General features: G+C 38.0%; 1 protein-coding gene across 1 annotated transcript in view; it reads left to right on the top strand.

Annotated features, from left to right (window-relative positions):
• Nucleotides 1-2551, top strand: part of LOC145072659 (cytochrome P450 93B2-like) — a 2885-nt gene extending 334 nt beyond the window's left edge. The window contains exons 2-3 of the mRNA XM_079019124.1: nucleotides 737-1678; nucleotides 1793-2551. Coding sequence (XP_078875250.1) covers nucleotides 767-1678; nucleotides 1793-2425 — 1545 coding nt within the window. The 5' untranslated portion in view covers nucleotides 737-766 and the 3' untranslated portion in view covers nucleotides 2426-2551. The remainder of the gene's footprint in view (nucleotides 1-736; nucleotides 1679-1792) is intronic.
• The last annotated feature ends 141628 nt before the right edge of the window (nucleotides 2552-144179 follow it).

The following is a 144179-nucleotide window of genomic DNA, read 5'->3' as shown; positions in this document are numbered from 1 at the left end:
TTCTTGCATTTTAGGTCCCAAATATCATATTTTGGAAATGTTCTATGGGTTTATGAGTTCAAAATTCTACCATTTTAACATTTTTGTTCAAAAATAACATCACATGTTTTATTTGTTGTTATATTTTGTTAGGTTTATCTAAAAAAGACAATTTGAAATCATATTTGATAAATTGTATCATTTCGGTTATCCATTTCAAAATGTTATTTGTATTTCAAAAATATTCATCGTAATTCGCAGTTTTGCATGTGAGACTCTATTCTATCTAACTCGGTATTTTTGAATGTATGATTGTTACTCTAATAATTTCAATGTCATTATAGCTAATTTCACTGGCTTTTTTGATAGTTCACCTGTAATAGATATATATATTTTTGTATTTTTGCCTAATAGAAACAATGGTGGCCAATCTTGGAAGGGTTTATGCTGGAGCCATCGAAAGCATTTAAAATATATTTTATAAGAGATTTTATTAAATTGAAACATTAACAACCGGAAGATACACAAAGTTAGTAATAGTAACGTGGTTGGTATGAATTATGAAAAACTAGTAACGTCTTTTTAATGCAGCCGCTGTTTTTATTTTATACAAAAAGTAAACACAATAAAGAGACTTATCAATACGTATACATTAATATTTTATTATATTTCATATTATATGATATAATGTCACTTCTAGCTTATATGACATTTTTTTCTATAAATAGATGACGAATTTTTTATATTTTTTTTATAGATACGATAGGTACTACCCATCCTGTAAACAATGAATATGTTCATATTGATCCAAAGTCTTTCTCCGACGATTATCGCCGCCATAATCTTGCCATTGCTCTTCCTTTATCTACTATCGAAGATAAAACATAACAACCGTCTTCCACCGAGCCCTCCGTCGTTGCCGATCATAGGCCACCTCCACCACCTCGGCCCAATCATCCACCAGTCTTTCCACCAACTCTCCACCCGCTACGGCCCCCTAATTCACCTCCGTCTTGGATCCGTCCCTTGTGTCGTCGCCTCCACACCGGACCTCGCTAGAGACTTTCTCAAAACTAACGAACTCGCCTTTTCTTCACGAAAGCACTCCTTAGCCATCGACCATATTACTTATGGCGTCGCATTCGCTTTCGCACCTTATGGACCTTACTGGAAATTCGTCAAGAAACTGTCAACAGTCGAGCTTTTAGGCAACCAAAACCTCGGTCATTTCCTCCCCATTCGAACCCATGAGATCCACGAGCTTCTTCGAACTTTAATGGAGAAATCGAAACGAAACGAGGTTGTGAATTTGACTGAAGAGTTCTTGAAGCTAACAAACAATGTGATATGCCAAATGATGATGAGCATCCGATGTTCTGGGACGAACGATGAGGCCGATGAAGCCAAGAATCTCGTTCGAGAAGTGACAATGATCTTTGGAGAGTTTAATGTTTCTGATTTCATATGGTTCTGTAAGAACATAGATTTGCAAGGGTTTAAGAAGAGGTATGAAGATACCCATAGAAGGTATGATGCTTTGCTGGAGAAAATCATATGTGAGAGGGAAGAAAAGAGAAGAAGTGAAGGGAAGGGAGAAGATAACAAAGGGAAAGATTTTCTTGATATGTTGCTTGATGTTTTGGAGGATGGAAAAGCAGAAATTAAGATTACAAGAGATCACATCAAAGCTTTGATTTTGGTAAATTTATTTAAATCTTGATTCTTGATTCTTATTCAAAGTGTCAAATAGTATGTATAGTTAAAAAACAAAACATGTTATCAAGTTGTCATTATGGATTTATCTTTTGTGTAGGATTTTTTCACAGCTGCAACAGATACAACTGCAATATCTATAGAATGGACACTAGTGGAACTCATCAACAACCCAAAGGTGCTCGAAAAAGCAAGAAAAGAGATTGATCAAGTCATCGGAAACAAGAGGGTAGTTCAAGAATCGGATGCACCTAACTTACCATACATACAAGCCATCATAAAGGAAACCCTACGACTTCATCCACCAATTCCAATGTTGATTCGTAAGTCGATAAAAGATGTCATTGTCCAAGGATATGAAATCCCATCTGGGACCATGTTATTCGTCAACATCTGGTCAATCGGAAGAAACTCTAAGTATTGGGAAAATCCATTAGATTTCAACCCTCAAAGGTTTTTGGAAGGTGAAACCCTAAAAAGCTCGTTAGATATTAAGGGGCAAAGTTTTCAACTCTTGCCTTTTGGAACGGGGAGAAGAGGGTGTCCGGGCATCAATTTGGCCATGAGAGAACTTCCGGTGGTGGTTGCCGCCCTCATACAATGCTTTGAATGGAATGTTAATGGTGACAAGGAACCATTAAGTACAAATGAACGAGCTGGATTAACTGCCCCAAGGGCAGTGGATTTCATTTGTGTTCCATCATTACGAGAAGACTCACCTCAAATTATTTGATTTTGTAGGTTTTATACATTATTAATGGTAATTAATGTATTATTATATTGTATTGTTCACTATATAATTTGGATGTGTATGACTTATTCCTTTTATCAATGTTTTTGGGACCATGTATGTACCATACTAACGTTTGAGATCAAAGTCTTTAATTGTGACAACGCATAAATTAAGCCTTACTCAATTGATTTCACTATAAGTATATCAACTTATTACTCTATTGAGATGAAGCCAATCAATAGCTAAAGGAAAAGGGGCTGACGTGAGTTATTGCACATTTACCACAATATATATCAAAGAAAACTTAGAATTTCTACATTTTTTCTACGAACCTAGCACTAAACCGGTAGCCACATTGGAATCCGGTGTTGGAACGCATTTTGGAATCAAAAGTACTACCAACATCAAACGGCGGTATGTATATGGAACCATATACTTGCTTGGAGAGTTTTCCATCGGAAACTTCACATATTCGAAAGCCTTGCGATATTTGACCTTGCAATCCGGTTATTGTTATCTATTACATCCATAGTCCTTATACAAAAGGCTTGGTCGCTTTGCATGAGAAACAATAAACTTACCATAATAGTTGTTGAAGCTAATAGACAACATTATATGTCAAATGATGATGAGCATTCAATGTTGTGTGATGAACAACGAGGCAGATGAAGCCAATAATCTCATACAAGAATTCACAACGATCTTCATACAATTTAATGTTTCCAAAGTCATATGGTTCCGCAAGAACATACATTTGCAAGGGACTAAGAAGAGGTAGAAGGATACACAAAGCCTTTCAGTTTAGGATAGGCGATTTAGGTTTACAATAGGTTTAAACTACTAATTTTTTTTTCAAATTTAAACACGACATAAGATAACAAAGATATGAGAGCTAGAAAAACATGTGCGAGTCATTTGCATCTATTTAATATTGTATGGTGTCAACACAACAAATAAAAGATGTAAAAATAATAACTCTTTCTTCTCTATTATTTTGCATTAGAAATGTAGCACAAGATAAACATCATCGATTTGTAGAGACACATGTCTAAGTGTTATGTTCTTTTTTACACGAGACATAAGAATAATACAATAACGTTTGTTTTTATAGAAAAACTATGAAAATAGATAACATGTAAATAAAGTAAAAAAACAAGAGTTAAGAAAGATTGACTCCAAGTTTACTTGTAAGGTTATATTATTAACTTTAATGTGACATTAAACATAATTTTATCTACGTTGGTACCAAGATAATAACACAATCTAGTTTCTTTCATTCACTAAAATGTTTAACCAAAAACAGTTCTTTGGACTAAAACTATTCTAACTAATCTGGCCTAAACAAGCTCTTAGATAATATTGAAATATTGCATTAAGTAGTACACGAATGTTCCCAATAACGATCAATACACCTCATAAGCTCAGAAGCATTAAAGCATGTGAATTTTGGTTTACATTAACAGTGATTCCATTAAAATCAATTTGATGTTTATAACTTAATTTTAATTCATAAAACATTTGAAAATTTTATGAATTTAATAACATGATTGATTAAATGTCAGTTCAACTGGTAACGTGAAAAGTGTCAAGAGTCACAACTTTAATTTAATTGAAACCAAATTTACTAAATAGAAATAGAATTTAACATCAAGTCACATGATTAATAACATAATTCAAAATTAACTTTCAAACATGATATTCAAGAGTTTAGCCACACTTGACTAAATTAGAATCCAAGTCTATATTCAAAGCTAATCACAAATTAAACTTATAAAATGAAATCAAATTGTTTCCATGTGTTACAAATGATCAACAAATCTTCCATAAATTATCTTCTTTTTCTTTATGAACTCTAAATAAAGTTGGTTTTTCCTTTTACAAATTGAGATAAAATTTCTCTAAATAGTTTTTATTTACACATAACCATGTATAATTGTACTATGGTTTAAACAGTCATGTAATCTTCAAAGTAGGTTGTCCATTTCATAAATACCTCCAAAGTACGTTGGCTAAATCAACATTTTTCAGTTACAGGGTCGTGTAACTTAGTAATAATAAAAACACAACCGTGTTTATTGATCCATTCCAACCTCCATCTTCGACATGATCATGTAACATTCATCTGCAAATTTATGCGAAATTGTAATCTTCTATTGTAACACCCCATTTTTACTATAACCGTAGATTATAATTATTATAAAATACAAAATACAAATATATTACTCTTGAGCTAAAATAATCATCATAGACATGTAGGAAACGTAGATACAATTTCCGTAAATACATGGAATGCCTAAATCTGACTTCGTATGAAGAATTTATGCTTCTTTGATGGTTCGCGATTAAACCGCGACAACTCTTTGTATCTTAAAAATTGAATTTTTGGTAAATCACTTTCTAGCCTAAGAGATCCAAACGAAAGTCACAATATTCGTTAAACCAAGAGCGTAAATATAAGGAATGTCTAGATCCGAATTCATGAGAGGATGTTATGATTTTTCGAAGTTTCAGCACAACAGTGTGAGCCCAAGAACCAAAATTCAAATCGGTTGATTGTTTGCCAAAACAATCTAAATGATAATTGAGATCTCGTTAATTGGAACCCAACGATGTGAAGACAATCACGAACAAAATCCATATGAAGAAGTTATGAATTTTACACGACCATTAATAGTGTAATTTTTGTAGACTGTTAAAATTAATATAGTTTGAGAATTTTTCATGCAGTCTAAATGAAAGTTGGAGTACTCGGAAATACCTACGCGTGGATGTAGTGAATATCAAAAATGGAGTTCGTATCGCTGAGATATGATTTTCTTGAATATCTGCACGTACCTACCCATCTAGGCACTAACTGATTGATACGTGTCATGTGCTGAGTGGCACCCTTACCAACCACACTTGGGCGTGGCGTGCATATGTGAATAAATTCCTATAAATATCTTATAAATGTTCATTCTTCCCTCACACCTACAACTAACTCTCCCTCTGATTCTCTATTTTATAATCTCGAAAGTTCTTAGTGTTTTAGGATATTTTGGTTAGTTTTGGGGTCCCTAATTACCCGAAAACTAATAGCAATCAGACCGGAATCCTGCCAGCACAATTTCCTGGTTTTTACTAAAAAAATTCCTTGTAAGTTAAGCTACATTTACTATGTTGGGTTTTGAGCATTCTAACACTCCTAAGTGTACATGCAACCCTAAATACCTTGGATCTATGTTTTCTCTATTATACATGCCAATATGAATTTTCCAAGGTATTCATCTTAACTAGCATAATAACATTGATTCCTATGAATATCTCAAGTTAGAATTACATACCTCTTTGATTTAGAATGTCTTCATGAAGCTTGAGTGCCTAGTGCCCCAAGTGTGACACCTCAAATGGTTCACACAGCACCAAATACACTTGGAATAACTTGAGAGAATATACACACTTGATGAAAATCGGCTCGCCCTTTCACACATCCTCCAGTTCCGATTTTGTCAACAATAAGATGCTTATATAGTTAGTGACAATTAGGGTAAACCCTAATTGTCATGGCTTTCCATTTCCTTGGATCCATGGGTTCAAATATACCACGGAGCATTCATGGAGCATCTTGTAGGTTTTAGCCCAACTTGACAATCCATGGAGCATTAGCCCACTATACAAGTATGGATGATTTACACAATCAACCCATATATTTAATTAGTCTTCTTTTGATCACTTAATTAATCCTATATTAATTCTTGATCAATACTAATTAAATAATATTATTAATATATTAGAACTTATAATATATTAACCAACATTAAGTGTTATTTCTCTCATTTTAGTCTATCCAAATGCATGATGCCATGCAACCTAAATGGACCATGTCGGGTCGGGTCAAGTCTTACAAATTGTAGTTATGGACTTAGACATTAATCCAACAGTCTCCCACTTGGATAAGTCTAAAACTATTATTGCAAGTATGACTTCAAGAACCGACTGGCAATCGTAGCTCTCAAAAGCTTCTGTCGAACTCTGACCTTGCCGATGATCTCTGACCTTTGTCAATGACTTGTCCATTAGATAAGGGATCATATATTCCCACATTCTAGATATCATATGGACTGAGACATGGATTATAATCATTCTCTCTGTCCATTTGTTGTTTTCCGATTTCCGATTTATGACGACTGACTAATTAAACAAATCAAATCAGTCCATGCCCGACCGATCACTTACATTTTTCATCACCAAATCATCGAGGGGCCCACAGATATCTCTTTTATCCCGAAGGTAAAAGGAATGGATAAACTTCGACTCATATGGCGTGTTCTACTACTTGTTGAATCATACACAAAGGCACGTTTTATAACATCGAGTTACCAATGCGTTTTCGTGCAATCAATGTATAACCAACTCATAGTAACAACTCATATCTTTTGAAGAATATAAGATATTATCGTCTCATGATCACTCGTGATAAAATCCATGAACTGATTCAAATATCCGTGGGTTGAATCCAATACTCAAAACTTATGAGCACTCATGAGTGTTGTAACACAACTTTGTCCACCAACTTGGACCTCTACAAGCCAACCCATGACAGTCTTGATTCATATCTACTTCCAACATATGATCGACCATGGATGGTTTGAATAACTTAGTCAGTACACTGATTACTCATTATTCATTGTTTCGGTTTTATCAACTTTCTACTTGAATTAAAAACACTAGTTGTCCCATGCTCCAAGCATGTACACTATGTTTTTTCTAAACACTAGTCATGCCATACACCAAGTATGCATACTAAGTTTGTCTATGATCTTTACTTTGTGAAATGGATCAATTGAACATAATTCCAATGATTCTCTTTTCACACTCCCAATTCCTTACTGCAAATGCAAGAATTCCAAATTCATGGCATTTACTGAAATCTGTTAGATTCTAAACTTATATGCATGGATCCTCTTGTAATGATGATGCACAAAGTCACAAAGACTTGAAAACAAACATTACTGAGCATTCCAAAGGATATCAACTCCTTGGAAACATCCTTCTTGCATTAAGTTTCCTAATCTTACACATATTTATTGAACAACTTCCACCTATGGGATCATTTCCATATTCCCCTTTTGACTATCGCTTCTGAACAAGAGTTGCCTTTTTCCAGAATATGTCAATATGGTCCTTCCAACAATTAACACTATACTTCCAATTGTCCCTGAGCAACCAATATTTTTGTAAACCTTAGATTGTCCTCAACAATTGCCTAATACTTTTAGTCATATCCAATTCTAGACCTTTTCCCTTCTTAATGCCCCAGGCATTTGGAAAATTTAGAAAGGATGAATATTATAGCACATGCAATCGATCCTATATCCGAAGCATATGGGACATGATTCATGATGTCTCACATAAAGACATGATACTAGACCAGTCCTTTTGCTACAATATTTCTATTTGCCAAGTTCTCATAATTTCAGATTATGAAAAGGGATTCTGTAATCATAATCGAATTTTAGAACGCAAATAATAGACTCATATATAGAATTTCCTTATGTTGAGCCATTCCAACATGAAATTAATATATATATATATATATATATATATATATATATATCATTTACTAAATACGATTAAAACCTCAATCTAAGCTTTTAGATTTGAGATGAAGTATAATTTCCTCTCCCTTAATTATAGCAAAACAACTTTTTCCCAATTGAAACCTTTTGTTTTCTATAATTAACATTGCTAACTTGAAACCTTTATCATAATTATCATGCTCCCACTAACATGATGATTATTAGCATAACACTTATGCTCCCACTAGCTTTGACATGTACTCAGAAATCAGCTGAACTTCTAGAAAAACAATACTTTATTGACTTTCTTACCAAAGTTCAGATTTATGATACTAGATTGCTTTTATAAAACTTTATCAATATCATACACCTTATCTTAGATAGCTCACAGGTGTGTCTAAACAATTTTAAGAACTATGAAAAGGGATGCCATAATCATAGTCTCAATTGTTTAGACCTTTGTCATTTCTCACAAGTCCTTGTTAGTGTGCCGTTTAACTACACATGCTCCACTAACAACTTTGAGAATGCAAATATCACAATTTCTATCTTGTTAAAATCTACTTAGTGAAAGTGTTTCCTCACCATCATTTTCATGAATCAGAGATAAACCTTATGACACTTAGATTTTATGGTGTATGTGTTCCTATCCATGTGAATTTGTCAAAACCATAATCACAAGACAAGGTTATTGACAAATCCAAACACTTATGGATTGAACTTGTGCAGTCTTAGCTTCTTGCCACCTAGCAGCTCAAGGGCCTGCCATTGCTTCCATGTTGTTATGCAACCAATTAAGAAATCTAAGGACTCATATGCAAAGCCAACTTTAACTGGAATGGGCACAGAAATAGAAATATGTCGACACAATAGGTTATAAACCTCACGTCGTGTGCTAGTGTTAAACTAAATTTTTTTTATTCTTGATTAGATCTTGAAATTCTTTTCAGGATCTTTAAGACTCCTACTGTCCTCTTGACATATAAGACTATCTTTCCAAATATTCAAGAGATAGTGCAGATTCTTTATCAAGACAAACACTTCGCACACTTGGCCTAAGTTGGTCTTTGTTTAATCCAAAACATCACAACTTACCAATTTCAAATGTACAAGAGTAGAAAACTTGTACTCTTACATTTGATAAGTGTTTTAAACCTTTCTTTATGATATGTCACTCAACTTACAGTCTTGGAGTATGGCTCTAAGACTTGTTTTGGAACGAAGTATGACTCATCTTCTTGATTTGACCACTTCAACAATTCATAGCTCCTCTTCTTAGCTATCAGAATGCACTTAGAGGATGAATTGTGATAAGGTCTCTTAATCATTAAGATGATTATATAACATGATACTAAAGTACTCTCCCATCTTTTCAGATTTGAGAACTTTTATCCTTCTGCCTAATTTGATTCTTCTCATTCGTTCTGCCATACACTAAAATTTTTCCAATTCTTCAGAATTATGCTTAAGCATGTAAGTATAACCATATTTACTAAGCTTTAGTAAATCATGACGAATTATGTTATCGATATTTTGTGGTGGACTTAATCAGTGCACAAGAATGTGTACTCGATCCCTTAGTCATTTACTTGACTCACACATCCATGTGAACAAGTAGTTAGTCTTAATTTTTCCAATGCTTGAAAGTTCTCATCCATCATGCTATACAACTTGCGTGATTCCAAGTCTTGGTCCAATTGAAACCTTGGGTGACGAGAATCTTTCCTTATTTGGTAAATTCAGACATTACAATAAATGAAAGGATCAAATTCACTTTCCAATATTGCTATCAGTGGAATCTTATAAGCAACAATTTTCCACAAACACCATTGTAAGGATACATAAAATAACTAAAATCAAAAGATTTACCTTTTATTTTAAGACATTGCGGAAAAACTTATCCTTACAATCCATATGAAAACTTGTTGTTATCTATTCCTAAGAAATATATATCATAACTCTTAAGTAACAGCCCAAAAATTATGATCACCGAACCATGCGAGTGAAATGCATCTTCGCGATCAGAATCTGCATATACTTCTTTTAAGTTTCTACACTTTTCCTTTGATTCATAACCACCAACATGTGACCCAGTCACATCATGTAATAAGAATCTCAAAGTTGGAACTTAATAGAGTTAGACAATGGACTTTACCTGAAGTAGAGTCAGACTTATTGACTTTAACATCCTTAGGTAAATTTGGCAGCTTCGCAACCAATGCCCCTTCCTTTGGCAATGGACCCTTGATATTGGGACTATCTCAGACTTAGCCTCTCTCTTTACCATTTGGTCAACCGAGTTGACTATGGCCGATCCCAATCCATTGGGAAGAGAGAGCTTTACTAGATATCCAATGTCATCATTGTTAATGTCTATAAAGTTCTAGGAAGTTGCTCTTAGCAAATAGATAAGATCATTAAGGGTATTGTCATAGTCTATTTTATAGGTGTCCCAAAGGAACTCACTATGTGACTTAGAAAGTGATTGATCATCAACTTCCTCTAGAATTTGACACCTAACTCTCCCGGCTTGTCAATATGATGTGATCACACATAGACCTTTGCTTGCCAATAGGGCTTGAGTGACCTTAAATTTTTCAAGAACTTGTGGGTTAGGGAGAATAATTGGAGGAGGTGAAAGAAGTATGATTTCCATGGGACATCATCTTTATTTAGAAAAGCTTGTTTCAAGAGATTTGGGAAGATCATAAATGTCTAAACCAGACATCTTTTGGGAGATATTCAAGATAGTTGATTTAAAGTCCTTAATATAACACCTAATATGAAATATTAAGGCTAGGACCCAACACAATATTTTATAACTTGGAAGAGGGATTTCGTAATCCAAGCTATAGAATATTTGAAGGTAGGTGAATGACGATTCACCAATTTCCACCATGAAAAACGAAATAAATTAATTAGGTTTTACTTGGATTTGAAACTCCTAGATCTTTTGAGATTCGTTGAACAGTTCAATGGCATGTTTCAATCTCGAGTGTGCCCTTCAAGTTTTGTGACTGGGATGTCGAGGATCACAAAACAAGGTGTGAATAACCATGAAAATATACTTGGTATCCTTAATATTTACCCCTTAATCGTTGTGGAGGTTAACCACACACGCTCCACCGATACTATGATAAACATTAAGTCACTACTAGAATATAGGCCTTTAAGGACATGCAAACCATGACACGCAGTGATTTGCGATACGCAAAAGTGTGTTCCCTAAAAATAACGTCATCTCTTCTAGAATTTAAAGGATTTAGGTCGCGCATTTTTGCGTGCCCTGAAAATTAGCATCAGAACAAAAAAATAAAAAACACGGGGGGCACTCAGCATAAAAGGCGTATCGTCTAAGAATGTCGCTTTATAAAATTTTCATCGCGCGTCCATCTTTAATAGCTAAGGGGGGAAATCAAATCCCAAAAAATTAAACCCCCGCCTTGTTCTCATCTCCTACAGGCCGAAAACCCTTCTCCTTTTCAAGACCTAATTAATGAAGCTCTGCAAATTCCATGGCCACTTTGAAATCTATAGTTAAATCGGATCCAACCATAACTTTGCCCAAATTTTTTCAGATATGGTATGTCGCCATATTGTATCTTCATATATGGTCTGTCTTCACATAATCAACAAAGATATTAGGGCTTCGAACCAAACCTCACAAAATTCTTCGGTCAAAAAACCCTTCCCACCGGTAAAAAAACCCTTCCTCTCACTCACAACGTTGGAGATTGAGGGTTTTATGACTTATTAATCACCTCCTTCTCTTCTCTTCGCTCTGTTTGCCACCCTCCCTCGTCGTCTCCTTCCATCTTCATCTTTCTACTTCTCCCCTGTACTTTCTCAAAAGTAACTGTAAAGGTATTTGATTTAGCGTTTTGATTTTGATTCTTCATCAATTGGAGAATTTGTTCCCATCAAGTCTCTAGTGGAAGAAACATTTGAGTTACAGACGAAAACAAACACGAATACATTGACTTCCAGATATCGACTGTGAGCAACTCAATTATTTTGACTTATATTTCTATTTTGCTGTTTATTTTTGGTTATTTACACAACAGTTTGGTTTCGATTTGCAAGAAGTATGGAACCAAATCGTGGAACCAGGAAGATGTACAAGATGATTGAACTCTAATTTGGTTCCACTTCATTAACATCAAGCTTTGATTCTAAAATCAAAGGTGATAGCTTTCTATTTCTCAACAGCCTAGGACATCCACTAACAAGAGAAAAAAAAGATTTTTTCTTTACTTACTTCTTCCTTAGTGATCTAGACTCTGTTATATACTTGTTGGTGGGATATCTATTAGTTTCAAGTTTAATTTAAGTTGAAGTAATGAAGTGCACGTGAGGTGTTCGATGAAATGCTCAAGTGAGACTGGACAATAATTTCTTGCATTTTTGGGTGTGTAAAGATGGAGGTGGTGAGATGGGTAATTATAGAACTAATAATATTTTACATACCTTGAATTTTAGACGTTATTTGGTGAATCATCGTCATATGGTTGCACAAAAGATTCTAATGTGGTAGGGAGATGATTTATGATCCTTTTGTTTACTACATATTAACATTTTTTTTCTAATTATCGTACATTGTTGTTGCAGGTGCTCATGTCAATTGAAGCAAAAGGTTTAAGAAAAGTTCGTATTTTTCCTCTTTTTTTGCTTTTGTTCACAATTAAACATCCTTGTTTAATATTGATACTTTTAGTGATGATACACTATTCAAATTGAGGACGCTTTTGGATGATCATTTGGTGGACAAATAGAAAAACATAGCAAGACCAAATCTGACTACAAATACTCACTTAGTTCCTTGATTTATTAAAGCTCAATTATTTTACTATTTTTCATCTATATAATTTAGTGGTTCCTTGACTCATAGTTAAACAATATTTTTTTTGTGGCTCGGGTATTGATGTCAACGAACATGAATGTTTGTGAACATGATAAATTCTTACCAGTCGTGAGGCGTTACCGGCTTATGAGTAAGGTCTCTCTCTCTCTCTCACACACACACACACTACATGCTCGCTTAGGGTTTTGTGAAAAGAGATGAAAATAGTTGGTCATTATCTGATAAAAAGATTGAATCTTATATTAATAGCAACGTACGGTTCATACTTCCTCTCTTACTACATAATCTTAAAAAAGAAGAAGGGTTTTTTTTGCCGATTTTACGCTCTATCATTTTCGTTTTGAATCTTCAAAATCACAGTCAAATTCAAATGTCAACCAAATCATAAAATTCTATTCAAATCACTACAACTTTATCTATTTGAAATACCAGTCTATATCCCCATTAGAAACAACCAAATCATTTGAAGCTTCATTATTTTTATTCTCAATTAATATGCTTTTGGTAGATGTTTTTTCATCACCGTTTGTTTTTTCTCTATATCACACCTAAAGATCTCAATTTAAGTTTGTTTTCATATGATTGGTTGTTTCTAAATTGTTTCTGATATGGAGTTTTACTGCATAGTATGCGTAGTAGCTGTTTGGTAAAATGCCACAATGAATCCATTTTAGGTTATGACTGATGTTATTTAGTTGTATTAATATAGTTTCTTGAAGAAAGAAGAACATGTTTGTAATTTTGGTTGAAGGGTTCATTAAATGAATGTCAGTTGTCCGTCATATCTACAATACATCCAAACAAATTAGTGCTTCCATTTCTACAGGTTATTACTTTTTATTTTCCCATTTTTTAGTTTATATATAATATAGAGTTCCTAAACATTATTATTTGTTGATATTTCGGATCAAAACAAACAAGCATTTAAATAAGTGGCAATCATTACTCATTAAGCATCCATGTATTGGTAAATAAGCATTTTGTTTCACTACTTCATTTTTCGCTCCGTGGGTTCATAAATTTCCATCCTTTTATATTATTTCTTTATATAATAAGAAAAAAACAAAAATATAACTCAAATTGATCTATTTTCCCATAAATTATTTGTTATTTTTATTTAAGTGATTTGATTTATCCATTTTTAGTAAAAAAACAAAAAAAACGAAAATATAACACAAATCATATTTATAGTGGTGACATCTTTTTGGTCAATTCAAAGGATGTTATCAGGCTCAACTTATCTGTTCATGAAGGGATTGGTAAGTGGTAGCTTTATAAATGTCTAAAACAAGGGTTTTAAGTCTGTGTCGTGTGGTGAGAATTTAAACAATACTTTTTGTGAAAGTTGACTGTGTTGGAGAGAGAGAGAGAGAGAGAGAGAGAGAGAGAGAGAGAATGTATGTGGTAAAAGATACACTTTTGCATTTGACTTCACTTAGTTATGTTTATTTTTTTTTTTACTTTGTTGAAACCTAAAAGATGCACTTTTGATTTGTTTTACTTTGGTCAGATAAGAAGCATTTTTTCTATAAATTTTTGTCAAGAAGAATATTTTTTCTTGATTTTGGTATTCTAGGTAAATATATCGTAGTTTGAGAGATTGGTGTGATGAACGTATCATCATCACATTTCAATAAATTACAAGGTACATTCAATTACTTTTATTTATTAATCTTAAACTTTAAAAACTTTATTTTGATCCTTTTTTTTTGTTAAAAATATGTTTTGATGTTATAAAGTCTCATTGTACGCACATAGGTGTTGGTTTGTTTTTATGTTTCTTATTAAAGCATTGCACTTTGTGAGTACATTGCTAAATGGGGCACTTAAATAAATTATAGTTTTAACCTTTTTAAGGTCTGATGTTTTTTTTAATTTAAGTATATTGCTAAAAGTGGCACTGTTATAGTAACTACAATGCTAAAAGTGGCATAAAAAATTTAAGGTCTGATGTAGTTTATTTGACCTTTAACCTACAAGTGTTAGTTTCATGATATTAGATTGCATTTAAAGAACTTTTTATTAAGTATATTTACTATGTTTTGTAATGGTTAGAGAGGATTTCATGGTATATGTTTGCAATTAAAGAACAAAGTTAAAGGGACTTCTATTTACTTACTTACTATATTTATTGCTTTTGGTCCTTGAGTATAACTGAGTTTTTCACTTTTGCTCCCACTAATATAGTATAGCCATTTTACTTGGAACAAGGACAAAAAGCTTTACAAAAACCTTAAAAAAGGATCAAAAATGCAAAAGAAAACTTTAATTAGCTAATACTCAGGGACCAAAATTTAATTTACTCTATGATTTTTTTTAATTATAATTTTATCTGGATTTTAATGAGTCTTTATTATGTTTAATTTTATTTTTATAAATAAAAAGTTCATTAACAATAACTAAAAAAGTATGGTGTAGAAAATCATATGAAATTTCACTGCATTCCTATAAGCCAACCAAACATAATTATGGAATTTAATTAGCCATTCCATTACATTGTTTTTTTTTCCATTCCATTCAATTTCTTTTTCATTCCATCCAACCAAAAAGTCCACCCCCAAAAAAAGATGAGGTAGAATCAAATAGACGAACTACCAACTTTTCACAATCGGAAGAAATCTTTTTTATTACAAAAAATATATTAGATTCTATAACAAATACACATATTTTCTATGAATTGTTATGACATTTCAAAGTCAAAGTATACCTCTTCTTTGGAGGTTAGTGAGTAAACATGTTCCTCGGCTCTTTTATTGAGACATTTATTTGTGATTTGAGATCTGTCAAATTCAGGTGGTTTGGTGGACTGCAACTTAACACTGGAATCAAGCTCTAATATACAAGTTGAAAATAATGTATCAGAAACTCATAGAGATTCAGTTGACTCAACTAGCAGAAGTCACTCCACATTTGTGCATGAGTTTCCTTCTTCTCAAGGAAAGGTATTGAAATTGCTTGATGAAAGAATTAGGAAAACTCCTGCTTCTCAGGTACACTGTGGTCCCCCTAGCAGTCACATGTGGTATGGGGCTTCAGCATCCATAAGTCAAAGTCAAACATCAAAAAAGAGCTTCCTTCAGGTATGGTATGATTGTAATATTTGAACATTTCCAACTTGATTATTACTCTCACTTTCTCGATAAATGCAACGGTTTTTGAATAGGCACTTTGTTTAGGCCCACCGTTGACACACCAGGAACAAGGGCAGGGGGACAATATAAGTTAAGCAAGGATCATCAGTGGTAAAAAAGAGAATTTCATGCGCTCAAATGATTTTATATGTTTTTATGATTGGGCAGAGTGCAGATTGATTCAAAGGATTGATGTCAATGTCCAGGTAACCAACTTTTACCTCTTTTAATTAGATGTAAACAACATGAACATATAAGTGATATTATAATATTTTTATATATGTTTCCAAAACCTTTACTGGGCAGACAATGGTGATATGTTAGCAATTTCCAGTGATTCATCATTCTATATACTGCAGTACAATGTAAGACTAGCATTCATTACTCATTACCTTACCCTAATACCCTATTTATTCTAAGTACAATTTAAAAAAAAATCATTTTGAGAATTGGTAAATGAATTTTTGTTTGAAGGTTGCCATGACTGGAGATGAGGTAAATGATGCACCTACATTAAAGAAGGCAGATATAGGAATTCCCATGGGCTTAGGCACAACAGTTGCAAAGGTATATTTTCTGACTTTTTGACTAGTCAACTCTTTCTTATGTTGCTTTATGGTTATAATATAACAAATTACTAATCATTATAATTAGAGTGCTTCAAACATGGTTTTAACTGATGACAATTTTACTACAATAGTTGCAGTAATGAGACATTTTAAACGACCATAACATATCATCTTAGTATAGTATATTTATACCTTTTTATGGTTGGGATATTGATTTAATTGGATCAAATATAGTCATAAAAACGTTTTATAGTGCACGAAGTCTTGAAATTGAGCACTTCAGTAATATTGACTCCATTAGACTTTACAACATATCTAGAAATGTATAAATGTTGAAATGGTATTTACTATTTACGCAGAACTCCAACTGAAAACATAAATCTACCTCCAACACTTCTATCAAGATTTGATCTTTTGTGGTTATCCTTGACAAGGTAGATATAGAAAATGATCTTGAAATGGTATTTACTATTTACATTATTACGTCCATTAGAACAGAGAATCTCATGCCCTTGGCTTTTCCTTTGGTAGGTAAGTTTTTCATGTCCTTTAAAAGTATTTAAGGAGGTGCAGGAAGAACATCATACAAGCATTTACAAGGAGTTGTTGTATCTATTCAGACTAGGCTTAGAGCAATGGCTGCAAGAGATGAGTTCAGAAGAAGGAGCAAGCCTGCAACTATAGTTGTGAATTCTAGCAGAAGTAATCGTGTACGTGTTCTTGTGCTAGCTACTATTGTCGATTCGGGAACATCCTTTCTTACTGGTCCAACTGTATGTATCTCATGTGAAGCTTTTGTTAGAACTATTAATCTCAGGGATTTCAAGTTTTTCATATTTCTTGTATGTAATTAGTTTGTAATTTCATCTTATTTGCAGTTAATAGCAATGTACTTCCCCTTCAATTCTAATTTGGTTCACTTATAAATCGCTACTCGGTCCCTGCAGCTGTTGTTCCTGCTCTATTACTTCCTCCTCCAACAACATCCATGGATGAGCATCTTGTTGCAAGGCTTCCTGCTTTAGAGCCTTATGCAAGGCTCTTCCATAGGTACTATGCTATTGCTAGTCCATGTGCTACTCAAAGACTTCTTCTTGGATTATTAAAAGCACCACCTTCGTAGAGATTAGACTTTGACTATCTCCCATTTGAGGGTATATTTTTTTTATATTTCTTGTATCTAATTAGTTTGTAAATTTTTGTTACAACTATTGATTTGTTTTATCTTTCCATGGAACGATTATTTGTATGACATTAAATTTTATACAATGGATTGTATTTTTTGTATATGATATTTTATATTCTATTATGAGACATTAAATACAAAATTTAATTTAAAAATTAGTAAATCTATAAATAATATATTTTTTTAAAATTTAAAATTATGATACGCAAAAATGTGTGTCATCTTCATTTATGACATGGCCTTTCTTGACAGGGGCTTTTTTGATACGCATTGCGTGTCATTAACATGCGTGTCGTAAGGTTACGACACGCAAATGCGTGTCATCTTCCTTTATGACAGGGCCTTCCTTGATACGCAATGCGTGTCATAAACGAGCGTCGTAATTGCGCGTCGTAAACGAGCGTCGTAAATGCGCGTCGTCTATAGACAGCGCACAAAAGCGCGTCGTCTCTCTTTATGACAGGGCCTTCCTTGACGCGCATTTGCGCGTCGTCTGAGCCTTTTACGACGCGCAATGAGCGTCGTAAAAGGCTGTTTTTCTAGTAGTGAGTTACCCTTTGCCTACCTTGTTAAATACAAGTTAGTGTGTCGGTTAACCACACACGCTGCACTAACCGACTTCAACAAAGTGCAAAGTGTAATTTCATGGGTTAGCATCTTATTCAAATTTTCCTAATTAACTAAGATTGGGTATTTATAAAAGGTTTAGTTACTTAGTATTTATCATTAATACTTTTAATGAAGGGAGAATTATAGTCCTTGTCCTACCCGTTCGGCTAACGACCCTCCACCAGTCAAGGAAGCGGTGGGTGAGAGTGGACACCCATTAAGTTGCCATTTTATAGAGAACAACCTTATACCCCCTTATAGACCGGCGTCGTGAATGAGTCCTATTAATGGTAAGACTGACTTGCTCTTATACATACATATATACATATATATATATATATATATATATATATATATATATATATTATTAACTTATAATATTATAAATTATAAGGGTTGAATTTTAACTTTTAAAATTCTAAGGGCTAAACTTGGAATTAAAGTATTCATAAGAGAAAACTTTTCAAATTCCAAAACTTGAGGGCAAGTTTTGAAAATATTCAAAACTAATTAATTCCATAACTTATGTGTTTAAAGTAGTTTTAATTAAAAACTCTTCAAGTTCCATAACTTGAGGACAAGTTATGGAAGACTTTAAACAATTAAAGAATGTAACTCTTATTATTTGTAACTTATGGAACTAATTAAGGTTACACATTTTAATGATTTAATGAAGTGACTTTTGAACCTCCATAACTTGAGGACAAGTTATGGAGTCATAAAACCATTTAACGAGGACAAGACTCTTCATTTTGTAACCATTGCCAACTTTTATGAGTTTTAAGAAACTTTAACGTGACTTTTCATGTAACTTGAGGACAAGTTACACAAACACATTTTAGAATCAATTCTTAGATTAAAATGGATCAAAGACACATAATCAATCAACCTTTTTGATTAATCTAAGCAACTCATATGAACAAGATAATTGGAATCAAACTTTTTCATGTAATTAGCATAACACTTAAACTAATACAAAACATGAATCTATTGACAATTATCTTTGAAATTGGATTAGTATGAACAATAGCACATCAAAAATATGTTTATATGTCCAAAAACAACTTAGGGTAATGTTCCTAGTCCAATTCCAGCGAAAACAGTCGAATATATGTTGTTTAGGGGTCCAAATCGTCAAGTGCATGAACAAACTCGACGAGTTGGATGCTTTTTGCCTTGGACTCGGCGAGTCTACTATGCAGAAAACACCAAAATTCGATTTTTAAGCAGTTTAAGCAAGTATAACAAGAAAACAAGCCTAGGCTCTTTGGGGACTTTCACTCTGATACCACTGTTGGGTTTTGAGCATTCTAACACTCCTAAGGGTACATGCAACTATGAACTTTCCAAGGTATTCATCCTAACTATGTTTTCTCTATGTTTTCTCTATTATACATGAAAATATATGAACTTTCCAAGGTATTCATCCTAACTAGCATAATAACATTGATTCCTATGAATATCTCAAGTTAGAATTACATATCTCTTTGATGTAGAATGTCTTCATGATGCTTGAGTGCCTAGTGCCCCAAGTGTGACACCTCAAATGGTTCACACAACACCAAATATACTTGGAATAACTTGAGAGAATATACAAACTTCATGAAAATCGGTTAGCCTTTCCACACATCCTCTAGTGCCGATTTTGTCAACAATAAGATGCTTATATAGTTAGTGACAATTAGGGTAAACCCTAATTGTCATGGCTTTCCATTTCCTTGGATCCATGGGTTCAAATATACCACGGAGCATCCATGGAGCATCTTGTGGGTTTTAGCCCAACTTGACAATCCATGGAGCATTAACCCACTCTACAAGTATGGATGATTTACACAATCAACCCATATATTTAATAAGTCTTCTTTTGATCACTTAATTAATCCTAGATTAATTCTTGATCAATAATAATTAAATAATCTTATTAATATATTAGAACTTATAATACGTTAACCAACCTTAATTGTTATTTCTCTCATTTTAGTCTATCCAAATGCATGATGCCATGCAACCCAAATGGACCATGCCGGGTCGGGTCAAGTCTTACCAATTATAGTTATGGACTTAGACATTAATCCAACATACCAGGCTTTTAAGTGTAACTTATATTTTATTCATAGTCAGTATTACGAATGTATGAATAAAATTTATTAGTAATTCCAGTCATAATATTGATTGATCTACTTACGGGAGAGGTGTATAGAATAGTCATGTTGGCTTGGTTGTTGGATTCTAGAAAGACTATATGTTGAAATGGTCATGCCTCCCAACTGTCCGGACAGGCTGGTCCTTACTTGATTGAACTCTCAGTATTCATTGAGATTAGTAATAGGTCTATCCTACACTACCATATTCCCATAAGAACTAATAAACTATATTAATATAGGTTAATCATCGTTAGAGTGCTACTGGTCAGCTGAATTGTTCAGTTAACTGTTTATTCCTTGAGAAACTGTCCAGGTGAGTTCATCTCACTATATTGTATACTTTGTTATGTATCAACTGGATGTTAGGATATAGTTGTGTGTAGTACACACTTAGGCAATTAGGCTAGATAGTTTCATGTAATGTTGGAACATTGCTTGTTATATGTGTTAATATATTATATGGGAGTTGAGGGCAAACAAGCTTCATGTTGAAGGCCAGTAGACTCCAGTGGAATAGCTTCATGCTAATGGACAAGGTGCAGACCAATTATATGATGTAGGTAAAATGGGGCGGACCAACTTTATGCTGAAGGCCAACGGGCTGAACAAATATATGTTGAAGGCCATTATGTGTATGCATTGTATATATGTTGTGGTGTGGAATATTTTGAGGGAATTCACTATGCCTCGACTTAAGTTGTTGAATAACTTTTTTAAGTTGTTGAATAACTTTTCTAAGTTCTTGTATAACATTTTCTGCTGAAACACTCTTTTATAATTAATATTGTAATAATTGTAAGGTCTTCTAAGACGTATATTTTAATAAATAAAATGAAAAACTTTGCCTTGAATTTCAGGACATAACAAGTTGGTATCAGAGCCCTGGTTTGAGCAAATTAAATGAACACCCATTTGATCAGACTCAAACTAAGGATATGAATATCTTAAACAAAACTTTATATAAAAGAAATTATATAAAGAGGAAAAGTGACTCCCAAAATAACCATATTGTTATATCAGTTGGTATATGATTTGTTAGAAATGAATGCAAATATGTAGGCTAAGGATCTTTTCAGGAATTATAGATTAGAATTGCCTGATACCTAAGATGCCTTATAGTCTAGGGACTTACCTATTAAATGCTGCTTAGAACCTATGGTAATGCTAAGTATCTATTTGACAAACTATGTTAGGTTGAATACCCTAGAATTTGATAGTTTTTAGACTACCTTATTGGGTGGTATTGCGCAGATCTTGTACGAGTCCCACATTTGTTGTGTCAGACCTTCCAGTCGACTGACGATTTGATCCTGCAACATATTATCGTATTTTGTCCGATAATAGTTAGTATTAATAGAAGTTCTTCCTCGACTGATAGGAGGGGTACTTAAAGAGATACTAGGAGATATATCTAGGAAAAAGAGTACTTAGGCCTTTAAACACTGTGTAACACCCACGAATTCGAGCTAGGAAAATAATTTATTATAAGCCAATGACTTTTTGGTAGACGGTTATTTAGGGTAAATAATCTTAAACAAGTTTTATGATTAAACAACACAACTCTGTGTATCGTAAAAAGTGAAATTTAATAAATTGATTTTTAGCCTAAGAGGTCTAAAAGAAAGTCGTAGCAGCCTCTAGACCGACAACGTGCATATAGGGAACGTCCAAATCAGACTTCGCGAGAGAAAGTTATGATTTTTCAAAGTTTTAGTGCTTCAGTATACGACTTAGAAACCGAAGTAGAGTTCGGTTGATTGTTCGGAAAAACAATCTAAATGAGAGTTGAATATCTCTTCCATATGATTCCAGCGATATAAAGACAGTCAATAATAGATAACGTGTGAGAAGTTATGAATTTTTAAAAAGATTTTAATAGTCTAAACTTGTTTAAATTATTGCTTTAAAAATAAACTTAAAATTAGCCAATCGAGTATAAATTAAAGTTGTAGATCTCGTCGAGTGCTTTCCGGGGATATTAAGAACGCCGAAAATGGAGCTCGTCTGAAGAAGTTATGCCATTTGAAAATTTTGGGAATTTGCGTGTAGGTGGTGGCTGACGTGCACTGATGTCTTAGCAGTGCCAGATAGCGACACGTGGCAAGTCGGCCCTTCCTTTCCTCCAAGAGACGTAATGATGTGGCATGATATGGGTATGACATGTGGTTCCATAGTATCGCGGCACGTGGCATGTTCTAGAAGGCGGCGAGGTGGACAATGGAATTTTAAAACGTGGCAGGGCACTGGAGGAGCTAGCAAGGTCGATCCGTGTGGCGCGCTCTCCTATGTTCTCTATATGTAGATGCTAAAATCATTGATTTTCTCTCACAGTTCTTCCCAAACACTTTCTAGCCTTTTCTTCTTTTCCTAAGTACGATTTTTGTAGTTTCCTAGGGTATTTTAGCAAGGTTTTGAGGAGTCTAGGGGTCTAGCAAATAGAAGGTTTTGGCTTCGGAGTTCCGTCCGCATAGTTTCTAGATTTTCACAAAAATCTCAGTAAGTTAAGCTATACTTTTTCGTTTTCAATGTAACTTATATTTATAGTTATAAGTTGTTATTATGAACCTATAAATAAGATTTATCAGTGATTCCAAGTCATTATACTGATTGACCTACTTACGAGGATGATGTTTAGGTTGGATTTAGTGAGGTGTTTAATGTGGGATTTCCAAACAGTATACTTTTTATACCAAACAGACCCTACATCCGATATGATCCCACCTAGTTGTCTCTTATTAGCTATATATCAGTAGACATTAGGATTATTGAGGAATCTAGACTATTAATAAATCATAAGAGATATTAAACTAAGACTTCGAGATAGTTGAACCTTGGTCATATCAAAAGAAAATCCAAGTTCTGAGGCGAAGCGTTATCCAACTTTCCAGTCATTCACCTAAGTCAAGTGAGTGCATAGTTACTTTCTGCTTACAGATAAATACAGGTATTATAAATGCTTAATTGTTATGTGTGATGTCTTTGTTGTGTTTAATATTGTTGTACAATATGATTTTTCCATATATTTAGTATACTTAATAATATGATTTGGGTAGTGAAGTGATGTGTGAAATAACAAATGAGAGGTTGTGATAGGGCTCTAAAGGATAGTGGTTATGATAGGTTAGTGAAAGTCGTGCAAAATAATATGTCGTGTTTATTGTGCCTACGGCAAATACTTTTGTACTGGTGGGCCTATCCGAAGTACTTTTGTACTACTGTGCCTATCCCAAGTACTTTTGTACAACTATGCCTATCCCAAGTACGTTGATATTATTGTTCCTATCCTAAGTACTATTGTACTATCGTGCCTGTTGTGACTATCCAAAGTACTAATGCACTACTATTTTTCCATGTTTACCCAAAGTATTAGTATATTGTCATGCCTAATTACCTAGGAATTTTAGATGTTTGCTGATAAAGGTCTGTTAGGAAAGATCCCTCGAGATCATCATATTAGGATTGGTGAGTGAAAATAATAGGAGTGGTGTAAATGGGGTTATTTGAATGATAATTAATAATTATAATATTGTGGATTGAAAATCCTATGTACTCACCAGGTTTCCCAACCTGACCACTCAGTTTCTTGTATCACAGGTAACGATATGAAGATACTGATAGATAATATAATTATCCGCAGTGATATTAATGAAGTTCGTAGGCTGATAGAATATTGATGTAAGGCCGTTTATGCTTATGTTTTGTATCAGTTATGGCATCACAAAATATTTATAATCAATGAAAAAAATTTCTTTGAAAATACTTTTACGGGACTAATTTTGCATATATAAACGAACTCTGATTTAAGTAAGCATAATTAAAGAGTTTTAAAAGGGTCGTAAATTTGGGGATGTCATAGTTGGGATCAGAGCATTAGTTTAAGTGAACCATAAATTTAGGTAATTTCTAGACTTAAACGTAGTATTCTGAGCGATGATCGTGAGATGTGTGTCTATTATATTTTAGGTAGTACACCTGAATTGACACAAGAACTAGTTCACTTTAAGATAAGATGTGCTTCTATTTGCTTTATTTTCTATATGGTTAGGAGTATAGCATGCCTTAGGTTTCTTGTTTAAAATGCTATTATCTGATTAGAGATGGAGCATACTTTCATTACCTGTGGTTGCCCAGGAAAGTTGCAAACCACCTACGCAGTGAGACAATTTAATGGTTGAACTGTTTGCTTGTGGGGCACATTGGGAAAGATATTAATCCCAAACGAGCCATTGTTACCGACATGGATAGAATTCCTAGTGTATTTCAAACGAAAGTATTGTTTTACTCAGAACATACTGGAGTTGGAGAACCAATTCCTGAACTAGAAGAAGGGTGTAACATCCCAAGTCAGAATCAAGAGTTCAGGGGGGTAAAGTGTAAGTTTGGAAAAGAGGAACTCGGCGAGTAGGAGCTGCAACTCGCCGAGTCTAAGCGTGTGTCGGGCACATGTTAAGTGACCAGACTTTCCGAGTCGGAGGCTGGACTCGACGAGTCCGTGCTGGAATGAGAAACCCTAATTCCTAGGGTTTTCGCCCTATATAAGGAACCTTAAGCCCCCACCCCAGCCTCTTTAGCATTCCATTTGATGTCCAGAAGCATTCTCCATCAATTTCAAACCCTAATTTTAGAGTGAGAAGGATTTAAGTGTGTTTTGGTGCTTGGAGAAGAAGGATACTTGAAGCAAGAGTTGATGGGATCATAGAGGAGCTAAGTGGATCTGATCTCCTTGCTTGTTGGCATCCGATTGAAGGTAAAAAGTTGTTGCCTTGACATTATTGTGCTTTGATTGCTCATGGATGAAGTTTTAGGGCCAAATTGTCATATATGAGTCTCTTTTCGAGTATTGGGTTCAGATCTGGGGTTGCTACTCCCGATCTAGACTGGTCTTGACTCATGAATCTGGAAAGTGATAGCTTTGCGGCTTGATTGACAGTGTCCTTGCCTTAAACCTTCATTTTAGCTTGATTAGAGCTTGTTGAGCCTTGCATGCACGTAAAGTTGGAAACTTTACGTGTGAATCTGGCCCTAGCAGTCCAGATCTATGTATTGGAAGCAATGGAATGGCCTGTGATCATCTGAATAAAGATGTGACGTGTGGACTCGGCGAGTTGGAAGAACAAATCGGCGAGTCTGTTGAAGATTGCCTTAGACTCGGCGAGTCTGTTCTTGGACTCGGCGAGTCTGGTCGTGGAACCATAACCTTTTCTGGTTAAGCCGTGAATCGGTGAGTCGAGGAACGACTCAGTGAGTTGAGCAGGATGGGAATCAGATATTGTTGAACTCGACGAGTCTTGGGGCGACTCGGCGAGTTGAGTCGTGATATGGGAGTTTTGAGTATGGGAACTCGACGAGTCAACGGGTTGACTCGACGAGTAGGGTCAACCAGGAAGGTTGACTTTGACTGAGGACTTGGACTTTGACCAAGGGTTGACCAGTTGACTTCCAGGGGTATTTTGGTAATTATTGGTATTTATTGGATTTGGTTATTTGGTAATGTTCAGTGGTGGAGTTCGTGTCGGTGGTAGGAGCAGCATGATCTTATTCTTCAGTCGGCAATTGCAGGTGAGTTATCCTCACTATACCGATAGGGTCTACGGCACCAAGGCAGGCTCTCTATCGGACAAAAATCCGGGTATTGTTGTTATGTTATTTCTTTGCTATGTTTGCATCCTGGTAGTTAGGATGGTATACGTTAGGGACCTGGTTAAGGTCGGTATTCTGATAGTTAGGATGGTATATGTGTGACCGGAAGGTCTTATGTGCTATGAAGAGTATGAGATATATGTTGTTAGATGTGATGAGAGCTATATGTGTTATGTTACGATAAGAGCAGTATGTTATGGACCGGAAGGTCATCATGTTATAGAAGGTCTTATGTGCTATGAAGAGTATGAGATATATGTTGTTAGATGTTATGAGAGATGTATGTGTTATGTCATGATATGAGCAGTATGTTATGGACCGGAAGGTCATCATGTTATATGCGGTTATATGATATGTATGTGCTATGTATGTTATGTATGATAAGGACCGGAAGGTTAAGATGATACTTATGTATGTGCTATGTATGCTATGTATGGTAAGGACCGGAAGGTCAAGATGATATGGACCGAAAGGTCAACAAAGTATGGAATGGAAGGTCAATAGAGTTATGGGATGGAAATCCCCTGAGACATATGGATCGGAAGATCCTATGGAGTTATGGCCTGGAAGGGTGTATGTGTTGTTATGGCCTGGAAGGGCGTACGTGCTGTTATGGCCTGGAAGGGCGTATGTGCTGTATGTAGTATTTTGGGGGTAACTCACTAAGCTTTCGGGCTTACAGTTTCAGTGTATTATTTCAGGTACTTCAGGAGATCGCGGCAAGGTGAAGGCGTGATCGTACCGCTCCTCAATTTTATGTTGATGTTTCTGGGATACTCTGATAATAAATGAATTGAAAACCTTTTTGTAATAACTTAATGAATATGGTTGTTTTTGAAATGTTTAAATTGGTTGCAAATTTTTACGGTGTTACAAAGGGGAGTTCGATTGTGGAAGAGTATCCCAATGCCTTCACCGATAAGACGGATTTCGACTTGTGCATTTTCTTGAACGAACTAGTCAAGATTTATAGGTATGCTAAAGGGCTACCATAGGAGTATACTGTTCTAGTTAAGAAGGCACCTACCTTTGAAGCAGTCGTCTGGGAAGAAAAGTTTGTGGAAGATGTGATCAAGTAGCGGACTGGCGACAAGACTGAGGTTGGCAAGGAAAGGAGAGGTGAAGGACGCTCAATGTCCGATAAGGAAAGTAAAATCTCTAGGTTTGAACTTAACGACAAGAAGTATGGCGGTAGTAATGAAGCAAAGTGGTGCAATAAATGCAAGAAGAAGCATGTCGGGCAATACAAAAGGGAAGTGACCTGCTACAGGTGCGGAAGACCTGGCCACTATTTGGATGAGTGTCAGTACGACGGAAGACTGTGTTTTGAATGTAAGAAGGAAGGGCATGTCATGAAGGACTTCCCAAAGTAGAAAGAAGTTGTCAAGCCAAATACTCCACCAAAGCCAAAAGCAATCGCATATTTTATGGGGCTTGATGAGGAAACAAGAGGGCGAGAATTTGAAGCTGCTTGTCTGGAGTACTAGGCTGAAGGAGATAAATGAGTAGTATTAGGGTGTATGGCTTGCTGTAATAGGAATTTAGTTTAAATAAATCTTGTAATCCTTTTCAAGAAGTAATCTAATCTGTAACGCCTATGTTTCTGGGCTTGTCATTAATGTTGATATAATAGTCTAGGTTAACCTTTGTATTCTGTTTTGAAATAATAGAAGTGTATTATTTGACTATTATGTGTTTTGTGCTTAATTGTGTGTTTTAATTTAATTAAGAATGAAAATAAGCGTCAAAATGAAAGATTAGATAAAACCAATATCTATGGATAATGTTGTAGTAGTTGAAACGAGTTTTCTGAATATATAAAGAATGCCGAAATCCGAGTTATAACGAAGAAGTTATGAACAGTCGAAGTTTTGCGACAGAACCGACAACGTTGAGTGACGTAAAAAGTGAAAATTACGTTAGAGTGATATTTAGCCTTAGCGACCTAAAAGAAATTCGTAGACTTCATTAAACCGAGAGCATGCATAAAAAGAATGCCCAAATCTGACTTCGTATGAGGAAGTTATGATTTTTCTAAGTTTCAGCTTAGCAGTATGCAGCCCGAAACTCGAATTCGAGATCGAGTGATTGTTGGTCGAAACAATCTAAACGAGAATCGAAGATCTCGTTGATAGTAGTGCATTAGTGAAAAGATAGACTAAAACGGACATCAAATGAAGAAGTTATGAATTTATAACAGAGTTTTCCTGTCCCGACCTACTAAAAATAAATAGTAAATATAAATTCAAGATTAGCCGACGAAGCCTAAACGAAAGTTGTAGAGCGTAGTCTCACCTACGCGTGGACATAAAGAACGTCGAAAATGGAGTTCGTATGAAGAAGATATGAATTTCCGAAGTTTTTAAATAATTAATATTAATTATTTAATCTTTAATTGGGATGGTTATCCGAAGGAGTCAGCAATCTGATCCGAACTACGCCCAGCGTAGTTGAGTATGCCCAGCGTACCTCGATGCATGCACCGCCTAGCACTCAAGAGCTTCGATGACGTAAGCGATGACGAATCCGGAGTATGCCCCGCGTACTGGAGCATTACGCCCAACGTAATGCGAGGCTTCAGCCTCTATAAAAGGAATGCGAGAGCAGCCGATCCTTTTGCCCAAATTCTCTTCTCTCTCTCTCTCTCTCTCTCTCCCGTTTTGCATCGTTTTGCATGAAACTTGTACCCCGAAGCCCCGATATCATTCCCAAGCCCCGAAGCAAGTCCCGAAGCCCTGAAGATCCCGAGAAGTGCAATTCCCGAGCAGAAGCTCTGCTCGCGAGAAGCCCGGTTTTTGTGAAGATCTTCCAGATCTACCGAAGAATACTACTTCTACAAGCAGTAGTGGTGTCCGATCATCTTCTGAACAAGTGAGTGTGTAGTTACTTTCTTCTAACGCATAATTATGAAGTATTTTATACGAAATATGTGTTATGTGTATATTTTGTTGTTATATGTGTGAATGTATATTCACTTTCTTCTATCTCATAGATATGATTTATTCTCTATGAAATACGTGTTATGTTTATGTGTCTCATTTGTTGTTTGTAATATGTATTAAATGAGAATGCTATACAGGTTTTAAACTAAGCATAAAAATATATATTTTTATCTACTAATATGTTGGGTAGAACATGGGTAGATAGTTGATGTGTGATAAACAGATGGGAGGCCTCGATGTTGTTGGTGTTGATCTAGTCATTCAGCGGAGTATGGATAACGACCACAGACTCTTTCTAGACAGTCCTGTGGGATGCTAGCAGGCTCATAACCTGTAGGTGTTGTGAACGATGTGTTCACCAGTGTACTCTATCCCCATCATGGTTGCCTTTAGGACATCTACTGTTGAGGAAACCCCTTTGCAGTAATGTCCGCCCCGATGAAAATCCAAGATTCGGTCCCTTGAGATAAATGTTGTTTTAGGGACGTAAAGTGAGGATAACGGGAATGGGTAATCGGGTTATTGTTGGTTGGTGAAATTAAATATAATTCTTTATTGTGGTTTGAAAACCCTATATGCTCACCAGGCTCCCAAGCCTGACCCACTCAGTTTTGCTGTATTACAGGTAATGGCGCGAGAGCATAAGTTGGATAACTTATCAAGATCTTTTGATATTAGACCAGTTGTTATATGTAACTGTTGTATGGTCTATCTTTTGTTGTTTATGCTTTTGGTCTGTTTATCAGAACATGAAATCCCGAATATTGTTATATAATGAAAATGCATCTCTTGATGAAATGCTTTGATAAACTTTATTTATCATATTTTGTTTTGGGAACAAATTCCGCAACTCTTTTAATCAAAGGATTACTCTGAAATTGTTTTAAAAGCATAAATTAAACCGGTCTTTTCTGGCCATGATTTTGGGGATGTCACAGTTGGTATCAGAGCATTAGTTTAAGCAAACTAGAAATTTGTAGGATTTCTAAACTCAAACTTAGAATGCTAAGTGGAGATTGTGAGATATGTGTCTATTATATTATAGACACGAGCACTAGTATATTTTAGGAAGCTGCCTAAAATGCTTTTATATGCTAAATGTTATATGTTGCAATATATGATATTATTTGTTCGGATCTATGGTCTGTTGCCGACCAGATTTGGAAACCTTATGTGTGTAGGATTCTAAGCGTATGACGACGGTATTAGAACTAGCATGTAAACGTTTTGGAGTGATAAGGATGATTTAAATATCTATCGTGAATGAGGATCTAATTTCACCTTACTCAGTGTATAGAGCAAAAATGGTGAGAATGAGGAGTGGAGTGGGAAATGCTGATGAAAATAGGAATCAACCACCTGTAATTGAACAAGTAGCTATTGTAGCAGCAACACCAGAACCGATAACAATGGCTGGGGTGTGATCCATTGTTCGGGCTATGTTAGCCGAACAAAGGGAAGAAATGTGATAGATATTGCATGAAAATAGGGACGAACCAATGATACCCATTAAAGAACCCGAGCTGATTCCCGAGCAATTGGAGGAGGGGAACAATAGTCGCGCTGTGAGTCAAGTTGGGACTCAATGAGAATGAAGGAAAGACCCGGAAAGGGGAAACAACAACGATGGGTGAATGTACAAGAATTTCTTGGGCGCCATGCTGCCAAGTCTTTCTGGAAGCCCAAAGCCTGTTGAGATTATGGATTGGATCTCCGAAATGGAGATGGTATTTGAAAGTTGAGACTATAGCAACAAACAGAAGTCTGTCTTTGCAGTTAGACAATTGAAGACCGGAGTCTTGAGTTGGTGGAAGTTGTTGGCAGATACTTTGCCACGAGGAGAAGCCCTGAAAATGTCATGGGAGGAGTTCTTGGAACAACTAAGGGTGCAGTACTGTTCAGAGATAGATCTGATTGATCTGAACAATGAGTTCCAAAACTTGAAGAAGGGGAGAATGAGCGTAGATGACTATGCTACTGCAATTACTGAGAAAATGAAGTTATTTCCGTACCTAGTGCCAACAGAACTCTCCAAGATTGAGAGGTTCGCTAGTGGACTGCCTGCCGACTTTGGCCCGACAGTCAAGATGGCAACCACTCTGAAAATAGCTGTGCGGGCAGCTAAGAATGTGGAGGCCCAGCAGAAGGAAAAGGGTCTGGAAAGGATAGATTTTGGTGAGAAAATGAAGTTCGATGGACCTTCAGGGTCGAACAAGAAAAACAATTTCTCAAAGTCTAGTTCGAGAGGAGGAGGAGGCGAAGCGAAATGGTGCGACAAATGTAAGAAGAAGCATCACGGAAAATGTGACGTAGTAGCCACATGCTTCAAATGTGGAAAGCCAGGGTATTTTTCCAACGAATGCACTCTCACCAAGAAAGTCTTCTATGTTTGTGGTGAGGAGGGACACATGTCTAGGGACTGCCCGAAAAAGGAGGAGGTAGCAAGACCCAACATTCTGCCAATGCCGAAGGCAAGAGCCTTCCAAATGACGCTGGAAGCTGCTAAAGATGAAGCTGATGTCGCTTCAGGTACCTTTCTCGTTAACGAATTTCCTGCCCAAATTTTATTTGATTCTGGAGCCAACTACTCCTTTATTTCGCATGAATTTGGTAGAAAACTAGGTTTGCCTGTCGATAGACTAGATAACGCTTTATTAGTCGAAGTTGCTAGTGGCAAGTTTGAACCTGTTAGCCATCGTATGAAAAACATCTTAATTGACTTGAATGAGAATAAGTTTCACGAGGAATTATTGCCTATTGAACTTAACGATTTCGACATCGTGCTTGGAATGGATTGGCTTAGCGCCAATGACGCCGAGATATTGTGAAAGAAGAAGATAGTCAAAGTAAACCCGCCTAGGAAAGAGTCGTTTATGGTGTATGGAGATAAACGCAGAGTAAATTCTGGAATCATTTCATTGATGAAAGCCAGAAAGTGTTTGACCAAAGGATGTACGTCGTATCTAGGATTCGTGATCGATGCTAAGAAGGAGAAAAAGGAGATGCGAAGCATTCCTGTCGTGTTTGATTATCCGTAAGTATTTCCTGAAGATCTTCCCAGATTACCGCCTGATAGACAAGTGGACTTTAGAATAGACTTGTTACTAGGGACGACGCCAATAGCAAAAGCACCTTACCGATTAGCACCGACGGAGATGGAGCTGATGATGCAACTTCGGGAGTTATTGGAGAAAGTTTTCATAAGACCTAGTTCATCACCCTGGGGAGCTTCGGTGTTATTCGTGAAGAAGGAAGATGGAAGTATGAGAATGTGCATCGATTACAGAGAGCTGAACAAGGCAACAATAAAGAATAGATATCCGTTGCTGAGGATTGATGACCTGTTCGATCAGCTTCAAGGCTCAAGTTATTTTTCAAAGATCGACCTAAGGTCAGGATATCATCAACTGAAAGTAAGAGAGCTGGATATCAAGAAGACTCCATTCAGAACGCGATATGGACATTACGAATTTTTGGTTATGTCGTTCGGACTAACCAATGCTCCAGCAACATTAATGGATTTAATGAATAGGGTTTGTAATCCGTTCCTTGATAAATTTGTGATAGTGTTCATAGATGACATTCTGATTTATTCGAAAAGCCAAGAGGACATTGGCAGATACTTGCGAGAAGTTTTAGAAGTCTCTAAGAAGGAGAAGTTGTATGCTATGTTCTCCAAACGTGATTTTTGGATTCGAGAAGTCCAATTCTTGGGTCACGTGGTCAACCAAGAAGGGATAATGGTTGATCCAGCAAAGATCGAAGTTGTGATGAAGTGGGAACAACCGAAGAGTCCCACGGAGATCTGAAGCTTCTTAGGATTAGCCGGATATTACCGAAGGTTTATCCAAGGTTTTTCTTCGATTTCTAGTCCATTAACGGCTTTGACCCACAAGGGAGCTACATATGCTTGGAGTGATAAGCGTAAAGAAGCATTCGAGAAGCTAAAGAAGAAGCTATGTGAGGCACCTATTTTATCTCTACTCGATGGAGTTGAAGACTTCGCTGTTTATAGCGACACGTCTGGTGTTGGATTGGGTTGTGTTTTGACCCAAAGAGAAAAGGTGATAGCATATGCATCTCGACAATTGAAAGAGCATGAAAAGAACTACCCAACTCATGATTTTGAGTTGGCAGCGGTAGTTTTCGCTCTAAAAATATGGAGGCATTACCTCTATGGCACGAAGTGCAAACTTTTCGCTGATCATAAGACTCTCCAATATCTCTTTAGTCAGAAGGAATTGAATATGAGGCAACGACGCTGGATAGAGTTACTTAAGGACTATGACTGTGAGATACCTTACCACCCCGGTAAAGCAAATATTGTTGATGCTCTCAGTCGGAAAGTCAATCTTGAAAGGAAGAGCCCAAGAGCGCTGAGAATTGAAGTTGTCTCGACAATAGTGGAAAGTATAAGGAAAGCTCAAGAGGAAGCTTCTGAGAAGAATGACCAAAAGTGAGAATGTTTGGGCAAAACGTTGGTGTTCGATATAAACAGACATGAACTGAAGGTGTTCCAAGATCGGAAGGCCATTAAGCTAACGGGAGCGGAGATCGGAAGGATTGGAGAGCGGATACATGTCGATAATCATATGGGTTGCTAACGTGACCATGTTTAGCATTCCATTGTGATACTATTATGTTTTTAGTTTTCGATTTAGGTGTAAAAACCTTTTACTTTGCGTTTATGATTGAATGAAACCTTGATTATTGGACCAATTGCAATATTGAATTGATTGTTTATGTTTAATTTATCTTGCCAAGCTTGTTAAAAGATCCTTACGTGTTAAGATAATTATTTGCTGTTAATTATTAAGTAAATTGATTTGTATGAACATCTGCTTGATTGCTTGTCTCTTATGATTTTGATGACCATCAAGATTATAAGTCTAGGAATAACGAATGTGAAACTAGTATTAATTTGGAAATAAGTAAATTAATGTGTGAGCCTTGTTTGATGACCATCAACAAGAGGTTAATTGAACGACCAATTTGATTAACTATTATTACAAGTCATGCTCGATACGAACTGAACACTAGGAAGCATGCTAGTTTAATCAACTTATCACTGCTTGAATTGACTTATTTGCTAAAGGATTAGTTATAGTGAATGCGAATCTAATCATTTTAGGAATCGGTGAACATGAATAAATGAATTTGTGTATGCAATTGTCTATGTTTTTAAGGTGTAATTTATCTAAACCAAAGTACCTGAAGAGATTTGTTTTACTGTTAGTTTATCGAGATTTGTTAATTAATTGTTCGTTTGAGATTCAATAAGCATTTCTTTATTCCTTTCATGTGTCCTGTAACCTATAATCAAATATTTTAAATTAATTCACCACCGTTCCCTGTGATCGACACCCGACATACCTAAGCTATACTGTAATCTGACTTGGTACACTGCCTATAAGTGCATAGTCTAAGTTTGTTAGGTTATAAATATTAAAATTAGTGGGTACTTTCGTGCACATCAAGTTTTTGGCGCCGTTGTCGGGGAACGGCTTGTAATTAATTTAGTTTATTTGATTATTCGTTATTTGTTTTTAGTTAGTTTTTATTTTTCTTTTAGTTTTATTTTCGATGATATCATTTCAATTGTCGGGAAGGTTCTTGTTGTTAAGTGCAGGAATTTGGGATCATACACATTGCTTGGATTTACTTTTTGCATGGGTTTCGAGAATGCAAGCGACTAGGGAATTCCTGACCTGCTTAGCCTACTACTTTGTTGATTTGTCCAACTCAATCCATGAGGCGTAGTATAGCATGGCGTATTGTGGTGGTTAAGTGGAAGACCGAGCTCTTGCTGTTCTTGACTAGTTAGGTCACTTCTTGTTCTACTTTTAGTTAAAGGAGCGAAGAAAACAAAGGAAATATTCTAACGGGTCCCGAAAGTGGTTGTTTTCACAAACCATTTCTTGCATGCAAGGGTTTTAATCAACCGTTGTTGTTTGATCTCGACAAAGACAAGTGATCATGACGTCTCATTTTTTTTTAATGTCACTCATCGGAAAGTCATGGCTGTTGTTGAAGCAATTAAAAGAGAAAAGAAAAAAATAAGAATAATAATTATAAGTCCCCAAATTAATTAGTTGGGAAAAGGAATTTCAAATAAGGAAAAGGACATATTTCAATTAAAGTTGCGCCCATCGTAATTTTAATTTACTCCAAGCGTAATGAACCATTGATCGCGGATGCTTCTTTCCGGAGTTGGAGGTACGCCCCGTGTACATGTGAATTTACGCCTAGCGTAAATCGACGACAGGTTTTATCATTTAACCGTTTGACTTTTTTGTTATTCTTTCAATTTCTCTTCCTTCGCCGCATACGCTGTGACGACAAGTTCTCCCAAAAATCTCCGATTTTTCTTCTTTTCTTGTAGAATCGACACAAAGCTATGTTATTCGGATACTCTATGTCTTTGCCTTGTGTTTAAATCAATGAAATTAGCTGCATATTGCCTTTGTTCGAATTCTAGGGTTCATCTATTTCTTGAATGGGGGCCGATTTCACAGTTGTATGTTTGATTATGGCATAAATAAGTCCGATTTCGGTCAATAGACAAAACTCTAGGACCTAGTTTGGTCTTAATCCCGTCCAATGACCATTGATTTGAGTTTGTGGACAGACGCCTAGCGTACGCCCTATAGACTCTTTGATTTTTTACTGACCCTATGAAGTTTCCCTGTGTAATGTTTGCTAATCATGGATAGACAAAGAACGAACATGTGTTGATACGCATTCTTGGACATACGCCTAGGTTTGGTCCCGCATTTTGACTTTCCCGTGTTTATTGACTGCCCTGCGTATTTTGTTGAGTTTATGCCCTTTGAGCGAGCAGAAGGCAGCTTCGTGAATCTGGACGTACGCCCAACGTACAGTCATGCCCAAGGACCATTGTTTTTAGTCTAAAATTGTTAATACTGTGAATATTTTGTTTGGTGTTGTGTTGGTATTTATTTGTGCAGATAATGGCCCGAAGAACTCAAAGGACCAACCCACCCGAGGACGTGACCGATCATTGTTTCTTACAATTTCCACAACCTCTAAACGATGCAACCCGGGCACGATATGTCACTAGTCTGAGTCTGCTGCTCACTAAGGAGATCGACATAGCACCTTCATTTGACTGGGAATTGGCGACCCAGACTGGACTTGCTGCGCTGATCCAGGATTTTTTGCAATACACGCACTCTGACTCGAGTGGAGTGTATTTGTTCATATGTCAGGGATGGGCAAGACTGTTCAGGATCCAGGAGCCTGTATATCGGGAATTTTTGCTGGAGTTTTATGCTACAGTTTCCTATGACCCTAGGAAGACACCCGATGATAGGACAGTCTTTTCCTTCATACTAGGTGGTGTGAGTCGAGAGTGTAGCGTGATTGAGCTCGCCACTCGAGTTGGGATATATACAGCAGATGAGACGAGGAGTGTCCACTTCCCGACATTCCTTGCTGATTGTCTCACGGGCCGGCCAGATGACTATAATGAAAACACTTTTTGGGCTGAGATTACAGGGGGAGTATATACGCCATGTACTGCACGGGGGAGGATGATTCGGTCTACTACATACAGACTGCTGCACCGTTTGATTTCCATATCTCTCACGCACCATAAGAACAGTGAGAGAGTGCCTTTGACAGACTTGTATTTCTTATGGGCACTTGTTACTCTAGGGAGGCACCTGAACCTTCCAGTTGCTTTAGCCGCATATTTAGGTAGGAGGGCCAGGGGACTTCGGGAGGATAGCCCGATTTGTGGGGGCATTTTATCACTCGATTAGCTCGATCATATCAGTTGTTGACGCATGAGATTACAAGATCGATGGTGCTGCATGATATGAGGCCGATGAGCCTTCAGTTATTAGAGTCGATGCGTGTACTTGAGCGAGGCGGATATGGTGTCTTGCGGGTACGACCAGATGACGTGGCAGACGAGGAGGGTGCAGTCGAGCCACAGCCGCAACAAGCCTAGCGGCGTAGACCTACTCCTTGGGGAGCACAGCAGGGACCTGAGTCGGAGATTGATATACGTTATCTAGCTCAGCGCATGGACGAGGGATTTTTCCGCATTGACAAGGGAGTTCAGCGACTGGGTGAGCGCGTTGCACACGTGGAGAGACAACAACAGTGGTATGGGGATGCGTTGACCGCATTCTTTGGCCACCAGGGGTTTCAGTACTCGGTTCCTTTCCCTCCAACATTCCAGTCGCGACATGATGGAGCCGGTACTTCTGGGACACAGCAGCATGATGACGGAGATGACGAGTGATTTAGTTATCCTTTTTATTTTTGTGTTATTTTTAGTTTATTTTTGTGTTGCTTAGTATTAGTATTTTTATTTGGTATGTAATTAAGTTTAATTTAGGGTGTTTTACTTTTGTTTTCCATGTTGATGCTCTTTGGATTGTTTAGATCTTTGCAGAATTTTCACCTTTAGAAAGCTAGCAGTAAGTTCAGCAGCTAGGTCCGACTGTTGCTAGAGAGAGTCGTGTGAGAGTTCGAAGATTATAGTCAAGACCCATGATTTGTCATAAGTGTGGGGTGCATATTGATTTCGTGAGCGATTATTTAGAAGAGTGGCATTTTATTTTTAACTCTTATGGTATGGATGAGAAGTTCCCACACTATAGAGTTTTATTTCGACGCGAGGAAGAAGTATCATCCCGACTGCCACGACATGGTTGACACTCTCCTATGTTGTGGGGGAGTTTTCATCGCGAGAAGAGGCTGTCATTCTCGACGAGACGACGTGGTCGACACTTTCCCACGTCATGGTTACGATACATTGTATTTGTTTGCAATCTTTTGCACCACATTTTCGAAGTCAGCAGTCTTGATTTTATTTATCGGCAAATTCATAAGCAGCAGTTCCAGTTTTCAGTCTTTCAGCAATATCTGGAGCAACTTGTAGCAGCCCCATTCGATCTCGCCACAACTACCCCAAGGGAGTCTGTTTCTTTTTCTCCCTTTTTATGTGCTTAAATAGTTTTATGCATACAATGAGGACATTGTATGAAATAAGTGTGGGGTAAGGGGTCGGTAAAAGTAAATTATAAAAAAAATGAAATAATTGTTTGGAAATTGCTCGATTTAGGGAAATTTAAAAATTTATAAACTTGAAATAATAGTTTAATTTAGAAAAATCTAGTGATAATTTTAAAATTTTTGCTAATATTGTATGAGATGATCCGATGAGAACTTAAATGTTTAGTTGAGCCAATGCACGTTATAGTGCATTTGTGGCCTCCCTTATTTTAGTGAAATCATGGAACAAAAACACAACCTCGCTTAGTTTGAGGGATGCAATATGCTTAGCATCGTGTACCAGAAATGTATCCAGGAAAATTATTATCGTTAGCCAATAAAGGTTGAAGTTGAGCGCCCCTGCTTAAGCATGTAGGGTTTTGAGTGAAAAAAGTAAGGTACATGTAAAAAAAGAGAGAATTGAAAGAAAAGTTTGAAGAATTTTGGAGCAACTAAAGTGAAGATCAAAAGATTGAAGTTACAAGAGTTCAAAAATTGAAGATACCAGAAATCAAATCAAACAAGGTGGTGAATTCAAAGAAATCAAAGATCAAATTATCAAGGAAGTGAAGAATTCACATGAGCTCCATAGTGGTATCGTAAATTGTAATTCTAGATTATGTATGCTTGGGTTGCTCAACCAAAAAAACTTTGAGGTTAGGAGGTTTTCTGCGGATGGATTCGGAGGGATGCATAAAATGAGCATTATTCGAAAGAAGTGGGCGAGTGTTTATCAAGATTGTGAGTATTTAAAGTATGGGGTGTACTTTAGGAAAAATTTTAGACACAAATGCATGCGTTGCGGTCTTGACATAATGGCTGAGTCTAAAATGGATTGTTTAGTGCGATAATGGTAAAATAAAAGTAAATTTGCTTGGGGGCAAGCAAAGGCTAAGTGTGGGGTATTTTGATATGTGTAGTTTTATATATTTTTTAAACATTATATCTGGATAGTTTAGCCTTTATTATTCTCTTTTAGAACTAAAAAGTACTTATAATGCTTTGAATTATGATTTGCAGCTATTCGTTGTCGATAGAGCACAAAAGAAAAGACTAGAGCGGAATTAGGGCTTAGAGGCTAAAGGAAAGGAAAATGCTGGAGGAGCCGATTACGCCCAGCGTAATTTACATGTACGCTAAGTGTAATAGCGAAATACGAGTTACGCCCAAAGTAATATATGGTTACACCCAGCGTAACTGCTTGCATCTGGATTTCCTCATCGCGCATTAATCCTCAGTATGCCCAGCGTAATCCGACTTACGCCCGGCGTACGTAAGTCGGTTACAAGGGTTATAAAAAGCGATTATCAGCTAACCAGAAGGGAGGATTCGACTTCTAACCTAATTTAGTCGATAATTAACTTCTGTTAAGCCGTTTTGAAGGTCTAGAAGGCGGCCGGAAGGCCATTAAGCTAACAGGAGCGGAGATCGGAAGGATTGGAGAGCGGATACATGTCAGTAATCATACGGGTTGTTAATGTGACCATGTTTAGCATTCCATTGTGATACTATTATATGTTTAGTTTCCGATTTAGGTGTAAAAACCTTTTACTTTGCATTTATGATTGAATGAAACCTTGATTATTGGACCAATTTCTATATTGAATTGTTTGTTTGTGTTTAATTTATCTTGCCAAGCTTGTTAAAAGATCCTTACGTGATAATGATAATTATTTGCTGTTAATTATTAAGTAAATTGATTTGTATGAACATCTTCTTGATTGCTTGTCTCTTATGATTTTGATGACCATCAAGATTATAAGTCTAGGAATAACGAATGTGAAACTAGTATTAATTTGGAAATAAGTTAATTAATGTGTGAGCCTTGTTTGATGACCATCAACAAGAGGTTAATTGAACGACCAATTTGATTAACTATTATTACAAGTCTTGCTCGATACGAACTAAACACTAGGAAGCATGTTAGTTTAATCAACTTATCACTGCTTGAATTGACTTGTTTGCTAAAGGATTAGTTATAGTGAATGCGAATCTAATCACTTTAGGAATCGGTGAACATGAATAAATGAATTTGTGTATGCAATTGTCTATGTTTTTAAGGTGTAATTTATCTAAACCAAAGTACCTGAAGAGATTCAATAACCATTTCTTTATTCCTTTCATGTGTCTTGTAACCTATAATCAAATATTTTAAATTAATTCACCACCGTTCCCTGTGATCGACACCCGACTTACCTAAGCTATACTGTAATCTGACAAGGTACACTGCCTATAAGTGCATAATTAGTCTAAGTTTGTTAGGTTATAAATATTAAAATTAGTGGGTACTTTCGTGCACATCAGATACCTAAGACAGGAGGAGTCATAGGTCTTCTGATGGAAGAAGCTCTTAAAACCATGTACTCGATTCATGCCGGTAGCACTAAAATTTATAGGGACTTGAAACCCTACTACTGGTGGCCGACGATGACGTTTGATATTCCAAAGTATGTGGCCGAGTGTGTGACTTGTGCTAGAGTCAAGACACAACATCAGAAGCCATATGAGAGTTTAGAACCTTCGCATGTACCTATGGGTAAATGGCAAGACATTGCTATGGATTTTGTCACTAAACTGCCTAGAATAAAATGTGGTCACAACATGATTTGGGTGGTCGTTGATCGATTCACTAAGAGTGCGTATTTCATAGCAGCCAATGAGAAATGGTCTATGGAAAAACTTTCGAATTCTTACGTGAAGGAAATAGTGAGGCTACACGGTGTTCTGTTAACGATTGTGTCAGATCGTGACAGCCGTTTCACCTCGCGATTTTGGAAAAGACTACAAGAGGAATTGGGTACCAAGTTGTGTTTATGTACAGCTTACCATCCACAGACTGATGGTCAGAGCAAACGAATGATACAAACGCATGAAGATATTGCAGAGAGCATGTACCCTGGAATTCCAAGGTAACTGGGATGTACACTTAACTTTGGTAGAATTTTCCTACAATAATAGTTTCCACTCGAGCATTAAGATGGCACCTTATCAAGCTTTGTATGGACAAAAGTGTCGTACGCCGTCTTGTTGGCTTGAGGCTGGGGAAAACCAATTTATGGGACCAGAGATAGTCCATCAAACTGCTGAAAAGTTGAAAATAATTAGGGAGAGAATGTTAGCAGCTCAGGATCGTCAAAAGAGCTATGCTGACAATAAGTGAAGACCGATGACTTTTGAAGTTGGAGATTCGGTTTTGCTTAATGTCTCGCCGTGGAAGGGACTTATAAGATTTGGTAAAAGGGGAAAATTAAGTCCAAGGTTTATTGGACCGTTTAAAGTTCTTCAGAGGATTGGTAACCAAGCTTACAAGCTCAAACTACCAGAAGAACTGAATGGAATTCATCACACTTTCCATCTGTATTATTTGAGGAAGTTCACGGGAGAAGTTCCCGACATGATTCCACTTTCAGAGTTGAGAATCGATGAGAACAAAAGGTTGATTGAAGAACCAGAGCCAATCATTGACCGAAAGAGTAAGAAGTTGCAACGCAAGATGGTCGAGTTAGTGCTTGTCCGATGGAAACACACGAATGGGCCAAATCTCACCTGGGAGACGGAGAGTGACATGATGAGTCGCTACCCGCATTTGTTTGTTGATGTGTGATTCCGCGGACGAAATCATTCTAAGGTGGAGAGAATTGTAACGCCCGTGTTTCTGGGCTTGTCATTAATGTTGATATAATAGTCTAGGTTAACCTTTGTAACCCGTTTTGAAATAATATAAATGTATTATTTGAGTATTATGTGTTTTGTGCTTAATTGTGTGTCTTAATTTAATTAAGAGTGAAAATAAGCGTCAAAATGAAATATTATATAAAACCAATAACTATGGATAATGTTGTAGTAGTTGAAACGAGGTTTCCGAATATATAAAGCATGCCGAAATCCGAGTTATAACGAAGAAGTTATGACCTGTAGAAGTTTCGCGACAGAACCGACAATGCTAAATGATGTAAAAAGTGAAATTTACATTAAAGCAATATTTAGCCTTAGCGATCTAAATGAAACTCGCAGAGTTCGTTAAACCGAGAGCGTGCATAAAAAGAATGCCCAAATTTGACTTCGTATGAGGAAGTTATGATTTTTCTAAGTTTCAGGTTAACTGTATGCAACCCGAAACTCGAATTCGAGATCGAGTGATTGTTGGTCAAAACAATCTAAATGAGAATCGAAGATCTCATTGATAGTAGTGAATTGGTGAAAAGACAGACGAAAACTAACATCAGATCAAGAAGTTATGAATTTATAACGGAGTTTTCCTGTCCCGGCCGACTAAAAATAAATAATAAAAATAAATTCAAAATTAGCTGACGAAGCCTAAACGAATGTTGTAGAACGTAGTCTCACCTACGCGTGGATATAAAGAACGTCGAAAACGGAGTTCGTATGAAGAAGATATAAATTTCCGAAGTTTTTAAATAATTAATATTTATTATTTAATCTTTAATTCAGAAGGTTATCCGAAGGAGTCAACAATCTGATCCGAACTACGCCCAACGTAGTTGAGTACGCCCAGCGTACCCTAATGCATGCACCGCCTCGCACTCAAGAGCTCCGATAACGTAAGCGATGACGAATCCGGAAAACGCCCCGCGTACCGGAGCATAACGCCTAGCGTAATGCGAGGCTTCAGCCTCTATAAAAGGAATGCGAGAGCAGCCGATCCTTTTGCCCAAATTCTCTTCTCTCTCTCCCGTTTTGCATCGTTTTGCGTGAAACTTATACCCCGAAGCCCCGATACCATTCCCGAGCCCCGAAGCAAGTCCCGAAGCCCTGAAGATCCCGAGAAGTGATATTCCCGAGAAGAAGCTTTGCCCGCGAGAAGCCCGGTTTTTGTGAAGATCTTCCAGATCTACCGAAGAATACTACTTCTACAAGCAGTAGTGGTGTCCGATCATCTTCTGATCAAGTGAGTGTGTAGTTACTTTCTTCTAACGCATAATTATGAAGTATTTTATACGAAATACGTGTTATGTGTATATTTTGTTGTTATATGTGTGAATGTATATTCACTTTCTTCTATCTCATAGATATGATTTATTCTCTATGAAATTGAGGATAACGGGAATTGGTAATCGGGTTATTGTTGGTTGGTGAAATTAAATATAATTATTTATTGTGGTTTGAAAACCCTATATGCTCACCAGGCTCCCAAGCCTGACCCACTCAGTTTGCTGTATTACAGGTAGTGGCGCGAGAGCATAAGTTGGATAACTTATCAAGATCTTTTGATATTAGACCAGTTGTTATATGTAACTATTGTATGGTCTATCTTTTGTTGTTTATGCTTTTGGTCTGTTTATCGGAACATGACATCCCGAATATTTTTATATAATGAAAATGCATCTCTTGATGAAATGTTTTGATAAACTTTATTTATCATATTTTGTTTTGTGAACAAATTCCGCAACTCTTTTAATCAAAGGATTACTCTGAAATTGTTTTAAAAGCATAAACTAAACCGGTCTTTTCTGGCCGTGATTTTGGGGATGTCACATAATCCCTAATTATGTCATATGATTCAATGTTATAAGTTATTCTTTGATCTTGTTGTATGGTGACTTAGTGAACTGCGAGACAATTCTTGGGACGAGTATGAGTAGGTGTGATAGGTAGTAGAGGCCTATACTACTGGAAGCAAAAGACTCATGCTCGAATTAGGGAAAGTCACAATGCTAGTAAATCTCTATGTAGTTGAGCTTTTTGTTCAAGTCCATCATTTCCTTTTTTCGATAATCAATATAAATATTTCGAACTTGGTGGTCATCTTGAATAAAGTCAGACTAATATACAAAGTAAGTACGACTTACTGTTCGAATATAGAATCAAATCAATCATAAAATTCGACGCTAAATTTAAGCATCTTGTGCCTAGGAGTGCTACATGCTAGAATGTGATTATATCACATTAGAATAGGTAGGAAGGTATCCTTCGTGTTAGACTCTGACTCAAAGAGACCTGAGTCTAACCGTTGCATCATACAATGAGAGGTCATTGCAACATAACCCATCAATCTATTACGATAGTCAAATTAAGGATCTTATCATAAGTTAATTCAATTCTAGAAGGAGAAGGAGTCTCCAATGAAGATTGAATTTAGAAGAAATAGTAGGTGTAAGATTAAGAACCATGAACAATCAAGAAGTATAAGAGTTAGAAACTCGGTAGAAAACACATAAAGTGTTAGGATGGAAAGGAAACATGTGGAGTCATTATACAAGACTTGTTTTATTGATGATTCCGGGACGTAATCATCCTAAGAGGGAGATAATTGTAACACCCAAAAATTTGTTCTAGGTAAATAAGTTATTATAAGCCATAAAATGACTTTCTGGTAGACAATTATTTAGGGTAAATAATATTAAACAAGTGATAGTGTGTGTGACAAGGATTCCTGACATATAAAGAACGCTAAAATGTGACTTCGTATGAAGAAGTTATGCTACCTCGAACTTTTGCGATAAACTAGCACGAATTCACTTATCGTAAAAAGTGAAATTTTTGATAAATTGTTTTTTTAACCAAAAACAGTTCTTCGGACTAAAACTATTCTGACTAATATGACCTAAACAAGCTCTTAGATAATATTGTCACACCCCAAAACCAAGAACGGCGGAAACGTTCAGGGGTGGAGGACGTCATGTACAGTATCACAACAATGTAATATAATAAACAAGCAACAACATCATCCATTGCATTATAAGTAAAGTTTTAATACATGTGTGTTCTTTCATTGTAATAAGACACCAAAAATATACAATCAAAATAAAAGACGAGACTTGTCTGCTCCGTCTTCTCAAAACCTGGCCACCGTACCTGTGTACTGATGACCTGAGAATACAAGTTATTTTGAAAGAGAGTATCAGCTTTAAAGCTGGTGAATTCATAAGTAATTAAGTGTCATTGCCTTGCTTATGAAAATCTATTATGAAGGCCATGTAAACCTTTAAATGAAAATGTTGATGTAAGTATGAAAAACCCTAGAAAATCCCTTATTTACTATAAGTATCAAATGTAGTCTTCTACCAAGACCCGAATGTTTTGTTATGACTATGTAGTCTTCTACCAAGACCCGAATGTTTTGTTATGACTATGTAGTCCCGAATGTTTTGTTATGACTATGTAGTCTTCTACCAAGACCCGAATGTTTTGTTATGACTATGTAGTCTTCTACCAAGACCCGAATGTTTTTTTATGACTATGTAGTCTTCTACCAAGACCCGAATGTTTTGTTATGACTATGTAGTCTTCTACCAAGACCCGAATGTTTTGTTATGACTATGTAGTCTTCTACCAAGAACCAAATGTTTTGTAAGTAATATGATAGCTTTTCCTTTCTATTGACTAGTACTAGAGTACTTAGTCTAACTCCTCATTTATGTGAAAGTATCACAAAATAAAGTAAAAAGGAAAAATATAATCATGTAAGTGTTATTATCTTGGGTTACCAGGACAAACACGACATCGCCGAAGCGAAAGATAGACCCTATGGACATCCAAAGAGTGTCCCCTCATCCTCTGTAGCGGCAGCAGGGTGGAGGGAGGGTTAGTCCCGATATCGATCTCCTAATATCGATCGTTAACCTAATGATCCTCCGAAGATTCACATCTCATCCACTGTTGCAACAGTTGGACAGAGGGATGGTTAGTCCCGTTACTGACTACTAAATAAGTAACAACCTTAAACATCCGTAGACATTCATCGACCACTGGTGCTAATTAGTGGGGTTTAGAATGGTAAGTCCCGCCGAAATATCTCATTGAATCGGGATAGGAAAGATAATTTACACAGTAAGTACTAATAAATCATCCTCGTAGTTCTAAGTACAAGTATCCAGGTAAGTAAATACAGGATAATGCACCTAAGTAATAGTGTTCCTGTATGGTATTCATGTAAGTGTGTTCATGTAACAGGTAAGTATATGTAAACATATTCATGTATCATGTAATCCTAAGTAGGTGTACTCATGTATCATGTAAGGTATTGGTATAGACTCATGAATGAACTGACTCTCGTGTGATTCTTTGTAATAAGAATAAATTTTTGTTTCTTCTAACTATCCCTATGATAATTAACTATAAAGTAATTGGTTGTTCAAGTAGATTTATGCACCCTCGATATACCAGGGTGTGGGAAACTGAACGAAGGATGGAAACTATAACATCAATACATATATAAGAACATATGCGTATAAGTGTAGTTTCGTTCAAGAAGGTAAAAATAATGGTTTTGCAAGATATCTAGGAGTTTTGAACAATAATTAAGAATGGCTTGATGTCATTTTAATAAACATTTCAAAACTAATACTTTTGTTATGAAGGTATTTTAAGATAGAAAACCATTTCATGTAACACCTTTTGAAATATGTGAAATCTACTAAGTGAAAACACAGTTATAAAATACATAAGATTGATTTAATAACATATTGTTTTCTACTTGTATCCTCCCCCATTAAAGCATTTAAAATCATTTAAAACATTGATTAAGGGGTATGAACTCACCGGTAGTTGGTGGTTCGGATGAACTGGGCGGTGTAGGATTGCTAGGTGTCAAGTGAGGACTTGTACACACACTACGATCCTAATGAACAAATAATCACACATATATGCACTCAATTAGTCTCAAATTACTAATTGATAAAGTTAAGACATCCTAGACATAATAAACACTTTATATAAGTGTTTTAAGTCCTAAGGATTGCATCTAAGCTATTGTGGGACTAGGCACTTGTGTTTAGGCTTCCAAAGGACCCCATATATGAGTTTACTCCCCATATACCATCACACATGGAGTTTACGGTTGTAAACTCTTGAGTTTACGGCCGTAAACTCCCAACCATGGGTGTATTGTGTGTTTTGAAGTTCCAAATGATTCCTAGAATTATTCCAACTTGGTGGTTAAATTCTTGGAAGGGTTTAAGGTCTAGAAACACTCCCTAGAGGAGTTTACGGCCCCAAGGCCATTTCCTTTGGAGTTTACGGCCGTAAACACCCTTGGAATGGTGTTTTTGGTGTTTTCAAGTCTCTTGCATATGAAGGATAGGTTCTAGACTTTTACCTAAAGCATATGAAGGCATTAGGCACACTTTGGTGCCCCTTTAATGAGTTTACGGCCCATGAACCATGTCATGGCCGTAAACTCACTTTGCAAGGTGATTCTTATGTGTTTAAGGCCCTTGATTTATTGGGAACAAGTCTAGGTAAAAGTCCAAGGCTTTAGGTGCCTTAAAAGCACCATTTGGAGCTTGAATTTGGAGTTTACGGCCTAAGAAACTCTTGGGCCGTGAACTCCCAAACTTGGGTGGTTCTTGCTTGATTTCATGTCCCTAACACACTCCTAAATAAGTCCAAGGTAGTTGTATATCATGGGGGGCAGTCTAGGCTTCGTTTCGGGTGTTTACCCCCCAAGAACATCTTGGGGAGTAAACTCCTAAATCTAGTGATTTAGCCTTCTAAATCATGTTATAACTACATATAAAGCTTTCTAACACTACTAGAAAGAGTTACTCACGTTTTGGTATAAAAACCCGAAGATCCGTGAGAGAGAAAATGGCTTTTCTCTAGTTGGGAATGCGAATAATGAATGAATTTGGTTCAGAATTGTATTTATAGTCCTGAGATATTTTTGGCAGAAAATATTTTTATTCCCGAAATGATCTCTAATATAATAGAGTGTTGGAATAACAGTGTTGCACAAAACCCTAGTGCACCCACTCTCCTGATATTTCCTGAAGTGTAAACCCTGAATTACTCAAACTTACACTAAACAGTCTGAAAATTAACTGTGACTGCTATAACTTCTATTGAAGTGATATAGTTTGTACAGAATGGAAATTTCGGGTTGTCACAAATATTGAAATATTACATTAAGTAGTACACGAATGCTCCCAATAATGATCAATACCCTCATAAGCTCGAAAGCATTAAAGCATGTAAATTTTGGTTTACATTAACACCGATTCCATTAAAATCAGTTTTGTGTTTTTCACTTTATTTTAATTCATAAAACATTATAGAAATTTATGAATTGAATAACGTGATTGACTAAACCGCAGTTCAACTGGAAAAGTGAAAAGTGTCAACAATCACACCTTTAAATTAAATGAAACCGAATTTACTAGTTAGAAATAGAATTTAACATCAAGTCACATGATTGATAACATAACTCAAACGTAATTTTCAAACATGATATTCAGGTGTTTAGCCACACCTGACTAAATTGGAATCAAAGTCTAAATTCAAAGCTAATCACAAATTAAACTAACTAAATGAAAATCAAATTGTTTCCACGTGTTAGAAATGATCACCAAGTCTTCGCTAAATTATATTCTTTTTCTATATGAACTCTCCAAAATAAAGTTGGTTTTCTTTTTTACGAATTGCGATAAAATTTATCTAAATAGCTTTTATGTGTACATAACCATGTATAATTGTACTATGATTTACATGGTCATGTGATCTTCAAAGTAGGTTGTCCATTTCAGAAATACATCCAAAGTACGTTGTTCAAATCTACATTTTTTAGTTATAGGGTCATGCAACTTAGTAATAATAAATACACAACCATGTAAGTTTATTGATCCATTCCAACCTCCATCTTCTACACAATCGTGTAACATTCATCCGCAAATTTAAGCGAAATTTTAGTCTTCAATTATAACAGTCCGTTTTTTACTATAGCTGTAGATTGTAATTATTATTAAATACAAAATAAAAATATATTACTCTCGAGCCAAAATAATCACCATAGGCATGTAGGAAATGTCGAGAGGATTTTCATAAATATATAGAACGCCTATTTTTGACTTCGTACAAAGAAGTTATGATTCTTTGAAGTTTCGCGATTAAATCGCCACATTTGTGTATCATAAAAAGTAGTTTTTTGATAAATCACTTTTTATCCCAAGTACTATTGCAATGACATGCCTGCCATGACTATCCAAAGTACTAATGTATTGTGGTGTTGCCATGTTAACCTAAACCATTAGTATACTGTCATGCCTAATCACCTAGGAATTTACTGCTAATGGTCGGTTAGGAAAGATCCCTCGAGATCATCATATGAGGATTAGTGAGTGAATGTAATGGGAGTGTGGTAATTGGGGTTATTTGAACGATAATTGAAGATTATAATATTGTGGTCTGAAAACCCTATGTACTCACCAGGTGTCCAACCTGACCTACTCAGTTTCTTGTATCACACGTAGCATTACGAAGATACTGATAGATAATACAATTATCTGTTGTGAGATTAAAGGAATGCGTAGGTAGATAAAACATTGATGTAAGGCCATTTATGCTTATGCTTTGTATCATCTATGACATCCCAAGATTTTTATAACTAATGAAAAACATATCTTTGGAAATATTTATAAACGAATTTTGATTTAAATAAGCATAAATAAAAAATGGTCGTAAATCTAGGGATGCCACACACTGAGTGTGTCAAAAAGTCGGTAGATAAGAGAGCTTAGTTACTTAGAAACTTCAAGACAATTCTTGGATCTAGTATAGATAGGTGTGGAAGGTAGTATGGGCCCGTACTACTGGAAGCACAGGATCCATACAGGAGTCAGGAAGAGTCGCAAGGTTTCAATGGGACTGGAAAGGGTTGAGTGATATCTCTAAACAAGTCAGATAATTTCGTATTAAACCATCCCTATTTCCATCTCCAACATGGTAATGGTCACAGGACAAGCGGTTTGGTTATGGATCGGAAGGGTCGGGTCTGAGCGAGGATGACATATAATAGCATTTGTAAGAGAGATAATCCCATAATTGTTAAGAACTATCAAAACCGAACTAATCACTCTGTTTGATGAATGGTATCTTGTCGTTTCCAGTACTGCTACCACAATAGCCACAAATGCTATTGTTGCTGCAAATTCACCTAAAGATAAGGAAATTACTTAACACGAGTTTAATAACACCAAGCCCCCATAGTTTGATAACATTATGGATCCGATTGTTGCAATGAGATGGATATCAGATGTAGAAGGATGCTTGTACACTTGTTCATGCCCAGAAAACTTGAAGTTTAGGTATGCACAAAATCTCCTACGTCATGAGGCGAAGGATTAGTGGAACTTTGTCACAAAGGATTATTCACTAGTGAAGAAGAGTGCGGTGACATGGGAGCAATTTGTTGGTAAGTTCAGATAAGATTATTTCCATTAGTGGAAAGGAAGTGACTTCCCAATACTTTTTGCTCAAACAAATAACTGAGTGGGTGACATATATCACCAAGAAGGTCATAGAGAGCTTTTTTCTGCCCCGAGTATGCATCCTAGGAGAAAGTAAAAATATATAGGTACTTGAGCATGCTGAAGACCGACATCAAAGAGTGTTTATCGAAAAATCAATACAAGACCTTGGCGGAGACGCAATATCATTCCAGGAGGAGGGAAATTCAGGTGGAGACCCATTCAGGGGAGAAATGGCAGACCCCGACTCCATCTCAACTGGCATCCAAGAAGTTCAAACCCAATGGTTCATGGTTTGGAAATAAGAAAGGTGCACTTTCAACAAGTGCTGGAAGTTTCTTGATGGTACATGTCAAATGGTACTTGGGCACCACAAGTGTGGCAAGGAAGGGTACTATGCCACAGAATGCAAATAGAACATGCATGTCTATTTCAATTGTAACCAGCTAGGACATTTCAAGGCTGAATTTCCTATTCTAAATCCAATTGGTGAAATAGAGGCTCTTGCACCTGTAACCCTAAGGATTACTAATGGATGCCAGTGCAGAGCTAAATCTCCAAGAGCCAAGGGGTGAGCTTTTCAGCTCACGGAAAAAGAAGCAAAGGAAGGACCTGTTGTCATAGAAAATACCTTTCTAATCAACTCCATGCTTGCTTTAGTATTATTTTATTATTGAGAAAGTCATTCTTCAATATTGCTTAGGTTTAGCCAAAACATTAATCACACCATAGGAGATTTAAATCATCCCATGAGAGTAGAAATATCTGACGACCGAATGACTAATGTATCAGAAGTTTACCATATTTGTACCTTAGAAATTCGCAACAATAGTATCCCAATAAACCTTTTTCCCATTCCTATGTCAGAAATGAGCGTAATAGTAGGCAAGGATTGGCTAAACCAGTTCGAGGCCATGATCGACTGTAGGAAGAAGACAGTAAGGTTTCAGACCCCGAGTGGGGGAGAACTAACCATCTGAGGTGAAGGCTTGAAGAATGGTTCGACGTTTTGTTCCTCCTCAAGGGATAGATAATATCTAAAACATGGTTGTTTATGGATTTTTAGCATATGTGGTCAACACTCGAGATGAGAAGAAAGGAACCTTGACAGAAGTACCAATAGTTTGTGAGTTCCCCGATGCAGTTCCTGAGGACTTGCCTGGTGGGCCACCAAAGCGTCAAGTATAGTTTAGGATAGACCTAGTTTCCGGTGTGGCACTTGTAACCAAGGTATGCTATCGTCGTGCACCCCTAGAGATACATGAATTGTCAAAGCAGCTTCAAGAGCTTATGAAAAAGGTTGATTATGCTAAGTAGTTCTCAGTGGGGAGGACCGATTTTGTTTGTTAAGAAAAAGGATGGATCGTACAAGATGTGCATTGACTATAAAGAGATTAACAAACTCATGATGAAGAACCTTTATCCCTTACCTTTGATTTCCGACTTATTCGAACAGCTCCAAGGAGCATCGTGGTTTTCCAACATAGATCTACATTCATGATATTAACAGATGAGAGTAAGAGAAGAAGATGTACGTAAGACTACCTTCAGATCTCAATATCGTCATTATGAGTTTGTAGTGATGCCTTTCGGGCTCATGAATGCACCAGTCACATTCATGGACATGATGAATAAAGCATGTATACTTATGCTTGATAGATCGGTATCTTGTTTATTGATGATATATTGGTCTTTTTAGAAATCCAAGAGCAGTATAAAGAACACTTCAAAGAGGTACTCGAGCTTCTAAGGAAGGAGAAGTTGTATGAAAAGTTATCCAAATGTCAATTCTGGTTACGAGAGGTCCAGTTCCTTGGGAATCTTGTAAACCAAGACGATGTTCTTGTAGATCCAGCCAAGATAGAGGCATTAATGCGATGGCTAGTCCCGACCACTCATTCAGAAATTTGAAGCTTTCTGGGGTTAGCGAGAAACTATTGAAGATTTGTTCAAGACTTTTCCAAGATTTCAGTACCTATGACCCATTTAACAAAGAAAGGAGTTACTTTTCCCTGGGGTACCATGCAACAATTAGCATTTCAAATGTTAAGGAAAAAGTTATGCGAAACTTCAATGTTAACCCTTCCAGAAGGTGTTGATGACATGGTGGTTTACTTTTCCAAGTAACTGCTCCTCCATTTAAGGTAAACACCCAGACAGATTGTGAACGGAAGTTGTCTCCGTCTGCTTGAAAGCTGGCGTCACTATACCCAATTACTCGCAATGTATTATTGCCACCAAGTACTAGGACCCAGTCCATAGTCATTCACAGATACTTGAGAATATTCTTAACTATTATCCAATGAGCTTTACTTGGATTTTCCTGATAACGACTGACCATGCTCAAAGCAGAGGACACATTAGGGCGAGTACACGTCATAGTATACATGATAGATCCAACGGCAGAAGAGTACGGAACTCTAATCATTTCTGTTATCTCTGTATCGGTACTCGAAATCCGAGTCTTACTCAATTTGGTATTACTCTGGATAGGCAGTTCTGCTTTCTTGGAATTTTCCATACTAAAGCGTTTTAGCACCTTTTCCAAGTATGTACTTTGACTAAGTCCAATTAGTCTTTTACTCCTATCTCTTAGAAATATTATCCCCAAAATATAAGCATCCTCTCATAGATCCTTCATAGAGAAACACTTACCAAGCCAAGACATAACCTCTTGCAAACTTGGAATGTCGTTTCCTATAAGATTTATGTAATCAACATAAAATACTAGGAAGGTTACAATACTCCCATGGCTTTGACATATACACAAGACTCATATTCACTTCTAGAGATGCCAAACACTTTGACCTTCTCGTCAAAACAAAGATTCCATCTGCGAGAAGCTTGTTTCAACCCATAAATGGATTTCTCAAGCTTGCACACTCTATTGGGAAACTTTGCATCAACAAAACCCTCTAGATGACTCATGTAAACATCATCAAACAACTTTGCATCAACAAAACCCTCTGGATAACTCATGTAAACATCGATCTGCCAAATTTTATAGTCATGAAAGGCAGCTATGGTTAGCATTATCCTAGGAGATTTGATCTTAGCCACTGGTGAGAAGGTCTCGTCATAGTCAACACCTAGGGTTTGAGTGAAGGCCTTCGTAACCAGTCGTGCTTTGAATGTGTGGACATTACCATCCACCTCGGTCTTCTTTTTAAAGATCCATTTGCAACCTATTGTCTTCCGACCAGGTTGTTGATTAACCAAATTCAAAACTTGGTTGTCATACATGGACTTAATCTTGTTGTCCATTTCCTCTTTCCATTTGGCTGCCTCAGGTTGCTTCCTTGTAATTAGCCAATTCATCCAAATTTTCCAGTATACTATCATTGATAAACGTATCACCATCTATAGTAATATGAAAACCATAGAACTTAGTTGTCATTCTAACCCTATTGGAACGCCTAAGAGGTAATGAATCATCAACTGGTTCAATTGGAATCTCTTCCACTGGTTGAACCCTAATGTTATTGGAGGGTCCTTCATCGTTTGATTATCGAATCTCTTCAACGTCAATGGTACTCCCAGTATCCTCTTTGCATATGAGCTCTCTCTCATGAAAGACACTTCTTCGTGCTACAAAGACCACATTCTCACTAGGTATGTAGAACAAATATCCAAGGGACTTCTATGGGCAGCCGATGAAAATACATCTCTCATTACGAGGTTCAAACTTGTCCTGAGACTCTCGTCTAACAAAAGCTTCACAACCCCAAGCCTTGATATGTGCTAACGAGGGAACCTTCCTTGTCCACATCCCGTGAGGTGTTTTGGAAACCTTCTTAGTTGTGACAAGATTAATAATATAGGTATCAGTCTCTAAGACACAATCCTTAGTTCCTGGTATATACTTCATAATATTGTTGACCGCTATCCAATGAGCTCTACCTGGATTTCCATGATATCGACTAACCTTTCATAAAGCAAAAGCCACATCATGGCGAGTACGTGTCAAAAAATACATGATTGATCCAATGGAAGAAGCATATGGAACTCGACTCATTTATGCTATCTTTGCATCAGTACTCGGACTCCGAGTCTTAGTCAGCTTGGTATTACTCTGGATAGGCAACTCTCCTTTCTTGGAATTCTCCATGCTAAAACGTTTTAACACTTTATCCAAATATGTGGTTTGAATAAGTCCAATTAGTCTTTTGCTCCTGTTTCTCAAAATCCATATCCCTAGAATATATAGGCACCTCTCCCAGATCCTTCATAGCGAAACACTATCCAAGCCAAGACTTGACTTCCAGCAAGATTGGAATGGTGTTTCCTATAAGGAATATGCCATCAATATACAATACTTGGAAGGTTACTATACTCCCACTAGTTTTGACGTATACACAACATTCATTTTCACTTAAAGAGAATCCAAACTCTTTAACTTTCTCGTCAAAGCAAAGATTCCATCTGCGAGAAGCTTGTTTCAATCCATAGATTGATTTCTAAAGTTTACACACTCTATTAGGACAATTTACATCCACAAAACCCTCTAGCTGACTCATGTAAACATCCTCAACCAACCTTCCATTAAGGAAAGTGGTTTTGACATCCATCTGCCAAATTTCATAGTCATGAAATGCAGTTATGGCTAACATTACCGTAATAGACTTAATCATAGCTACTGGTGAGAAGGTCTCATCATAGTCAACCCCTGGGGTTTAAGTAAAACCATTCGTAACCAGTCAAGATGTGAAAGTGTTTACCTTTCCATCCATGTCGTCCTTCTTCTTGAAGATCCATTTTTCACCCAACTATCTTACGACCTGGTACATTTTCAACCAAATTCCAAACTTGGTTGTCATACATGGACTTGATCTCGTTTTCTATTGCCTTTTTCCACTTTGTAAACTCAGGGCCTACCATAGCTTCCTTGTAGTTAGAAGGATCATCCAAATTTACCAATATACTATCACTTATAAACATATCACCATCTGTAGCAATATGGAAACCATAAAACTTAGGTGGCATTCTAACTCTGCTAGAACATCTAAGAGATAACAACTCATCAATTGTTTCAACTAGACTTTCTTCCTCGGGTTAAGCCATAGCATTTCCAGAGGTTCCTTCATCGATTGAATCTTGAATTTCTTTAAGATCAATTTTACTCCCACTGTCCTATTTGCATATAAGGCCTCTCTCACAAAAGACTACCCTTCGCGCTACAAAGACCATGTTGTCACTAGTTCTGTAGAACAAATATCCAAAGGAATTATGTGGGTAGCCGATGAAAATACATCTCTCACTTTGAGGTTCAAGCTTGTCGTGAGTTTCTCGTGTAACGAAAGCTTCAAAACCCCAAACCTTGATATGTGCTAACAAGGGAACCTTCCCTGTCAACATCTCGTGTTTTGGCAACATTCTTTATTGGGACAAGATTAAGAATATGGGCGGCAGTCACTAAGGCATACCCCCATAATGAGATTGGAAGTGGTGCTCGACTCATCATGGAATGAAACATGTCCAACAAGGTTCAATTGCACTTCTCAGCCATACCATTAAGTCGTGGTGTCCTTGGAGGGGTAAATAGTGAAACTATTCCCCATTCCATGAGGTAGTCATGGAACTCGATACGAAGATACTCTCCGCCTCTATCTGATTGGAGCATATGTATCTTCCTACCCAATTGATTCTCGAATTCATGTTTAAACTCCTTGAACTTATCAAAGGTTTCCTATTTATGTTTGATTGAGTAAATATAGCCATATCTACTATAATTATCTTTAATGTTACATAAAATTGATTTGCATTCCTTGTGGTGGATCTGAAGGACCTACACACATATGTGTCTATAAGGTCCAACAAACCTTCACCTCTTTTACAAGATCCAGTGAAAGGTGATTTTGTCATCTTACCCAAACGAAAAGATTCGCATGCATCATCCGAACTTAAGTCAAATGATTCCAACACTCCATCCTTTTCGAGTTGGGCGATGTGTTTCTTGTTAGCCTATCCAAGACAACAAATCCACAAGCATGCTTTGTATATACCATTAGACGAATTAATTTGAAATACAATATTGCCAAAATTGTCTACACACATCATAGTTTCATAAACACCATCAAAAGGTAAAGCTTCACAATAAAAAATACCATTCTTATAAGCAGAAATTGAACCATTCAAATCATTAAAAGAATATCTGAAACCTTGTCTGAACAATGCATGAAAAGAAATAATGTTTCATGTCATTAGTGACGAGTAGCAACAATTCATCAAATCTAATCTAACACCATTACTAAGAACTAGACTATAAACACCAATCTTGGTTACAGATGAAGATCACATATTCCCTATCATCAAGTTCAATCTCCCGTGATCCACCTCCACACTTCTTCTTAGCCCCTGCAAATCAGAACAAATGTGAAATCCACATCCTGTATCAAGGACCCAAGAACGAGAAGATGATGAGTTATTAGATGAAACGGTGAATATACCTGTTGAAATTGGCTTCACCTAGCCATTTTTGATATTGTTCAGATTCTTCGGGCAACTTCGTTTCCAATGCCCCTTGTCATTGCAGTAAAAGCAAATAGCCCCTGTGGGATCAGAAAAAGGTGGGTGATCAGAACTAGTTTTTCATTAGGGTCAGTATTGGATGACCCTGCATGAGACTTTACCTTCCAGTTCTTCTTGGGAGGACCTATCTTCTTTTTACCCTTTCTTTTTTCATTTCATACGACCAGTAATTCTTATAGAATCTTTGCAACTCAGGGGGTCATCGTGGAGACCATGATGCAAGTAACTTTTTTCGCATAATTGTAGTGCCTCTTGTAGGCGGCTAATTCTTCAAGAGTGTCCTTCTCTTCATCAATCTCAGTTTGTTCTTTCTCAAGGACATACTCCTTGTCCTCGAAACGAAGGGCCATTTTGATGTTGCGCATCCAATCATTATAGTTGGTGCCATCCAATTTCACCTTTAAGCAGATGTTCAACAACGAGAAGTTTTGCTTGGAGGAAGAGGATCTTGAAGCATCATTTAGAGTAGACATCTATAAAAGGAAGGTCATTTTAGTTAGATAAGAATAATCCTTAATATAGTTACCCAAAATGAAATATTAAGGCTAGGATTCAACTAAAAAATTCACAACTTAGAAAAGGGATGTCGTAATCCAACTTTAAATCTTATAAAGGTAGGTAAATGATTATTTACCAATTACACCAACATAAACAAAATTTAAAAGGAAATTAAGTTTGATGAAATTCCTAGATCTTTTGAGATTCATTGAAACTATTCAATGGCATGTTTAATCTCAAATTATGTTCTTCTATTTGTGATTGGGATACCGAGGATCACAAAAAATATCTGAATAACCATACAAATGTGCTTGGTAACCTCATTGTCATTTATCATCTCAATTGATGTGCTGGTAAACCACACACACTGCATCAATAATGATAATTTATGAGATACCCATTAAAACTTTTTATTAGTCCCTATTAGTGTGTCGGTTAACCACACAGGCTCCACTAACGACTTATAAAGTGTAATGTGCAATTTCATTTGTTAGAATACAAATTCACATTTTTTTCTAAAGTAACTAGATTTGAGATTTTAATAAAAGAAGGTTCTAGTGCTTTTAATGTCATTATACTTTTGATGAGAATTATTTGTCCTATCAAACTAGTTCGGCTAACGACCCTCCACTAATCAAGGAAGCGGAGGGTGAGAGTGGACACCCATTCAATTACCATTTTATAGGCAGTTTCCTTATACTCACCTTATAAACTAGCTTCGTGAATGAGGCGTACTAGCAGTTCGAATGACTTAGTCTGATACATATAGTAATAATTAAGCTCTTAATTTTAAATATAGTGTAAGGTGTATTTTAAAACTTTTCAAAATACTAGGTTTATAATTAAATTTGGAAAATTACTAAATAATTTAAATTTAAAAACAAACTAAATGAGTTAATATTTATCTATTAATTAATAATTAATTAAATATATTAAATCAGTTAAGGATTAACTAATGAAATTAGTGAATTAATTTAATCCTAATCCATACCCTCTAAATTTTCATAAATATAGGGTATAGGATTTATCCAAGTTTAATTATCTCTTTTTAAGCAAGTTAAATGATAATTACCAAAATTTGAAAAACCCTAATAGCCTATCCATATTTCGAAATTTGCTTAGGGAGGAAGGTTAGTGTTTCAAAACCCTGACCCTAATTTCAAAACTTAGGGGGGCAAGATTAGGGTTTCAAAACCCTAACCCTAATTTCGAAATTTAAGCCTTTTAGGGTTTAATTTCCATAAACGCTAAATTGATGAAATTCAAAAATGATAGCAAATTCAATTGAAAACAAACCAAACGCTCTGATACCACTAATGGGTTTTAGCATAACAAAACAAACTTAAAACTCTTAAGTGTGCATGGAACCTTAAACAAGATCTACATTTTCTCTATTGAACCTATAAATAAGAACATCAAAACCAAGACCCTAGAAACCCTAGGAAATTTTTGAAAAATACATAAAAGGGTTTAGGATTACATACCTTCTTGTTATTATAGAAAATAACAATTACCAGCACATCTTATGACTCTTAAACCAATGGACAGAGTGAAAGGACGATACAAACCCCTGAAGAAATGGTTCGAACATGCGTGTTAGATTTCGGAGGAAGTTGGGATACTTATTTACCATTGGCAAAATCCTCATACAAAAACAACTACCATTCTAGAATTGGTATATATCCCTTTGAAATTATTTTTGGGTAAAAGTTTTGGACACCCATATGTCGGGGAGAAGTTTGCCAACGAGTCATAGGAGAACGGACGTTGTGATCAAGACCACAAAACTTAGCCAACAAGTAAGAGAAAGAATACAGACTGCTCAAAGTCGGTATAAGAGTTATGTAGATTGACGGATGTCAGATCTTGAGTTCTTAGTAGGAGACCTAGTATTACTTAAGATGACTCGATGGAAATCTGTCATCAGGTTCTGGAAGAGAGCAAGTTAGGCCCTAGGTATATCAGACGCTTTTGAGTCATTGCTCGAGTAGGTAAGGTCACCTACTGTCTGGATCTGCCATATGAGGTTAGTCAGATCCATAATACCTTTCATCTCTCCGACTTAAGAAATTGAATAACAAATGAATATGAAATTGTGCCTTTAGAAGACATTCACGTAGACGGGCGTCTAAACTATGTAGAGAAGTCGTTGGCAAATTTGGATAAGAAGACAATGACCTTGCGCAACAAAGTTATTATCCTAGTGAAAGCTCAATGGCAACATAAAAAAGGATCAAAATGTATTTAGGAGCCAGAAATAGAGATGAAGAGCCACAACCTAGAGTTATTTAGTTAAATTTTAGGGACGAAATCCATGTGAGTAGGGGAGAGTTGTAACACCCCATTTTTACTATAGCTATAGATAGTAATTGTTCTAACATATGAAATAAAAATACATTACTCTTGATCCAAAATAATCATAATCGACATGTAGGAAATTCCGATACAGTTTCGTAGATATATAGAACGCCTAAATCAGACTTCATATGAAGAAGTTATGCTTTTTCGAAGTTTTGCGATTAAACTGACACGACTATGCATATCGTAAAAACTGAATTTTTTATAAGTCACATTCTAGCCTAAGAGATTCAAATTAAATTCATATTAGTCATTAAACCGAGAGCGTGCTTATAAAGAACGTCCAAATTTGACTTCATGAGAGGAAGTTATGATTTTTCGAAGTTTCAACGCAACCGTGTAGGCCTAGAAATTGAAATTCAAATTGATTTATTGTTAGTCGAAACAATCTAGATGATAATTTATGATCTCATTAATAAGAGCCCAACGGTATGAGCACAGTTGAGAACATAATACGTATGAAGTAGTTATGAATATGACACAATTGTTAACAATGTAATCTTTGTAGGCTATTAAATTTAAGATTGGTTGAGATCTAGCCAACAGTGTCTAAACGAAAGTTGTAGAAGTCAGAAATACCTACGCGTGGATATTTAGAACATCGAAAATGGAGTGCGTATGGTCAAGATATGATTTTTTGAAAATCTGACTATACCTACTCGTCTAGCCACATCGCCCCACTATCTGATTAACACGTGTCACGAATGGAGTGGCAACCTTGCCGAACATGCCTTGATGCGCCATGCAGGTGGTCGGCGCGCTATGTTCATATGCCCCAAAATGCCTATAAATAGCTTCTAATTGTTGATTCTTCCCTCACACCTCCAACAAACTCTCCATCAGATTCTCTGAGTTGTGATCTCAAATGTTCTTAGTTTTTGGTTGTTTTGGTTAAATTTAGGGTCCTTAAGTGTCGGACAACTAATATATATCAGGTCGGAGTCCTGTGAACACCATTTCTCGAGTTTCACTAAAAACTCATTGTAAGTTAAGCTTTACTAGGCTTTTAAGTGTAATTTATATTTTATTCATAGTTGTTATTATGAAAATGTAAATAAGATTTATCATTAATTCCATTCATAATATTGATTAAAATATTTATAGGAGAGGTTTCTAGAATGGTCACATTGGCTTGGTTGTTGGATTCTAGAAAGGCTATATACTGAAATGGTCTTGCCTCCTAACTGTCTGACATAGCTGATGCTTACTTGATAGAACTTCCAGTATTCATTTGGATTAGTAATAGGTCTAACCTACATTACCAAATTCCCATAGGAACTAATAAAATATAGTAATAAAGGTTAATCATGCTTGGAGTGCTGCTCGTCAGTCGAATTGTTCGGTTAACTGTTTATCCCTTGAGAAACTGTCCATGTGAGTTCAACTCACTATATTGTTTACCCCAGTATGTATTTAATGTATCTTAGGGTATAGTTGCTTGTAGTATGCACCTATGCAATAATGCTAGAGATTTTCCTGTAATATTGAAATATTGCTTTCTATATGTCTAAACATATTATGTGGGAGTTGAGGGTGGACCAGCTTCGTGGTGAAGGCCAATAGACTCGAGCGGACTAGCTTTATGCTAAAGGCCAAGGTGTGGACAAGCTATATGTTGTAGGAAAAATAGGGTGGACCAACTTTATGTTGAAGGACAGGAGGCAGACCAACACTATGTTGAAGGCCATTATGTGTATACATTTTATATATGTTGTGGTATGGACTATTTTGAGTGAATTCATTAAGCCTTACCTTATAGTTGTTGAATAATTGTTTTAATGCTTGTTCATCAGAACATGGAAAGCCTCACGCATGATTGTATTTGCCTCATAGCTTCAATAAAGTTGTATTGATTTCCGCTGAAACGCTCTTTTATAATTAATATTGTAATAATTGTAAGGTGTTGTAAGACATATATTTTAATAAATAAAACGAGAAATTTTCCTTGAAGTTTGGGATGCAACTTCTAATTTCATATGTTCTCGACATTATAACTCCTTCATTTTAAGTCCAAACTTTTAAAATATAAGTGGAGCCTCCTAATTTATTTCCAAGCAAGAACCAACCTGGAAATGTCCTTGAAAACCACCAAACATGTACATGTAAAATCATACACAAAAATGACCCGAAAGATTAGTTAAATGCATGAAATAAATATAAAATTCAATGAATAGAGCTCCAAAAATCGAGAACTTTTGGTGCACAGCGGTAATGTCGTGGCAATATAGCCACCGTGACGTGGTTTCGAGGTTTTTGGTGGTTACAGGAAATTGTAAGTCCCAAATCGGCTTGACGTATCAATCAAATCCAATTGATGGTGCGGAATCCCAATCAATTGGATGTTGCAAGATCAAAATAAGATGAAGAAGACGAAGAAGAAGAAGATGAATATATGATGTTTATATGATATGAATGATAATCCAATACTAGATTCACACACACTCTATTCTTCTCTCTAGTTTCTCTCTTTAGAACACCTTTAATTACACACTTAAGCTCCTCTCTTTCGTACACTCCTCACCCACCTAAAATCTATTTATATGGAACATGGGTCATGAACAGGTTCACGGCCGTAAACAACCACTTGGGCCGTGAACACACAACTGCAAACACATATTACATGAAGAAAAACCCGATTGCCTAGAAATTCAAAGTATAAACCATATTTTTGACCCAACAATCTCCCCCTTGGTTTATAGCTTACTTTTATAAATGACCCAACAAACTCCCCCTTAAAAAGTAGTTGGCTTTTCTTGTCAATCTTCAGTTGGAGCTTGGCTTCAGCGTTAACCTTTAAATTTTTCACGGCTTCAAGATGAACTTGATGAAGCTTCAATAAAGGACGTCATCTTGAGAAGTTGGGTTTTTCTTCAAAAGTTGACTTTGAACGAACGATGGGTGTAGAGGCTTCGGGAAACGATTCTTTGAAAAATTAGCTCTTTCAGCTTGAGAAGCTTCAGATAGAAAAACATAGAGAACGAATCTTCTGGATCACCTTAGCAGGTACATAGATAGCAACAAATTTATTGAGGAGGCTTCAATGCAATCTGTCACATAATCTTCAAGTGTAGCTTCACCTTGCTTCTGGGTTTGAAAGATTGAATAATGAAAGAACAATCTTCATTTCTAGTTCCTTCGAATGAATGTTCTTGAATGATCACCGATGCGTCTTGAGAAGTAATCGTGACTAAAAAGTCCATGTGGATCACATAAAGAATCATAAAGACCCTCTCCACCACAGTTGTTCAAGGATGAATCCTTGGCTCAGAAAGAGACTTCTCGCATTATCTGTGTGAACTTGGAGGAACGCACTGCAATTTGTTGAGTATCGGAGAACTACTCATGGCTAGTTTTGATGTTAGCCCCTTTATATCCTTGATCATAGATCTCAATAAAGTTGTCAAGTTAACGAATTAACTGGGCCCTTGGCAAGACGTTCAACGATACCTATTTCCTTGTTCGGTGAATCGCTCTGGTATCATGACAGTTCTTAGGTAAAGAAAGCTGAACAGACCAATCTGACAATTTGTACTGTTTCAGTCTTTCAATTCCTTACACGCGACAGTTCTTTTAGAAAGAAGCTGCATGACTGGCATTTTGTACAATGTCACACCAGGGATGAGCCATTAGCCGCGAATTCATGGGTGAAATCTAGAACATTGAAAATGTTCATCGTCAATTCATAATTAAATGGTTTTGGATTTTGGTTTTCACTTAGAGTCATGGTGACAACGACATCTAAGATCATAAACACAAACTTTTTGGCAACCATCAGCCGATTTGTTTTATACTCGAACCTCAAGGGGTACCGGTATGTGGAAATGATTTGATGGAGAAAACTTTAGATATGGGTGAAGAATGGTTGGGTGTTTCACATTGGTCATGCTGAAAATGACCTTTGATCATTAACATTTGATGCGAAGACTCCAATTAAGACTGGTATATGTCTCCATATGAAAGAGTCTATCACTCGCATATGAAACATTCGTCAATTCCTTGTGAAAGTACTGTGAAGTGTAATGACTGTCGATTCCTTTTCACTTTCAGGTTTCTTCTTATTGCTCAGATTATTTTGATACAGTCTCCTTGAGTCTCATCTTCTCTTAAATTCACTTTTCAAGACAAATGAAAAATTTAGAGATAAAAAAAAGTAAACTTAGCCCACTCAAAAACACTATATTTTGGATTTTTGATTTTTCTGAAAAAGAAATAAAAACATAAATGAAAATATTTTTGTATTTTTGAAATTTTATATTTTTTTTGTTTCTCCCCGTAAATTTGTGCATATAAGGGAGGAGGGAGTCGTTCCCTGCCAACCCACCGAACCCAATGAACCCACTGCCACATCAACTTTTCTCTTTGATTTTTCTTCATCTTTCGCAACCCACAACATATGGAAATCCTATCTTTCTCAACCCACTCAACCCACTCAATTAAAAAAAATACAAAATAATCAAGGTAAAATCTTAATTAGCAATAGAGTTATCGTCAGTACCACTCCCTCGTTAGCCAGTTGGTTAATTGGTTTCACAAACCCACTTCATCCTCTCTTTCTCTACTTTCTCTCTCTTATTTTCTCTTGTACCGTGTGTTTTATGATTTGTAACTTATTTGTTTAGTATTTTTTTTAATTGAGTGGGTTGAGTGGGTTGAGAAAGATAGGATTTCCGTATGTTGTGGGTTAGGAAAGATGAAAAAAAATCAAAGAGAAAAGCTGATGTGGCAGTGGGTTCATTGGGTTCGGTGGGTTGGGAGGGAACGACTCCCTCCGCCCTAAGAAAATATGAACAAATTTAATCAAAAAAAATTGAAATACAAAATGTAGATTTTTTAATATTTGATTTTTCTAATTTTTTTTGTATTTTGATTTCTCCCCCTTAAATTGAGCACGGGAAAGAAATAAAATAAATGCGCAAAATTAAAAGAAATTTGTCTTTGAAATGAATCATTTTAAGAAAAACTCAGGTGTATCGAAAGAATTCAAACAGAAAGTCAGCAATTGAAGACGAAAGCAACAACAAATTCAGCCTTAGCTGTGTTTCAATCTCGGAATAGATCCAAAAATTCTTCACATCATTAAGCACAAACCCCATTTGTGATCCTTTCCTTTCTTCCTTTCCCGCAAAGGACACATACTCTCACTTAAAGTTCTGAGTGTTGTATAGTTGAGAGATGATCCCTATCATGTGATTGGAATAGCCACTATCAACAAACCGAAGACTGATGATATTCCTCCATAGCCACTCCACCACACTGCGGGTAGGCCTGGCATTCGTGTCGTGTTCGGGTTGGCGTGTCGCGTGTTGGTGGGTTGGCGGGTCAAAATATGCCAACCCAAACACGACCCATTTAAATATACAGGTCACGTGTTGGCGGGTTTGGAACATAAACCCATATATGACCCACCAACCCATTTATTTATACGGGTTCACAAGTTGGCAGGTTCGTGGGTCAGATTTGGGTTCATGGGTCCGAATTTTAGATATTTAATTCTTAAACATCCAAATGAAAACTAAAAACATTCATAGAAACATGTTACAAACTTAGCCTTATAGGTTACGACCTATGACATTAGACCATCCACCACGACTCATAATGTCGAAACATTCAAATGGTCTATGAATAAATGGTATATATTATGTAATACTTATTAAATATTAATACTTGATACATAAATACATTTAAAAATAAAATAATTTTTTTATTAACACTATAAACGGGTTGGCGGGTCAACCCGTTTATTTTTTGAGAAACCCATATATGACCCGTTTAATAAACGGGTTGGCGGGTTGGCGGGTTAGCGGGTTGGTGGGTTGAAAAACTCAACCCAAACCCGTTTATTTCGTGTCGTGTCGCGGGTCGTGTCGCGTGTCGTGTCGAGAATTGCCAGCCCTAACTGCGGGTTTAGTTGGTCTTTGGAACCCAATCCATTTTGAAACTGGTTTGACCTTTGTCATCCTAGCACGATACTCTCTCCCATGACATATCTTGTTTATCACAAACATAAGATGAAGAAATATTATAGTCATTAGGTGATTTGGGAGAGTGAACCTTCGGAATGCTTCTATAGTCGGGTTTAACCCATTTCTTGTTTGAGCAGATGGGTGTCTCGACACTTGATTTTAAACTTGAAGTCGATCGCCGAGATGAATTTGACCTAACCGGTCTTGGTTCCACTGGAGCATCTCTTGGATTGGACTTCTTGTTCGTCATTCCCTTTTTGACTTTGGGATTTTGATTCTTAGCCTTTTGCGCATTCCAATCACCATTGTTTGAACGTGGCTTCAAAGGGTTTCTTTTGAAGTATCTCCCTCTTGGCGTGTTCTGCCAGCCTTGTGCATAGTAGGAAACGTATGCACGATTTGGACAGTTTCGGGCTCTGTGTCCAGGTGTTCCACAATGAAAACATATCTTTTTCTTCACTGGGAAGTTGTTTCTTCCTGCCCCTGGTGGCATGCCCTTGCCTTGTCTATTATTTTTCCCACAAGCACAGTTGCAGCAGGCACTCTGATTTGCTTGTTTTGGTGGCCTGTATTTACCAACAACAGGTTGATTAGAAGCAAGAGATTCAGTGTTCAAAGAGTCGTTTATTTGTTCAGCAGTGTTCTCCTTGTTCTCATCCTCTACTACTTTACCTGCACATGAAGTATAAGCATCAAAATATTCACCTTAATAACCTCAGTAGGCCCAGATGGTTCAGTCTTAACTAAAGCTGGTTCAGGGAGTGAGCCAAACTAAGTAGGTGTTTCGACCTCATTAGTCTCAAGGGGTGGGTTATAGTTGTCATTGAAAGGAGGTGGAACACTATGATACTCTAACCCCTTAGATTGATTATCTATGAATGTTAATTAATTTTCAATCATTGTTGCAACCTTTTCACTTGACACATCATATTTTTTTTTAATGGAAATCAACATTTTCAAAATGATTTTTCAATGTGTCGAGTTTTTCAGTTACAACAGCAAGTTCTTTTTGAAGATATCTATAATTGACACACGTGTTGCTAATGTAGTTTCCTGAAGTCCTTATGTGACAACCCGAAATTTCTATCTTGTACAATCATTCAATTCAATCAAATTCAGACTCGTTTCTGCTATCTTTTAGCATTGATTAGGGTCTATTTGAGTGTTCTAAGCTTAGTACCTTCAAGAAGGAATGTTAGGAAGTATATTCTAGAGTTTAGTGTGAAACATACATGCTGGAAAACTCTAAGAATTGGACTTTACGACCGTAAACTAGCGTTTACGGCCGTAAACCCTTGGGTGGCCGTGAACTCACCCATAAGTATGATACTTCTTCATTCTTCACCACTTTTTCCACTTCCTAGTCAAGAAAAGTCAACTCTCTCTCAACTATCATCAAACTTTCACCTTGATCTTCTAAAATGTAAGAATTCCTTCCATTTTATTATTTGTTATCCTTCTTGATCTTGTATCACCCTTTGATTTCATCCATGAAAATCATCTTTTTAGGTAGATCTTCAAGTATTCAACATTCTCACCAAGAACACCAAGAACACCTACTTGTTCTTGGACCATGAAACCCCCTTCAAGCCTCCAAAGTGTAAGTATCTCTTCCATCTTCTAGTTAGGCTTGATAAACACTTGATTCCTTTCCTTAAACATCATTTAGAGCATGAACACCAAGAGTTTACGACCCTAGACCCTTGCATGGCCGTAAACTCTTGTGTTGGTGCATGTTTTGGCTTCAAACTCCTTCAAGACCAAACCTAGGATCAAGAACACTTAGGGAATGCCTGTTAGAGCCTTAAAACACCTCGTTTACAAGCACTTCAATGAGTGTATGGCTGTAAATTCTATGACCGTACACTCATTGGCCGAAAACTCCCTTAGGCTGTAAAGACAATGGTCGTAAACTCCATTGTGTGGTCGTAAACCCCTTAGATGCAATCCTTTGTGATTGTAAAACTTCAATATAAGTGTTTCCTAGTCCCTCAGGTGATTCTCTAGCATGATTAGTTGTATAAACACTAATTATATACATATATGTATCATTATATGCCTTATAGGATCCGTTTGTTCCCGAGATTTCACTTAGCACTTAGCATCCTACAACCGATCTTTCATTCGTATCGCTTACTACAGGTGAGTTCATATCCCTTAATCTACCTTTTAAATGATTTTAAATGCTTTTATTGGGGGGGGGGGAATACAAGTTGATAACATTATAGTTGTTATATTAATCACATGTGATTAATAACTATCAAACAAGTGAATTTTCTTATACTTCAAACTATTTATCAAACAAACTCTTCAAAACATTTTATAAACTGAGATCAAGTCATCTGTTACCATTCAAATTGTTAAAACTCTTTTATATGTTAAACTCTTTATTAAACTCTTTTAAAGTTATATATTGTCAAAATCATGTCTATACAGATATAGTAATATAAATAAGGTTGAAAGGGCTTAGGACTGATAACTCACTTTATTTCCTATTCCTTATTTGGTTGTGGACTTAGGGTATTTGGTTGTTTGTCTGAATGTTGTTTGAATCTTAATTATATATTATGTATATGTGTAAAGATATAAAAGTTCTTACATCAGTTCGACAGCTTTGGTTAGAAAAGGTTGTACAAACATACACAGTCATTCAAACAACATTACTAGTAAACTATATTTGGTATAGTTTTGAGGTTCACTACTCACAATTTCTAATACAATGAAACATACTAGAGTCAGTTCATTCACGAGTCAATACAAACTTTCTATTATGAGAAACAAAAAGAACATACTATGATGAGAAACTAAGAGAACATACACTACACTATACAAGAGAATATACTTTACACTAGAGCAGAGAGAACATACAATACACTAGAGCATACTATACAAACACTAGAATACTATAACATTAATGTGAGCGACTACTTCATGGCATGGCAATCTACTGTTGTGTTACGTTTTGTAACCAGATTCTCTTGGAGGGTGAGCGTAAGTTTTTGTATAGATTTATACGGGACTGACCGTCCTACACCTTGCTGCTAGGTACAGTGGGACTTGCAGGTCTACGGGTGACGAATGTCATACCATTTCGATGTCTTCAAGCATCATGTTTCAATAGTCAATCAAGTATGGTTACAACCTCATCACATTTTACATTAATTAACAAACTGGTTTAAGGTAGTGAGTACATTGGTAGTTACTTATACACAATACTACAGTACATCGTTATTTTCCCATTTCATTCACATTGTGATCTTCTCACATAAACGCTAATGTAAACTATATTTTGGTAATGATAGTCATACTTGGGAAAGATACACACTTTTACAAACAAACAACGTACAAAACATTTGGGCTTTGGTAAAAGGCTACTTTTAGTAGGAAATATAGGATTTTCTAGGAGATACAAATATTTACTACAAATACTTACAAAAATTTACATCAAAATAACTTCGATTTTCAGGTCACCTGTAGACAGGTACCGCTGACCAGGTTTTGAGAAGACGGAGCTTTCAAGAATCGTCTCTATTTTGATTATTCATTTTTAGTGTCTTATAAACTATACACATAACACACTTGTATTAAAAATATATTATTAATGCAATGGATGATGTTGTTGCTTGCTTACTATTATGCATTTTGGTGATACTGTACCTGACGTCCTCCGCCCCAGAACGTTTCCGACGTTCCGGTTTTGGGGTGTGACAGATTGGTATCAGAGCTTTGTTTATACTGAATTGAGTATATCAACCCATAAAAGATATACAAACTATAAACACATCGGGAGTAAAATACTCTGACCAAGAGTTTATACTTTTAAATAATAAAATATTTAAGTAGGCATGCCTGCATTCATACAAAAATCAGTGTCAATAGGACAGAACAAAATTATTGTGGTTGTTGGACAACACAAGTAGGCTTGGGGACATATGATCAGATCTGGGAGTGATATAGCTTGATCAACTATATCTTTCCGAGAAGTGATTAGCATGTGCCAAGGAATGGTTGTGGTGTTGTAGCACGTCTAAAAACTTACCAACACTACTACAATGAAAACATTAGAACAGAACATAAACTTAAAATACTATAAGAGTATTTTGTGTTACTATATTTACTTATTTGAGAACTAAAGGTCTTTATTAGTGGGTCAATAGTTGCTTGGTGGATACGCTAAGGTTATATGTGACTAAGGTGTCATAGACTTAGAATCTGTGTTTTTTTCTTTATTTTATGTTCCTTGTTTGGTTGTGGATTTGGAGTTAGGGTCACTTATTCGAAGGTCTATTGTCACACCGCCAAACCAAAACGGCGGAAACGTTCAGGGGCGGATGAAGTTATGCTCAAGATCATAACCATAGTAAAGAAAGTAAAACACAACCATCATAGATATAATCTAAAAGATTACATTGTTTCCAAAATACACGTTCCAAAAGTATATGTTTTGAATTAAATTACATATGATGATAAAATGTAGCAAAATAATCTACGCCTTAGCGTCTTGACTTTAGAAATCTTGCGGTTACCTGTATTACTGATTACCTGAGAATAGAAGTTTTTTGAAAAGAGAGTATCAGCATAAAGCTGGTGAGTTCACAAGTATTTTATAAAAATGAATGTTGTTTCCTTAGCGTTTGTTACAAGTTTGTTTCCAGAAAATCCAATATTTTCTAAAAGATTTGTTGTAAACTGAATTGAAACAAGGCCTAGTATGTGTGAGTAAATTGTCATACTTATGTGTGTGTTTTATATTTAAATAAAACTCCTTTGTATAAAGCCTTAGAATTTCCATGAATTTTATGCTGTGTTAATATTCCATGCGAGATGTTATAGTCATATTAAAGACTAGATGGCTTTGAATGCGACGTTCTTCAGGCGTTGGAAAGTTATGACACTTGTCACCACAGACCTGCCGGTGTAACTGTTGTAAGCAGCTCAGGTGCGGTTTTGTCGGACCCAGTATAGATCTATACACAACTATCACGTTTTCATTCCAAGATATTCTGATTATAACTAAAGGTCTTTTCCGTGGTACTTGGAGGACCCCGAAGGAGAATGTCTCACAAATATTCATTAACGAGTTCACATAGTATGTAGTGAAAGTTCGTTTTGTAAATCGATAATGTTATTCTTTTCCTTTGTTAAACGAAGTGTTCAAAACTATACCTATTATAGTTTATCAAAAGTGTAGTGTGATTGTATGAAACCTTGTTACGCATGTATATGTATTTCAAATAAAGGACATTGGAAATACTAAGTGTAAATCTTAGACACCTTTCTCAACATGTTACAAGGTGTGAATAACTCATTAAATATGTAAATGACAGTTTTACCCTTTACTGTCACTGTTTCGAGTAATTATAGAAAAATCATCGTAAGTTGAAAACTGAATCCGCAAACTCAGAGTATTTGGAAAAAGTGTCTACTGTGTTCATAAATTTTCCCATAATTTTTGGTGGTCTCAAACTAGTGTGAAAATGTTCATTTTCACAACCTAGTATGATTTTGTTGTTGCCGTGATAGGCAGTTTTGTAAAATTCACCATAAATTGTTGGAAAATCATATGGAGATGTGCAAGTAGTCATTTTGAGGGTATAAACCTGAAATACTAGCATGTTATACAGTTTTGAAAAATATTAAGTTTAAGTTGGGTAAAACAGTGCGTGAACAGGTCACAACTTTTCTGTTGTAAGCTGTCAAGTTAAGTTTTGAATATGTTTTGGTGTTTTAACTTGTATCCCCCCCCTGAAAACTGAGCAAAACTAGAAAATATAGGGGTATGAACTCATCTTGAGTGATGACTTGAAGAGTTGAAGGTTGAAGTTAAGGAATATCAAGCCAAGAGTACTTGCTGAACACGTGAGGACTTGGATGATCCTAAGAACGATTTTTGGCGTTAAGATATGAGTCAATGGTCCAAGAGTGTTATGAAATTATGGAATAATACTTGAGTTTAGATGGAATATGTTGGGTTGCAGATTTATTTGGTATTGCGTCATTGGGCTCGGTTTATAGTCCAGTTTTGCACTCCGGTTTGGGCCTGTCCAACCGTGAGCCTGTTAGGTTTACTATTTAATAATGTGCTTGCATGCATATTAGGTTAACGATCTAGAATACAAGATAGAGAATTACGATAGCTTTGATTTTCTTCATCGTTCCTGTAAACCTTTTAACCCTCTACAGTTGATGTTCTTGATCGAGCTCTTCTGAGGGTTGTTTTATAATCATTCGACACGTTTGATTCGTTCTTGGGTTGTTTATTGTTTTCGTGTTCTTGCTGTTTAATCTTTATTTTACCTGTTAGAGATCTAATCGATCTTCAAGATTAAGTTTTAATCTCATCAATTGGTATCAGAGTAGGAGGCTGTGTAATCGATACACTTCTTTTCTGTGAAAAAGGTTTCAATTAGGGTTTTCCGCAATTACTGATATTTATTGAGCCGTCATCTCATTATTGACGTATCTTGATATTTATTGTTTTGCCCTAATCTGATTTATTACAAGTCTGATCTTTAAACAGGTTATTCGATCATTATGGACGAGTCGCAATCGAATCCCATCAATATTTCGAACAGCATTGGATCTACCACGAAAATTCCCATCCTGTACACCCATGATTATGAAGTCTGGGCGCATCACTTTGAAGATTATGTTATAGGATCTGAGGATAATGGATACCTCATCTGGGAAGCAATCATTAATGGACCGTTTTCTCATTCTGCAACTTCAAGGATTATTAAAACTCAAAAGGAGTATAATGATCTTCTGAAAGATGTTAAAGATATTGCGCAAGATGAAAAGGAAAAATTTCAGTGCAATATCAAGGCGTTAAGATTGATCAGATTCGCTCTTCAGTCCGACACCTTCAGGCTGGTAAGTTCATGCACGCCGGCAAAAGAAATATGGGACAGGTTACGTGAACTGTACTCTATAGACGAAGATCTAGAACACTCCATTTAAACATTACTCTTTTCTGAGTTTGGTGAATTTAGGAAAGGAACTGAAGAAACCGTGACCCAAACGTTCGATCGCTTCAATCATCTTCTTAGCAAGATGATCAAACATGACATCGAAAGAAAGCTTATTGAGCAGAAGGTTACGTTCTTAAATGGTCTAAGATCAGAGTGGAGGGCAGTCGTGTCCACAGTTAAAGCCCACGAGCAATTTAAATCATATTCCTTGGCGAAACTGGTGGGCATTCTCAAATCTCAGGAGAAGATTGTGTTGCAGGAGAAGAATGTTGTTTCAAGCCTAGGTTCGTTAGCCCTCTTGTCCAAAAGTAAAGCTGTAATGGAGGACGAAGACCTCAACTTGGAGGATTATGATCTCACGTCTGAAGATTATGCTATGATGGTATCTAACCCCAAGAGGTTCATCAAGAAGAGAATCCCCAACAACAAAAACCGAAACTGGCAGGGGAGTTATAGCTCAGAAAAGGTTAAAGACAAACCGAAGGTTGAAGAGTCTAAGAAGGAACCGAAGGCAGAAGGTGATTCAGGAGTAAGCTGCTACTATTGTGGGGGAAAGAACCACTATGCAAAGGATTGTGTCCTCAAAAAGATGGCTGAAAAGGATGAGGAAAAGGATGAAGAAGCTTTGTTGCAGAAAAAGCTTGATGAGATAAGGAAGAAGAAATCTACCGCTAACCCTTCTATGAATGCTCTAATTGTGCAGGGTTCGGTTGTTGATGACGAGTTCGGTGGCGTGGAGGTTTGGTCAACCGATTCTGAAGACGATGAAGTGAGGAAGCCCTCTCATGGAAAGGCTTGTGTGGCAAAAGAGGAAAACAATGGAGGAAGATGCTTGATGGTGTCTGACGTATCTTAGATGAGGGGATACAACACTGATGGTGGAAGCAATGAACCGAAGGAGCAGCAGGATATGTGCTTTACAGCCAAACCGCTCAGCGTGCAGTTCAACGAGCTCGATGAACTCATCAAGAAGGTACAATCGGTGTTTGTTTCATTTAAAGTCCCACAATGCTCATATGAAAAAGAACTAAAAAGCGTTAATTCAATAATTTCTCATCTAGATAGTAGTTTAACTCAAACTCGAGTCACCAATTCTAACCTAACTGATCAATTAAGCAGGGTGTCTTCGAAGAGTGAGGAACGGCGCATGTGGATCGAATTGAAGGAGTCAGAATTAGTCAAAATAAAAGATGAAAACATTTATTTGCAAAGAGACAATTTAAAGTTGTTGAAACAGCGAAATGTTTTTTGTTTAATTGCCAAACGTCTTTACACTAATATTACTCAGCTTCACTTGGATTGTGAAATAGGACAAAAGATTCATCGCATGATTTTACCCTTCCTTGAATTTAAGGAGGATGAAATTGATGCTGAGGCTTACAATTGTGAGAGTGTGATATCATCTGATGACGTCAATCCGACCTATATGTATGGACTGGACAAAATAGAATCTTTCATCAAATCCAAGGACCATAAAGACATGCTTAAAAACCTTTTGGATGAAAATGATAGACTTAAACTGAGAACCAAAACCATACAAAAATTTGACTCTTTAAACTCCAACTTGAGCTCAGAAAACAAAATTGATGTTGAAAATGCATCTGAGCTTAATGAGGATGACAATATGAGTGAAATTTCTGTAGAGGACACGGTTGACTGCTCAGAATTTGTGAAAAGCGAACCTGAAAACCACAAGAATCTAATTTCAGAAAATTCAGTGGAGTTCGCTCGATTGTCCCAACAAAAGTCCCCGATCTTAGCAGAAAAAGCCGTTGTATATCAAAAGGTTAGAACCACTCCAAATCAGGTATACAAGGTCACAGGCGTAACCGAACATCAGACTGCTGAACTCACAGCTATTGTAAACGAAGACAATGCTGATGGTTGCGATGAGTTCTTCTGGTCAGCTCCAATCGATAATGCTAATGAAACAGTAGGTTTGTCTGAAAGGACCTCATGGAAAAGCAAAGGGAGATACGTACCAGAACCCTTGAATAAACCTGATAACTTCGATGTGCCAAGCACAAGCGGTACGAAAGACATTCCTCAAGAAAAAGGAATTCCAGCAAAAGAAGTCACAACTTCAAGTGAAACTTCTTCAGTTCAGAGTGAACCAGCCATAGAAAAACCGAAACCGAAAGCTAATATCCATCATCAACCGAAGCAGATGAGAAATCAGAAACGTCAAAGGAATCAGAGATACAGGAAGAATCTCTCTGAAAGAAAACAGTTCTGGCAATCCCAGAATGCTTATTTCTCTTATCAAGACAAGAACCTAAAGTCTGAGAAAAATCCTATCGAATCGCAAGAGAGACACAACAACCGAAAGCAAAGGTTCGGTTCTGAGAATAACTCCAACCGAAAGCAAAGGTTCGGTTCAAAGAAGGAAACCAACCGAAAACAAAGGTTCGGTTCTGAGAATAACTCCAACCGAAAGCAAAGGTTCGGTTCTGAAATCAAAAGAGATCAAAACTCTAAGGTCAGTCCCACAAATGATCAAAAGCAAAAAGGTCACCTAGAGTCTCCAGCCAAGAAGTCATCTCAATCTAAGCTCTCTCATTCTAAGCTCTCTCATTCTATCTCATCTAATTCTGCTAATTCTTCCAACTCTTTTTCACCTCATTCTAAATCCCATTCTGCCATTTCTCAAAAATCTCAATGATCAGCAGAACAAAAGGGAAAATAGAAGGTTTCAGCGTCTGAACCAGAGTCAAAACCAAAAGAACCAAATCCTAATAAAATTAAAGTTTTTACCATCAAAAAGAAAGATGAAACAACTCTAATTAAAAGAACATATTTTGTTGACATCTCTCTTACTATTCCTGTTCCTGTGAAAGGCTCACGAGGACCCAAGAAACTTTGGGTTCCTAAATCTGCTTAATTTTGCAAGTTATAAGTGACGAGCAGTTTGACGAAGAATGGTACATTGATAGTGGCTGCTCGCGTCACATGACAGGGAGGAAAGAAGAACTAAGGGAATACAGGTCTCTTTCAAATGGTGGAAACGTCAAGTTCGGGAACAACTCCTTCAGCACCATAAAAGGATATGGAATGATTACTAATGGTGATTTCACGATAAGGAAGGTTGCATACGTGGAAGGGCTACAACACAACCTCATCAGTGTATCTCAGCTTGTTGGAGGTACCGGTCTCAAAGTCTCGTTCGATGATGAGGGTTCTGAAATAATTGAGAAGAAGACGAAAAGAGTCATTCTCAAATCTGTACGCAAAGGTGAAATGTTTCCTCTAAACCTCAAACCCATCAAAGGAAACCCAGCTATCTGCTTGTTATCAAAAGCGCAATCTGACGAAAGCTAGCTGTGGCACCGAAGGCTCTCTCATCTTAACTTTAAGGACATCAACAAACTTGTCACTGGAGGTCATGTTCGAGGTCTTCCACTGCTCAAGTTCGATAGAGACCATCTATGTGCTGCATGTGAAATGGGGAAGCAGAGTCGTCAAAGTCATCCATCTATAATAAACACTAAAGTTGTTGAACCACTTGAATTACTTCATGTTGATTTGTGTGGTCCATCATCTATCGAAAGCATTGGTGGTAGCAAGTATATACTTGTTATTGTTGATGACTTTTCGCGTTTTACATGGGTGTTCTTTCTAAAGCTTAAATCTGAAGCGACTCCTAAGCTAAAGGTGTTCATCAAGCAGATTGAAGTACAGCTGAAAAAGGTCGTTCGCAACATCAGGAGCGACAATGGTCTGGATTCAAAAATAGAGAATTCGAAGAATTCCTGGCGGAAAAGGGAATTAGTCACAACTTCTCAGCTCCCTACACTCCTCAACAAAACGGGATTGTCGAAAGACGAAACCGATCTTTGTGTGAAGCCGCCCGAACCATGCTAAGTTTCGCTTCCTTACCTCTTTATTTTTGGGCTGATGCTATTTCTGCTGCTTGTTTTACACAGAACAGGTCATATCTCAACAAGCGATTCTCACTCACTCCTTATGAGATTCTCAACAACAGGAAGCCCAATGTGAAGTTTTTCCATGTGTTCGGTTCTAGGTGTTTCATTTTCAATTCCAAAGAACACTGAAACAAGTTCGATGTCAAAGCCGACGAAGGGATATTTCTGGGATATTCTCTCACTTCTAAGGCGTACAAGGTATTAAACAAGCGTTCGAGGAAAATCGAAGAAACTTACTACGTGACTTTTGATGATAGCTATGTCAAAAAAGCTAAAGGCCAATGAAGACACAGCTGGGGAAATCTTTCCTCAAACTGGCCAAGTCACAGTCTCGATCGCTAATCTATTCGAGAAGTTCATGGAGCTCTTTGATGAACCAGAGAAAGCCACTCTATCAGAAGCAGGCGCAGCAGACAACAAGGTAGATCACATAAAGCAAGTTGTTGAAGACGCTGCAAGAAGACTGAATGAAGGAGAATCAAGTACTGACGAACCTCCATCACATAATACTTCAGTCGAGGGGGAGGATCAACCATCGTCAACTCAGCCGATCTCACAAGTTGAGGGGGAGCCAAGCAGTTTGCCAACCGAAAGCACTTCACCAACCGAAAGTGCCACACCATCCGAAGGTGCATCAACACCTGAAAGCTCCGCACCTCAAGAAACCTATGAAGCTCAAAACATTCCTGAAAGCTCATCTATCGAGGGGGAGCATGCTGACATGTCTTACGACGATGAAAGCCAGTCCGAACCAGAAGAAATGATAAACGCTGAATTAGATCCAACCTTTGATCCAAACTACCCTCCTCTCACCAAATGGACCAGGGATCATCCTATTTCTCAAGTTGTTGGTGATGTATCTGAAAAAGTTTTGACTCAATCACAACTCAAGGCAAAACAGACTTCCTTGTTTTCTAAATTCGAATTCTGCATGTTTAACTCATTCGTATCAAAAGTTGAACCGATGACAGTTAACACTGCTCTTGATCACTTCGATTAGGTTCAAGCAATGCAAGACGAACTGAATGAATTTGAAAGGAACAAAGTCTGGCGCCTCATTCCAACTCCTCCAGGAGCCTCGGTTGTTGGTCTTAAATGGATCTTTAGGAACAAAATGGACAAGGAAGGAAACGTAATTCGTAACAAAGCTCGTCTGGTCGTGAAAGGCTACTGTCAAGAGGAAGGGATTGATTATGAAGAAACGTTCGCTCCCGTAGCTAGGCTGGAATCTGTAAGAATATTTCTAGCCTATGTTGCCCACAAAAACTTTGAGGTTTACCAAATGGACGTCAAGTGTGCATTCCTCAATGGTGAACTCGAAGAAACTATGTATGTGGAGCAACCTCCTGGCTTTGTAAATGAAAAGTATCCTAATCATTGTTATATTTTGGATAAAGCTGTGTATGGATTGAAACAAGCTCTGAGAGCCTGGTATGAAACGCTGACTAAATTTTTAAAGATGTCCAAATTCAAGCAAGGTTCAGTTGACCCAACCTTCTTTCGCAAGAAGGAAGGTAACCACCTTATGATCGTTCAAATTTATGTCGATGATATCATCTTTGGCTCCACGAATCCCAGCCTAATAGCTGAATTCAGAAAGCTGATGGAGACTAAATTTGAAATGAGCTCAATGGGTCCTATTAACTTTTTCCTTGGCTTAAATATTAGACAGGGACCCGAAGGTATCTTTATCAATCAGGAAGCTTACACGAAGACTCTCCTAGCAAAGTTTGGTATGATGGGAGACTCCAAAGTCAAAGTTCCAATGGCGTTCGGCACCAAGCTCACCCCATCCCTGGACAAACCGGCTGTTGATATCACGCTCTATCGACAAATGATAGGCTCACTGATGTATCTCACTGCTAGCAGGCCTGACATTATGTTTTCTGTGTGCTACTGTGCTCGATTTCAGGCAAACCCACGCGAACCTCACATGCTTGCAGTGAAGAACATTCTACGCTATCTCAAGCGAACCACCTCTCTAGGTCTATGGTATCCTTCCAACTCAGGCTTCTTCGTTCAAGCCTATTCAGATGCGGACCTTGGAGGTTGTGGACTCGACAGAAAAAGCACAACTGGTGGCTGCCAATTCCTTGACGGGAAGTTGGTTAGCTGGCAGTCAAAGAAACAAACGTGTGTGTCTTTGTCCACTGCAGAAGCTGAATACATTGCAGCTGCATCCTGCACCTCTCAAGTGATTTGGATCCAGAGTCAACTCAGAGACTATGGACTCAATATGAAAAAGATCCCACTATATTGCGAGTCTGAAAGTGCAATTAGGATCTGTCATAACCCAGTGCAACACTCCAAAACCAAACACATAGCACTGAGGTATCACTTCATCAAAGATCATGTGGAAGATGGAAATGTTGAAGTACACTTTGTTAGAACCATTGATCAACTGGCTGATGTCTTTACCAAAGCTCTTCCCGAAGCCTCATTCAACAAAATTCTACAACGGCTAGGTATGATGGAATCAGAATCAGTACCACAAACTACCTCTCGATCTCAAACGTAAGAAGCGAAATTGACCGAACGTTCGGGTTCGGTTGCATCATCTGCACTCGCTCATCATTACAAAGGTAGTTTTCTTGGTTGTAAATTTCTTGTACAAAGTTGTTTATCTATTCGTCTAAAGTATTACCTACTTGAATGTCAAAATTCCTTGGTTTCCAAAAATTTTTCAAAACCGAAACCTACAGAAGGTTCGGGTTCGGTTTTTCAAAAATTTTCAAAACCGAAACCTACCGAAGGTTCGGGTTCGGTTTTTCAAAATTTTTCAAAACCGAAACCAACCGAACGCTCGGGTTCGGTTTTCCAAAATTTTTCAAAACTGAAACCAACCGAACACTCGGGTTCGGTTTTCCAAAATTTTTCAAAACCGAAACCAACCGAATGCTCGGGTTCGGTTTTCCAAAATTTTTCAAAACCGAAACCAACCGAACGCTCGGGTTCGGTTTTCCAAAATTTTTCAAAACCGAAACCAACCAAACGTTCGGGTTTGGTTTTTCAAAATTTTTCAAAACCGAAACCAATCGAACGCTCGGGTTCGATTTTTCAGAATTTTTCTCAACCGACACCAACCGAACGCTCGGGTTCAGTTCCTAATTTTTCCAAAGTTTTTTTTAACTCCTTTTAATTTCTTTCTGAATCTTATTTTTTTTACTTTGTTATTTTTAATTTTTTTTATATATCAAAAACTCCAAAAATATTTTTTTATTTTATTTGTGTGTTCGTTCATCTATGGGGATAAAAATTGCTGGATTAGTTAAGTGTCCCTAGAAGCATGTTGTTGTATGTGTCCCAAGCCTCATAAGATTTTGAATAATAGCCTTAATGACCTGGTATAACCAAACCTTGTCTTCCCAATTAGGCTACCACATTTATTCTAATCGTGAGCTACCTCACTCTCTTCTCATATGAGATAAGAGTTTTCTGCTTGGTCCTTATTTTTTGCAGCTGAGGTACTTTACTTTCTTACACCATCTCCATTACATTTCTCCATTACATTCGTTTCATCAACGTAACCCTTGAGACTCTCAGAAATTACCACTGAGGTTTATGGTTACACAACAACTGTGTTTATGATCTTAGGTTCGTGCCACTACGAGCTAAGTGAAACCCAAAATTCAACACCAAATCTGAATTGACGGTGAACAATTAATTTGCTCAAGTTTTCACCAAAAAGTGCAGTAGCAACTCAAGAACACTTGCACAAGGTGGTGGAAAGTAGAGAGAAAGAAGCCTTCTTAAGGTGATATGAGAAGTGTGGAAGTTTTTGAAATGAGCAAGTAAATCAAGAAATCCTCCAGGGATTTCTTTATATAGAAGGTTGCTGGAGCAACTTGAGGGTTTGAAGTGATGTGTGCATTGGTTTGTGTGATGTGGATAAGGTGGAAAGTGAGCGGGTGACACATGGAAGGCAACTGGGCACACTTGACACACTTGTGGCGTAAATATCCTCTTAATATAAAATAATGATTTTTAATTGATAAATCCTTGAGAAATAAATAAAATATGATTTTTGGGGGTCAAAAACGGTAAAAATATGAATTTGGTGAAAAAATCCCATCAAAAACATCAAAAATGGGCTTAACAGGTGAAAGTAGTCAAAAATCAGCTTTAGGGACCGAACCTGCAAGGTTCGGCTCTAAGAAGCTAAGAACCGAGAGACAAGGAAGAAGGAACTGAGAGGGAACTAAGAAGACCGAAGGTGCGAGGGGGAGGAGGGACCGAAGCTCGGTCTCGGTTGCTGTCTGCGAGGCTCGGCCCAAGAGGCTTCTGACAGGCTCGGTTCTGACACTTTCGGCTCCTAAGAGGAGTTTCTGTTCCTAAGAGGAGTTTCGGTTCCTAAGAGGGGTTTCGGTTCTATATGGCTGTTTTTCAAGATATCTTTCTGTTTTGCATGGTTTTTGACCAAGTTAAGGATCGGGATGACCCGGATGACTATAAAAAAGTTTGAGAGAGATTTTGGGAGAGATTTCACATACTTGGAGAGATTTCACATACTTAGAGTGATTTGGGAGACATTTAGCCTTAGCCATTATTATCGTATAATCTTTTAATGCGAGGTTCGTTAACGTCGTTATGCTTCGTTTATGATTGTTTTAAGTCCCCGAAAGGGTCCTTATTCGTGTTTTGATGCGTTTAACTCTCTTTTTAGGGTTTTTACATTGTCAACACATAGATTTTTTGAGACACTTAAATTTTTTACATACAAATGTACATTTTTATTCGTAGAATAACTTCTAACATACAAGCACTAAATAAATTCGACCGGTTTGAATTTTTTGACTTTGACTAGAATTTAACGGTTGTCATATCTATCTTGTTTTGATTACATGTAAATGGTATGCACTAAGCGAGTATTGAGGTAACTGATAACGATCATCTTATAATTATCTTAATTAGTACGTCCATTAACTATCTCTTTCATCCTTTTTCTCGCTTAGATTTCATGGCTAGATTCAATCTCCCTGGTGACCCGTACTTTCCCAACCAAGGCAATGATGGATGGCTCGATGACGAGCCATAAGAAAATCATCCAATTCCTATGGATGATGATTTCTTAGATAACTTTCTGGAGGATTCTTAATCTGAGCCAGAAGTTAATGATTTGCCTCTGGTCGCTCCAATCCCGAATCCTAACCCTCGTTCGGCTTTTCAAGGCCCAACGCCTCTATGGGCGGAATACTTGGGTGCATGGAGTCAGGAGCAGGGTTAGCCTATGCCATACAATGGAACACCGAAGCTTCTACAACCTAAGCGAGGGAGGCTCAACAGACAGAGTCCTGTGCATTCTGGTCTATAGGGTTGCTCGTACTGAAGAGCAGGGTAGGACAGCCATCCACCGAATCATGGAGGCTAACGCCAATGCGGCAGTTAGTACAGTCTGGATTTGTTGACTAGAAGATGCTCGTGAGAGAGCTGAGAGAGACAATGAGGCTCTACAATAAGAACTGGCTGCAACTCGGGTTGAAGTCATAGAGCTCCGAGTACGCCAAAGGGTTTTTGAACGACACCTCCTTGACGTGGAGCGTCAGCTGGCTGACTTGAGGGTTCGCCCGAGGGGTACACGTCGACAGTAGAAGACGCTTTACTCATCCTTTCTTTTGGGTTAAGGAATAGCTTTCGTATCTATTCTCTATGTAGCACTTGTCCATGTAAATATCCCTATCTATCTAGTACTGTTGCTAGGTCTCTATGTTGTGAAAATTTTCTTATTATGGTTTGATATAAGACCTACTTCTAGGTCATTTTCGTAAACTTATTAGATCATTAATGCCAATATTAATGATAGCCATCAAATCTTTTGGGAAAGCCATATCCAAGTACTTTCATGTTTCTACTACTAGATGTCCATATCAATCATACTCTTATTTGTTTTGTTGGACTATGGAGAGTTAGTCCATGGGACACTCTCATTATACTTGCAATTGATTCTTACTATCATCTTCATCTTTGTAAACTTTTAGTAGAACTATGTCTCCACAGAGAGTGACAAGGCGTAATCCTCCGATAACTCCTATGCAACCTGCACCTCCTCCACAATACAATATGGCGGTTATCTAAGCTGTAGTAAATGCTGCTGTTACGGCAGCCCTAACTCAGTTCAGTGCTAGTGGAACTAGGGGGAGTGGAACGACTGTGCATTCCACTCAAGGTGATGCTCCAGAGTGGTCTAGAGAGCGCTTGTATAATGACCTCACAAACTGCAAGCCCAAGTCCTTCAATGGGACAGGAGGAATCATTGTCCTCTCGCAATGGTTCGAGAAAACGGAATTGATCTTTGAGATCTGTTCTTGTCCGGAAGGAAGCAAAGTTAAATTTGTTGCCTATACCTTCGCGGACAGAGTCCTGATGTGGTGGAATAGCCATGTCATGTCACTAACTCTAATAGTGGCTAATGCTATGGGCTAGGAAGCTCTTAAGGAGCTCATGATCGAAGACTAGTTCTCGAGGGGCGATGTTCAGAAACTTGAACAAGAACTCTGGAGCCCGACGATGAAGGGCTCCGACTTGTGGCCTATAGTGCCAGATTCAACGATCTGGTGGCACTATGTCCGGGAATGGTCCCTATTGAGGGAAAGAAGATAGAGAGGTATATATGGGGGCTGGTGCCGCCATTTCAGGGGAATGTATTAGCTTCAAACCCCACTACCTTCGATAGTGCCAAGAGATTGGCTCGGTGGCTCATTGATGATGGAGTCCGCACCCCAACTAGAACAACAACCCTGGTCATCCCAGAACCCTCCAAAGCGACTGACAACAAGAGGAATTGTGGGATAACAAGAAAAAGAGTGCGGCCCAGAACTCTACCAAAAAGCAGCAAGTCGTGGTCGTTTTTGCCACGATAATACCTATTGCTACTGCGCCGATGAAGTAGCATGATGGGCGCTTGCCAAAGTGCAGCTTCCATCACAACAGACCCTGTCGGGAAATGCAGTGCGCTAACTATAACAGGAAAGCGCACACTGCCCGTTTCTGCCAAGCTCCGGCAAGGCCGATCAACCAAGTCCCCGAATTTGGTGTGGGCCAGGCTTGCTACGGATGTGGCAAGGTGGGTCACTACAAAAGGAACCGCCCAAAGGCAGGGAACACTGGCTGAGTGGGAAGAGTTTTGGCTATAGGCCACGAGGAAGCGGTTGCCGACCCCACAGTGGTCACTAGTACGTTTCTCCTCGATAACTCATATGCATGCATATTGTTTGATAGTGGAGCGGAGTGGAGTTTCGTGAACAAAAAATTTTCTCACTTACTTAAGCAAAAATCACGTGCACTTAAAGAACCGTTCACTTAGAAATGGCTAACGGAAAGACTGAGAGCACTAGCAGTATATACATAGGATGTACTCTAACTCTAGATAGTCTTTCAATTTCAATTGACCTCATGTTGGTCTCAATTAAAAGTTTCGACATCATTATCGACAGATTAGTTGAGTCTTCATCGTGCCGACATCATGTGTTATGAAAAGGCCGTTCTCCTTACTCTAGCGTCTAGCGAAACTCTAGTTGTTTATGGCGACAAACCTGGAACGAACCTTCGTATCATCTCAAGTATTCAAGCCCAGAAGTACTTGTGAAAGGAATGCCACACATACCTTGCTCATGTTATCGATGTGAGCCAAGAGACGAAGTACATAAAGAATATCCCAGTGGTACGGGATTTTCCCGACATCTTTGTAGAAGAACTACCAAGATTACCTCCACAACATCAAGTCGAGTTCAGAATCAACTTATTTCATGCGGCTACCCCAGTAGCCAAATCGACCTATCATCTAGAACTAGCTGAGATGCAGGAGCTATCTGGTCAACTTAACGAGCTGCTCAGCAAAGGCTTTATTAGACCGAGCTTCTCACCCTAGGGAGCACCAATCCTGTTCGTGAAGAAGAAAGGCAGATCGTTTCGTATATGCATCGACTATAAAGAACTAAACAAGCTTACCGTTAAGAAGTGTTACCCTCTGCCTTGCATAGACGATTTGTTTGACCAGCTACAAGCGGCGAATTACTTTTCAAAAATAGATCTGAGGTCCGGGTATCACTAGTTATGAGCGCTTGAGGAGGATGTTCCGAAGGCAACCTTCCAAACTCGTTATGGACACTACAAGTTTGTAGTGATGCCATTTGGATTGACAAATGCGCCCACATTATTCATGGACTTAATGAATAGGGTATGTCGTCCTTACTTGGATCGGTTTGTCATTGTATTCATTGATGACATACTTATCTACTCTCGTAGTAAGGAAAAGCATAGTAAGCATCTACGTCAGATTTTGGAAACATTACAATCAGATAAGCCCTACGCGAAGTTCTCTAAATGCGAGTTTTGGATTCGAAGAGTCAAATTCTTGGGTCACGTTGTTAGCGAAGAGGGAATTCAGGTGGGCCCTTCCAAAATAGATGCCATTGAGAGTTGGTTAGCACCAAAGACGCCTACATAAATTCGCCAATTTCTAGGCCTTGATTTATACTGTCGTAGGTTCATTCAAACTTCTCTTGGATTGTGAAACTGCTTACTGCATTGACCCAGAAAGGCATGGCCGCCTTTGACTGGGAAGAGAAACAAGAAAAGGCGTTCCAAACACTGAAACGAGCCTTATGCCCCACACCGATACTATCCCTCCCAGAAGGAATAGCAGACTTTGTGGTTTATTGTGATGCATCTAACCAAGGACTCGGTTGTGTTCTCATACAACGAGGTAAGGTCATTGCCTATGCCTCAAGACAGCTAAAGACACACGAAGTCAACTACACCACACATGATCTTGAGTTAGGAGCAGTAGTGTCTGCTCTGAAGATCTAGAGACACTACCTATATGGTACAAAAAGCACTATCTTTACAGACCACAAGAGCCTTCTATAACACTGTGAATTTCAAAATAATTTTTCGCATAATATAAAAACATATTCATTTAGTTTTCATAAAAACATCAATGTTTGAAACTCCAATACATGTCATACAAAGAATCCCAAGATCACATAACATAAAAATCCCATGTGTGTGTACTGATCAAGCCGACGCCTTCCCACGGTCATCACTAGTACCTGAAACAAATAACACCAACACTGTTAGCACAAAGCTTAGTGAGTTCCCCAAAATACCACACATAACACATATTAGCCACTCGAGGCTATAACTATGTGGGCCCGTAGACCCTACTCTGTGAACCCTCTGGTTCTAACTCTGGGAACCTTCCGGTTCCAACTCTATAAACATGCACAACATAAATCACATAGAAATAATGCAGTACAACACATAACATACATATAGCATAGAAATAATCTGTCACATAACTCTAATTACCTACTCAAGGTAAAGTATAGTGAGAAGACTAACCTTGCGTATCTCGATAACTCGCAAATCCCGGAAATCACTCACGCTCGATCCTCCGAGATATAATCCTCCTATAACACAATATATCTCTAATTAACACTTTCACAACTAAGGTTGACTACCCCTATCAAGTCAACACTGGTCAACTCTGGTCAACGGTCAACTTTGACCGGACTCGGCGAGTGCACTAGAGCGACTCGGCGAGTCTATACGTGTTCACTGACTCCCTAGGATCCTCTCTTGACACGTCGAGTACTTCCCTGACTCGACGAGTTCCACCTGGCATGAATCGCAGGGCCACCACGACTCAACTCGCCGAGTCTCAAGAACAACTCGGCGAGTTCCAGCTTGACTCAGTCCACCTGTCAACCCTTTCTGACTCTCCCTGACTCACTGAGTCAACCCCTTAACTCGGCAAGACCACTCGCTGAGTGGTTATGGACAATCTTCATGCTACTCGACGATTATGTTCTTCGGACTCGGCGAGTCTAAGCCATGCATGAACTCAAACTCATTCCTGAGGTCAGATCCGTTCCAGTAACTCATAGATCCAGTCCTTCCAAGCACATTCATCACGTAAAGTTACAATCTTGGTGCTCATGCAAAGGTCCAAAGGCCTTATTTGATGATATGGTCTCTAGAATGCTATGCTAAGCTCATGGCCTCCATTAACACTCATAAAGCTTGAGGGAAAAGAGTCTCCGGATCTCTTTGGGTCCAGATCTAAAGCATCAACACAAAAAGAGGCCAATTACTCCATGAATCATTCCACAAAGAAGCCCTAACTCTAAGATTTACACCAAGGGCTGAGAAAGGAACGAATGGTTACCTCAAATGAAGTCTCTAGACTCAGGAATCACTGGATTAGCACCTCCTCTGGTCTCCTCTTGCCTTGATCCTCTTCTATATGCAAAATCACCCACAAATAATCAAAGATCTTCCTCTTCTCTCACCAAAACGCTCAAGGAATCTTTTAGGGTTCTCTCTGGGGTTGGTGGCCGCAAATGACGGCCATAAGCCCCTTTAAATAGGTCTCATACCCTAGAAATTAGGGTTTCATTAAACAGCGTGGACTCGCGGAGTCCACCTTCTGGACTCGCCGAGTTCGAGCGCGAACCCGCGCCCAAACCGCAATCATACTCGGCGAGTTTTAGCTCCAACTCGCCGAGTCTCCTAACAAATCACCAAAAATTATAAGGATGACTAATACCTGGGAATCCGGGCTGTTACAATTCTCCCCCACTAGAACTAGACTTCGCCGTTGAAGTCTCGCTCTGCAAATAACTCCGGATGCTGCTCACGCATCTCACGATCCAGCTCCCAAGTCATCTCGGACCCCTTCCGATGCTGCCACTGAACCAAAACCAGGGGTACCTCCTTGTTCCTCAGAACCTTGATTTTCCGATCTCTGATTGCCACTGGTCTCTCAGCATAATTCAGGCTCGCATCCACCTGAATATCCTCTAATGGAACCACTACTGACTCATCGTCTATACACTTCCTCAGCTGCGACGCATGAAAAGTGTTGTGAATCTGCCCCAACTCTGCTGGCAAATCCAAACGATAGGCTACCCGGCCTACCCTCGCGATCACTCGGAAAGGACCAATATATCGGGGCCCCAACTTCCCCCTCTTCCTGAATCGAATCACTCCTTTCCAAGGAGAGACCTTCAAGAACCCAAGGTCGCCGACCTGAAACTCAAGCTCGGACCGACATCTGTCTGCATAGCTCTTCTGACGACTCTGAGCGGTCAACAACCTCTGTCTGACCTGCTGGATCTGCTCTGTCGTCTGAAGCACGATCTCTGTACTGCCCATCACACGCTGTCCAACCTCTCCCCAACAAATGGGGGTCCGACACCTCCTCCCATACAACAGAGCAAAGGGCGGCATACCAATGCTCGAATGATGGCTATTTTTGTAGGAAAACTCTGCCAAGGGTAAATATGTATCCCAACTTCCCACGAAATCCAACACACATGCCCGGAGCATGTCCTCGAGCGTCTGAATCATCCGCTCACTCTGTCCGTCTGTCTGGGGATCATATGCGGTACTAAAATGCAGCCTAGTACCCAACTCCTCATGAAACTTCTTCCAGAATCTGGAAGTGAAACGCACATGTCGGTCTGAAACAATCGAGATCGGCACCCCATGTCGAGATACCACTTCCCTCACGTACACCTCTGCCAATTTCTCTGCTGAAGAACTCTCGCTGATAGCAAGAAAGTGAGCGCTCTTCGTCAACCTGTCCACAATCACCCAAATTGCATCAACTCCCCTGGCAGTCCTTGGCAATTTGGTGATAAAATCCATGGTGATCTGTTCCCACTTCCATTCGAGAACCTCCAACGGTTGCAACTTACCATGCAACCTCTGGTGCTCGGCCTTAACCCTACGACAGGTCAAGCACCTCTCAACAAAACCACGCAACATCCCTCTTCATACAGGGCCACCAATACTCCTTCCTCAGGTCCAAATACATCTTAGTGACCCCAGGATGGATCGAAAATTTCAACCGATGAGCCTCTTCCATCAAAATTGTATGCGTTCCTCCCACATACGGCACCCAGATACAACCCTGAAATGTCATAAGCCCCCGACCATCGGTAACGAACTGTGAAACCAAACCAACAACCCGCTCTTTCTTCTGCATCTCAGGTTGCACAGCCTCGGCCTGTGCCCCACGAATGGCGTCCAACACTTGAGTTATCATGGTCAATCTCAAACATACATCCTGCAGCGGGGTGCTCTCCGCCCTGCGGCTCAGTGCATCGGCTACAACATTAGCCTTGCCTGGGTGGTACATGATCTCACAATCATAATCCTTGACCACATCCAACCACCTTCTCTGTCGCGTATTTAGGTTGGGCTGATCCATCAAATATTTCAAACTCTTATGGTCCGTGTATATCGTACACCGAACCCCATACAGGTAGTGACGCCAAATCTTGAGGGCGAACACCACTGCCCCCAACTCTAGATCATGGGTGGGATATCTCATCTCATGAGGCTTCAGCTGCCTCGATGCATATGCTATCACATGCCCTCTCTGCATCAGCACCGCCCCCAACCCCAAAATCGATGCGTCACAGTATACCACAAAGTCCTCCATCCCTTCCGGGAGGGCTAACACCGGGGCTTCACATAACCTTTGGCGAAGTGTCTCAAAGGAGGCCTGCGAAAAAGAAACACCCTTCCGGGTCAACCTGGTGAGTGGCACTGCGATTTTAGAGAAATCCTTGATAAATCTCCGATAATACCTTGCCAACCCTAGGAAACTCCTGATCTCGGAGGGTGACCTCGGCACCTCCCAACTCATCACCGCCTCAACTTTGGCCGGGTCGACCAATATCCCTTTCTGGTTAACGAGATGTCCTAAGAACTGGACCTCCCGCAAGTAGAAATCACACTTGGAGAATTTGGCATAAAGCCTCTCCGATATCAGAACTCCGAGAACCTCTCTTCCAAATGCTCCTCATGCTGCTCTCTAGATCTTGAATATACCAAAATGTCGTCGATAAATACAATCACCGACCGATCCAGCATCGGCCTACACACTCGGTTCATGAGATCCATCAACACTGCCGGGGCATTGGTGAGCCCAAAAGGCATCACCACAAACTCGTAATGCCCATAACACGTCCTGAACGCTGTCTTCTGGACGTCCTCATCCCGCACCCTCACCTGATGATATCCAGACCTCAAATCGATCTTGGAGAACCAAGATGCTCCCTGCAACTGATTGAACAAATCGTCGATCCTCGGCAACGGGTAACGGTTCTTGACCGTCAGCTTGTTCAACTCCCGGTAATCAATGCACATCCGATGTGAACCATCCTTCTTCTTGACGAACAGGATAGGTGCTCCCCACGGCGAGCTGCTCGGCCGAATAAACCCCTTCCCCAGCAGCTCCTGAAGCTGCGAGGATAACTCTTGCATCTCTGGAGGTGCAAGGCGATAAGGCACCTTAGCGATAGGCGCGGCCCCCGGAACCAAATCGATACTGAACTCCACTTGCCTCACAGGAGGCACACCCGACAACTCCTCAGGAAATACATTAGGCAACTCACGCACTATCGGAACCTCCTCAACAGACCTCGGTCTCTCGGAATCCACCCGCGTATCCATCACATACGCCACAAAACCCTTACAGCCCTGATGTAGACACTCCTTTGCCCTAGCGGCCGAACAAAACGCCGATCCAGAACATGTACCCTCGCCGTACACTGTAAGAACTCCCCCACTCGGGTCTCGTATGGTCACCAGCTGTCGCTCGCAGTTGATAACCGCACCGAATCTGCTCAACTAGTCCATGCCCACTATGACACAGACATCACCCATCGCAATAGGAACCAGATCAATCGGGAACTCAACACCGAAAATCTCGACTACGCACCCTCGGAGAACCTCCGTGGCATATATCACCCTCTCGTCAGCTATGGAAACTCTCAGAGGCCGACTCAACGCCTCACGACTAACACTGATATGCTGACTAAAAGCCAAAGATACAAAAGACCGACTCGCACCCGAGTCAAATAACACCAAGGCAGGTACAGAATTCACAAGAAAAGTACCTACACATAACATAATATAAGCATAATATCTCAACATCAAAATAAATACACGAAAGAATACATACCAGCCACGACATCGGGTGCTGCGTGGACCTCCTCCGTGGTCAACTGAAAAGCTCTCCCTCGTGCTCTCGGCGCCTCGGCCTTCACTGGGTGACTCTCGGTAGCTCTGATGGCAGCAGGGGCAGATCCCTGAGGTGCTCCCTGAGATGATCCTCGTAATTGCTGACACTCTGCCATCCGGTGTCCGGTCTGGTTGTACTGAAAACACACCGCAAACCCCTTGGGGCAGTCCTTGGCCATGTGCCCCTCCTTGCCACACTTGTAGCAAGATCCCGCTCTACAGACTCCATTATGACCCTTGCCACACTTCCCACAAGTGCGGCCCTTCTGGCTCCCTACTTTGGGATCAGCGGGCTTGGCCCGCTTGGTTGCTGGCTGAGACTGCGCCGGCCGCCGATCCCTCCCCTGAGACTCCGCCTCCTCTCTGGCCTGAGTCTCTAGCTCAATCTCCCTCTCTCGGGCATTTGCCTGAAGCTCGCAAATGTCCGGTACAAGGAGTTCACTGCGAACTCCCGAATCTCTCTCCTCAAGATACTCAAATATCGACTCATACATGCCTGCTCAGTGGACATGTGCTCAGGGCAGAACATCGCCCTCTCATGGAACATCCTGGTAATCACCGTAACAGACTTAGTACCCTGCTTGAGGGTCAGAAACTCCTGGGCCAAACGCTCCCTCTCCACCTGGGGAACATACTCATCTCGGAACATGGCAGTGAACCTCTCCCAGGTCACTGCTGCAAGCTCAGCAGGCGTAAAGTGCGCCCTCACAAACTTCCACCAGTCCTTCGCTCCCAAGCGAAGCCGGTTCAGCGCGAACCGAACTTTCAAATGCTCAGGAGTTGAGCAAGTGAAGAAACAGCCCTCCATGTCACAAATCCATCTCATAGCCGCCACCGGGTCCTGGGTCCCATCAAACTCTGGTGGTTTTGTGTTGCTGAACTCTCGGAACAGCAACGCATCACCACCCTACGGCCTCGCAGCAGCAATAGCTGCGGTGGCTGCTGCAATAGCAGCCTCAGAAAGCGCGGCATAACGCTCGTCGAAGGTCTCAATCAACGTGGGCTTAATAGACCCGAACATCTCTGGTATCTCTGCCCTGATGGCCGCAGCCACCTCCTCATGGATGATCCGGCGGATCTCCTCATCACTGGTCTCACTGCTCTCAGGCATCAGACGTGTCCTCACCATGATCTACCTCTTAAATACAACATACGATAAATTAGAATCCATTCGAGCATACTCACACTCGACAACTCATACCTCCTTGATCCTTGGTATTCCAAAGATTCCTACTTGGGCTGTACACCGCTCCGGTGCTTTCAGTAGTACGGGCACAGTACTACTGTCCGCACCGTATCAGAATACACCCCAAGTCCTCCTCTTCGGATCCCAAATTCCAAGTACTCTATCATGCATAATCCACTCTCTAACAGATCTCTCATAAGCCCCTCGTTGCTACCTACTCACTCTTAAGCATCTCATAGCAGCTTACCTCTCCCTAGGCTAAGGCATCACAAATCAGGCCACTCTAGTCCTAATAGGAGTACCTAGCCTACTCTAGCATGAGAATACATCATATCAATATCAATATCACATAACATGAGGGTATTTTGGGAAATCACCGTTCGGGCGCGGACTGATCGTACACACAACTCTGCTCTGCGTTCTTCCAAAAATCTTTTACTCTTTTTGAAAATACTTCTCAAATCCTCAGTTTGAGTTCAAATACACCCGAATGTGTACTCGAATCCCTCAAACCAAGGCTCTGATACCAACTTGTAACACCATGAATTTCAAAATAATTTTTCGCATAATATAAAAACATATTCATTTAATTTTCATAAAAACATCATTGTTTGAAACTCCAATCCATGTCATACAAAGAATCCCATGATCACGTAACATAAAAATCCCATGTGTGTGTACTGATCAAGCCGACGCCTTCCCACGGTCATCACTAGTACCTGAAACAAATAACACCAACACTGTAAGTACAAAGCTTAGCGAGTTCCCTAAAATACCACACATAACACATATTAGCCACTCGAGGCTATAACTCTGTGGGCCCGTAGACCCTACTCTGTGAATCCTCTGGTTCTAACTCTGGGAACCTTCCGGTTCCAACTCTATAAACATGCACAACATAAATCACATAGAAATAATGCAGTACAACACATAACATACATATAGCATACAAATACTCTGTCGGATAACTCTGATTACCTACTCAAGGTAAAGTATAGTGAGTAGACTCACCTCGCGTATCTCGATAACTCGCAAATCCAGGAAATCACTCGCGCTCGGTCCTCCGAGCTATAATCCTCCTATAACACAATATATCTCTAATTAACACTTTCACAACTAAGGTTGACTACCCCTATCAAGTCAACACTGGTCAACTCTAGTCAACGGTCAACGGTCAACTTTGATCGGACTCGGCGAGTGCACTAGAGCGACTCGGCGAGTCTATATGTGTTCACTGACTCCTGAGGATCCTCTCTTGACACGTCGAGTACTTCCCTGACTCGACGAGTTCCACCTGGCATGAATCGCAGGGCCACCACGACTCAACTCGCCGAGTCTCAAGAACAACTCGGTGAGTTCCAACTTGTCTCATTCCACCTGTCAACCCTCTCTGACTCTCCCTGACTCACTGAGTCAACCCCTTAACTCGGCAAGACCACTCGCTGAGTGGTTATGGACAATCTTCATGCTACTCGCCGAGTCTGTTCTTCGGACTCGGCGAGTCTAAGCCATACATGAACTCAAACTCACTCCTGAGGTCAGATCCGTTCTAGTAACTCATAGATCCAGTCCTTCCAAGCACATTCATCACGTAAAGTTACAATCTTGGTGCTCATGCAAAGGTACAAACACCTTATTTGATAATATGGTCTCTAGAATGCTAGGCTAAGCTTATAGCCTCGATTAACACTCATAAAGCTTGAGGGAAAAGAGTCTCTGGACCTCTTTGGTTCCAGATCTAAAGCATCAACACAAAAAGAGGCCAATTACTCCATGAATCATTCCACAAAGAAGCCCTAACTCTAAGATTTACACCAAGGGCTGAGAAAGGAACGAATGGTTACCTCAAATGATGTCTCTGGACTTAGGAATCACTGGATTAGCACCTCCTCTGGTCTCCTCTTGCCTTGATCCTCTTCTATATGCAAAATCACCCACAAATAATGAAAGATCTTCCTCTTCTCTCACCAAAATGCTCAAGGACTCTTTTAGGGTTCTCTCTAGGGTTGGTGGCCACAAATGACGACCATAAGCCCCTTTAAATAGGTCTCATACCCTAGAAATTAGGGTTTCATTAAACAGCGTGGACTCGCCGAGTCCACCTTTTGGACTCGCCGAGTTCGGACGCGAACCCGCGCCCAAACCGCGATCATACTCGGCGAGTTTAAGCTCCAACTCGCCGAGTCTCCTCACAAATCACCAAAATTTATAAGGCTGACTAATACCTGGGAATCTGTTCTGTTACACCTTCAACATATATTCGACCAGAAGGATCTCAATACGAGACAACGAGGGTGGGTCGAGCTACTCAATGACTACAAATGCAAAATTCGTTATCATCCCGGTAAAGCCAACGTATTAGCTGACGCCCTCAGTCGGAAAGAATACTCTGGCCGTAGAGTCAAATCATTGACTATGACTATCCATTCACATCTGTCCACACAAATTAAGGAGGCTCAACTCGAAGCCTTAAAACCTGAAAATGTGGTGGATGAATCCCTGAGAGGGATGGATCAGAACTTGGAAGTCAAGGGTGGCGGAGGCTTATCTCTCATGGATCGGATATTGACACCGAAACATGGTGGATTTAGAGACTTCGTCATGACCGAAGCGCACAACACTCGATATTCAATCCACCCAGGTTCATATAAGACGTATCTGGATCCTAAAAAGCTATACTAGTGGCCTAACATGAAAGAAGAGATTGCTACCTTCGTGAGTAAATGCCTTTATTTGCGCCAAGGTTAAGGTAGAGTACAAGAAACCATTAGGTTTACTACAACAACCAAAGATACCATAATTGAAGTCGGAGCGGATCACAATGGACTTCGTAACTAAGTTTCCCAAGACAACGGGTGGTCTCGATGCCATAAGGGTTATCATAGACAGGTTAACCAAGTCCGCACACTTCCTGCCCAGCAAAGAAACTGACAAGATGGAGAAACTAACTAGAACCTACATTAAGGAGATCATACGAATGCATGGTGTTCCCATATCCATTATCTCGGATAGAGATAGTAGATTCACTTCAAGGTTCTGAAAGTCGCTACAAAGTTCCTTAGGAACTAGGCTGGACATGAGTACAGCCTACCATCCACAAACCGACAGACTAAGTGAGAGGACTATTCAAATTCTGGAAGATATGTTGCGAGCCTGTGTGATTGACTTTGGAAAGACATGGGATATTCACCTACCCCTTGTCGAGTTCTCCTACAATAATAGTTATCAAAATCATGTCTATATACATAAAGTTATGTAAATAAAGTTGAAAGGGCTTAGGATTAATAACTCACTTTATTTCATGTTCCTTGTTTGGTTTTGGACTTATGGTATTCGGTTGTTTGTCTGAATGTCGTATGAATCTTAATTATATATTATGTATATGTGTATAGATATAAACATTCTTTCATCAGTTTGGCACCTTTGGGTATTAAAGGTGTACAAACATACACAGTCATTCAAACAACATTGCTAGTAAACTATAATAGGTATTTGTTAGAGGTTCACTACTCACTATTTCTAGTACAATGAAACATACAAGAGTCAGTTCATTCATGAGTCAATACAAACTTACTATTCTGAGAAATAGAAAGAACATACTATGATGAGAAACTAAGAGAACATACACTACGTTATACAAGAGAAGATACTATACACTAGAGCAGAGAGAACATACAATACACTAGAGCATACTATACAAACACTAGAATACAATAACATTAATGTGAGGCACTACATCATGGCATGGAAATCTACTACTGTGTCATGTTTTGTAACCAGAGTCTCCTGGAGGGAGAGCGTAAGTTTTTGTATAGATCTATACGGGAGTGACCGTCCTACACCTTGTTGCTAGCTACAGTGGGACCTGCAGGTCTACGGGTGACGAATGTCATACCATTTCGACGTCTTCGAGCGTCGTGTTTCAATAGTCAATCAAGTATGGTTACAACCTCATCACATTTTACCTTAATTAATAAACTGGTTTAAGGTAGTTAGTACATTGGTAGTTACTTATATACAATACTACAATACATCGTTATTTTCCCATTGCATTCACATTGTGATCTTCTCACATAAACGCTAATGTAAACTATATTTTGGTAATGATAGTCATACTTGGGAAAGATACACACTTTTACAAACAAACAACGTACAAAACATTTGGGCGTTGGTAGCATGCCACTTTTAGTAGAAAATATAGGATTTTCTAGGAGGTACAAACATTTACTACAAACACTTACAAAAATTACATCTAACATTTTCGAAACTTTCATACAAACCACGACACTAAAATAATTATGAACTCACCAATTTTAATGTTGATCTACTCTTTCAAAATAACTTGTATTCTCAGGTCACCTGTAGACAGGTACCGATGAACAGGTTTTGAGAAGACGGAGCTTTCAAGACTCATCTCTATTTTGATTATTCTTATTTGGTGTCTTATAAAATATACACAGAACACACTTGTATTAAAATTATGTTATTAATGCAATGGATGATGTTGTTGCTTGTTTACTATTATGCATTATTGTGATACTGTACATGACGTCCTCCGCCCCAGAACATTTCCTCCGCTCCGGTGTTGGGGTGTGACAGATTGGTATCAGAGCGTTGTTTATAGTGAATTGAGTATATCAACCCATAAAAGATATAAAAACTATAAACACATCAGGATTAAAATACTCTGACCAAGATTTTATACTTTTAAATAATAAAATATTTAACTAAGTATACATGCCTGCATTCATACAAAAATCAATGTCACTAGGACAGAACAAAAGTATTGTGGTTGTTGGACAACACAAGTAGGCTTGGGGACATATGATCAGATGTGGGAGTGATATAGCCTGATCAATTGTATCTTTCCGAGAAGTGATTAGTATGTGCCTAGGAATGGTTGTGGTGTTGCAACACGTCTAAAAACTTACCAACACTACTATAATGAAAACATTAGTGGGTCAATAGTTGCTTGGTGGATATGCTAGGGTTATAAGTGACTAAGGTGTCATAGTCTTAGAATCTGTGATCTTTGCTTTATTTCCTGTTCCTTGTTTGGTTCTGGATTATGATTTAGGGTCACTTATTCGAAGGTCTATCTTGTTTTGATTACATGTAACTGGTATGCACTATGCAAGTATTGAAGTAACTGATAACGATCATCTTATAATTATGTTAATTAGTACGTCTATTAACTATCTCTTTGATCCCCTTTCTCGCTTAGATTTCATGGGTAGATTCAATCTCCCTAGCGACCCGTACTTCCCCAACCATGGAAATGATGGATAGCTCGATGACGAGCCATAAGAGAATCATCTAATTCCTATGGATGATGATTTCGTAGAGAACTTTCTGGAGGATTCTGACTCCGAGCCAGAAGTTAATGATTTGCCTCTGGTCGCTCCAATCCCGAATCCTAACCCTCGTCCGGCTTTTCAAGGCCCAACGCCTCTGTAGGCGGAATACTTAGGTGCATGGAGTCTGGAGCAGGGTCAGCCTATGCCATACAATGGAAAACCGAAGCTTCTACAACTTGAGCGAGGGAGGGTCAACGGACAGAGTCCTGCCCATTCTCGTCTGTAGGGTTGCTTGTAGTGAAAAGCAAGGTAGGACAGCCATCCACCGAATCATGGAGGCTGAAGCCAATGTGGCAGTTAGTACAGTCCGTATTCGTCATCTGGAAGATGCTCGTGAGAGAGCTGAGATAGACAATGAGGCTCTATAACAAGAACTGGCTGCAACTCTGGTTGAAGTCATAGAGCTTCGAGTACGCCAAAGGGTTTATGAACGACACCTCCTTGATGTGGAGCGTCAGCTGGCTGACTTGAGGGTTCGCCCGAGGGGTACCCGTCGCCGGTAGAAGACGCTTTACTCATCCTTTCTTTTGGGTTAAGGAATGGCCTTCGTATCTATTCTCTCCCTGTAAATATTCCTATCTATCTAGTATTGTTGCTAGGTCTCTATGTTTTGAAAATTTTCTTATTATGGTTTGATGTAAGACCTACTTCTAGGTCATTTTCCCGAACTTGTTACATCATTAATGCCAATATTATTGACAGCCATCAAATCTTTTGGGAAATCCGTATCCAAGTACTTTCAATTTTCTACTGCTAGATCTATATATCAGTCATACTCTCATTTGTTTTGTTGGACTATGGAGAGTTAGTCCACGGGTCACTCTCATTATACTCGTAATTGATTCTTACTATCATCTTCATCTTTGTAAACTTTTAGTTGAACTATTCCTCCACGGAGAGTGACAAGGCATAATCCTCCGATAACTCCTATACAACCTCCACCTCCTCCACAATACAATCTGGCGGCTATGCAAGCTGTGGTAAATGCGGATGTTACGGCAGCCCTAACAAAATTCAGTGCTAGTGGAAATAGCTGGAGTGGAACGAGTGTGCATTCCACTCAAGGTGATGCTCCAGTGTGCTCAAGAGAGTGCTCGTATAAGGGCTTCACCAACTACAAGCCCAGGACCTTCGATGGGACTGGCGGAATCATTGTCCTCTGGCAATGGTTCGAGAAAAGGGAATTGATCTTTTCGATTTGTTCCTGTGTGGAAGGAAGCAAAGTTAAATTTGCTGCCTGCACCTTCGCGGACAAAGCCCTGATGTGGTGGAATAGTCAGTTCAAGTCACTAACTCTAATAGTTCCTAACGCTATGGGCTGGGAAGCTCTTAAGGAGCTCATAATCGAAGAATACTTCCTGAGGGGCGAAGTGTTGGATTAGGCGTCTAAGCCCATAACTATAATTGGCATGTACTTGAATTGGTAGCAGCACAGTCCTTTTGGGTTGCCCTCAAACCTAGCAACCAGACAAGGAAATTATGAAAGGAGAGATATTGATTTATTATAAGATTAATAAATTAATATAAATGATTTATTAATATGTTAAAAGATTAATATATTAATTAGAAATTATAATGTTTAATTAATAGTTATCCATAAATTAATTAGAATTAGTTTTGGGGTTAATTGTATTAATTATAAAGTGCAGGGACTAGTTTGCAATTATCTAATAGTTGAGTGGAAGGTTTCAGAACCTCCTTGGGAGGGGGTGGACGAAATTTATAGGGGAAACCCTAATGATTTCGTCAAAGGGGCTTGGACAAGGCCTTTGGATAAGCTTAGGCCCCAAGCAAAGGAACATTAGGGTTTTCCCTAAACCCTAGATCCCTTAGCTATATAAGGAGCCTCCTGGCTCTCAAAATTGGTCACTCCTTCTTTGAAGAAACCCTAGGGCCGATTTTTTCATACCCTAACCTCTCTCCTTCAAGTTTCCTTCTTGCTAGCTTTTGGGTGTGACTCCATTAGAGGCATTACATTTGTCGTGCTAAGCTTCCAAGAAGATCAAGATCAAAAGGAATACCAATTGTTTGCTAGACAATTGAAGGTATATAACTCTTAAACCCTAGTTATTTAATTTCGAAAATAGTCTCTCTCCTTAGGGTTCTTGTTTTGCAATTCAAAGTTATATGTTCAATAGTTAATGCATAGGTCCAAAGTAGGTTGCATGTGAACTTAGGAATTCTTTTCTAGTTTATTTGTTTTACTTAAATAACCAACAGTGGTATCAGAGCGAATGGTTTTGTTTAAATTGAATAGCTATAATAGTTGAATTGCAAATTAGGGTTTATAGCCATTAAACCCTAAAGGCCAAGATTTTCGATTTTCAGGGTTTTGGTTCATAGGGTTTTCGAATAACCCTAGCCTCCATGAACCCTAATCGAAATTAGGGTTAGGGTTTTGGAAACCCTAGCCTCCTCCCTTGAATTTCAGAATATGCTAGTCTTTTTAGGGTTTCTTTGTTATGGATAATAGTTGCCTTATTGGATAATTGAGAAAAATAAGGAAATTATCCTATTCCCTAATTTTCGAAATCTAGAGGGATTTGGATTAGGATTAAATGAATTGTTTAAGTTAATTAGATAATCATTATAAGATTTACTTAATTAGTTAAAAGTTAATTAATAGATAAATATTAAATCTAGTTATTTGGTTTATTTTAAATTTAAATTAAAATTTTAATTTTCGAAAATTTTAAGATAAACCCTAAAGTTTTAAAAAGTTTAAAACACACCTTATATATGTATTATAATTAAAAGTTAAATATTATATATGTATAAGACTATGGTTAGTCACATCGCTAGTATGCCTCATTCATGAAGCTAATCTATATGGGGGGGGGGTATAAGGAAACTGCATATACAATGGTAGTTGAATGGGTGTCCACTCTCACCCACCGCTTCCTTGATTAGTGGAGGTCGTTAGCATAACGGATTTGATAGGACAACTACATGTCATTAAAAGTATAATGTTATTAAAGAAAGTACTAGAATATTATTTTACAAAAATCCCAACTCTAGTTACTTTAGGGAAAATGTGAAAAGTATGCTAATCCATGAAATTGCACATTATGCTTTATTGGTCGTTAGTGGAGCGTGTGTGGATTACCAACACACTAATTGGCACTAATAAAGAGTAGTAATGGGTATCTTATAATTATCATTTTGATGGAGCGTGTGTGGTTTGCCGGCAGATCAATAGTTAATGATAAAGACAATGAGGTTACCAAGCACATTTACATGGTTATTCACATCTAGTTTGTGATCCTCGGTATCCCAGTCACAAATAGAAGAGCATAATCCGAGATTAAAACATGCCATTGAATAGTTTCAATGTATCTCAAAAGAAATTAGGAATTTTACTTCGTTTATTTTGTCTAATGGTGGAATTAGTGAATCGTCATTCATCTACCTTTATGAGATTTAAACTTGGATCTCGGCATCCCGTTTCTATGTTGTAAATCTTCATAGTTGGATCCTAACCTTGATTTGATATATTTGGGTTATTATATCGAGGTGTCTTGAAATCTAACTAAAACTATCTTTCTTTTCAGAAGTCTACTCCTGGAAACACTTCTGCTTCATCATTCTCCAGCCACAACTTCTCTATACTCAACATTTGCTCCAAAGTCGTTATGGATGGCTCTAACTATAACGATTGGATGCGTAACATCAAAATGGAATTTCGATTTGAGGACAAAGAATATGTCCTTGAAAAGGAGATCAAAGAACTTGATGAATCCAAAGCCACTCCCGATGAGTATGTTGCCTACAAGAAGCACTACGATGATGCTACCAAAGTGGCATGAATCATGGTCGTAACCATGTCCCCGGAACTGGAAAGGTACTATGAGGACTACTGCCCTTTTGAGATGAACAAGGACCTTATGGAAAAGTACCATAAGCGAGCTCGTCAAGAAAAGTTTGAAGTAGTCAAGTCACTCATGGCTTGCACGATGAAAGAAGGGGAGTCGGTTGTATCTCATGTGCAAAGAATGCAACGCTACATAGAGCGTTTGGTCAAGCTCAACATTCACTTTGATGAGGAATTGGCCATTGACATGGTCTTGAACTCATTTCTCGATTGTTATGGTCAGTTTATCCTAACTTACCATTTGAACAACACTGAGTAGACACTGGCCCAATTGCACAACTTGTTGCAGACCGCTGAAGTAGGGATGAAGGGTAAAAGTATAGCCTCCACTCCTGCAAGTGATCCTGTCTTAGCTATTGGATAAGGAAAGGGGAAAAAGAGGAAAGGTCCTCCTAAGCAAAACTGGAAGGGAAAGGTCCAAGTCGGGTCATCTAGTGGTGGCCCAAAGGCTAAGCCCAACGCTACCATTCCCCATGTTTCTGATCCAGAGGATGCTATTTGCTTTTATTGCAATCAAAAAGGGCATTGGAAGAGAACCTGCCCACAATATTTGCAGGATATCAAAGATGGCAAAGTAAAGCCATCTTTGGCAGGTATTTACACTATTTCTTCTAATAACTAATTATCTTCTCGTTCATGGGTCCTTGATACAGGATGTGGTTTTCACATATGCTCTGATTCGCAGGGGCTAAAGGAATGTGAGGAGATAGAACGAGGAAGGATAAACTTGATCATGGGAAACAAGAAGTCTTCACCAGTGACCAAGATCGGAGTTTATCAACTTTTTCTTAGTAATGATGTTAGATTAGATTTATTGAATTGTTGCTATTCGTCTAAGATGACGAGAAACATTATTTCATTTCATGCATTGTTCAGACAATGTTTTAAATAATCTTTTAATGATTTGAATGGTTCAATTTCTGTTTATAAGAATGGTGTTTTTGTGTTTGAAGCTTTACCTTGTAATGGTGTGTATGAAACATTGACTTGAGTTGATAGCTTAGGAAATAGTGTGTTTAATGTTGACTTGTCTAATAGTGTAGACAAGGCATGCTTGTGGCATTGTCGTCTTGGACACATTAACAAGAAACGCATAGTCCAACTCCAAAAGGATGGAGTGTTGGAATCATTTTACCTAAAATCAGATGATGCGTGTGAATCTTGTCTTTTGGGAAAGATGATAAAATCACCATTAACATGGTCTTGTGAAAGAGGTGAAGGTTTGTTGGACCTCATACATACAGATGTTTGTGGACCCTTCAGATCAACCACAAGAGATTCTAATCGATTTTATGTGACTTTCACTGATGATTATAGTAGATATGGTTATGTATACTTAATCAAACATAAGTCAGAAACCTTTGAAAAATTCAAAGAGTTTAAACATGAGGTCAAAAATCAATTAAGCAGGAAAATAAAGATACTTAGATCTGATAGAGGCATAGGGTATCTTAGCATTGAGTTCAATGACTATCTAAAGGAATGTGGGATAGTCTTACAATTTACTCCTCCTAGAACACCATAGTTAAATGGTGTGGCAGAGAGGCGTAATCGAACCTTGTTAGACATGGTTCGTTCTAAGATGATTCGTGCTCCACTTCCAATTCATTTCTAGGGCTATACCTTAGAGACAGCCGCCCACATCGTAAATCTTGTCCCAACAACGAATGTTGCCAAAACACCTCACAAAATGTGGACAGGGAAAGTTCCCTCATTAGAACATATTAAAGTCTGGGGTTGCGAAGCTTTCATAAGATGAGAGACTCAAGACAAGCTAGCGGCAAGAAGTGAGAAATGTGTTTTCATTGGTTACCCAAAATAGTCTTTTGGATATTTGTTCTACAGACCTACTGAGAACGTGGTTTTTGTAGTACGAAGAGGAGTCTTTCTAGAAAGAGAGCTCATATTCAAAGAGGACAGTGGGAGTACCATTGACCTTGACGAGATTCAAGAGTCAACTACTGAAGGAACCTTAGATGACACTAGCACTCAACCAGAGGAAACAGTTTTTGTTGAACCAGTTGATAAATCATTACCTCTTCGAAGATCCACTAGGGTGAGTCTGCCACCTGAGTTGTATGGTTTTCATATTACTTCAGACGGTGACACATTCATCAGTGATAGGACACTGGTGAATTTCGATGAACCAGTCTCTTATAAGGAAGCAATGGCAGGCCCAGAGGCTTCCAAGTGGAAAGAGGAAATGGACAGCGAGATAAAGTCCATGTATGACAACCAAGTTTGGAATTTGGTTGATAATGCACCGGGTCGTAAGATAATTGGGCGCAAATGGATCTTCAAGTAGAAGACAGACATGGATGGGAATGTACACACATTCAAGGCTAGACTGGTTGCAAAAGGTTTCAAACAAACCCCAGGGGTTGACTATGATGAAACCTTCTCGCCAGTAGCCAAGATTAAATCTATCAGGATATTCCTCGACATAGCTGCCTTTCATGACTATGAAATCTAGCAGATGGATGTCAAGACTGCTTTCCTTAAAGGGAAGCTGGATGAGGATGTTTAAATGAATCGGCCAGAGGGTTTTGTTGATGAAAATTTTCCCAATAGAGTGTGTAAGCTTGAGAAATCCATTTATGGATTAAAACAAGCATCTCGCAGTTGGAATCTTTGCTTCCATGAGAAAGTCAAAGAGTTTGGCTTCTCTATGAGTGAAGATGAGTTATGTGTGTATATCAAGGCTAGTGGGAGTATAGTAACTTTTCTGGTGTTATACGTCGATGACATATTACTCATTGGTAATGACATTCCAACCTTGAACGAAGTTAAATCTTGGCTTGGAAAGTGTTTTGCCATGAAAGGCCTTGGAGAAGCTGCCTATATTCTTGGGATTAGGATATTGAGAGATAGAAAAAAGAGACTAATTGGACTTAGTCAGAGCACATACTTGGATAAGGTACTAAAGAGGTTTAGAATGGAAAATTCCAAGAAGGGAGAGCTACCTATCTAGAGCAACACAAAATTGAGTAGACTCAATGCCATAGTACAAATGAGGAAATAGCTGACATGAATCGTGTACCTTATGCTTCCGCTGTTAGATCGATCATGTACGCTATGACATGTGCTCGCCCTGATGTGGCCTTTGCTTTGAGCATGGTCAGTCGTTATCAGGGAAACCCAGGTAGAGCTCATTGGATAGCAGCAAAGAATAGACTCTAGTATTTGCGAAGAACGAAGGACTGGGTCCTTGTACTTGGTGGCAATGATACTTTGAGAGTAGATGGTTACAGTGATGCCAGCTTTCAAAAGGATAGAGATAACTTCCATTCTCAATCTGGCTGGGTATTTCTACTGAATGGAGGAGCAGTTACATGGAAAAGTTCCAAGCATGATACGGTGGCTGATTCTACTTGTGAATCAGAGTACATAACAGCGAGTGAAGCGTCTAAAGAAGCAGCTTGGTTAAGGAACTTCATCGGGGATCTCAGAGGTTTTCCAACCATCCAGGAGCCTATGGAACTGTTTTGCGATAATGATGGAGTGGTTGCCTTAACTAAGGAACCCAGACACCATGGTAAAACCAGACATACATACAGAAAGTACCATTTCATCAGGCATAGTGTAGAAGAAGGCCATCTTGTTGTAAAGAGGGTGTCATCTGAAGATACCCCAGTAGACCCCCTCATAAAGGGTCTGAGTATTGCTAAGCATATTCAGCATGCTCGAAGCATAGGGGTGAAAGATGATATTAGTTTTAGTGGTTAGATTAGTCTAGTTCAAAAACTTGTTACAAAGTAAATGTAATTGTCTTTTGGTGATTAAATAATAAAGTATTGTTTATGAGTTTGTTTACTGCCTTTTATCAATTGTTTATTATTGTGTTTCATATTTGCATGTTTAACTTCCCGAATAATATGATTGTTCAAACTCCACAATCGCTCATACTTTTGGAAGTAAGTAGTGAATTAAGACTGTCATGAATTGGATTGCAGATTGTCTAAGGATAGACATAGCAATAGAATTGATGCAGTATTCATGAGTACTTTGAGAGTGAGATTTGAGTATTGGATTAACCCACGCTCAGAGTATTACTTCGTGGAATTCATCACGAGTAATACTGAGATGATAATATATATGACCTTGAAACAGAGATATATGAGTTGTAATTTGCATGTCGGCTATACATTGGTGATACGAAAACGCATCAGTAACTTGGTGTTATAAAACCTATTGTCATGTATGGTTTGACGAGTAAAAGATACAAGCATATGATTTAATGTTTATTCGTTCCTTTTGCCCTAATGGGAAAAGCGATATATGTGGGCTCCTCGATGATTTGGTGATGACTTTTGTGCTGGGCACAGCCAGGACTAAATTGATGTGATCGATTAGAAGTCATATATCGTCACAAATCAGAAATTAGGAAACATAGATTCTAGAAAAAGAGATTGATTGTATTCCATGTCCTATGTCTAGGGATATCTAGCAGAATGAAGGGTCATGTGATCACTTATCTTAGGACACGTAACTGACTGGGTTAGAGTTCGGCAGTTGCTTTTGGAAGCTACAATTTGTTGGTCAAATTTAGAAGTCATACTAGCATTATAGTTACAGACTTATCCAAGTGGGAGACTATTAGATTAGGTGTCTAAGCCCATAACTATAATTGGTATGTACTTGAATTGGTAGCAGCACAGTCCTTTTGGCTTGCCATCAAACCTAGCAACCGGACAAGGAAATTATGAAAGGAGAGATATTGATTTATTATAAGATTAATAAATTAATACAAATGATTTATTAATATGTTAAAAGATTAATATATCAATTAGAAATCATAATGTTTAACTAATTGTTAGCCAAAAACTAATTAGAACTAGTTGGGGTACCCCGCTCCGCGGGGTTCGATTTTGATCAGGGTTTTATTTTTTTCTTTTTCGGTATGTATTAGGAAGTAATGTTTGTGTTTTAATTACATATATATATATACACACACACACACACACACACACATATATATATATATATATATATAGTTAATTTACTGGATAAAAATAATGGGGTTGAAGGGACATAGGAGAATGATTAAGGGGACTTGAGTTATATTCAATAAAAGTTCTTACAAATTTGACTAAGAATTTATCAAAAAAAAAACATAATAAGGTACATTGCTATTTACAAAACCATTGTAAGCTTGAAAATAGATTTAATTAGAGCTTCATCGGCTTCTTAAGCAACGCTAAAATCATAACATTAAGAATTTATCAAACACTATAATCAGAACATTAAGCATTGGAATCTTAAGCATCGCTAAAATCATCGGATTAAATAGAAAGTGGGTATCCAGAGGCTGAACCAACCATTGATTTGCTTTTGTAACCGATTTTTTTTGAAGTGGATACCCGGAACCGGAATTGGAACCGCCAGTTCCGGCTCCAAAATATTGGGGAGAACCATTTAAGGTGCCAAAATGGAGTGTATACACAATTTGTTAGCACTTAAGTGATGAAAAGAGCCAAGTGCAGTGCATACCTGTCAATGAAAAATTCCAAACACTTCACACAGTAAACAAAAGCATTGGTCAATTCTTCATCACAATAGGTATGACATATGACACCCTCCAACATAAACATGATGTTATGACAAAGTAATTTTTACTATAATTGAGTAGATTTTCCAAATTAGAATTCCTTATTAAAAAATATTTGAATATAAATTGTTGTAATAAAAGAAAAGTAAAGTAGGATGCTCTGAAATTATATTTCTATTTCATGCAACAATCTCTATTCTCTAAGGTCTAAAGTAATTTCATAGGTTTTATTTGAATATAAATTGTTGTAATATTTCTATTTCATGCAACAAAGACACAACTCTTGGTTACTAAATTATCATAAGACGGCCAATAAAACCATCATAACTATTTTCCAAAAACAACACAACTTGCACATAAACTATTATTTGGAATCTTTGACCAATTATCACACTCACAACCTCCAAATCTCAAATATTCAAAAAGTGTAGCTGCTACCACCTCCAGCATGAACATCCATCCTTTTCACAGTTCTTGCACATAAATGAGACGGTCCTAACCTTTTGTAGTTTCACCTGTATAGACATCTAATCCAGACAAATCACATTAAATTTGACACCACACACATTTCATTTCACGTTATGTATTTTCAACGTAGCTTCTGTAGTTCTAACCTTTGAGGTTTCTAAATTTGGATTTGCCTGGCACGATTTTAACTTCGAGCTGAATTTTGCTTGTAATCTTTCTCCAAAGCATTGTCTAATTGCAGAAGTGCACTATACATCACAAGGGTATTTTGATCATTTAACAAATAAAGAAAAGAAAAAATGAAATTGAATTGATTCCATCTTCCATCATAGTAATAGTGAAATCCATCAAACATGAAATTTTAAAGATTCTAATTGAATTGGAATGACATTTCGGATTCCAATTCTATTGGAATCCACAAACTAAACATACATTTAATTATATCATTCTTGCTACATTACGTTTTATTAACAAATTTAGAGCTTCCTTAGATTCAAACAATAATATTGATTTTTCTTATCAAGTAGAATAGGCAGTAAATATAATGAGGGTATTTTTGTATTTTACTAAAAAAGATAAAAAATATTAACTTGAATTTCCTTCAACCAGTCTCTATGAATAGTAAAATCCATGTAACATGGATATTGATGAAATGGAATGGAACCTCAAATTTGAATCGATGATACATTAAGTTTTCCTACAACTTTTGAACTTGCCTAAATTTAAATAATACTTTTTATTTTCCTTACACCACATAATAATGTGGATATTTTATATTGAAAAACTCTTTTAAATGATAATAATAATATATTTATAAAAAATTGAATAATTATTTCAAAATGAAAGAGAGCTCACCAAGTAAATACCAAAAAGTGGTCTGATGTTTTTTCCACCTGTCAATTATATTATTTGATCTTTTTCCTCCCAAATCCTCTGATGTTAAAACTGATGAATATTGTAACATCTTTTTAAGTGTGAAGTAAAAATGGTCATTTACTCTCATTCAGAAAGTTTATTCAGCCCATATTTTTTCTCTTATGTATACAACTGTTTATGTTCATATTAAATACTTACATTAGCATAACCAAGATGATGTCTACAAATGATTGGTAGAGATAAGATCAACTCCTCATAATAGAAACCTGCTTGTTTGTACCTATAAAACCACATAAACTTTGATAAGCCCCAGGGGAAAAATTTTCTTTTCCTTTATCCACATATAAATTAATGAAGCACTCACAGTTGCAATGAAACATATATTTCAACAAGTTCTCTCCAGGCATCATGACCTGCCATGAATCTAGGCAAAAAAAATTAATAAAAAATAAACAGACCTCATTGAATTTTATAGCAAATAAGAACAAAAATAAAGAACGTTTGGGATTTTGTTCTTATATCTCCATATATTTATTGAGTCAATCGATGGCTGCTAAAATATGTTGATGGGCCTTTGTCATGCCTACCCTTGTCATACTTATAAGCTACAAATGTTAAAGATTGTTAGAAGTTAGAAAGGTTATTTTGGTAATTTAAAGATTGGATACTTATTTTTAGTTTTGAAAAGATTTTTGTCAACAAACTACATAAATAAAACTAGGTTATATTGTAAGTTTTTATTTCATTACATTATGGAATGAATAAGGAATGCATATTACCTTCTTCGGGGCATATTAGTCTTCAAAGAAGCATAGACGTTATGATAATCGAATGTAAACTTTGAAAGATAAATTTGCAAATGGATGAAAAATTTTAGTTGGTGGAGAAACATGACTGAAATTGATAAGAATAGTTACCATTTATTGATTTCAAACACAGATTTCAAATATGAATTTTATCAAACACCCGCTCCACTTCTTCCGTTTCTTAAAATTTCTCTAATAATCATGAAAACACATAGTTGTCCCTGCTTTCTCATCTCGTCAAACATCTACAAATATGAAACAAAATCAACGTAAAGAAACGAAAATGAGAATGCAGTTGGGGCATTTCGCTTGTAAAAATGAAAAGAAATTACATATAAATTGAAAGTACGTTGCCATTTGGGGCATTTCACTCATAAAAAGGGAAAATGCACTTAATAGCATAACCTCTTATTACCAGACCAAAGATTAGAAGGCGTTCAGAAGCAAAACCTGCAAATTAAAAACGCATATCAGCTACACTCCAGAATGAAAATTGTAATTTACTCCTATGTGTATGTAATTTGATGTAGGAAAACTCTAAAATTCTCCACTGTAAACTGTCTTCAGGGCTGTTGTTCGAACATCATCCTGGAACAAAAATCACATATCATTTGTAATATGCAAATACAAAATAATCTAAAAACAACACCAGGCCAGATGGAGTTCCATAGATAGCATATAATCACCTTCAGTTAGTTCAATACGAACTGGAACCGGAATTGCAGTAAACCCAATTATCATATGGTAGAGTAAAATCACATTTCTACCCTTGTCCATCTCATTTCTTTTTGTTCTGATTATTCCATAGCATATAATCATCACTTTCAATTCAAACATCAACTAAACCATATGAAGATTAGACAGAAAAAAAATTTATACCTCAATGGATTTGTTGGGAGCAACACGAATGACATTGACGAAATTGCCCCTAAAGAGGCTAGTCCAACCGCAATAGAGAGAGCTAATAAAACATAGCACTAAAGAATTTATGAAAGATGTTAAACCAATTTCAAACCAAATAATTAAAACTACAGATCGAACGAAATCGGAAGAAACCTCTAAAAGCAAACACAACATACAAATTGAAAATTAGTACGGTAAATAAGTATGGTTACTCATACTGTATAAGGCAAAACAGAATCGCCATATAACTGTTTTCTAACGAAGTATGGATTTCTGTTTTCATGTGATAAAAAAGCCATGGTATCACAAGAAACCAAACAAAAAGGGATTAAAGAGGCTTCAAAATCTAGATTCAGATTATTATTATTAATATGTAATATCTAACTAAGACATGGAGCACTAATAAAGTTGGAATTGTCAAGTTCTGTAGATGTCTGATTTTGACTAATACAAAAACCCATCAATGTTATGAAATCAAACACAAATAAATTGGAATTTAATACTTTATAATCTAGCATATTGAAGAATACTCACAGAGGCCTTAGAGGTGGTTGTTGTTGCAGCAACGACTGTTTTGGTTGTGGTGGTGGCGACAGTGGCGCTAGGTGATGAACACGCACCACAACCGGCCGTTGAGAGTGCGCCGACAAAACTACTTGAGTCCTCGCCAACGACGCCGCCAACGGTACACTACCACCGACGTTGTTAAAATTCAGCTATCATGCGAGCTTTTTTACAGCCAAGATATCCATCGGTGTTGCTGTTGATACCTCTGCCGCGTCCGATTAATTCTTTTTCGGAGGGAAATTTGAATCCCCCTGCCTTCACCCGTCTCCATTATTATCTCCCCAATTTGAGATTTAACTTTCTTTATCAAAAAACTCTACAGAAGTATGAAAACACAGAAAAATTCAACAAATTCCCCAAATTCAAACAAAAATCAACAACCATTCGAATAAAAAACAGAAACCCCGAAACAATACGATAAAAAAATCAATAAACTTATCACTCCCACTCCAACAGCTCAAATTGGCAACTAAAACATCATCAGGACAATACGAAGGGAAGTGTGGAGGAGGATCCATAAACACAAAGATAAACATCAAATAAATATAAACCCAATGAACAACACGTGTTTAAAGAATGTAAATAATTCGTCCAAATTTTAACGATATTTCCAAAAAAACTCCGAAAAAATAACCAATCCAAAAATAAAAGTCCAACAATAATACAGGGGGTCTTTTTGCCAAACTGTAGCAGAGTTCACTATTCATGTTGGAGGCCAAGTTTAATATATATAATTAATTTTGGGGTTAACTGTATTAATTATAAAGTGCAGGGACTAGTTTGCAATTATCTAATAGTTGAGTGGAAGGTTCTAGAACCTCCTTGGGAGGGGGTGGAAGAAATCTATAGGGGAAACCCTCATGATTTCGTCCAAGGGGCTTGGATAAGGCCTTTGGATAAGATTAGTCCCCAAGCAAATGAACATTAGGGTTTTCCTAAACCCTAGATCCCTCAGCAATATAAGGAGCCTCCTGGCTCTCAAAATTGGTCACTCCTTCTTTGAAGAAACCCTAGGGCCGATTTTTGCATACCCTAACCTCTCTCCTTCAAGTTTCCTTCTTGCTAGCTTTTGGGTGTGACTCCATTAGAGGCATTACATTTGTGGTGCTATGCTTCCAAGAAGATCAAGATCAAAAGGAATACCAATTGTTTGCTATAACAATTGAAAGGTACTTAACTCTTAAACTCTAATTAGTTAATTTCGAAAAAAGTCTCTCCCCTTAGGGTTCTTGTTTTGCAATTCAAAGTTATATGTTAAATTGTTAACACATAGATCCAAAGTAGGTTGCATGTAAACTTAGGAATTGTTTTCTAGTTTATTCGTTTTACCTAAATAACCAACACGATGTTTAGAAACTTGAACAAGAACTCTGGAGCCTGACCATGAAGGGCTCCGACATAGTGGCCTATACTACCAGATTCAGCGATCTGGTGGCACTATGTCCGGGAATGGTCCCTATTGAAGGAAACAAGATAGAGAGGTATATCTTGGGGCTGGTGCCTCCATTTCAGGGGAAGGTAATAGCTTCAAACCCCAATACCTTCGATAGTGTCAAGCGATTAACACAGCGGCTCATTGATCATGGAGTCGACACCTCAAATACAACAACAACCCTGGCCATCCCAGATCCCTCCAAAGTCGCTGACAACAAGCGGATGTTCTAGGATAACAAGAAAAAGAATGCGGCGCAGAACTCTGCCAAAAAGCAGCAAGTCGTGGCCGTTCACGCTGCGATAGTACCTACTGCTACTGCGTCGATGAAGCAGTATGCTAAGAGCTTGCCAAAGTGCAACAAGTGCAGCTTCCATCACAACGGACCCTGCCAAGAAATGCAGTGCGCTAACTGTAATAAGAAAGGGCACATTGTCCGTTTCTACAAAGCTCCGACAAGGCCGATCAACCAAGGCCCCGACGTTGGTGTGGGCCAGGCTTGCTACGGAGGTGGCGAGGTGGGTTACTACAAAAGGAACTGCCCGAAGGCAGGGAACGCTGGTTGAGTGGGAAGAGTTTTGGCTATAGGCCATAAGGAAGCGGTTGCCGACCCCACTGTGGTCATTGGTACGTTTCTCCTTGATAACTTATATGCATGCATACTGTTTGATAGTGGAGCGGAGAGGAGTTTCATGAACAAAAAATTTGCTCAATTATGCAAAAATCACGTGCACTTAAAGAACCGTTCACTGTAGAAATGGCTAACGGAAAGACTGAGATCACTTGCAGTATATACATAGGATGTACTCTAACTCCAGATAGCCATTCAATTTCAATCAACCTCATGTTGGTCTCAATTAAAAGTTTCGACATCATTATCGGCATGGATTGGTTGAGTCTTCATCGTGCCAACATCATGTGTTATGAAAAGGTCGTTCGCCTTAATGTGCCATCTAGCGAGACTCTAGTTGTCTATGGCGACAAAGCCAACACGAACCTTCGTACCATCTCGAGTATTCAATGCTAGAAGTACTTGCGAAAGGAATGTCGCACATTCCTTGCTCATGTTGTCGATGTGAGCTATGAGATGAAGGACATAAAGAACATCTCTGTGGTATGCGATTTTCCCGATATCTTTCTAGAAGAACTACCATGATTACCTCCACAACATCAAGTCGAGTTCAGAATCGAATTAGTTCCTGGGGCTACCCCAGTAGCCAAATCGCCCTATCGTCTAGAATTAGCTGAGATGTAGGAGCTATCTAGTCAACTTAACGAGCTGCTCAGCAAGGGCTTTATTAGACCGAGCGTCACACCCTAGGGAGCACCGATCTTGTTCCTGAAGAAGAAAGGCGGATCGTTTCGTATGTGCATCGACTACAGAGAAATAAACAAGCTTACCGTTAAGAATCGTTACCCTCTGCCTCGCATATACTCTTTGTTTGACCAACTGCAAGGGGCAAATTACTTTTCAAAAATAGATCTAAGATCCAAGTATCACTAGTTTCGAGCACTTGAGGAGGATGTTACGAAGACAGCCTTCCGAACTTGTTATGGACACTACGAGTTTGTAGTGATGCCATTCGGATTGACTAATGTGACCGCAATATTCATGGACTTAATGAATAGGGTATGTCGTCCTCACTTGGATCAGTTCGTCACTGTATTCATTGATGAATGCCTGGTACTCCTTATGATTACTTGGTTGTATACGAAATATATATATATATATATATATATATATATATATATATAACTAAGATCAGATAGATAGTAGACTGGGTGCATCTGATCTTAGCCCACAACCAAACAAGGAACAGGAAATGAAGCGGAAAGCACACACTCTACTGCCTATCAGACCTAATTAATATATATCCCTGATGTATGCACTAAGGAATAATAAAGTCAGCATTATAGGCCCCTTTCTAAGTGAATGCACTAAGCCTCGACTGTAGTGTTTGTCTTTTTGTAAGTTTTCTCAAGTTTAAGACTATCTTTACTAGAAAATAGTTTGCATTACTTTTTATAGGAGAAGATAACCATATGAATGTAATGGTAAAATGAAAGTATTCAGTAATATTGTATAAGGTATTACTGAATCACTAACTACCTTAAAACTAGTTTGTTAATTAAGGTTAAAATGTGAGATGATTGTAACCATACTGATATGACACTTGTTTAACACGACGAACTAATGGCGCCAAAACTGTTGTGACATTTGTAACCCGTAGACTTGCATGTCCCTCTGTAGCTAGCAACAAGGTGTGGGTGATAATCCTGTATAGATTTATACACAATTCATTCTCTCCCTCTAGGAGACTCTGATTACAAAACGTAACTTAGCAATATATATTGCTAAGTTTTGAAGTGGTGGTTTCACATTATTGTTATCTTGTTCTTGTTATCGTATGTTCCTTCTATTCTAGTGTATAGTATGTTCCTCCATGTTTCTCTTTATAGTATGTAGTGAACCTCTAAACTATACCTATTATAGTTTACTAGTATGTTTACTTGGACTGATACTGACTTGAATAAAAGACTCATTTATCTATTGAGTTATGATTTTACGTTAAAAACGGTGTTTTATAAACTATAATGTAACATAGCTTCAAAAGAGTTTTTGAAATGGTTTTGATCACTTATAAAGGCATAATAAATCCTTTAAAGTGATTGTTATCACAAATAACAATTACATAATTATCATTGTGTTCAACTTGTATTCCCCCCCCCCCCTTAAAAGCATTTAAAACATTTAAAAGCTTGATTATAGGGGTATGAACTCACCTTATGTGGGTGATTCAATTGAAGGTTCGTGTAAGGATGAGAAGTTCCACGAATGAATTCCCGAGATACAAACGAGTCCTAAATGACATATAATGGCATATACATGCATGAAATTAGTGTTTTACACAACTAACATGCAAGGAAACACCCTTAGGGACTAGGAAATACTTGTACTAAGTGTTACAATCACATGTGATTGACTAAAGGAAGTTTAGGGCCACACAAGAGAGTGTACGGACAAGGGGTGTATGGTCAAGGAGTGTACGGTTGTACAGTCATGGTAAAACATGAAAAAGAGGGTGTTTGATCCATGGGGAAACTAGTGTGTCTAATGTACAACAAGAAGATGAACAAAGTTCTCATTTTTGGAAGGGCTTGAGGTGTGTATGGCCATGCAAGGGTGTACGGCCGTATACTCTTGTTGTTCGTGCAAATGGTTGTTTCTAGGGTGTTAATCAATAGTTTATAATGTAAACTAAGTATATGGAAAGGCTACTTGTGATTTGGAAGCTTGAAGAGAATTCACGACCACCAAGAATAAGTGTGTGTTCTTGGTGAAATGGATGAAGGTTTGAAGATCTACCCAAAAGATAAATTTCATGGATGAAATCAAAGGGTGATACTAGATCAAGAAGGATAACAACTAATATACTAGATCAAGAAGGATAACAACTAATATATGAAGGAATACCCTACATAAGGGCATGGGTTCACGGCCACCTTGAGTGTACGGCCGTACACTCATGTGTGCGGCCGTACACTCCTCTTGAAGGAGTGTTTGGCTTGAATGTAACACGATGATCCTAAGTTAACATAGCCGTACACCCAATCCTTAAGTGTACTAGGCTTAAAACCCATAAAGTGATCCTTAACAATGCTAAAAGATAGCAGAAATGAGTCTAACTCTCGATTGATTGGATGGACTTTACAAGATAAATTTTTTTGGGTTGTCACAAAGTACAAGTGCATAGAAATAAGAATGTATCAATCATAAATGATAGGTTATTAATCTCAGGTCACGTGCTAGTGATAACTAAATGGTTTATTGTCGATTGACTCTAGAAACTCTCAAGATCAATACAACTCCGACTGCCTTCTTGACAAATGATTTTTCTCTCAAGAAACATTCCTTGACGAGCTAAAACAAATATTCAAAAGTTCATGTGCATTCTCGACAAGAAAACACTTCATACAGGTCTATGTTTGTCTTTTGTTTCTCGATTAATGAAAACATCACAACTCAAATTCTATGTGTGTTAAAATAAGAAAACATTTTAACTCCACATATTTCGAGGTGTGTTCAACCTTTTTAGTTTAGAAAAATTTCAGGATATGATTCATAGTTACTAGAGCATGACTCTACAACTTGATTTGGAATGAAGTATGACTCATCTCTTGATCGAACTATTTCTAACAATCTCTAATTCCTCTTCTTAGTCATAGAATTGCACTAATATGTTCTTCAAGATAAATTGTGATATAAATCCACAATCAATGAGATGATCATAAAACATGATACCAAAGTACTCTCCTTTCCTTTTATATTGGAGAAACTTTTATCTTTCTTCCTAATAGATAGTTCTTATTAATTATGTTACTCTATGAATCTTTTCAAAGTACCATAATTATGCTTAATCTTATAAACACAATAATATTTACTGAAACATCAGAAAATCATGACAACTAGAGTTATCGTCCTTTGTGGTGGATCGGAATAGTCCATATCAACATGTACTAGATCCATTAGTCCTTTACTTGACTCACATACTATACAATACGACCTGTACAATACCAAGTATCTGTCCAGTTGGTGATGAGATTTCTTCATTTGGTCAATTATGACAATACCACATGCGATATCATAAGAATCAAATCCACAATTAATATTGCTAATATTAGAAATTTAACCAACACTTTTATAAATGCCATTGTAAGGAAATATACAATAAGGTAACTAGATATACCAAAATTTCACTATTATTGAAAATAAACAAATATTTAGAACTTCTCCTTACAATGCATAAAAAGAAAACTATGTTTCTAGACATCTTTGAAGAATGATAACAATATATTAAATTATCTCAGCTCCTTCATAGTAGCTCCAAATTCTGATCCTTGAACCATGTGACCAAAATCCATTTCTCATGATCAGATTTAGCTTACCTTGCTCAAGCTTCCTTCTTTCTCTTAGGTCCTTTAATACCATAAAAATGATATCATCACATCATGTATTAAGAGTCTATGAATAAGAACTTGTAAAACAATGGATTCAGATAATGGATGTACCTGAAGTAAAGTCACATGAATTGACTTTACTATCTCTAAGATCTTTCAGGTATTTCGGACAACTTTGTTTCCAATGTCCCTTCAACTGGTAGTAAAAACAAATGGACTCTTTGGGGTCAACACATGGAACGATCCGAGAACTAGACTTTCTCTTTACCATACAATCAAAGGATTTAATCTTGGATGATCCATTTCCATTAGGAAGAGAAATCTTTTTGGATCACAATTATTACCATTGTCAATGTGCATGGAAAGCTTGGAATTAGACCTTATAAGCATATATGCTTCATATGTGATTTTAATCATTTCTACTTCTACAACCATCTACATTTGGGTCAAATTAATTAGAGTCATGTTGATATTCCTCATATAAAAAGTTTTTAATGAACTGATCATATGACTTCGGAAGTGAGAGAATAACCAAGTCAAAGGATTTCTCCCTTGGGAAAACGACACTCAATCTATCCAACTTGTCAATGTACGATTTCATTTTTAGAACATGCACACACACAAAGTTTCCATCTTGATGTTTACGTGCTAATAGGGTTTGAGTAGTCTCATATTTTTCAATTATAGGAAAAACTCATTGTTGGGAGAGTTATAGGGGAGAAGGTGGAAGAGTTGAAGAAGCATGGTGTCTAATTCCATGATTTCTTAATAAAGGGAAAACAATTTCACCTTAACTTGAAATAAGAAGACCATATCTAGAAGATTGAGGAAAACCACTTCCATAAGAATCCATAAGACCATTTCTATCTTCATTAGACATCAAAAAATGGGATAAAAGAGAATTCATGTTAGTTTATTTTAATCCTTAATTATTAACCCATAAATTTAAATTAAGGCTAGGACCATATTTTCAATTCGAATTTTAAAGAGGGATGCCGTAATCAAATTCAAATATATTTTAGGCAAGTTCCTTTTAATTAACCCTTACCCCCATTGCTTCCTCCATAAGGCATTCCAAGCTTCTTTAGAGCCCAAGAATTCCTCTACAAATCCTCTAGAAACCGTCCCCTCTATAGGAGGTTCTAGAATTGGCCAATGTTCAACTTTTGAATAATGTCACCTTTAGTCCTTTTATTTTTAATTAATCCAATTAATCCCAAAATTAATTCCAATTAATTTCTGATTATTTTTTAATTAAATAATGTTGGGTCAAAAATATGGTTTATACTTTAATTTTCTAGAAAAAAATATATTTTTGTGTCTTGGACCGTAAACTGCTTGGTGTTTACGGTCGTATACGTGTTTACGGTTCTGTTTACGGCCGTAAACCCATTTACGGCCCATGTTCTCCAGCCCATGTTCTCCTTGTATATATATAGGTGTAAGGGGTGAGGAGTAGGGATTGATGAACATGTGAGACATAGAGAGCACATTGTAGAGAGAGTAACTAGAGAGAAGAACTATTGTGTGTTAGTGTGTGTGTGAATCTCTTGTATATGGATCGTCATTCTATTCATTAGTACATTGAGATTCATCATCTTCTTCTTCTCCTCTTCTATTTGATATGACATCATCGGTTTGATTGGGATTCCGCACCATCAAACGGATCTGATTGATACACAAGCATATTAGGGACTTACAAATAATACTATTTCTAATCAATACATTATTCTCATAATATATTAATAAATCATTTAATGTGCGAATTATGTTATATGCGTTCTGACTTTCCAATTTATGGGTAAAGATCACCGGAACTGTCACACCTAAGCAGGACCTGGAGATTGCCTATATCCTTCATAGTAAGACCATAGGGATCAAATGCAATGGAAACAAGGTTATCAGTTGTAAAGCGACATACATAAATAAGATTTTTAATGATGTCAGGTGTAACAAGAACATTATTACTATGTAAGGATCAATGTGTGGAAGCGATTTTGGAATAACCAGCATTTGTGACTAGTATAGAGTGACCATTGCCAACAAAAATGAATTTTTTGTGACTATTATTTTGAACAGAAAATAGGTTACCTGTGTTGGATGCAATGTGAGAGGTTGCTCCTGTATCCATGTACCATGAAGCATCCGACCCATCATTTTGGTACATGGTGTTGTAAGATTGAGTATGGTTAGTTGGTTTATCTTGACCCATATGAGGGAACCATTATTGAGGAGTGACAAGACCCGATGTGATGGTGGATGTGTCCAATGCAGCGACATGCAAATACGGGGGATGATGGCATGATTGTTGCACTGGTGGAGGTCCAAGAAGCCCAGTTGAAGGTTGTTAGGCTGGCTGTTTTCGCTGTAGAGATGAGGATTGTCAATCAGGCATGTTTTTGGTCCATGGTGGTGAGTACATCAAAGCAAAAGGAGCCCACATTGGTGAATAAGGCCAATAAAAGTGTGATGTGGTAGATTATTGATGTCGTTGTTGATCACCACTACTTCCCCCACAATTTGAGCGACCACCATGACTGTGACGACCTCCATGAGAAGAATTTGTGTTGCTTAAGTTGTGCTGTTGTACAATACCATGGGTGATGAAGAATGGTCTGAGTGAGCCGGTTGTTGAGGGCGTCGGCGGTTAGGGCGCTACTCCTCAGCAAACGGTTTTGATCGATCTTGAAGTAATGTTGATAACGGGTCTTTATGGCAAAGAATCATGGCAAGATGGTCATATTTGTTGGGTTTTTATTCAAAAATATGGTTTCACAACCGGTAAAAAATGACAACGAAAGCTTTCAAAATGTTGAATAAAACTAAAACTATTTTACCCACCAAGGATCATTTTGCAAGAGTTAGAAAGTTTAAAACAACCATAGAAGGGAAAGCATGACAACCTTTGAAGACTTTGATCCACGTGCGAGGTTGAAAGTTGATGAAGTGTGGCATGAAACTCTAAAACAAGAGTTCTCTAAATGCATCCACCAATCAAGAGTAGAGCCATTAAAATATGCTAGTATACACTTGTGATTTGTTGTTGATAAACCTTTGAAATATATACCAAATATATGTTTAAAGGTGAGGCAACAAAGGGACTTTTTCTAGCATCAAAATGCAAGAGAATGGAGAAGAATAAGATCTTATGAAGCTCGAAGTTTGGCAGCCCCATAGAGAGCAAGGTGCTCTTGGTTTTGGCTCCAAAGAAGAACAAAAATAAGGCTTACATGAAGTACCTTCTAACCTTCCATGCTCTCCCTTATATAAAGGCCAAAAAGCAAGAAGACACCATAAAGCAAAATCATGAGACATCTTTCTTACAAGCATGGTAGAATTGCTTAAACAATTAAAAAGAAGACCATGCTTGGTCACTTCTCATTTTTCGAAAAAGGTAAGCCACAAAGAAGACAAAAGTTGTCTCATGGCTAGTTTATATACACATACATGTTATCTTTATAAAAAATTCAATCATTTTTATAAAAATTCCCAACATATATATTTATATAACTAGTCATATATAAATATCTTATTTTATATAAATTTACCTTTTATATAAATGGTAACTAGCTTTCTAAGATATCAATATGAGTATATAAATATCTTATTTTTATATAACACTATCTTTTATATAAATTGAACTAGTTTATTAAGATATAAATAAAACTTATAAATAATCATGATTTATGATATATTTCCTAAGTTTTTATTTCTCCAATAAATATTATTTCCACAAACAATAAATTCCTAATTAGTAAAATATTATTTCCACGAAATAATAATTTTCCAATTAAATACAAGTGTTGATATATTTATTAATAATCAAATTATACTAATAAATAATCAATTGACGGTAACTTGCTAAAAGGTTTGACCCTATAGGATCATATATTATTAGCAATATAATTCTATAATGACTCTTGGGCATACTAGATCTTTCAATCTCCCACTTGCACAAGACTCATCATAGATTGATATAGACTATGGTGAACGTCTAGCAAAATTTCACTACCCCCAATAACATATGACGAAGAATGTCATTCATCAACATCCAATTCGTAAAAGATCTAAGCTTTAATTGATGTATTAAGGTAAGTTTATCAATTATACTTTTGTTACAGACATCTTGTTGAACATGAGCCTTGGATCGCAATCAATCCCATTTGTAATTCAACTTTGATTAATGCGCGTTAGATATCTAACTCTCAATACATAATTGGAACAAATCATATCTTTATTACATAAGCCTTTTGCATAGTTCACACCATACCCGAAAATGACTTTTATAACCGCTCGATCAGGAACAACATTTGGTCATATTAAAGCACATCACTCACTACACTTAAGTCCCACTATGTCTCTCAGGTGTTAAGGATACAAAGTTAATAAATTTTAATCAAGTGTCACTCACGACTGCGATCTATGAGTTGATCTTGATGCGGGTCTGCTCAGTACTAGTTCTATGACAAGTACCTATGAAACTTGGTTAAAACTTCTTGCCTGCTTTCATCTGTGTTGGGCTTATAGTGTTGTGTCACGGGCTCGGTCCTTAACCCAATTTTGGTTGCCGGTTTGGGCCTGTCCAACCATGCATGTTTTATTCTAGGTTTTAGTATTTAAGCTACATGCATGAAACTTTTGTAGTTAATGCTTTCATTATTTTTCCTTATTGAGTTTTTGTAAACCCTAGCTCGCCTCTACAGTGGAAGTTCATCATCGAGCTCTGCTAAGGCGTGACTATATTTGAAACATAAGCACAACATTGATACTATTATGTGTTCATCATATTATTGTGTTTATTTTGTTTGATCTTCATCTTTTACTTGTGAAAGATCTAATCGATCTGAGTTCTATTCTCATCAATTGGTATCAGAGCAGGAGACTGTGTAATTCATACACATCTCTTCTGTCGAAGAAGTTATTAGGGTTTTAATTATCTATTGATTGATATTAATTTAGCCGTCATTCTATATTGACGTATCTCATTAATCATCGATCTTACTCTAATTGATAAAATTACAAGTTTGGTCTTTAAACAGGTAATCGATAAAACGCAATCACAATGTCCATAGATGATTCTCAATCCAATCCGATCAACATCTCTAACAACATTGGTTCAACTACAAGGATTCCAATCTTGTATACTCAAGATTATGAAGTTTGGACGCATCATTTTGAAGATTATGTGATTGGATTTAAAGATAATGGGTAATTAATCTGGGAAGCAATCACTGTTGGCCCATTTGCTCAATCAAGCACCTCAAAGATTGTCAAATCTCAGAAGGAGTACAATCAGCTTGTTAACGATGTAAAAGATATTCCTCAAGAGGAGAAGGAAAAGTTTCAATGCAACATCAAGGCCTTGAGGATGATTAGGCTTGCTCTGCAGTCAGATACGTTCCGTTTGGTGAGTTAGTGTGCTACTGCTAAAGAGATATGGGACAGGCTAAAAGAATTGTATTCCACTGATGAAGATCTGGAACATTCCATTTAGACTATTTTTCTTTCTGAATTTGGTGATTTCAAACAGAAGCCCAAAGAGAAACTGGTTCAGGCTTTTGATCGCTTTAATCATCTTTTAAGTAAGATGATAAAGCATGGGATCGAAAGGAAGGTAATAGAACAAAAGGTTACATTCATGAACGGTCTGATATCTGAATGGATGGCTGTCGTATCCACTGTTAAATACATGAACAGTTTAAATCGTATTCTCTAGCGAAACTGGTGGGAATTATGAAATCCCATGAAAATGTACTGTCTAAGGAAACGAATGTGGTTTCTAGTTTGGGTTCGTTAGCCCTTGTTTCCAAAGGGAAAAGTTCTGTTGAAGAAGAAGAGGAATTGGATTTCGCTGACTACGATCTAACCGGTGAAGAATATGCCATGATGGTGTCCAATCATAGAAAGTTCATTAAAAGAAAGTTCCCAGCCAACAAGAACCGAAACTGGCAGGGAAGTTACAGCGCTGAAAAGGTTAAGGAGGAACCGAAGATGGGGTCGAAGTCAGAAGAGTCAAAGAAAGAATTGAAAGTTGGTGGAGACTCAGGATTTGATTGCCATTACTGTGGAGGCAATAACCATTTTGCAAAAGACTGTATGCTGAAAAAGAAAGCAGAAAAGATAGATGATGATGATGAGGAAGCGAGCCTCCTGAGACGACTAGAGGAAATCAAGAAAAGAAAGCTTGTTGCTAACAATATAACCATGAATGCTTTGATTGTACAGAATACAAGCAATTGTGATGAATTTGGTGGTGTGGAAGTATGGTCCACAGATTTCGAGGATGAAGAAGTAACAAAACCCACTCATGGCAAGGCGATACTGGTAAAAGAAGAACCTTCTGCAGGAAGATGTTTGATGGTGACCGAAGGTGTATCCCAGATGAGAGGATATACAACCGATGGTGGGATAGAAGGCGAGAAGGAGCGAGAGGACAGGTGTTTTGCTACGAAACATGTTAGTGCACAGATCAACGAATTTGATGAGTTGATCAAGAAGGTACAAAATATTCTAGCTTCTCCAAATATACATGTTACTAACTATGAAAAGGAATTGAATAACTTAAAATCTAAATTTTCAAGTATAAGTAGCAGTCTTACCCAAACCCATGTCACAAATTCTAACATGACTAATCAAATTAGCAGGATATCGTCGTAGAGTGAGGAAAGGAGGATGTGGATTGAGTTGAAGGAAAAAGAGTTGATTAGGTCTAAGGATGAATTGATTTATTTGCAAAGAGACAATCTTATACTTTTAAAACAACGAAATGTGTTTTCTTTGATTGCTAAAAGACTTTATTTTAATATTATTCAGTTGCATCTCGATTGTGAAATAGGAAAGAAGATACATCACATGATTTTACCCTTCTTTGAGTTAAAGGAGGATGAAATCGATGCTGAAGCTTACAACTGTGAAAGCGTTGTATCTTCTGATGAGGTCTCACCTGCATACAAAATCGGTCTTGACAAAATTGAATCCTACATAAAGTCTAAAGACCACAAGGACATGCTCAAAAATCTGTTAGGTGAGAATGATAGATTGAAGTTAAGAACCGAAACTATACAGAAAGTTGACTCATTGAATACTAAATTAAGTTCAGAAAATAAAATTGATGTTGAAAATGCATCTAAACTTAATGAGGATGATGATCTGAGTGAAATCTATGTAGAGGATTTGGTGGACTGTTTAGAATTTGTCAAAAGCGACCCTGAAACACGCAAAAATCTGATTTCTGAAAATTCTGTTGAGTTCACTAGCTCATCAACAGACAATACCAAAACTCTTAAAGCTAAAGTTGTTGTGTATCAAAAGGTACAAACCACTCCAAATCAAGTCTACACAGTTCCATGACTCTCTCCACAACAAACCGCAGAACTGATAGCAATGGTGGAAGAAGATAATGCAGATGGATGTGATGACTTCTTCTGGTCAGCACCAATAGATAATGCTGACGGGACAAAAGGTCTAACTCAGAAGACCTCATGGAGAGTGAAAGGTAGATACGTGCCAGAATCATTAAATGAGCCTGCAAGATATGATGTGCCAAGCACAAGTGGCACCAAAACATCCTTGGGCGAATCGGTTCAAACTACAAGTGAAACATCGTCAACCAAGAGCGAAAACCGTGCTCATGCTTCAAAGAAAAAGGATAACATCCACAAAAATCCAAAACAGGTGGCAGATCGAAAACACCAATGAAATCTGAGATACAAGAAAAATCTCTCAGAAAGAAAATAGTTTTGGATATCACAAAATCCTCACTATGTCAGGAACGAAAGGAAGCATAAGTCTCAAGAGGAATCAAAGAATTGAAAGGGTAGTTTCGGTCCCTCGACTGAAAGGAACCGAAAGGGTAGTTTCGGTCCCATGACTGAAGGGAACCGAAAGGAGAGTTTTGGTCCTTAACCCATTATCAACCGAAAGAGCGGTTTCGGTCCCCAACCCTATATCAGCCGAAAGAGCGATTTCGGTCCTCAACCTAATAACAACCGATAGAGCAGTTTCGGTCCTCAACCGTATAAGTTCAATCAGACGAACAGAAGAACCAATGTCACTTCTAAACCCAACTCTTCTCATTCTAATTCTTATTTCTCAAAAGATTTAAAGGGAAAAGGAAAGCTCTATCCAGAAGATGACAGAAGTCAAAAAGAGACACAAAAGAATGCTGACGTCAAAATCTCAAAACCTACGTCCAATGAACCTAAACCAACAAAAATTAAAGTTTTCACTATAAAAAGAAAAGATGAAACAACTTTGTTTAAACGTACTTACTTGGTTGATATCTCAGTTACTATTCCCTGTCCTGTAAAAGGCTCACAAGGACCCAAGAAACTTTGGGTTGCTAAATCTGCTTGATATTTTGCAGGTTATTCGTGACAAGCAGTTTGATGAAGAATGGTATATTGATAGTGGCTGCACGCATCACATGACAGGAAGGAAGGAAGAACTGAGGGAGTTTCGGTCTCTCAAGGATGGTGGCATTGTGAAGTACGGCAACAACTCATTTCGTACTATCAAAGGCTATGGAATGATTACCAATGGCAATTTCTTCATAAGAAAGGTAGCATATGTTGAAGGGCTCCAACACAATCTAATCAGCGTATCACAGCTGGTAGTTGGCACTGGATTGAAGGTATCGTTTAATGATGAAGGCTCAGAAGTAGTCGAGAAGAAGTCAAATAACATTCTGCTGAAATCGAAGCGAAAGGGGGAAATGTACCCTTTAAACCTTAACCCAATTCGAGGTAAACTAGCAGTCTGCTTACTCACGAAGGCTCACTCAGATGAAAGTTGGTTATGGCATCGAAGACTCTCTCATCTTAATTTCAAGGATATCGACAAGCTGGTTTTAGGAGATCATGTTCGAGGTCTTCCAGTTCTCAAATTCGACAAAGAACATCTATGTGCAGCCTGTGAAATGGGAAAGCATAGTAGACAAAGTCATCCCTCAATTATTAATACAAAGGTGATAGAACCATTGGAGCTATTGCACATCGATCTGTGTGGTCCCTCTTCCATTGAAATCAATGGTGGAAACAAGTATATTCTGGTCATAGTGGACGATTTCTCTCGATTCACTTGGGTGTTGTTCTTGAAGCAAAAATCTGAGGCTACTCCAAAGCTCAAGCTCTTCATAAAACATATAGAAATTCAACTGAGGAAAGTTGTTTGTAACGTAAGAAGCAATAGGGACTTGGAATTCAAGAACAAAGATTTCGAATAGTTTCTTGCTGCGTAGGGAACGACACATAATTTCTCAGCCCCTTATACTCCACAGCAGAATGGTATCGTTGAAAGGTGAAATGGGTCTCTGTGTGAAGCAGCTCAAACGATGTTATGCTTCGCATCATTACTTTATATTTATGGGCTGATGCAATCGCTACTGCTTGTTAAAATCGGAACAGTTCATATCTGAACAAGCGATTCTCTATCACTCCCTACGAAATCTTGAACAATCGCAAACCGAATGTGAAATTCTTCCATGTGGTTGGTTCAAGATGCTTCATCTTCAACTCTAAAGAGAATCGAAATAAGTTTAATGCTAAGGCAGATGGAGGAATATTCTTAGGTTACCCCCTGAATTCTAATGCATATAGAGTTCTAAACAAGCGCTCTAAGAAGATTGAAGAAACATACTATGTCACTTTTGACGACAGCTATGTTAAGAAGATGAAAACAACCGAAGGTGCTATACATGAAATCTTTCCAAAGACTAGTCAAGTTACAGCCTCTATTTCAAATCTTTTCGAGCAATATATGCTTCTTTTTGATGAGCCTCAAACGGCAATTGATTCTGAATCAACGGCAAAAGACAACAAGGTTGATAGTCTAAAACAAATCATCGATGATGCTGCTCAAAAGATGGCTGTTGATCAACCTAAAGCAACCGAGAGGCCAAACGGAAGCGAACCTTTGAATAACCGTCCTAATGTCCAAGGGGAGGGTCCGTCACTGCAACACGATCAAGGTTCATCATTCCAGGGAGAGAATTTATCGTCACAATCTTCAAGCTCCTCTGAGAATCCAATCGAAGGAGAAGATACTAATCCAGATTCTGAATAGGCATCATCCTTCGAGGAAGAGAACACCAATGTCAGTGATGATGACACACTATCAGAATTGGAAGAAGAAATCAATGCAGAATTGGATCCCTCTTGTGATCCAAATTACCCACCACTTATTAAATGTACCAAAGATCATCCTTAGAGTCAAATTATTGGGGAATCTTCAGAAAAGGTGTTAAATCGATCTCAGATCAAAGCAGAACATGTTGAACTCTTTTCTCAAGTGGATTTTTGTATGTTCAACTCCTTTGTTTCCAAAGTTGAACCGAAGACTGTTAATTCAGCACTTGATCACTCTGACTGGGTGCAAGCCATGCAAGATGAGTTGAACGAGTTTGAAAGAAATAAAGTATGGCGTCTTATTCCAACTCCAAAAGATGCTTCGGTTGTCGGTCTCAAATCGGTATTCAGAAACAAGATGGATAAGGAGGAGAACGTGATTCGTAACAAAGCTCGGTTGGTTGTGAATGGCTACTGTCAGGAAGAAGGTATCGACTATGAAGAAACCTTCGCTCCCGTTGTAAGATTAGAGTCCGTTCATATCTTTTTTGCCTATGATGCACACAAAAACTTTGAAGTCTATCAGATGGACGTCAAATGTGCCTTTCTCAATGGGGAACTTGAAGAAACTGTGTATGTTGAGCAACCGACAGGCTTCGTGAACGAAAAGTATCCAGATCAGTGCTACATACTTGATAAAGCGGTATATGGCCTAAAACAGGCTCCCGGAGCATGGTATGAAACTCTAAATCGGTTCTTAAAAATGTCTAAATTCAAAAAAGGTTCGGTTGACCCAACCTTCTTTTGAAAGAGAGAGGCTAACCACCTTATGATAGTCCAAATTTATGTTGATGACATCATCTTTGGCTCCACGAATCCCAGCTTAACAGCTGAATTCAGGAAGCTAATGGAAACTAAATTTGAGATGAGCTCAATGGGTCCAATTAACTTTTTCCTTGGATTAAATATTAGACAGGGATCCGAAGGCATTTTTATTAATCATGAGGCATACACCAAGACACGTTGGCTAAGTTTGGTATGACGGTAGACTCCAAAGTTAAATTTCCAATGGCTTTTGGGACAAAGCTTACGCCCTCATTGGAGAAGCCAGCTGCTGACATGACGCTCTACCGTCAAATGATTGCGTCTCTAATGTATCTCACAGCCAGTAGACCCGACATCATGTTTTCAGTCTGTTACTATGCCAGATTCCAAGCTAACCCACGCGAACCTCATTTGCAAGCCATGAAAAATATCTTTCGCTATTTAAAGCGAACCTCATCTCTTGGACTGTGGTATCCAGCCAACTCAAGATTCTTTGTTCAAGCGTTCTCAGACGCTGACTTAGGTGGCTGTGGATTAGATCGTAAAAGCACCACTGGAGGATGCCAATTTCTAGACGGTAAATTGGTTAGCTGGCAATCGAAGAAACAAACTTGTGTTTCTCTCTCCACTATAGAAGCTGAATACATCGTTGCAGCATCATGCACATCTCAAGTTGTATGGATACAAAGTCAGCTAAGAGATTACGGACCGAACATGAAGAAAATCCCACTATATTGCGGCTTTGAAAGCGTAACTAGGATTTGTCATAACCCAATGCAACACTTAAAGACCAAACATATAGCACTGAGGTATCACTTTATCAAGGATCACGTGGAAGATGGCAACGTGGAAATTCATTTCATAAGGACAACCGATCAACTGGCAGATATATTCACTAAGGCTTTACCTAAAGCAAGCTTCAACAAGATTTTGCAAGGCCTAGGAATGATGGAAGTAGAATCAGTACCAAAATCTCCTTAGTTTCAATAAAGGTAAGAAGCAAAATAGAGTGAACCGAACGTTCGGTCTATTTCGGGTGAAGCTCGACCAAGAACCGAAATGAACTGAACGTTTGGTCTATTTCGGGTTCGATCCTTCTGAACTTGTACGCTTCTTTTTCTTATCAAGGCATTTTGGTTGTATTCACATGTACATTCTTTTACATACTTCTTTTTATATTCATAAAATCCAAAAATAAAATTGTTCAATTAAATAATTTTCACAAAATACAAAAATATTTTTCATTTTAATCTACTTTTTTATAAGTGTTATTGTTAATGATGAAGATCCAGAAGGTATGATTTCTTTTCTATACACGTTCTATACGTCCCTAGAAGCATGTTGCTGCATGTTGGCTAAAGCCTCGACAAATTTTGAGTGAAGCCTTAATAAAATGATACATACAAATCATGTTTTCCCAAGCCAGACCGCAATATTCACTCTAATCATGAGCTACCTTACTCTACTCAGATTGAGCTTAGAGTTTTCTGCTTAATCTTTCTTTTATTGCAGATGTACATTTGTTTCTTATACCACCTCCATCATTTTTCTTCATTACACTTCGTCTCACCAACATAACCCTTGAGACTCTCAACATTTACCATTGAGGTTTATGGTTATACAAAAATGTGTGTTAATGATCTTAGTTTCGTGTCACTATGTACTAAGTGAAACCCACCATTCAATACCATTAATGAATTAACGGTACATGAACTATGTGTTACGAATGAAATCTCTTTTTATTTTTTTTGAGTGATTCTTCTGAAATATTCTATTACCAAGAATTTTTCTTCCCCAAGGATCCATTTTTTTTGGAGATTTGTCACCTATCCAATAGTCAATAAATATATTTCCTACCTACTTGTTCAACAGATCACATTGATCTGACAAGCACTTCGTTCAGTTTCGGTCTTATATCAAGTATCGAAATCATGAATTGAAGCGAAAGCCACCCTTTATAAGCTTTAATATAAAAGATGCCTTTCAATACTTCTTAACAAGTACTTGATCGTTATTTAATGGGAAGCCACACAAGCACTTTAAAGTCTCTCTTGACTTTGAAGGAAGAGATTCGTGCCCAGAATCAGTTGCTTTATGTCTTTTCAGACATCGCAATTTATCCCACCACAAGTTGCTTTATTTCTTTATCTTTTACACTCCTTGCACGAAATTTTTAATTTTCCAAAATCTGGTTCTATTAATGGTGATTTAATTGTTCCATCTTCGTTTCATCAAGTATTTCAATCCTCGATAAAGTAAAAAAGCGATGACGGTTCATGTGGAATATGGGGTGACAATTGGGATAAAGTTAAGGGTGACTCAGCAGCTATCCAATCGTTTCGACGATTTGAAAAAGCACATTTTATGGAATGGCATGCAAAAAGGAAACGTCCTTTCTCTTTCCTGAATCATCATCGGGTATGACAACTGTTCATCCATCAAATCAGGCGCAATTATCAATTAAATCCAAGATATCAGCCGGATTTTTCTCTCTCCTACTAGTACGTATAAAAGGATCAAGCACGCTCAACTTTACCCTTTTATCACTTACAAAACTCTCTCAACGAGCACAACCGATTCCTCTTACTGTTCATCTTCTTCTCCAAAGCTTCTACAATGGCAGACTCCTCTTCAGTTCATGATACCTCTGTTCACCAAACACTTCTGACCATCAAACCTCAACAAAATATGATCAACGATCTTACTCCCTTCATCTATCAACCCTACATGCTCTATGTCGTCGAGTGTCTCAAATACTCTCCTCTTCTCGACGCTCTGACCAAAGTCGAAGTCCTTCCCATGTCCGGCCTCTCACTCATCTACTCCACTGCTTATTATGACAAAGCTGCTGAGAGGATTCACTTTGAAATCCACAACGAGAAGATTTCCATCTCCAAGAATCGATTATGTGCCCTAATTGGTCTCTCTCAAGAACCAACCCTGGTAAACCCTGAATCGATCACTATTGGTCAGCTATTCTCAATGTTTTATCAAATGAGGTACACTGCAATCCTAACCACCATCACCAAGTTCAAGAAGTCCTGTCTTCCTCCTCAATGGAATGGCCTATTTACTCTACTATTCAAAGGACTCTCTGAGCGAAGCGCCAGCTCAGATGGAGCAAGCAAGTCATTAATGACTATGTTTTACGGTCTATATCATGGGATTGATCTGGACTATGGGTCCCTCGGAAATCTCGTGTGGCAGGTACTAGTCAATCATCACCAAGTGGGCAATGGATCGTCTTCACGTTCCAATCATGGCAGATTCTCTTCTCTCCTCTATAAGCACTTTTCACACAACCAAAATAATAGTGTGACAACCCGAAATTTTCATTCGTATGAACTCTACAATCCAACACTTCAATTAAAAGTTAAATACTTTTCTACTAATTTTTAGCCAGTTTAAAGTCCGTTTGAGTATTTTAATTAAATATTCACGAATCGGACGTATAGAAGGAAGTGATTTCTAGTTAATCGGTAATGTAATGGAACAATCACACCTTGAATTGGTGTTCACGGCCAAACAAAGAGAGTTTGGGACGTGAACTCTCTTAGGGCCAAAAACTTATGCCTTAAGCATGAGTTTACTCTCCATTCTTTCATTTCCTAACTTCCAAACTCAAGAACCAAAGCCATTCTCTCTCAAGTAGCATACCTTTCTTCACCCGATCGTCCGAAAATGTAAGTATTAGTTGACTTGATTTGTTGTTATAACCTATCTCCTAGTCATTATACATCATTTCATCCATTCAATTGTTGATTTTCATTAGATCTTCAAAACACCAAGAACACACACTAGTGTTCTTGGACATTAAACACCCAATCGAGCTCCTATCTTGTAAGTGCACTTTCCCTAGCTTCTTGTATGCTTAGTATGATCTTAATAACACTTGAAAATCATCAAGAAACCATAGAACAAAGGAGTCTACGGCCAAGCATGATCTTGGGCCGTAAACCCCTTTCAAGGTGGTAAATTGGACCTTAGTTCCTTCCTATGCCTTGGATGCCAACCATGATCCTTCCTAGAAGTGTTTAAGACCTTTAACAACAATCAAAACAACTCCCCATAAGATTTTACGGCCGTAAACACCTAAGGAAAGGGTCCTTAGGCCGTAAACTCTACTAGGTAGTGTTATTGTGCCCTTAATGCTATCCTAAGGCTTGGACTTGATCATTCGATGTTTAATCTTGACTTATAAGGCCTTAAATCACCAAATGGCACTTAGTACCATGATTTTACGACTGTAAACTCATGGGGGTAATGACCTTAGGCCGTAAACTCCATAAGGAGTTGTCTTTGGGCCATAAACTCCAATGTCATGCCATACAACCTTTAGATGCAACCCTTTGGTACCTATAACACTTGAATCAAAGTGTTTTCATGTCTTAGGGTGTTTTAACTTGGTTAACTAGTTGTTAAATGACTAATTAGATACATATACGTTTGATTATATGTTAACTAGGATCATTGTGTGTGTACAAGTCCTCACTTGACACTTAGCATCCTACATCTTCCGTTTATCCAAACCACCAACTCCAGGTGAGTTCATACCCCTTAATCAATGTTTTAAATTATTTTAAAACTCTTAAATGTTTTACAAAACCATATCTATATGCTTATCTTTCATAAATATATGTATTGATATGGTAGCTTTCATCCTTCATTCAGTTCCCACACTCTTGAGTTAAGGGTGTATAAACCTTCTTCGACATCAAATACATTCCAGTAAACTATTATAGGGATAGTTTAGGGGATACAAGACATTATTCCTATTACAAGGAATTACACCAAAGTTAGTTCATTCATGAGTCTATACTAAATGTTATATGAAGAGATACACTTACCTGGATCCTCTTACATGGATACACTTACATGGATACTTGTACCTAGATACTATATGGTGAGATACTATTACATATTATACGTGTAGATTAGTTCTGTCTATCCTAGTACAAAAGGATACTATACGGGACTAACCATTCTGAAACCCAACTGTAAGCAACAGAGGTAATGAACATCTATGGATGCCTACGGTTAATACTTATACTAGGGTACCTTTACAGGACTAACCATTCCTACACCCTACTGTTAGCTACAGAAGACAATGAACATCTACGGATGTTTAAGGTTAATACTATTCGACAGTCACGATGTCGGGTTTATCCTAATACAAAAGGATAATACTTATATGGCTATATTTTCCCTATTACTTTTATTTTGTGGTACATTCACATAAACGATGAGGTAGACTATATATATATATATATATATATATATATATATATATATATATATATTGATAATAGTAGCCATACGATGGAAAAACCATCTTTGTTACTTTCAAAACATTCAGGTCTTGGTAGAAGAATAATTTTATACTAGTAGGAAATATGAAATTTTCTAGGGTTTTCACATTTATATCAAATGTTTCATTCAAAGATTTACATGACATTCAAAACAGGTTTCCAAATCAAATTAATGACACTAAAATACTTATGAATTCACCAGCTTTATGTTGATCTACACTTTCAAAATAACTTGTATTCTCAGGTCACCAGTAGACAGGTACCATGACCAGGTTTTGAGAAGACGGAGCACAGACAAGACTCGTCTTTTATTTTGCTTACATATTTTGGTGTCTTATTACTATGGATGAACACACATGTATTAAAACTTTACTTTTAATGCAATGGATGATGTTGCTTCTTGTTTACTACTTTGCACTGTTATGATACTTCACATGACGTCCTCCACCCCTGAACGTTTCCGCCGTTCTTGGTTTTGGGGTGTGACAGATTGGTATCAGAGCTTTGTTTATAGTGAATTAAGTATATTAACCCATAAAAGATATACTAACTATAAATACATTGGGATTAAAACACTATGACTAAGAGTTTATACTTTTAAATAATAAAATATTTAAGTAAGTATACCTGCCTGCATTCATACTAAAATCAGTGTCTCAATGACAAGAACAAAAGTATTACGATTGTTGAATATCACAAGTAAGCTTGGGGATGTATGGTCAATCCTGGGAATGTCATAACATGATCAACTATGTTGGTCCAAGGAGTGATTAGCATATGCCCAAGAATGGTTGTGATGTGGCAACAAGTCCAAAAACTTACGAACACAACCACAAATAAATACCATAGGGGTATTTGATCTTACTGTAATTACTTATTTGAGAACTAAATAGATTTTTATTAATATGTCAATAGTTGTTTAGTGGATACACTAAGGTTATATGTACTAGGATGTCATAGACTTAGAATTTGTGAAATCTTTGCCTTATATCATATCCTAGTTGGGTTGGGGGCTTAGGGTTAGGGTCACTTATTTGAAGGTCTATCCTATCCTAACTACATATAACTGGTATGCACTAAACAGATATTGAGGCAACTGATAAGGATCATCTTATAATTATCCTCACGCCGACCCGTACTTCCCAAACCAAGGCAATGCTGGATGGCTAGAGGAAGAACCAGAAGATGATTACCCAATCCTTTTGGATGATCAGCATGCTAAAGATTTTTCTGATAGTTCTGAATCGGAGCCTAAAGTTAACAACCTACCTCCAGTTGCTCAAAACCCAAACCTGAACCCCCGTCCCGCATTTCAAGGACCCACACCTCTGTGGGCCACAAACTTGAAAAGGTGGAGTCAGGAACAGGGTCAACCTATCCCCTACAATGGAGACAGAAGCTTTTACAACCTCACTGAGGGAGGTTCTGCTGACAGAGTGCTACCCATCATGGTTCGTAGGATTTCTCGGAACACGATACTGGGTCAATCAACTATCAATCAAGTCGTGGAGATTGACGCTAACTCTAGCGTTAACACAGTCCACATTCTCCAACTAGACTCTGCTCATGAAAGGACTCTGGTTCGCAATGCAGCTTTGCAGAGAGATCTTGCTGAAACCCAAGCTCAAGTTAAGGAACTTCGAACTCAGCAAGTGAGATCTGACAGGCGTATGAGGGACATAGAACGCTTACTGTCGGGATCAAGAACTCATGCTAGCAGTTCTCGTCACCGATATAATCTCATCGACTCATCTTTTGGATATAACGTAGTTTATGTAAAAACTTTGGTCTAATTTCCTATCTTTGTAAATCTTAGACTAACTAGGTCTTGATATGATCATAGTTCTGTCAAAATTTTCCCATCTTGGTTGATGTAAGGCCTACTTCTAAACCATTTTTCCCAAACTTGTTACATCTGTAATTCCAGTATTATTGATAGATATCTAATCATATGGAAATTATTATCCAAATGCAACTTCCATCACCACAGACCTTGCAAGGAAATGTAGTGTTATAACTACAAGAGAAAGGGGCATATAGCCCGTTTCTACAAAATTCCAGCAGGGCCGACCGCCCAAGTTCCTAACGCCGGTGTGGGCCAAGCTTGCTACGGTTATGGCGAGGTAGGCCACTACAAGAGGAACTGCCCTAAGGCGGGGATGGCTGGTGGAGTAGGAAGAGGTATGGCCATAGGCCACGAGGAAGCTGTAGCTGATCCTACGATAGTTACTGGTACGTTTCTCCTCGATAACTCATATGCTTGCATACTTTTCGACAGTGGAGCACAGAAAAGTTTCGTAAGTAATAAATTTGCACATCTACTTAAACAAAAACCATGTGCCTTAGATTAATCATTCATGGTAGAAATGGAAAACGAGAAAACGGAAAGTACTAATTGCATATACGTAGGTTGTACTCTAACTTTAGATGGTCATACTTTCAAGATAGACCTCATGCTGGTCCCAATTAAATGTTTCGACGTTATTATCGGCATGGATTGGTTGAGTCTTCTTCACGCCGACTTCATGTGCCTTGAAAAAGAAGTTCGTCTTAACCTTCCTAACAACGAAACCTTAGTTATCTACGACGACAAACCTAATACGAGCTTTTGCATCATTTTGTGCATCCAAGCCCAGAAGTGCTTATGAAAGGAATATCATGCATTCCTCGCACACCCGATACGAGTCAAGAAGAAAAAGACATTCAGAACATCCCCGAGGTACGCGACTTTCCCGGCATCTATCAAGAGAACTTCTCGGATTACCACCACAACACCAAGTCAAGTTCAGAATCGACTTAGTGCCAGGGGCTACTCCGATAGCCAAATCTCCTTACCGTCTGGCACCGGCAGAGATGCAGGAACTTTCCAGTCAGCTTAACGAACTTCTCAAGAAGGGATTCATTAGGCCAAGCTTCTACCCATGGGGAGCACCGGTCTTGTTCGTCAAGAAGAAAGATGGATTGTTTCGTATGTGCATCGACTACAAGGAACTCAACAAGATTACCATTAAAAATCGTTATCCCTTGCCCTGCATAGACGATTTATTTGATCAACTTCAAGGAGCCAACTACTTCTCGAAGATAGATCTACGATCCGGATATTACCAACTACGAGTGTTAGAGGAGGATGTTCCCAAGACAGGCTTCTGAACTCGTTATGGGCACTACGAATTCGTAGTGATGCCGTTCGGATTAACAAACGCACCCGCGGTATTCATGGATTTAATGAATAGTGTGTGTCGTCCTTACTTGGATCAGTTCATCATCGTCTTCATCGATGACATACTCATCTACTCTGGAAGTAAGGAAGAACATAGTCAACATCTCCGCAGAGTCTTAGAAACATTACGATCGAAGAAAGTCTATGCAAAGTTCACTAAGTGCGAATTTTGGATCCGATAGTCGAACTCTTGGGCCACGTTGTTAGCGAAGAGGGAATACACGTGGACCCTTCCAAAATCAAGGCCATTGAGAACTGGTCAGCACCGAAGACACCTACAGAAATTCATCAATTTCTAGGTCTCGCTGGCTACTATCACAGGTTCATTCAGAACTTCTCCCGCATAGTGAAACCTCTTACGACATTAACCCAGAAGAGCGTGGCCTTTGACTGGGAAGACAAACAGGAAAGAGCATTCCAAACGCTCAAGCGAGCCTTGTGCACCGCACCAATACTATCCGTCCCGGAAGGGATAGAAGACTTCGTTGTCTATTGCGATGCGTCAAATCAAGGACTCGGATGTGTTCTGATGCAGCGAGGTAACGTCACCGCCTTTGCCTCGAGACAGCTGAAGACACATGAGGTTAACTACACTACCCATGATCTTGAACTAGGAGAAGTTGTGTTTGCTCTAAAGATCTGGAGACAATACCTGTATGGTACAAAAAGCACGATCTTTACAGACCACAAAAGTCTACAACATATTTTCGACCAGAAGGAGCTCAACATAAGACAACGACGGTGGGTCGATCTACTCAGTGATTACGAATGCGAAATTCGTTAGCATCCGGGTAAAGCCAATGTAGTAGCCGACGCCCTAAGTCGGAAAGAATACTTTGGTCATAGAGTTAAATCTTTGACTCTAACTATCCACTCACACTTGTCCACGCAAATTAAGGAGGCTCAGCTTGACGCTTTGAAACCTGAAAAAGTGGCAGGTGAATCCTTGAGAGGGATGGATAAGAATTTAGAAGTCAAGGGTGGCGGAGCCTTATACCTCATGGATCGGATCTGGACACCGAAACACGGTGTCTTCAGAGACATGGTCATGACCGAGGCGCATAACACTCGTTATTCCATCCCCCCACGTTCAGATAAGATGTATCTGGATCTTAACAAGTTATACTGGTGGCCTAACATGAAAGCAGATATTGCTACCTTCGTAAGTAAATGCCTTACTTGCGCCAAAGTAAAGGTCGAATACCAGAAACCCTCCGGTCTTCTGCAACAACCGGAGATACCGGAATGGAAGTGGGAGTGGATCACTATGGACTTCATAACCAAGTTGCCCAAGACAACGGGTGGACTTGATACCATATGGGTCATCGTCGATAGATTGACCAAGTCTGCACACTTCCTACCCATCAAAGAAACTAACAAAACGGAGAAACTTACGAGAACCTACATTAGGGAAATTGTACGACAGCACGGTGTTCCTATATCCATTATCTCAGATAGAGATAGTATATTCACTTCAAGGTTCTAACAGTTGTTACAAAGTTCCCTAGGAACTAGGCTGGACATGAGTACAGCCTACCATCCACAGACCGACGGACAAAGTGAGAGAACTATCCAAACCTTAGAAGATATGTTGCGAGCCTGTCTGATTTACTTTGGGAAAGCTTGGGAAACTCATTTACCTCTTGTCGAATTTTCCTACAACAACAGTTATCACACGAGCATAAAGGCAGCTCCTTTCGAAGCCCTCTATGGCCGAAAGTGCAGATCCCCTATGTGATGGGCTGAGGTGCGTGATACTCAGTTAGCTAAAGGACGAGTTCCTAAAAGCACTCTCACGGGTCTGGAGATCATTCGGGAAACGACAGAGAAGATCGTTCAGATTCGTGAGCGATTGAAAGCCTCTAGAGACCGACAGCAAAGATACGCTGACAAGCAAAGGAAACCGTTGGAATTCCAGGTGGGAGACCGCGTTCTTTTGAAAGTCTCACCCTGGAAAGGATTGATACGCTTCGGAAAGCATGGGAAGCTAAAAACAAGATACATAGGGCCTTTCGAGATCCTTGCCCGAATCGGCCCTATAGCTTACAAGCTCAATCTACCGCGCGAACTCAGTAACGTATATTCTACCTTCTACGTCTCGAACTTGAAAAAGTGTCTGTCCGACGAGACTCTTGTTATCCTACTCGACGAGATCGAGATCAACGAGAGCCTCAACTTCGTGGAAGAACCAGTAGAGATCATGGACCGAGAGGTCAAGCAAACGAAACAAAGTCGTATCCCGATAGTGAAGGTTCGCTGGAACGCCAAGCGAGGACCTGAATTCACTTGGGAGTGAGAGGATCAGATGAAACTGAAATATCCTCATCTTTTTGATTAGTTATTTATAACTACATGTTTGCTTAAACTCTAAATTTCGGGACGAAATTCCTTCTAAGGGGGGGTTGATGTGACAACCCGAAATTTTCATTCGTACGAACTCTACAATCCAACACTTCAATTAAAAGTTAAATACTTTTCTACTAATTTTTAGCCCGTTTTAGTATTTTAATTAAATATTCACGAATCGAACGTATAAAAGGAAGTGATTTCTAGTTAATCGGGAATGTAATGGAATAATCAACACCTTGAATTGGTGTTCACGGCCAAACAAAGAGAGTTTGGGCCGTGAACTCTCTTAGGGCCAAAAACTCATGCCTTAAGCATGAGTTTACTCTCCATTCTTTCATTTCCTAACTTCCAAACTCAAGGACCAAAGCCATTCTCTCTCAAGTAGCATACCTTTCTTCACCCGATCGTCCGAAAATGTAAGTATTACTTGACTTGATTTGTTGGTATAACCTATGTCCTAGTCATTATACATCATTTCATCCATTCAATTGGTGATTTTCATTAGATCTTCAAAACACCAAGAACACCAAGAACACACACTAGTGTTCTTGGACCTTAAACACCCAATCGAGCTCCTATCTTGTAAGTGTAAGTGCACTTTCCCTAGCTTCTTGTATGCTTATTATGATCTTAATAACACTTGAAAATCATCAAGAAACCATAGAACAAAGGAGTCTACGGCCAAGCATGATCTTGGGCCGTAAACCCCTTTCAAGGTGGTAAATTGGACCTTAGTTCCTTCCTATGCCTTGGATGCCAACCTTGATCCTTCCTAGAAGTGTTTAAGACCTTTAACAATAATCAAAACAACTCCCCATAAGAGTTTACGGCCGTAAACACCTAAGGAAAGGGTCCTTAGGCCGTAAACCTTACTAGGTAGTGTTATTGTGCCCTTAATGCTATCCTAAGGCTTCGACTTGATCATTGGATGTTCAATCTTGACTTATAAGGCCTTAAATAACCAAATGGAACTTAGTACCATGAGTTTACGACCATAAACTCATGGGGGTAATGACCTTAGGCCGTAAACTCCATAAGGAGTGGTCTTTGGGCCATAAACTCCAATGTCATGCCATACAACCTTTAGATGCAACCCTTTGGTACCTATAACACTTGAATCAAAGTGTTTTCATATCTTAGGGTGTTTTAACTTGGTTAACTAGTTGTTAAATGACTAATTAGATACATATATGTTTGATTATATGTTAACTAGGATCATTGTGTGTGTATAAGTCCTCACTTGACACTTAGCATCCTACATCTTCCGTTCATCCAAATCACCAACTACGAGTGAGTTCATACCCCTTAATCAATGTTTTAAATGATTTTAAATGTTTTAATGGGGGGAATACAAGTAGAAAATAGCATGTTATAGAATAAATCACATGTGATTATAACTGTGTTTTCATCCAATTGATTTCACATACTTCAAAATGTGATAAACACAATGGTTTTGACTAATATAATTTGATTATCAAAATGATCTACTTTTGAAATGTTTTAAGAAATGACATCAAGTCATTGTTATTTATTGTACAAAACTCTTAAATGTTTTACAAAAACTCTTTCGAAACCATATCTATATGCTTATCTTTCATAAATATATGTATTAATATGATAGCTTTCATCCTTCATTCAGTTCCCAAACTCTTGAGTAGCAAGGGTGTATAAACCTTCTTGGACATCAAATACATTCCAGTAAACTATTATAGGGATAGTTTAGGGGATACAAAACATTATTCCTATTACAAGGAATTACACCAGAGTCAGTTCATTCATGAGTCTGTACTAAATGCTATATGTAGAGATACACTTACCTGGATCCTCTTACATGGATACTTGTACGTAGATACCATATGATGAGATATTACTACATATTATACGTGTAGATTACTTCTGTCTATCCTAGTACAAAAGGATACTATACGAGACTAACCATTCCGAAACCCAACTATTAGCAACAGAGGTAATGAACATCTACCGATGCCTACGGTTAATACTTATACTAGGGTACCTTTACGGGACTAACCATTCCTACACCCTGCTGTTAGCTACAGAGGACAATGAACATCTACGGATGTTCAAGGTTAATACTATTCGACAGTCGCGATGTCGGGTTTATCCTAATACAAAAGGATAATACTTATATGGCTATATTTTCCCTATTACTTTTATTTTGTGATACATTCACATAAACGATGAGGTAGACTATATATATTGATAATAATAGTCATATGAGGGAAAAACCATCCTTGTTACTTTCAAAACATTCAGGTCTTGGTAGAAGACTACTTTTATACTTGTAGGAAATATGAGATTTTCTAGGGTTTTCACACTTATATCAAATGTTTCATTCAAAGATTTACATGACATTCAAAATAGCTTTCCAAATCAAAGTAATGACACTTAAATACTTATGAATTCACCAGCTTTATGTTTATCTACACTTTCAAAATAACTTGTATTCTCAGGTCACCAGTAGACAGGTATGATGACCAGGTTTTGAGAAGACGGAGCAAAGACCAGACTCGTCTTCTATTTTGATTACATATTTTGGTGTCTTATTACTATGGATGAACACACATGTATTAAAACTTTACTTTTAATGCAATGGATGATGTTGTAGCTTGTTTACTACTTTGCACTGTTATGATACTTCACATGACGTCCTCCACCCCTGAACGTTTCCGCCGTTCTTGGTTTTGGGGTGTGACAAAGAGTCACGGATCCCACTAAGTACTCCTTTATTGGATCCATTCCTAACACCATGCTTGTCTGTGTGTCTGCAGCAAGTAATTTCTTGTAACTATACAGGAAGATTCCTTCTTCGGGTCCGAGGGAGCTCACACCAGCTATGGTTCGCTCCATTGACGAGGCTGACAAGCCAGCAAAGAGGGGAAAGAAAACTGAGCCTTAGAAGGAGACGAAAGTTACTAAAACAACCAAGAGGCAAACCCCTAAGAAGTGAAATTATGACAAGGCTGCTTCGTCCCAGCCTCAACCAAAGAAGCAGAAGAAGCCCGCTCGGAGACTCATACTCCAGTCTTCAAGCGATTCAGACTCGGAGTATGTTCCTCCCAAACATAAATCTGCTCCTCCATCAGAATCTGAAAGCGAAAGCTCTAACGATGAGGATTCGGCTCGTGGTGATACCCCGCCTTGCTCGCCTACCCCAGAAATTCCAGTTCACTCCCCACCTCCTTCTCCTCCACCTATTACCATCCCAGTATCCATCCCTCCAATATTTCCTATCCTTACATCTCAACCGTCAACCACTACTCCCATCCCCACTCCAATCTTCACAGACACTACCACTACCACCACTACTCATTCTATAACTCCCACCGCACCTGTTACAACCAAACAAACAATAACAACCGAACCTCCTGTCACTACCAAACCCTTATCACCAAGCGTCATCTCAAAGCAGTAAACGACAAACTCGATCAACTGCTTTCCTCCTCTTCATCTGGGGCTTATTCTGACGCTGCTTTAAACGCTTTGTTCTCTTCTGTAGTCCAAGAACACAACGCCTCCCTTTCTGCTGCAGCTAAGGTTATAGACGCCTCCACTTCACAATGCCAGAAAGCCTCCCTCGCTGTTGAGGCTTCCACAAAGGAGTGCAAAGAAGCGACCACAAAAGTTGATAAACTAATTTATGAGGCTCACTTATTTTTGGATTCATTGCAGGCAGCAGCTCAAAAAAATTCTCAAACAGTAAACGCTTCGGCTGATAACCTTCAGCGTTCTCTTCAAGCTGAACGGTCCAACCGTGAAGCTGCTCGTCAATCAATCGAGGCAGCCAATGCCACTCTGGACGACAATGTCAATGATCGATTGACTCAATTGGAGGCATAGTTGGTTGTTGAAAATCGTATCATGGATGAAATCGACAAAAGAACCTCTCAGCTAAAGATGCAGAATCTTAAACTTCGCACTACAACAGCTGAACTCAATGACTTGAAGTCTGAGAGGGAGGTTATATGAAGCTCTACTGCTGATGTTCACTCCATCTTACTTCACCTTCTTGAAGCCCATGATCCCATCATTACCATCACCATTCATAGGAATTTGGCTGACAAACGTCGACCTGTACTGGACATCCTTAGTTGTATCGAGGGTGTTCCGGTGACTGGTGTCCAGCCGAAAGAAGGGGGAGAGAAGGCAGAAAAAAATCAACCTCCTCCTGAACCGAAACCAACTACTGAACCAAAGGATCATGAAGCTTCGGTCAGTAATAGAGACAAGAAGAAGAAGAAAATTGGGGAGGATGACACTGATAATGAAGATGATGTTTATGGTGAAAATCCTGAAAAGCCTTTTCAGAAGACAAAACCTTCAGATAAAGAGCTTGAAGAAAGGTTTAAGAAACAAAAGGCTGAGCTAGAGCAGAAGAAAAAGGAAAACGAGCTCCTAGAAAAGAAGAAGTCGATTTTTCCTGAATGGACTCTTGATTCGCTTCAAAGGTGTGCCATTGATGAGCCAAGCACACTTTGGCTTGAGCCTGTGATGTCGTTCGGGCTCAACAACTCCAAGGATGCATAGTTAGACATGCCAATCATGCGAAAGGAATTCATCTTTTACTGCTTCAATTCGACTGTTGCCATCCCATCTCCAGACCCGAAGGTGGATCGGGAACTGTTGAAGTTCTACCTAGAGTTCTCTCAACCCCAGTACTTGACCTAGAGTTCGAAGAAAATTACAATTGTCAAGGTTTTGAATCCCTACTCAGCAGGGAAGTTTGTTAATGTGAAATTAAAAGTGACTCGAGGCTCTAAAGGCTCGACTCATAACTTCACCCTTTAAGATCTACCGAACCTCAATCCCCACGACTTGATACTTCTCAACAATATCTTACTTTCAAATCCACAGGAGTATCAGCCGATCATTGGCCATGTCAAGCGAATGCTAGTATGCTACATTCACGAGGTAACAAAGATGGACCATGAGATTGCCTCTGCCATTCACAAGCGAACCACTATCAAAACTATGGGCAGAGCAGGCAATGTTAATACAATGGTCAAGGGCAATATTGATTCGAAGTACCACACTGTGATGTTCATTAGAGGCGAAGGATAGAAATGCCTGTTCGCTCTTGTTGACAAACACCTCTTCTCAACTTCTTGCTTGGAGCACATTTTGGAGATTATTCAGAGGTGTGATCAGAACACTGCAGCTGACAAGAAGATGTTTACTGATATGCTGAGGCGGTACATTCAATTTCGACAGAATCTTCTTGCTATCATCCCTCGGCTGTTCAAGGTGGTAAATACTGTGAAGCCAACTCAAAGAAAGTGATCTCTCGCCTCAAATGACGTAAAGGGGGAGATTGTTGGGCTTATAGTGTTGCGTCATGGGCTCGGTCCTTAGCCCAATTTTGGTTGTCGGTTTGGGCCTGTCCAACCGTGCATGTTTTATTCTAAGGTTTAGTATTTAAGTTGCACGTATGCAGCCTTTGTAGTTCACACTTTCATTATTTTTCCTTATTGAGTTTTCGTAAACCCTAGCTCGCCTCTACAGTGGAAGTTCTTCATCGAGCTCTGCTGAGGCATGACTATATTTGAATCATATGCACAATATTGATTCTATTATGTGTTCATCATATTATTGTGTTTGTTTTGTTTGATCTTCATCTTTTACCTGTGAAAGATCTAATCAATCTGAGTTTTATTCTCATCAATCTGGTGGGAGTCAACCAATCCTTTTCATATTACTCTTACTTCATAATTGGTCCCACAATTATGACCGACTATGAACCTTTAGAATAATAAGATTATTCATGGATTAAACATGTTAATATAGAACACAACAAGTATTAATGTAATGATCATATCCCAGTATATCAAAACAATATTTAATAGTTGTTGTT

Source organism: Lactuca serriola, chromosome 9 (assembly GCF_051521515.1).
Source record: "Lactuca serriola cultivar US96UC23 chromosome 9, Lser_US96UC23_V15, whole genome shotgun sequence".
Classification (NCBI taxonomy): Eukaryota; Viridiplantae; Streptophyta; class Magnoliopsida; order Asterales; family Asteraceae; genus Lactuca; species Lactuca serriola.
The sequence above is the reverse complement of the archived record's forward strand: the minus strand, read 5'-3'. Positions and strand labels throughout refer to the sequence as shown.